The 144,179-nt window shown below is 35.6% G+C and overlaps 1 long non-coding RNA gene across 2 annotated transcripts; it reads left to right on the top strand.

Moving 5' to 3' along the window:
• Positions 1-54,820: 54,820 nt before the first annotated feature.
• On the top strand, positions 54,821-127,984 carry LOC128864376 (uncharacterized). Of its 2 annotated transcripts, XR_008454676.1 has the most exons (3): positions 54,821-55,121; positions 67,915-68,249; positions 127,043-127,984. It is a non-coding gene; the product is annotated as an uncharacterized LOC128864376 (long non-coding RNA). The 2 variants fall into 2 exon arrangements; XR_008454677.1 differs by lacking the exon at positions 127,043-127,984 and having other exon boundaries at positions 67,915-68,279.
• Positions 127,985-144,179: the final 16,195 nt, after the last annotated feature.

Below are 144,179 nucleotides of genomic sequence, written 5' to 3'. Positions count from 1 at the left end.
TCATAATAAAGAGAAACGACAAAAACGTCCTAAAAAAATTGTATTTTATTTAAAATCAATACCGGCCCTTCAAACTTAACCACCCTTTAGAATATCAATATTTGCATGCTCACTCACTCCACTAACGCCTATTACTCGTACTTTATCACCTTTTATTCTCTTAAGAATTAGTTGTTTTACTTGCACATATGAAGTGTTTTTATCAGCTTAAAGATCCACTTGAAATTATTAATAAAATAACTTCAAAGTCAAGCAGCAGCTACTGCAACATCAAATCAGATACGAATCGCAACGGTCAAGTGGCTAAACAGCTGTTAGCAAAATATTGCAAAAGTGTTGGCGTCACAATTTATTGCAAACAAGTATTTATTATTATAATTTTTTTGTGTTTTGTTTGTTTAGCAAATATTAGTGGTTTACTAAACATCTTAAATTTTGATGCAGTGATTATTTTTTTTGTTGTGTATTTGTGTTGTACTTCATTAAGTGCTTTGCTTTTATTTTCGTGTTGTTTGTGTAAAATGTTATTTAAACCTTTTGAAAAGTTCAGCGCAGCAATAAAGTTATGTAGTTTATGAGGTGTTGAGTAAAATAAAATTTGTAACAATCGTACGCGTATGCGCTCATGTATGTGAATGTGTAAGTGCGAGGTGTTGTATGCACAATTTGGTCCATTTTTGTTGCTATGGAATCGTATTTCAACCAGAAATATATGTTCATGTGTGTTTATGCGCCTGGTTTGATACAATTTATGTGCTTCAGCTGATGACAGCATTTTAGGTGACGCTGGATGGGCAACGTGCTAGGTGTAAAACAAAAAAATAGCTGTAAAGTTATTTGGTCCAGTATTTCGCTATTATTGCGCTATGTTATGGTTATACGACGGGACTAGCAAAAGTTCGATAAGTCGATGGTGTTTCATATGCTTGTGGAAAACACAAAAATGGAATTCGTTCTGTAGCAAAACGATGCTCGGTTCAAGCTCGAAGAAAAATCGGTACGAGTAGAAACAGGAAAAGGTAAAATTGATGATGAAGGATCGGTAGAAAATCCGCTAACAATGAAGCAAGAAATTCGCCATGCAATTCTTTACGGCACTCGATGATAATTTGAACCTAACGAAATTTTCAATAAATTCCAAACTGCATAAAAAGCAAACACAGCATCACTTAAGACCATTTGCAAGTGGTATCAAAGATTCCAGAATGGAAATTTTTTGCGTTTAATGACAAGCCTCGAGAAGGAGGCTAAAATCTGCGATCGATGAGCTAAATGTGATCCTGATGAATGCAAAAATCTACAAAGATCCACGAAAGTCAAATAAAAATTAAAAAAAACTAAATGATAGGTAGTGATTTGGGTGCATTCATGGCAGTATCATGAATACTGTGAAATGATTTACAGTATACGTAGTATTCTGCACGATGAGTCTCTCGGTTTCTAAATGCGTGTCCGAAAGAAGCTCGAGTTCGTTTTGCTAAATATTTCCTAAGAATGTTCCAGAAAGAGAGAGGTTAGTAATACTATAAGGGGTTAGGGGTAGCCCGAATTTTCAAAAAATTTGATGTTTTTTGCACTCTCTTAAAGTAAAGGGCCCACCATCTATCGTAACGGATTTGAACTAGGTATTATTTGAATAATGGTAACACTTAGCTGTCATCTGATTTGACAGAAAACTAGTTTTATTATTTCGCTGAACGAAAATGGTTGTGTGTACGCTCAAAGGACGCTGGGGAATATTGCGAAATTACATTGAAAATTATGGTAATGTTGCAGAATGTGTACGAAAATTACGTACGGCAATGAGAAGAAGAAAAGCACCGAATGAAGCGTATGTGGGTTACTTTGCGAAAAAGGTAAGAGAAACTGGGTTGCTTATTGACAAACCAACGCGTGACCGACCAAAAACCGTGCGTACACCCGAAAATATTGCTGCTGTGGCCGAGAGTGTTCGTGAATCACCAGGAACATCAGTTCACCGTCGTTCTCAACAATTGGACATTTCGGAGACATCATTGAGACGAATTTTGCGTAAAGACCTTGGTATGACGCCATGTTGAACGAATTTTTGTTCCGAGAAATTGAAGAGGAGGATATTGGTGGAATTTGGTTCCAACAAGATGGCGCTACTTGCCACACAGTGAATGCTATTAATAAAACTAACTTCTCTTGTCTGATTGATTTTATCTGAATTTCCAAGGATTTGGGATGATCACCGCAAGGGACTTCTGGTGGAACATAGTTCCTAGATGAAACATAGTACCTCAATAAGCAAGTTATAATTTCGTTTGTTTAGAGCTAGATGTTTAATTTGATTTCAGGAGCGGCCTGCTCCGTCCGCCTCTGTTGCTTCTTGTTGCCTCCATGTGTTGGCTGGTCTCCCGCACCTAAGGCTTCCAGTCTAGCACTTGTCCTTGCAATGCCATCCCGTGGTTTGCGCAAAGTGTGTCCGATGCATTTCCACTTGCGACACATAATTTCTATGTGAACTGGTGTTTACCCGGTAGCCGCCCAAAGATCGTCGTTGCTTATAATATCAGGTCAGAATATCCGCATTATCTTTCGTAGGCAACGGTTTAGGAAGGATTGCAAGGATTGTGACATGCTTGTTGTTAAGTTCCATGTTTCACATCCATACAGAACTATCGACTTCACTTTGGCATCAACTATTTTCAGTTTTGTGTGCCTGGAGATGTGGGTTGATCTCCATACCTTGTCTAGCATGCCAAATGCAACGCGTCCCTTAGAAATTTGGGTGCGTATGTATGTTGTTGAACTGCCGTGTTTTCAAATTATGCCTCCAAAGTAGCAAAATTCATCTACATCTTCAAGCGGCTTTTCTGTAATTTGAAGGGCTTGCATTTCGAAGGTGTTAATCCGCATTACTTTGGTCTTTGCTATGTTAATTTTAAGACCTGTTTGTGCAACTATGCCATGCAGTTGTAGTTTAGCTGATGCATCTGAGTGTTTGTGCGATAGTAACCAAATTTCGTCCGCATAGTCTAGGTTTTCAAGCCAGTCGCATAAGCCCCAGGAAATAGGTTGAAAAAGAGTGGAGATAATACACATCCTTGCCTAACACCGATTTGAATTTCGATACTACCACTTCGAGCATATTTGTATTTGACGCGGCATGAAGCGCCCGAGTACAATTCTTTTATGATGGTGACAATTTTCTCAGGCACTCCTTTGCATTCAAGAGCTTTCCAGTCGCTGAAGCATCTTTTAACTCAGATGATATTCTTTCAGAGTTCCAAATGTTTTTCAATAAGGGCAGAATGATCCGAGCGCTTACCTTAGGGTCAGCTTTTAGTAGTTCCAGGTTGACGTTATCCGACCCGAGAGCTTTGCAGTTTTTTAAAAACTTTATCGCATTTATTATCTCGCTCCCATCCGGGCATATCGTGGGGATGTCACGTCTTGCAATGAGATATATCATCAATAAAAATTACAAATAACCAAAGGCCCAAAATGCTGCCCTGAGGGACACCGGAAGAGGCAATAAAAGGATAGGAAGATATCTTATCGATAACAACTACACATTAACGATTGAAAAGGTACGATTTTATCCACTGAAGGAAAATAGAGTGAAACCTAAAACTTTTTAATTTAGATATTAAGGTTGAGTGGCAGACTTTATCGAAGGCTTTGGAAAAATCAGTATAAACTGCATCAACTTCAAGGCTTTTATTGAAAGCCCCACTATTCCTAGGAATAGTGATTGGTTTGTTGAAAATGTATTCTATAGCCAAACGAGTAGTGAACTCAGAAATAGGGGTTAATTATTCATACGATTTTCGATGTTTGCAAGGACCAATATTTCGATAAAACCGTCAAAAAATTTCATCTTGCATCACTTTTTCTGAGCCCATCAACTTCCTTGCAAATACAAAATGTTAAATTTTAGGAAGCTATGTGGAAACTCAAATCGTTAGCTGTAATAGAAATATGTTAAATACACGTTTAAAGTCGAAAATGGTCTGGTCAGACCTGGTTGCTCAATGGAAGAGTAGGATGATTAATGCACTTTGTGGCATGGGATAAATTCATCAGTTGCCATTTTGGTAAAATCTGGCACAGTGTGACTTCTGCTCATTGCCAAAAATTAAGAAAAGTTTGCTGAAAAAACTATGCATGGAGGTAGAGGAATAATTCGTGCGGTCAATGTAAAACTTAAGAAGCTACAAAAACGTGATTTTGAGGACTGCTGAGGAACAGTGGATAAACAGATTGAGGAATTATATGGAGACTAGTAGTGATTATGTGGAAAAGATAAGAGATAATGAAGATTAAAAATATCAAAATAAAAATATTGTTATATTTTTTTCAGTCAAGTTATCGAGCTTTTGTTAGCCGTCTCGTTTGTTATGTATGTATATATTCATTTAAGTTTTGTTATGCTATGTTATGTTCTGCTATGTAATGTTGAGTTGTGTCATGTTGTGCTACGTTATGTTTGTTTTTTTTTTCGCTTTTCTTTTTTTGTTTATGTTATGTTCTGCTATGTTATGTTAAGGCAAAGTAGTGCAAGGAGAGAGGAGACGACTCATATCGACTGTGATGGACTCTAACGTATTATATACAACGCCGATATGGGCTGAGGCCAAACATAGCCATATGCGTGAGGTAGTTCGCACCCACAGACGTAGCGCAGTACGTACTGCACGCGCTTATAGAACGGTATCAGACGATGCAATATGCGTTATTGCTAGAAAGATACCAGTGGCTATTCATGCGATGGGGTTGTATCGCTTCTATGGAGTAAAAGGAATGAAACCGACGGCAGCAGAAAAGGCGGTAGAAAGAACGCGATCGATGGTCGAATGGCAAAGAAGATGAGATGAGTCCACCAAAAGCCGGTAGACTTACAAACTCATACCAAACCTTGAAGGGTGGATGAATAGAAAGCATGGCGATATTGACTTCTACCGAACTCAGATACTCACCGGACACGGCTGCATCCTTGAACATCTACACCGTTTCCAGCTGGCCGACAGACCTTTTTGCCCCAGTTGCTCGAATACGATCGAGAGCGCAGAAGATGTGGCCTTTCACTGCAGACGTTTCAGTGAAGAACGAGCAATGCTGGCGGAGGCGTTCGAACACCCGCCATCCCACGCAAGATTTGTCCAGGATATGTGCCCGACCATCACTAAATGGGGCGCCGCAAAAACGTTCGCGGCTACAGGGCGTGACGAGGCTCACCCGCATCGACTGGGAAAGGAAAGCCCAGAAACGACAGCAGCAGTTGCAACTGTAGAAGCAGAAAGATAGATTAAGTATTCGATACTATTAGAATATTAAATTAATTAGGGAGAAAGACCAGCTAGATTATTTCTTATACAATGTACGTAATCCAGCTAAGTCATAATTCGAAAGTTCCTAGGAGAAAAGGAAGAAAAAAATACAAAATACAAAACTCCTTTATAAATATAAATTCCATTCGTTTATTAGAAAGTTGTTGGTACCTTTGCTAGCAGGTGGACAGTAGAGATAAACTGTTTTAGACAAACCGACAACAGACCCTGACGCTGGAGTCAAACACTACACTACCAAACTGAAGACAAGACAATAGTTTGTGAGTGTCGGACTATTTCATATTCTCCGATGTTTCATTCTCCTCACAACCGCTTTCGAAGACAGATGGCATAAAATCGCCATACGCTCGCGGAACCTGGACGCAGGAACCTGTTGTGTCAATAGACATAAACGCGGCTCCACCTTGAAGAAATGCTAACCCGGTTCCAGGGTGGAAATCAGCAGAGGAGGAGGAATGTTATAGCGTTAGTGGGAGCATGCCTCACATACCATTGGTGTGACGGCACCTTTGATGGTGTTTCAGACATTTTGATTTACATCTCGTGACTAAAAAAAAGGGGAAAAGTAATGCATATGTAAATTTTTTGTAAAGTTGTGTTATGTTCTGCTATGTGATGTTGAGTTGTGTTATGTTGTGTTTCGTTAAGTTTAGTTTTGTTCTCCAATGTTTTGTGATGCTGAGTTGTCTTATGTTGTATTTTGTTATGTTAGGTTAAGTTATGCTATGTTATGTTATGTTTTGCTTTGTGATGTTGAGTTGTGTTTGGCTTACTGTTATCTTATGTTTTGCTTATGTTATGTTTTGCTATGCTAAGTTAATGCCAACTATGACATATTATGTGATTTTGTGCATGTTAGGCTATTATGTGTTATGTTACATAATGCTAGATTATGTTATGTTATGTTCAACTATGTGATGTAAAGCTATGTTATGCTATGCTATGCTATGTTATACTATGCTATGTTATGCTATGCTATGTTATGTTTTGTATATTTAATTATTATTATTAATCTTGCCAATACGTTACCCTACATTGTAAAATTACTCTTATAGAGAGGTGCATTTACATTCGACGCGAAAAAAAAACATTTCATCATAGTTGTCGTTTCCAAATGGACTTGCTTATCTGTTAATATCACAAAGGTTAATGTACCAAATGAACCATTAATTGCAATAAAGAGTTGCTAGGTAGTGCTAAATAAAAGCATTGCAAACCAAATTTTTGGCCTTCACTCATACATACACACACACCTATCCATTAAAATGAAATATATTACATTTCAGCTGGTCTAGTTGCCAAATTCGTGCCAAAATATAGTTTTTAAATTTTCTTATTTAACTTTATTTCAAAATGAATCCAGCACACGTTCGTTGGTAACCCAAATCAATTATGAGCCATTGAAACTAAAGACTTAAGCGACAAACCTACACAATTTTGTGCGTTGCCAAGCAGATGTGCCGATACCATCTGGCACCGAAATGTCTACCGCTGTCTCGCAAAAATCCAATATAAAGGCGGGTTGTTGTTGTGGTAGACTTTTTGTTTTACACACGCCGCTTTGTTGTTGTAACTTTCATACTTATTTATACTTATCTTTCAACTTATCCGTCTCTGTCCCATATCTCATGCACTCTTTTTACTTTAATTATTTTTTGTTATTGTACCCTCCTCCATTGTTGGCAGCAAGATTGATGAGCTCAAGCTACATGTGTGCGTGTGTGTATGCAGCTAACGGTTAACGAACAACCATCCCATCCCAACCCATTCCATACATCTTTTCGTCCGCCCACTTGCACACACGCCTACAGCTTGCGACGTCCGCTTAAGCTGCATGTGACAAATAAAATAAAGGAAACATAAGTGAGTAAATAAATTGAAAAACGCCTCGTTGTTTATAAATTAGCAACCAACACTTTGCAACAAAAGCGAAAGAAAACAGTCATTTGTTGTTATAGAGTTTTTTTAGTTTTTAGTTTTACGTTTTTTCATTCTTTGATATGTTGGTGGCATAAAGTGTTGAATTGTGAGTAAAGTATACCCGGCGTGTATTCATTTGTGGGGAGCGTTCGTCTTGTGTTGCACATCTTCGTGTGTGATCATTAATCACCGCCTTGTCGCTGCTGCCTGCTATATGTCCATACATACATACATATGTACTTGTGTACTTTGGCGACACTAACACTTTGGTGCGCATAATTTGCTGTGACCGTTGCGGGTAATGCTGTCAAGTGTATACAGTTTATGTTGGTGACAGCAATTGAATGCGTTTTTTTGTGTCTCATTTGAGAGCGACTTGATGTGGTGACCGAAAAATGTCAATAGTCACCAATCTGACTATCTTAAAGATGAGTTCGAACGGACATTAACGCTTGTCGTCGAGTATAATTTTATAGCAGGCTAAGTTGGGTTATGTAAAGTGGGTGTCTTACTAAACTTCCTGCTGAATTGAACATGAAACAGTGTGGCAGAGCAGGTCAGCGTACCGACGATAATTACAGGTGCTTGAGTTAACGACTCACGACCATATCACACGCAGACAAGACAGTAATGCACATGACATTATCATACACTTTCGAAGTTCCATCTGCTTCATAACGAAAGTAATGATGATTATCAGCGACGTATAACCTCCCAACGTCATAGATGGAGAGCTTGGATGCAGGTTTCTTTTATGCTTGATAGCCACAATCACGGCTCCACCCTCGATGTAGTGCAAATGCGATCCTGGGGTGGAAGTCAACCGAAGAGGGGAGGTATGTTTCAGAGGGAGCATTGGAACATATGTATGTATCATGGGCGCGAAGGCATCAATCGAAATGTTTTTGACATTTTTATCTTCCCTTTTTATCCTCTTTAAACCATCTTGTGGACTTTATAAATCTAGTCTTTCTAATTTTAAATATGCAACATCCGCGATACTGCCCGAGCAAATTCAATCTTCTTCTACTCAGCGCTGTGCACCCGCATAGAAGGTATTGAACTATCTCTTCGACTCCCATATCCTGACTGCCTGTGCTGTTCACCATCAAAATGTGTTGCCCCTATTATATTGGCATGCCTTGTTATATGTCCCGACAGGATTCATACTAATATTCCTAAGCCTTTTCTATTAAACTTAAGCGGACTTTTAGTGCCACCCATATCCCATTCCAGCCATGTATGTCTACTAATGCTACAGGTATGTAACTGTCTTGAGCGATTGTCGGCAATAATTAAGGAGTATCTATCTATTTGCAGCCTCCATGTTGCCGAAAGCATAGCACTTTGTCTTGAGTAATTAGGAGCATAGTGGACAGTCTAGCTAACTCATCCAGCTGCCTGTGCCTGTGCGACCTTTAATGTTACTGTGGCCCGGCAGCTAGAGTAGAGTTATAGAGAAAAGCTTTGCGCTAAATATTAATTATTCATAATACTTTGTCCTTTGTTTTCGAAGAGTGTTTCCAGGATTGAAGCGATTTCAGAGCTGCTTGACTATCGAAATATACTCGTATGTAGATATAACTGACTGTAATTACATCTTTATTGAGCGCTAAAGGTAAAAAAGACACTGCAATGATCAGGTAAACGGAAAAGTAAAGGGTTTTCCAGTAACAGGTGTTATTTTGAATAGCCCGCTATTTCGGTAGATGTTACTTTTGAATGTTAATAAAAATGGAACGATACGCGGTTAAAAGTCACTATAAAAATGGTGAAAATTTGGCTGAGATGGTTCATAAAACTCGAACACTTTTTGGTCATAGTGAAGCACCTTGTCGGAGCGCAATACAGAAATTGGTGAACAAATTCGAGCTGTCCGGACAAGTTAGTGATGTGAAGAATAAAACGCGTGCACGTCGCTGAAGAACATCCGAAAATATTGCTGTTGTAGCCGAAAGTGTTGAAACAAACCCAGGTTTGTCCATTCCTCATCTAATTTTTTGGAATAAGGCATTCCACAAACGTCATTACACTGCATTAAAGATTTAGGTTTTAAGGCTTATAAAGTCCAGTTAACTCAAGCTCGCCGATCATCAACAACGTCATGTCTTTGCTGATTGGGTCATTGAAATGCATGAAAATGATCCAGAATTCCATCAAAAAATCACCTTGAGTGATGAGGCCCATTTCCACCTCGGTGGCTTTGTCAACAAGCATAATTGTAGGATAAGAGGCTCAGAAAATCCAAAAGCTATTATTGAAAAGCCTCTCTATTCTCAACGTGTGACTGTTTGATGCGGTTTATGTCCGGTGGAGTCATTTGACCTTACTTTTTCGAAAATGAAGCGAGAGCAACAATTAGGGAGAATGAATTGCGCTATCGAGAGATGATTAACGATTTTTTATAGCCGGAATTAAATGCTATTGATCTTGACAACGTTTATTTTCAACAAGACGGTGCTACGTGCCACACAAGCAACGAAACCATTGATCTTTTACGTGAATAATACCTCTTATTGGAAAACCCTTTACATTGATGCCTAAACATAGTATCCGTATAGACACCGGCTCCCACTTGATCGTTGAGTTTATAACTGACTCCATTTTCATAAAATACTAAACCATTTTCCCAACCACCTCAAAATGGAAATTTGATCATATACGGCCTGTTACCTATGTAAATCCAGCGAGTCGTAAAAGTCAGTGGTAATCGGAATGCAAAGTAGCAGCCTGAGAATACGCTAATGCCCCTTGTTATTACTTTTAAGCATTGATGATTCTCTCAAAGTTTTCTTGTCAATAGTTGACCACCAGACTAGCATTCCGTAGGTCATGTTTGGTCTTAAAATAGCTCTATATAAACCGAGTGAACCATCTTGGGGCATAGATCCCATTTTAAGCCTACTGTTATTTTTGCAGGAGTATAGCACTGTAGCAGCCTTCTTTACCACAACTGAAAGCTTAGCTTGCATGAAAGTATCTTACTTAGGATTAAGAGAACCATAACTTTTACTATGAGGGTTGGAGCGTAGGGATTTTAAAGTTTTTTGCACACAATACTAGTTCTGTTTTGTTCGCAACAAGGCTTATACCGCATGTTTTAGCCCAAGTATCTGCTGCGACTTTTAAAGTACCCTGTATTAGACTGTAGAGAGTATCTGGAAACTTTCCACTAAATAATATTGCAACACAGTCCGCGTAGGCCACAACTTGGATACTCCTGTTCTCTAAATCTAGCAACAACTCATTCATAGTCAGATTCTACAATTTTATAGTAAGTAGACAATATATTTATATTCAGAAGAATTGAGGATGGCCAGTTTTTGTTCTTCTCAAAGAAATGTTACTGAAGGGTTACTTTAGTTCCCAGTATCACTTACAGGCAACAAGGGTTTATAAAAATTATTATATTTTTGGTCCAATTATTATTATTTAGAAGGTCAAGAAGTAACGGTCATGTTTTTCCTTGTGAGAGTAACACTCTTTGAGCAAAGTTGACTGCATCATCACATGTCACGTAGAAAGGAATTAAATGAAATAAAAAAGGAAGAATTTCAGACCTTAGAAACTGTGAAAAAGCACAAAGAGAAATCACTTGTGATTATAATAGATCAAAATTTTGCGGATCAGAAAACTCCTTTCAAAGATTGTGTTGCCTTGAAATATGCTGGCGCCCTTAGATAAGTTTATACTACTGAAACTTCTTCATCATAAGTAACCAGCTGACTGAACCTAAATTGCCATTCTAGTACATTCGAAGAATATAACACTTAGGACCAATAGGTCTAAGTGATGACTTTCAGCCAGCCAGGTCAACCTAACCTAACCCAATACTTATAAAATGGTTAGCGTCTTCCGGAATCCTTAAATTTAAGAGGGAAATTTCTAAGCATCTTACAAAAAAAAAAACCAAAAAAGAAAAACAACATTGAGGAAAGACTTCAATTTGGAAAAATTTAAATAAAAAAGAACCGTTTGAAAACACGCCATCATCTGCGATGCAAAAAAACAATTTGTGTGGGCACAGATTGGTATTATTTCTAAAGCGAGATAACGAGTTCAAGGAAGTGGGTTATAGTTTGATGTTTGAAATTTTGATCACAACTTTTTTTAAATTTGTACAAAATTCGAAACGTGTTAACCTGTAACTTTATGAAAAAATTATTAAAATTAAATAATAAACTAATAAATTGTGAAAACTTGTGAATAAGGGGGCATGCTTTACAATGAGTATTGTAGGCCGCAGTAGTCGAATGGGTTGCAGCGTGAGTACCATTCGGAAGTGCGTAGAATAAAATCTCTGAATGTATTCTTCCATAAAAAAGCTTCTCATAAAAGACTGCCATTTGGGGTTTACTTAAAACTGTAGGTCCCTTCATCTGCGAATCAACATGAAGACGCACACCACTAATAGCAGGAGAAACTTGGCAAAATACCCACAAAGGGTGCAATTTGAATAACAACGAAATCATTAATTATTTTTGAAGTGAAACTTCTTAGGCGTCGATGGAGGAGCGAGAATGGAGAGTAAAATTTCAAGGCCATGCAACGTTTTGGGCATTTTCGTTCCGCGAGAGAGGAAAAAGATATAACGTAGAGGAAACGGAGAGAGAGAGATATACCTTATACATATCTTAGATACACTTTATGCTATTTTTCGCTGCGTTTGTGCGGGTGATAAAGGCTCGGAGTAGTGCGCGTTGTTGCCACGGTTTATGTCCGGCGTTTACCTATACCGGTCGACCCTTCTCCGGTTTTTGTATATTTAATTTTGTCTATTTGTATTCTCTGCAAATGTTGTGAATTTATTTAGATGAATATGAACGAGACTGATTTAATAAAACACAAACGGTTAATTATTGTTCAATTTTAATTTTATCTCCTTCAAAGTAATCACCATTGGAGGCGATACACATATGCCAACGTTTTTTCCAATCATCATAGCATTTCTGGAAGGCCGATTTCGGTATGGATTTCAGTTCCTTTTCGAATTCTCTTTTATGACTTCAATTGTCTCAAAATGTTTTCCACGGAGCGGCAACTTGAGCTTGGGAAACAGGAAAAAGTCACATGGAGCCATATCAGGCGAATACGGTGCTTGCGGAACGATATTAACATTATTTTTGTTCAAATAATCGCGAACAAGACGTGATGTGTGAGCTGGTGCATTATCGTGATGCAAGAACCATGACTTGTTGTCCCACAATTCCTTCCTTTTAAGACGAATGTTCTCTAAATAATATTCAGCGTTAACCGATCGGCCTTGCGGAAGGAACTCCGAGTGCACCACACCTTCGTAATCGAAAAATCGTCGTTTACTGATGTTGCTGGACGACGTTCATGAGGCAAGTTTTCAACCGATGTACGGCCCTCTTTGAACGGTTTGTACCACTGGAAAACACGTGCACGCGATAGAGCAGAGTCCCCATAGGTTGTCTGCAACATTTTTAAGGCGTCTGAAGCCGAAATTTTGTTGGAATAACAAAATTTTGAACAAATTCTTTGTTCAACTTGAATTTCCATCGTTAAATTTGAAAAACACACTCGAGCTTGACTTGTTTAGAGTAGCACAGAAAACAAACTATGTGACATATCACGCTGAAATTTGCTATGTAAGCTTATAACAGTCCTACCAAAACACAAAAAATTTATTTTTGCCATATGTCATCCGCGGACCGTTTTATTGATAAAGTCTCGTTCATATTTGAACAGAAGGTATATTCTTTCTCTCTCTCTCTCTCTCTCTCTCTCTCTCTCTCTCATTCTCTCTCGGGGCCCTCCCTCTTTCTTTGTCTGCCTTGAAAGTTTCAGTTTTTTATTTATTCAGTAAGTTTTTTTTTATTTATTCAGTAAGACTTGAAAACACTAATTAACTAGCTTGACTTCTTCTTGTCTTTCCTAAACAGGGGTAGTAGCAAAATATCAGAGAAAATATGTGATTAAATTTGTGATCGAATTAACTCACAATTAAAATAATTCAAAATATGGTGCCGAGAGAAAATGGCTAACATTTTTTCCTTTCCCTTCTTTCAAAGTAATTAGACTCCAAAGCTTAATTTTTAATTTTCAAAGAAAAATAATTTTTTTCTATATATATTGAAATGAAAAATAATTATAAATAATTATGCTACATATGACGTTTAACGACACTAGCTACCACTCCTTCTGATGAAAAGAAAAAAAGGAAGAAATAAATTGCTCCAAAACTCCTATGTGACAGGGGATTTACACTATAAAGGTTTGCCCAAATAATTTGCATATTTAATTGTTGCCCTGAATAAACAAGTCCTTAGTAACTGCGTCAGCGCATTTTGCATGGCGAAGGCTTTGTTGCCGGCAGTCGAAATACATCTTTAAAATAAATGCATGATTCAGCAAAGATACACATTTCGTAAACCCAGTCTGGTACTTCGCCTCTGCAAAACGTGCATTTTGAATGAGATTTTTTTTTGTATTTTTACACTCCCGTTCATTAATATTTACGCATACGCACATTGGAGGAACGGCCAATTCTTTTTAATTTTCTTAATCCTTTTATTATTTAATTTTTTTTGTTTTCGTATGAAGAGAAAAAAAATAACTCCACCGCAATCACTAAAAGTTGAAAAAGACTAAGACAAGAATATTGTGTGTCTTGTAGCACAACATGGCATTTAAGAGTACTTTTTGGCAATTGTTTTCTTTTGGGAATTAATAACAATTTTATGCGAGTGCAAAAACATATTTATTAATATGCAAAAATGACGCATATTGCGGTTAATGTCTATAATTACTAACGCCTTTAGCAACAAGTTCTGAGTAACATAATGGAAGTGAAATACCGGCTATAAAATTATTTATGGCAACGAAAATGGTTCGATTCAACCGCAAAATGCAAAAATTTTGGTATGAAACAAAATGTGTAGAGTATGAAAATTTCCTCTTACGTCATAGCTTTGACAAAAAGTTTTATTCTTGCTGATTATCATAATAATTTACTCACAATAAGATCGCTAATTAATCAATTATATGAAATAAGTTCATTTTGATGAATTTAGCCAACAGAAGCTTAACAATAAATGAGAAGCATGATTGGTCAAGTTCGTAGCTTAAGTCTTTGGTTTGAAGGCACAAGCTGGTGAAGCTTAGAGAGAAAATGTGTTAAGGGGGAACACCTCTGTGATTTTACAAAAAAATCGATTTTTTTTGTGCATTTACTTAAAGTAGATATATTCAAAAATATGTTAAAATCTTGAAAATTGACGAAGTTATACCCAATGCAATAAGTGCTGGTAGTGAGTTACAACGGCCAATGAAAACTTTAAACGAGTTTTTCTCAAAACGACTTTTCTGAACACAGTGGCCTCGATTTCTGGAAGACGTATGAACCGATTTACATTTTTTTTTTAATTTTTGTACAAGTATTGGCTGCAGTCGTATACAACCGTTTTTAAAAATTACAAAAAAATCATATTTTCTCAAGCCTTCCGAAAACAAAAAAAGGGTAAAAACGCAAACTCATTTTTCAAACCTGCACCATTTTCTCAATAAAAAATTAAAAAAAAACCGCCACGTACGACGATAGCCATTGATGTATAGACTAAGAATTTTTTTGGTTTTTTGCTTTCAGATGATTTTTCACCGCTGTATCGTGGCCACCAGGGTGCATCAGTTTTTTATGACGTCATTGCGTTAATATTAATAACAATTGTAATTTTTAATATTTTTTTAATAAAAATTTGTGAGAGTATAGTTGAATATATGTTTAATAAATTATAATTTGTCCGATCCTCGAATAGTCATCCCTACTAATAAAAAAAAATTTATGAAAATCATTTAATTTTCACGCGTTCACAGTGGTGTTCCCCCTTAAGGCAAATTTTAGATATACGCTTCTTGTCTTCACATTTGGATTTCTTACCGGATGATCGCGAAGTTGAGAGCCATGAATCATGATGAACAGTTCCAACAACAAATGAAAGTAATATTGAATATTGATATATTAACTAAATAATATAATATCAAGGTTTCTGAAATTAAGGAGAACGATGAGCGATCTGTAGCTAACAAAACACAAACAAAAAAATGGAACATATTTTTTATTCTAACTGGAATAATTATTGCATGTGGGTATGATGTAGGGCATGCTTACTGCCTTATATCTTTTGGAAATGCATTCGATTCCATAAATCTTCTTCTCATCTTCTTGATTGGCGCCGAGTTTAACAAAGTGCGCCAGTCGTTTCTCTCTTTGTCTAACCAGCAGACTCACCAAGTGAAGCCAAGTTCTTTTCCACCTGACTCGACCTTTTTTTCAAGAAAATCAAAACCTGGGTATGCAGAATTACTAAAGAAAATTTTAGATTCAATGGCATATGAAATCTTCCTTGTGTAACCGCTCAATTTTTGAATAAAAAAATGACTGGCAACACCGTTCAAAAAATATTTTGTATTGAAAATGTTCTCAGTCATAGTTTGCGTAATGCCCATAATACTTAGTTCATCTGCACTATTATTTACCATTTGCATCTTAACAGTTAGGTGGCAACGTCATGTACAAATCATATTAATTAAAACTTTGCTCATTCCGTTCAACAAATTTTGTATGATATTTCTATTTGAATTCCTCATTAAATTTTGTTATTACTGAATTTTTTTAAATTAGATGGCAACACCATTGCAAAATATTATTGGATTAAAGCTATTTTTTTATTTACAGTGATTTCTTTATAGAGTTTTGCAATTGATAATTTCCAAAAATAACAGGTGGCAACACCAGCTAGAATTTTTGTTAAACTGTTTAAGCAGCTTTCACTTGATATCTAAGGCAGCGCTATCAAAAAATTGTTTATGGAACAGATGTTTCATACAAATATTTGCATGGATATTAATGCTGTGCTATTTATTTATAACTTTTTTTTAACAAAATACTTTTTTTACATACAAACAGGTGGCAGCACCCAGCCTCTTGTATACATTTTGTTTGATATTCCTATCTAAATCGTTAATTAAATATTGTTATTACACATTTTTTTTATTAGATGGCAACCATATTTTAAAATATTATTTGTTTAAAGCTATCTTTACATATACAGTGAAATGTGTGTATATGTTTCTGAAATTAATATATTTTGTAATCCATTATTTAATAAAAAAAATAGGTGGCAACACTTGCTAAAGTTTTTTTTTCTTTTTCAAACACCTTTCACTTGATACCTGTAGCTAATAATTTAGTTGCTTATTTTGCAATAATATACAGATGGCAACGCTGTCAAAAAATTCTTCATGCAAAAGATTTTTTTTACAAATATTTCCAGGGATATTATTGTAATATTGCATTATTTTCATTTATGGTTTAATGAAATAATTATTTTGAAACACAAATGGGTGGCAACACCCTGCTAAAATTAGTTTTACACACAAATCATTGTCCAATTGTCGACTCGAAGCCTTTCTAGCAGTGTTTAAATGTTAAAATTAGGCTAATAGTTTTTGGCTGATGATCTTTCGAAGAAATTTTCGACGTTTTTATATAATAATATATGCATGTATATGTATGTAATAATTTAGTGCATTTTTCTTCCAATTTTGTTCACCAATTATACTAAAACCACCACTTTTGTAAAATCGTTCAAACATATTTTTTCTTAAATCAAAATAAAGTATTTTTGACCAACTTCTGTTCAATAAATTTAGCACAACGCTTTGCTTGCAAGCCACTGCCAACGCGAACAATACATTTGAAATTTATTATAATTTATTGTTTTTACCAATTTTGCTACCATTTTGAACACACCTTCAGTTTGTAGCTGTGGCCCATCGATCTAAAGTTGGCAGCCGTACCTCATTTTTTCTTATTATTTCGTTCTTCTTCTTCTTTTGTTTCTCTAGTCTCCAACGAATAAATTGCTTTTCGGCATTTAAGCAATTTTTATTTGATTTTCATACCACTTTGGTGTCTATATATAGACCAATACACACACATACAATACATACATACTTACATATGCATCGTAACTATGTAATACATTTTATGCCAATTAAATGTTGTATGTAACATAATTTATTACCAATTAACTGAGTGACTGAACTCCACTGGCTAAATTATTGGCAAAAAAATAGGTTTTTGAAAAAAAAGAGAAAAAACTGTGGAGAAATAAAATAAAGAATCGTCAAAATCGAATAAGGCTTGCATGCATATATGTACAGATGTATTTGAAATATAAAAACAGAATCAGCCACAATAATGAAATTGTTATCGCTCGCTTTTATTGTTGTTATTGCTGCCGCTGCCGCTGCTGCTGCTGCTGCTGCTATAATTCTCTTCTATGCTTGAAAGCGCTCGCAATTTATATGCCAATTACCTGGTTCTCGACCAAAATTGGCATATTTGAATTGTACGTGGCAAATAGCCACAGTTGTCAGGCCAGCAGCATCTTGTGGGGAAGATTTAATTTGATCTTTGCTTCTTAGCAATTTTATTAAGATATAATTTCATTAGTCATTTTTATGTATCTTTGGGTAATGGATGACGTGTCTGTTGCGCAATAGTTCAGAAGTATCAACGGGCGAGGTGAAAATCGATATCTATACATACAATGTAAACTTTGTCTTCAAAGATTAATAGAGGGAGCATTAAAATGAGGAATTAAATTTGTTTATGTATTTTAGTAAATATAGTAGAAAAAATTTGGTTTCATAAATATGATATAACATAAAATTTATGCAATTTAGAAAATTTTAAAAGAACATAGTTTTTTTATGTACTTTTGCCTGAGAAGAGTTGTCAGTTTGTGAAATTTAGTTAAAAATGTAAATGTACTCAAAAATGTAGAAATTAAAATTTTCTAATCGTAAAAACTTTTATTTACATAACAGGTGGCGCTAAAGTAATCCTCCTATCAGAAAATCCTATAAATTTTGCGATTGGCCCCTAATGTCAGTTCTGTTTTGACATTTGTGTAGTAAGCACATGCGAAATACACGTTAATAAGCTGTTAGCTGCTGACCGCCAATCGCGTCTAACATACGCTCAAGCCATCCTTAATCACCACCAAGAGGAAGATTATTTTTCATCAAAAATAATCATGAGTGATGAGGCCCATTTCCATCTTAGCGGGTACGTAAATAAGCAAAATTTACGCTTCTGGGGCACTGAAAATCCGCGTGTAACCCACGAAGAGCCATTACACCCAGTCAAAGTCACTGCGTGGTGTGCTGTTGTCGCTGGAGGAGTCATCGGACCTTTTTTCTTCGAAGACGTCGCGGGCCAAACGGTTACTGTGAAAGGTGAGCGCTACAGAGCAATGATCAACGAGTTCTTTTTGACGCAACTTGATGAATTGGGATTGGAAAACATGTGGTTCTAACAGGACGGTGCAACGGCACACACTGCACGTGCCACAACCGATATGCTGAAGGATGCATTTCCCGGGCGCCTAATCTCCCGTTTTGGCGATTTGCACTGGCCAGCAAGATCGCCTGATTTGACCGCTCCAGACTTCTTTTTGTGGGGCTTTTTGAAGTCGCGGGTTTATGTCAACAAGCCTCAGACTCTTGCAGCTCTTAAAGACAATATCCGTCAAGAATGTGAGACCTATCGCCGGAAGTTTTGGCCAAAGGGATGGAAAATGCAATAAAAAGGGCTCAAATGGCAATCAACTGTGGCGGCGGCCATTTACATGACATCATATTCTCGACTTAATGTAAAAAAAGTTAAAAGACCAAGTAAAAATAATCCACAAGAAGAATCAAAGTTTTTCCTTTTTGTTTTAAATAAAGGCAAAAAAAATCGCAAGGTTACTTTTGCGCCACTTGGTACATTCCCTGAATTATTGTCATCCTAGGTCAACTAGGTCCCTCATCAATCAGACCGGTATTGCTTTAATACGGTAATTGATATCATCACCTCACACTGAGTTTCGCTACAGCAACGAGGAGGTGAGCATTGAATACTTCCTCTGCCATTGCCCCGCTCTTACAAATTGTCCCAGAATACGATCTAACTGAGTAAACATTTATAAACTTTGATGTGTGACAGACTTGGAATCTATAACCACCCAAAAATATTGTTAGTTTATCAGAAAGATTAAGTGGTTTCACCATATTACAAATTAGAGTGGAGATTTTTTGCCCAAAGTAGTGATATCGCAATGAGCCTCCAGACATAAGTGGGGCTTCTATATATGTTTATGGAGAGGAGCAATCACCGTAGCCTGAAATAAACGTAAACGTTTAGTGACTTTTCATATTCGGGTTTTCAGATTTTTTCAAATAAAACGACCCAAGCAACACTCCCCCTAAAGATATTTAATCCATTATCTGTTCCACGAAGTAACTTATTTTTAAATATCACTAAATACGCTCGATTTAGGTATTTCGCTCCAATAAGCATTTTAAAAGCTTTTCCGCTTTTTCAATAAGCACTTAGATCAAAAAAGCTTTAGCAAAAGATAGCATACTAACATACAACAGCGCGGTATGGGTGCTTAAAACAAAAAACATCGACCAAATACTGAGGATTGAAAGAAAGATCCTCCGACAAACATATGGTCCCTTCCAAGATGACGGAACATATCGGATAAGATACAATCACAAACTCGATGCATGGATTCAAAATAGAAACGCAATACGCTTTATAAAAGTCAACAAATCAGACGCCTGGGGCACATTTACAAAATTCTCAACCAGAGAGCTGCTAGCATAGGCAAGTAGTTGGACGGAGAGGCCGAGAGAGCAAGCAAATGGTGGATTCATGAGGGCACAGCCAACTTCCGTAAAATGGAGATCGCAAACTGGAAAAGTGTAGCAAAGGATCAATCGGAGTAGAGAATACGTAGTAGTTGTCGAGGCAATGGCCTGCACAAGATTGTAATGCTATTGCTTATGATTATTCGTAACTCACTTCCCTTTTCAATAATCATACCATACATCAATTCGCCATACAAAATTTTAATAGCGAATTGTTATACAGAAAAAGTTAAATTCTAAAAATTAAATACATATGGATATGCACATATTTGAATATATCTTTCTTTTAACTACTTGTGGAACATTGGGAGTCAATAATATAAGCAAAAACGAAATTGTTTTAAAATTATTATTTTATCGAGGAAATGGTTGAATAGCTCAAGAATTGTAGTGAATACCAAATTGTCTTCTAAGGAACTGTTCCACCACTTCTAATGAATCTGCAAAGAATATATATAATATATTTATACTGTTGTACTCATTAGAAGCTAGTCAAAATGAGGGAAGTGTAATTCACTGTTCAAAATATTCGCATTAGTACACAGCACCTAATTCTTTATCAATTTTCAAATGTGTACCTTCTTTTGTGATTTCTTTTCAATATTTAAGTAGTATTAACTAATACGTAAACAAAAATTTATAAAAAAAAGTATTCAAGTAGGCAAAAATCTCTATATTTTATTATTTTTATTTCTATATTTATTATTTTCTATATTTTTATATATTCGTATTTATTATTTTTCCAAAAAACATTGTTTTTTAAAAGCTTTGAAAATATTATGTCTTGATTTCATTGAATATTTATATTTAAGTATGAACAGAGGATAGGAGATTGGTCTTTGGAGACAACTTCCTGTAGGACATAGTAGCATCTTGAAGCAGATCAACCCTTCCTTCTCTGTTATTCGCACTGACCTCTCTATCCGCAAACTGTGCTTTGAGGGTTGTGCTAGGGCTTTCTTTCCGAGCAGGAAAGATTGGAAAGAGGGGGGAGTCGGTACGGATCTATATCCTAGATACCTCTTTTTTCACTGACGGATCCAAATGGAGTCTGGAGTGGGAGCGGGGGTTTACTCTAAATCAGCCAGCATTTTGGTCTCCTTTAAACTGCCGGAAACAAGCAGGGTTTTTCAAGCAGAGGCCTTCGCAATCCTGCAAGCATGCAAAATACTTAGGGATCGCTATTGGGAGGGAGACATTAATATTTTTTCCGATAGTCAAGCTGCGATTAAGGCCCTGTCGTCGCAGTATTGCAGCTCTCTTCTGGTGAGCTCCTGTAAGGAGGAACTCAAACGTCTCGAACGTGCAGGAAACATTTCCCTTATCTTGGTTCCTGAACATGGGAATATAAAGGGAAACGAAATTGCCGACGACCTTGCCAGGAAGGAGTTGACAGCACCGGTTTCAGCTGTCCCCTTCTCAGACATCGGTGTCCCCTTGGCCGTCGTCAAAGGGAAACTACACAATTTCTTTCCAGAAAAAGCGCAAGACAGATGTAGGTCTGTCTCATTGGTCGTGTGCTATTACGAAAACACTATGGCCTCAACAAATTACGTACAAAAAAGAAACAAAAAATATTATAAAAAATTAAGTACAAAAATAAAAAACATAAAAAAGTTAAGTACAAAACTAAAACATTTAAAAAATATAAAAAAATTAGTTACAAAAGAAAATATCAAAAAATTTGGTACAAAAATATATAAAAAAGTTAAATAAAAAAATAAAATACCAAAAAAAAATATTAAAAATTAAGTATAAAAGAAAAACAAAACAAAATTAAACATATAAACAAATTAAGTACGAAAAAAAAATCACATAAATAGCAAATATAAAAAAAACTAAGTACATAAATAAAATATATAAAAATAATATGAAAAAATTTAGTACAGAATTTATATTTTTTAATTACAAACAAAAAAAAAAAAATAAATAAATATCAAAAAATTGAGTCCAAAATTAAAATATATAAAAAACATATACGACAAATTAAGTACAAAACTAAAATATGTAAGCAAATATAAAAAAATTAAGTAAAAAAATAAAAACAAATAAACCAATTAAGTACAAAAATAAAGTATATAAAAAATTTAAAGACAAAAACTAAAAAAAAAAATAAAAAATATTTAAAAATGAAGTACAAAAATAAAATATATTAAAAAAATTAATTATATAAAAAATTTTAAAAAATTAGGTACAAAAAAATATATAAAAGTAAAGAAAAAAATAAAATATATATCAGAATATAAAACAATTAAGTATAAAAAACAAAAAAAAGTTAAAAGTTGGTAATTGGTCGCACTTTTATTATTTTGTACGCAGGAGTATGTACATGCATATATAAGATGTGCTGGCTTGTACTGTCTTTACTCGTATTTTTGACTTTGCTTGATTTTTCTCTTTATTTTAGCTCGCTTTTGTTTTGTTTCTGCGATTGCAATAGCTCGTGCTTTTTATTTATATCAAAGGGTAATTAGGCAAGTCAACACAATAGGAGGGAGCTTTTATCTACCTCATTTTCTCAATACTCATAAATCACCACCGAATCGTTGCAAACAAATGAAATGTGAATAAAGACTAGGTTGTCTTTATTGTTGTGTGCAATATTTGGATTTTCTAATGTGGCAAACACCTACTTGAGCTACTTGAATGCTGTGAAGCTGACTAAGTGACTGACTGACTGAGTGACTGTTTGGCTGATTGACTGATTAACTGTTTGCGGGTATGACAGAGTGTTTTGGTGTTACTCTTTGTAATTGCATGAAATCAAAAACAAAACATGCATGCATTCATATACTTACACGTAAGTGTGTATGTAATTGTTTATGAATATATGTGTGTGTGCATACATTCAATACACAAGTACTTGTACTACTACTTGAACACCTAAAAGTGTACTTGCACGCAGTCAATTAGTGTCACTTTTGTTTGTGTGCATCGACAATTGTTTCTGATTTTCTGTGTTGCATGGCAAGGGCCAAAATAAGGTCTTGGCTGTATATTAAATTATTGTGTTATATTGCGCGCACGAATTGAGCAATTATTGCCGAAATTCAGATTTTTAACAAAAAAGACGTTTGAGCACTTAATTGTGTGCCTAATGATGCTGTTGAGTTTTCACGAAAATCGATGCATAAAAACACTAAATTTCATTTGTGCTTTTTAACCTTTCTGATTGATATGATTGATATAGAAATTTTGTTTCTAATTAATAGCGGTTGCCCCCCGTTATGCAGAGGTATACACTCGAATGCATTTTCTGCATTGGAAAAGCCATCTGGCGTTTGGAGGTGGCAGAAAATTATATGATCTTCACTTTATAGTCCTATATTAACACGCTGAGTGCCAGCTATATGAATGCCCGTTGCCGAATGCGATTGTTCGTGGCTTCCAATTCGTAAGATTCGAGTTTGAATCCCGCTGAGGACAAGAAACATCAAATGATAGGAAAAGTGTTTTTTTTTAACAGCGATCGACCCTTGGCGGGCAATAACAAACATCTGAGGATATTTCTGCCATGAAAAAGTTTCTCATAAAAACCACCTACCATTCAGAGTCGGCTTAAAACTGTAGGTCTCTCCATTTTTGGATTAATAGTAAGACGCACACCACAAATAGAAGGACTCGGCCTAACATCTAATAGTAGTGTACGAGACAGTTATTTATTTATTTATTTTTGCTTTTATATGTACATTAAAAAAAAAAAAATTTTTAAATCGACCGAGCATTGTTTACAAGAATTAAATACCAGAAATGGTACTGTCAATATTGAATAATTGGCGGGATCTGAATGGTAATGCAGAAAGTGAAATGACCGCTAGCATCGTAATCTACATGCCACATGCTGCTCAGCCAAGTGGTAATGGAGTTTTTCCCCCAACAGGAGAAACTAGTGACCATTTGGTGGTTGACTGACTTCGACTACATTCCGCCAGTTACAAAAGAAGTAGTCTTAAGCATGTTGAGGAACATAAAAGACAACAAGGCATCAGGCCCAGATGACGTTTCTAACATCGCCTTTAAGGCAGCAGTGCAGGGGACGCCAGAAATCTTCACGAATATGTATGAAGTTTTAATGCAGGGGCCTTCCCGCGCAGATGGAAATTTCAGCGACTAGTGCTGTTACTCTAAGCAGGCAAGCAACCCGACCAATCTTCGGCATACAAACCCATGGGTATGCTCGACACAGTAGGTAAAATATTTGAGCGCATCATTTGCGAACGGCTACAAAGGTATCGGCTTCAGATCGGCTAGATAAACTGTGGACGCTATTAAAACGGTGTCAAATATAGCGCGCGACGCCATTAACGCAGGACACAAACGCATGATTTTCTATGAAATTATCACCCTAATCGTCAAAAATGTGTTCAATTCGGCGAGGAGCTCCAACATAATGCTGTCACTAAGAAATCTCCAAATTCCTTGGATATCTAATACTCACAATTTGAAGATACTTTAGGCCTAGAATCTTGCAGTATGTAACGGATGTCGGTCTAAAGACATACAAAGTCACTGGTGGCGTCCCTCAAGGATCAGTCCTTGGAGCGTCGCAGTTGAATGCCCTGTACGACAGTGTGCTTAGCTTAAAATTGCTAAGAAGCTTAAAAAGCTAGACCATCTGAAGGAGAAGTGTGATGATGCAGCAGCTAGAGTCCAACTGTGGCTCTCTGCAGCGGGGATGAAATTACAAGTACAAGAAATAAAAGCGGTCCTCGTGACTGCGCGAAAAAAAAAGAGTTGATGGAACTGCGGATAGGTGGCCACGAAATACTGTCACAAGGGGCAATAAAGTATCTAGATGTAATGATTGATATACGGCTCAGCTTTAAGCAACGTTTAGTAACTGCCGATTCTATAGCAGCGGCCAAGGCGCCACACGGCACCTTCTACCATGGGTGGTGGATTCAATCATCTTGTATGCTGCTCCTATATGGGCTATTGGAGCTAAACCATCAAATTTCAGACCCCTAGCTCAGGTGCACCGACGAAATGTGCAAAGAGTCGCGTGCGCATACAGAACCGTATCAAATGACGCGAATTACGTTATCGCTAGAAAGCTCCCAATAGATATAATTGTGCAGCAATTGGGACAACTTTATGGCAGACAAGGAGTAAAGCCGATAGCTGAAGAGTAAGCTGCAGAACGCTGCATTCGTTAGAAAAATGGCAAAGATGGGACTTGGCTGTTAACGAAGGTTCGGCCTACAGATTTAACCCCAGAGTTGACCAACAGGTAACCAGAAGACAAGGAGAAGCAGACCACTATTTAACTCAAATATTGAGCGGTTACGGATGTTTCTTAGAATACCTCTATTCAAATGACTGCTGGAACGCAATTAGATGTTTCGAAAAGAGATAATGCAGCACTTGTAACGCGCAAAGTGGGAACGCAAAACGCAGAGTTTTCTGTGCCTTCGACAAGAGGTGGACTGCCTAAGAACTGACGACAAATTACAGACGCTCGAGTCAAGTGATCACGACGGTATAATATTATCGCAACATCTTTTCTGGTACGACGGCACAGAGACACTAGAAGACGAGCTTTTGGCATGAAGCTGGCTACAAATATGGTGGACCCAGACGTGGGTGAATAGTATAGGCGTTCATGGGCGCCGTTCTGGGCGTAATGCAGAAGGTAGTTCCAGGAGTCTTCCCAGAAGAGGAGGAGAGTTTGTTTTAGTGGCTACACCACGCGACGCAGTAGACGACGGTCGCTGTAAGTGCAAAATGGTTGCAGTCAAAATAATGTGTGATTTATAAAGAAACCGACAGGAGGTTGTTCAACCTTTGTAATATGCGGTTTTTGAAGCAAAATGTAATTTATTCTATAATAAATCTAGGATTTATTTACCAAGATATTTCTATACCAAGACATTGTTCTTAGCAGCATGCACTTGGAGAATCCTCTTAACTGCCCCCGCCGCCATAAAAGTCTTTTCCATATCTCATCCAGCATGAAAAGCACTGCATTACAACGAAAATGAACGTGATTTTTGTGTGGCAGTTTATTGCATGTCTGCTAAGGTGTTGCCATGCTTTTGCTGCCTGCTGATGGCATCATTTCAGCAGCTTTTATTGCTTCATTAGGCAAACATTTTCGAATTCAGTTTTTCAAGATTTCAAATTACGAAATAAAATGTAAGCCATTGTGCCAACCTCTATGCAGTACTGCCTTTGTATTTTCATTTTTTTCTCTCTTATTTCTGACGGCGGGCAAGCATAATTTTTGGTGGCATCCAATAAAGCGGCTGATGAGAATCACTATTGTTTGGTGGCAAATGAAAAAAGCTCACACCGAGTGCAATGGAAATGAGCTGCTCCTTTTTATCTACTTATTTTTTCCCCCTCTTTTTCCTTTTAACAACTCGAGCTAAAATGGCCTAACTTCGGCAGCTCACGCACAAAACCAAACAAAAAATGTGTAAGCTTTATTTATATGCTGCTACCTCCTCATTCCTTTATTCATGCATTCATTCAGCGTTTCCACTTACACGCACATTTTTCAATTTTTTATTGCGGTCCTCTTGCGAGTAATGGCTGCACTTTTGTGTTAATTGAAAGCTGAGTGATGTTTGGTGGCAATTTTTTTTTTTCAATTTTGAGTGGTTAGATGAATGATTTTGTCGGTTAGGGGCTTGTTGACTTTGATGATGGTAATTTAGCAGCCGAGTCATTTTTTTATGACAGACTTTATGGCATCATTTCGTCAACTAGAAATCGGCAAAAATACATAAAGATACTTGTAAATGTGTATAGTATACGGTCGTGTAGGACTAGAGAGCATTCAATATAATATATTTTATGACGCTTTTGAGGTTTTATAAAATAAGTGAATATCGCTCTTAACAAAGGAACAAAAGGAACGAGTGATGCTTTTTTCTAAGGTCATCATTTTTATTAGTAATTTTCCGTGTGGTGATTTAAAAAAATGTAGCACACTTTTGTGTGTCAAAGAAAGTGCAATGCGAACATTTTGAAAAAACTGAGAACGGAATTGCCGTGCGCGAAAAAACTATATCACCTGAACATTGAGGCTACTGTGTTTTGTATTCATTCTGTTTTTGTTTATGAGATCCTATAAATTCAAATTTCAAACTTTATAAAGCATGGTTAAGTTTAAAGGGCCGGTGTTGATTTGGAATAAAATACAATTTTTTAAGGGAATTATTGTCATTTCTCTTTATTATGTTAATATTGGTATGGCTCAATTACGCATGAAACAAAATATTGGCCAAATGACCGCCGTGCGGCACACCTCACTCCGATGGTCTAAATTTTCAACGACGCTGAGGCATAATTGAGGTTCTATGCCGTTAATGTGCCGAATTATCTCATCCTTTAGCTCCTAAATTGTTGCTGGCTTATCGACGTACACCTTCTCTTTCAAATCACCCCAAAGAAAGAAGTCCAACGATGTCAAATCACATGATCTTGGCGGCCAATTGGCATCGCCGCGACATGAGATTATTCGGTCATCAAATTTTTCGCGCAAAAGAGCCATTGTTTCGTTAGCTGTGTGACAAGTGACACCGTCCTGTTGAGACCACATATCATCCACATCCATATCTTCCAGTTCGGGACATAAAAAGTTCGTTATCATCTCACGATAGCGAACACTATTCACAGTAACTGCCTGACCGGCCTCATTTTGAAAAAAATACGATCCAATGATGCCGCCAGCCCATAAACCGCACCAAACAGTCACTCTTTGTGGGTGCATTAGTTTTTCGGCAATCACTTTTGGATTATCATTCGCCCAAATGCGGAAATTCTGCTTATTAACGAATCCGCTGAGGTGAAAATGTATCTCATAACTGAAGTCACGAAGTTCGCGGTATGCATTTTGATTTGAACGCCCGTTTCCATAATAAGCCTGAATAACTTTAACGCATTGGTCGATTGTGTGTCTTTCCATGATTCAAATTGAGTTGGTTGGTTGGTTAGAGTGGTGATTCATCCAGAATCCAACTAGCACTTCCGCACCATTTTGTTGCCACATCCTCGTTACCAAATTGTTTAACAGTTATTTGCAGCAGGACTATATCCAGTCTGTGCGGTTTAGGAACCTTATTAGGTTGTTGACGTCTACGCCAGACAGTTGCTCGAGACTCTTGAACAGCGGTTTGCCCAGGGTTAACATTCTGTCCTTCCATAGGGCAGGGCATTCACAGAGGAAATGGAAGATTGTTTCTTTTTCCTCCGGTTGTTTACAGCTTTGACAGTATGTGTTGTGAGGGATGCCCATTTTGGCGGCTTGTTCTCCGATAGACCAGAAGCCAGTTATGACTGCCGTAAGTCTGCAGGTGTCCCGTCGTTTCATGTTTATTAATGCCAACGATTGCTTGAGGTTGTAGGTGGGCCATAACGTTCTGCTGATTTTGCATTTCGTCTGGCCTCTCCATCTACAATCTGCAATTCGAAGGTATTTTAGGGAAATTGCATTCTTGACCGCACCTAGTGGAGTGAATACTGGTAGTGCAAGAGCGCTATTCATGGCAGATCCCCCTCTTGGGAGTTCATCAGCTTTTTCGTTACCTTCTATGTTCCGGTGTCCCGGGACCCAAATCAAGGTTACTCTGTGGTTTTCACTCAAGTTGGTGAGGCTATTCCTACTTTGCTCCACCACTTTAGAGGTTGTTATAGTCGCGTCCAGCGCCTGGATTGCAGTCAAATTGAGTTAGTCTGAAATTAAAAAATGTTAAATGAAATACAGAAAAAAACTTTACGCATAGGTATGGTTCACATTCAACATCGGCTCTTGAAATTGAACCACTTTTTATTTATTTGTTTATTGTTTTTTTTTTATTCAATATTTACCCATGTCGCAGCGCTTCGAAAATTACCATTGGATTTGCATAGGAAGAGATACACTTTTCCGTAAATTTGCTAAACAATTTTAACAGATTAATTTTATTCAGTCTCCTTTTTGCAGTTCTCTTCTCAAGTGCCGTAAAACGAAGTATCAAAAATAAAATAAGCGAGATATTTGTTTTTTCCATTTTAAGTTTTTTTTTTTAATTTTGGAGATGTCCAGTGTCACTAAAAACAAGAAACCGGGGCTTTAGTGCGAGATGGGGAGGGCCAAACTGGTACTTCAATAATTTTATTTCACCAATGTCACTATAAAAATAGTTAAAAGTAATGCATCTGACCATCCTAATGCGCTTGAATTTGCACTTAATTTTTCATTTTTTTTTAAATTTGCTTAAATATTTCCTCTTATGTATACGTTTTGCATACATGCGCGCGGGCATTTGCACTTTTATTGCTAGAGGAAACAAAAAGAGGCAAGAAAAATTGCCTGCTTTATCGCACACCTTTCGCACTCAATAAACCATAAATGCGGCTTAATGATAACGAAAGACTTAAGCGGCAAACTTGGCAAAGCGAAGAGGCGGTTTTGTATGTGACAACGGCAGCAAGAAAATCAATTTTGTCGCCTACCTTTCAAAAACTGTACTAAGTCATTGACGGTGGCATGCTCAGACTGATTTTTCTTCAGCACGACATGGCAGCGGTATGCGGCTGCGGCTGTGGCTGCTTAGTAGTAGCAACGGTGTCATAAACAATGCTTGTGCGACATCCAATATTTAGTTTTGCATTTTTTTTCCTTAAGTACATACATTTTTATGTATGTGCATGTGTTGCTGGCGCACTGAAAATGTTAATGAAAACCATTTAAATATATACCGTCAGCCGCAGCTGTTTGTTGCACGTTGCATCACTCATTCGTTGGCTTATTCAATGCTGCTGTTCACTTTAATCGCTTGGCAGCAGCATCGACGGCCTAGAAAATAATGTTCATGCAAATGCCGTTGATTTGGTGACACATGACTGCACCCATACATTTACATATTCCTGAATGCAGCCGTGTTTATGTGGCATAATACTTCACCGACTGTTGCAAGATCCCGGGCGAGCTGTTGGCTATTAAGTGATGTTACTCGCTTGCCGCCGTTCGTTGTAGGCTTGGAGTAAATGCATTATTTCTTGTAAAGAATTATAATTCAAACGAACTCAAGTAAAAAAAAAAATGGTGTTGCTTGCCATGCGCTCAATTTAAGCCTGAACACGAACTAGCGAAAAAAATAAAGAAAAAAAAATTAACCCTATCACAAAAAAAATGTAAGAAAAATAAATTTATGTTTTTGCTTTTAATTCTTTTTAACGGGTTTTCTTTTCAATTGCATACAATTAAAGCTGGGCGATTTGATTTTAGATCCCTGGTGGTTTTGTTGTAGATTATTTTGCGCAAATTTCACAATTCAGTGATTTTCCAGTTAATTTAAGTATCTTTTAATTTCAAATTTAGAGGTTTTATAGATCTAAAATGGCGCCGTTATGGCCGTTTATAAAAATTTAATTAATTCTTGCAGGCAATTTTTGCTAGCGGTTGGACCTAAGCAGGTAAGCCAGCGCAAATTTGGTATTTCGCGCGATGTAAATGACCAACAGACAGTGAGGCATTTGATTGTTGGACTTATTCATTACACCGCACAGTGTAACATACCTATATAAGTTGTGGTCAAAAATAGTATCGTAAATGTGATTCAGTTTGTGATTCGTAAAAGTTGATTAGATGCGATTCAGGCATTTTGTATACCTGGGAAAACGCAAATCTGAAAGATGGGCTCTCTGTCCCGCTATTTACCCCTACAAAAGGCAGGTCTAAATGTTTAAAGTGGGGCGATTTTGATGAAAATAGGCTTACAAATTTGACTAAGAAAATCAATTTGACTCGGGAAATCGATAAAATTAAGCATTGCCTGTATATAAATATTTGTTTTAATTATTTTTTTTTTTTTTACAAAAATACTATGTTCCGAGTTATATATAAATAAATTATATTAATTTTGTGTATAATTTCTTTTTACGTCGAAATTCAGTAGTTGGAAGGATGACTAACAATTGGTGTGGCCTAAATCTAATATTTCCCGTATTGACTTATTTTCACCAGGCCCCAATCTAAGGTAACACGTGGGTTGAAAAGTCCCGGGCCTAACAAAAAAAACAGGTTTTTTTTGTTCCAAAAGTTTTTTTTTGTTCCAAAGTAGCTTTATTCATCAACGTAATTCCCATCGAGAACAAAGCTATCATTCCAGCGCTGCTCTAATATTTCAATACTACTTTTGTGAAACGATTTATCTCAAAATAGGCCTCAGTTTCAGCGACAATCTCTTCATTCGAGCAAAATTTCTTATCAGCGAGTATTTTAAGTCCGCGAAAAGCCAGTAGTCGCCGGCCAAACAAAATGATGAGCATATGGTATGCGGCACCCAGTTTCAATAGAGCTTTCTTCAAATGCTCATGCAATATAAAACCAACACCTTTTTTTGATATCTTTACGATGTCGGCTAACTCACGCAATTTTACTTTTCGGTCATTCAAAACGGTTTTGGGGATTTTTTTATGTTTTGTGGTCTTACCGCCTCATTCGGACGCCCATTGGGTTGTGCTTCAATGGAGTCTCTACGATCACGTCTGAAGTCAGCAAACCATCGTTTTACTGTTTGTTGTTGTTTCTGATGCAGCGGAGTCCCCATAATACTTTTCAAACCATAGCTTCGCTTGAACAGTGCTTTTTCCATCAAGAAGAAGAGTAAAATTAAAACACGAAACTTTTTTTGATCAATTGTTTTGAAAATTACAAAAGTAGCGTCACTGTTTCCTCAATAACTCACGAACCGATGAATAGAATATCATGAAATTTTAACAGCTGACTTGTTAAGGTTAGTATTAAGTGAAAAAGAGATGAATGCAACAAATTTAGTGCCATTTAGGTATTAGGCTCGGGACTTTTCACGCCATGTGTTATGTAATATAGCTTTTCCATTCTGAATACATTCGACCCCAAAATGTACCATCTAAGTCTGGCACAAGCGGGAAGCGTCAGAGAAAATATTCTATACTCTCCTAATTTTCCAAATAAGATGTGACGAGTGGTGTATGATGCCTATGGTGATTATAGGTTAGGTTAGGTAATGTTGAAGCGGCTGTCCACAGTGAGATACACTCAGGCTCATAGTTCATTGTGATGTCGTGTGGGGAACTTGTCCCTGTTTCTCCTAAAACTAGTGTTTTATTACTTTTCAAAAATTTAACAAAATCCATGATTTCCACAGTACTAAGATCTTATAATTTATTAAAAAATTGTATACCTAAAATAGTAAGTCTTCGTCCAGATAGATCAAGAAAATTGCATAGGAGATGTGGGACCTCTTCCTCATTTGCTTTTACACAAACCTTCGTCCGATTAGGCCATTCAGCTGTTGCAGCTTGTATGGTTTCCATGGATATTGACGTCGCTGCCCGACCCAAAGTTTGTTTGAGACTCTCCAAATTTCTGTGAGGTCTTCGACAACCTATGCTCCCCTCTTCTGACAACAAACTGTTGTCCAATGGATTCAGATCTGGACTTCTGCCAAATAAGAGATGGCCAATCTTCTGCCGCTATAAAACCAGGAATATTGGTTTTTAGCCACTGCTGGTTGGTCGTTTTTGCTTTATGGGTGGGAGCGAAATCTTGAGGGAAGATCCAATGCTCTCCAGAGCGAAGAGAGTACTGCTCAACTGTGCCAGCACGACTTCTAAGACACCCTTCTAGTAATCTTTTTGTTCTTAACTCCTTTTTCGCAAAAATGAAGAGACAAGACACTCCCACCAAACCATTACGGAGGCTGTATGGCGGCTACACTGATCTCTTGGAACATCATTTTTTGCATCTTTAGAAGTTTTAGCACAGATTTTGTCGTTTTGCTTATTAAAAACTTCTGCAACAGTGAAAATTTTCTCATCTGTAAAAAGAATATTTTCGTGGCCGTTGACTGCATGCCGCCGAAGAAGCGGCTTGCTTCTGTTGAGACTAATTTTCTTCATGCGCATTGTCAAAAGAAGATTAGTTGAGCACCAGAAAGCTTTCATGTGGAGATTATCTCGAATTAGTCTTGACATGGATCTGGTCGATATATTCATTTTACTGGACATGATTTTTTGCTTTTTAAGGGGATTTCTGCGAGTTCTTTCTCGTATGACTTTTATAGCTGCACTGGTTCAACCACTCGGTGACGACCACTTATTTTTCAGTCTGTCACTTCAGGCATTCAGTAAAGACGATTGACCGCGCGGTAAACCAACATTCTCGAAATATTAAGTTTTTTCAACAACTCATAAATCTCACTTGCACTTTTGCCACACTTCTGTAATGCAATCACTGCAATGCGATTTTGCTTAGCTCACCTCTCCATCGTTCACAATTTATAATTTACGAGTAGACAATAGGCAGGGTCGATTTGTGGGGAGGCAAGAAAATCGCCCAATGCTCTGTGAAAATCATATTCTAGGGATCAAAATAAGAAACTTTGCCGAAGGAACCATACCTCTAAAGCGAATTTTGATGCCCCCCAATTTGGGTTGAACTTTTTACTTTCTTTTCTCATGTAAAGGCCAAAAATGGTGTTATTTTGAAACGATTGTAGGGGGAACCCCCCAGGGGAGTTAGAGGGGGTGTGCCAATGGCATGGGTGGATCGGCTCTCCAAAGTTAGTGGGGGTCGGTCATACATTTGGACTCGATTGGAGCACTCTAAATGGGGGATTTTTTCGTTCGACCCAAATTGGGGGACATCAGAATTCGTTTTAGAGGTATGGTTGCTTCGGCAAAGTTTCTTATTTTGATCCTTAGAATACGATTTTCACAGAGCCATGAGCGATTTTTAAATCGACCCGCCCTAGTAGATAATGTATATGAACAAAAGACAAAATAATGGAACTTTTTTCTGCGAATTTGTTCTCGGCGTATGCATTGTCGAATTTGTCACAGAACTCATGGTAAGACTAAGTATATCAATTTTGTGTACAACTATATTTTACTTGGAAATTCTTACTAAAATAACTTACAGGTTACTCCTTTAATTTCACAATTATACGTTTCTGGATAAAAGACACACTAGGAAAACTTTCCCGGTGGCCCTGTATAAGTGAATACTTACTGTGGCGCCAGCGTTTGAAGCTCATATAAAATAGTAGAGATATGAGAAAATCGTATTAATGAGATCTCAACATGAATTGCTCAGGCATATCTAAAATAGTTTTTTATACTAATTTTGCATAAATAATAATTCCCTTTATTTAATGAATTTAACAGTTATGTGCCTAGCAACAGAGAATTTTTGCTTTCGCCTTACGCTCCACACATAAATCCACTTTTATGTACTAATTAAAAAAAAAAATATTATTTTCTTACATAATGAAACTAAACCATCTGATAGTAATAACAACGATTTTTATGCACTTACTAAGTTCAGCATGCAAAACACAAGCACGTACGCTACATACTTGCAGCATTAATTGTTCATGCAACAGTTCATAATTGTATTATGCACTGTGTGCCCTCAAACCAGCCCAACAATTACATATGCATTCAAGCCAGTGTATGTGTGTGTGTGTGTGTTACAGAAACTAAACCACACTTACTCGTGCTTCTAAATGCAGCCATCGACATAATTTTTGCTCGCTCGCTAGACGCAAGCATGTACTACACATACACAAACATAAGCAGCATTGCAATTAAATTTGCTCCCTTGCAAGTTTGTTACTTAAGTCTACAGTTTTATTGTTGCTGTTTGTTTTGCTTCTGGCTGTCTGCTTAGCTGCTCCGCTTGCCTGCCTGCCCGCTTGGTTGGCTTTTGCACTCTCAACTTGCCGCTCATGTTGTCGGTGTGCCAAAACATTTATGTAGATGTTATTCTTGTGCCGCTTTCATCTCCTCGACGGTGCCCTTCGACGCGCGTGCACGTTGCTCTTTTATTTATTGCTATATTTTGACTTTTGCAAGTCATAACATGAGCCTAGGGCATACTTTCGCAGTCATGCCAGTATATTTGCACTTTTTGTAAACATTTTTTTTTCTCCTTTTTTTTAACGATGCTTTATGTATTTCAATCAAACTCACTTAACATAACATAACATAATAAGACATAGCATAACATAGCAAAACTTAACAATACATAACAGCTTCATATGAACAGCTCTTTGGCGCATTTTGCTCAAGCAACTATTTTTATATATACATACATACATAACATAACGAAACATAACTTAAGAAAACATAACACAACAGCTTCATAGAAACAGCTCTTTGGCGCTTTTTACATAAGTAACCATTTATGTATCTACATTCATACATAACATAACATAAGATAACATAACATAACATAATATAACATAACATAAGAAAATATAACAGCTTCATATAAACAGCTCTTTGGCACTTTTTACACAAGCAACCATTTATGTATATACATACATACATAACATAACAAAACATAGCATAACATAAGAAAATCTAATCCAACAGTTTCATATAAACAGCTTTTTAGCGCATTTTACACGAGCAACCATTTATGTATTGTATATACATTCATACATAACAAAACATAAGAGAACATAACATGACATACGAAAATATAATACAACAGCTTCATATAAATAGCTCTTTGGCGAATTTTATGCAAGCAACCATCTATGTATATACATACATAACATAACATAAGAAAACATAACATAGCACGACATAAGAAAATATAACACAACAGCTTCATATAAACAGCTTTTTGGCGCTTTTTACACAAGCAACAAACTCGTACATACCCAAAGTAAGCGAAACATCGTCGAGTAGTGCAACGTCCACGCGCGTGACCCTTCGAGTTCAAAAACGTGGGTGACACAATCACGGGCGGTTGAAATGTTTTCCCGCAACATAAAAAATCGGTATATGGCAGAAAATAGTATAAAAAATTTCAAACAATTCAGTTATGCTGTTAGTGGTAGTATGTAAAGCTTTATGCGCTAGGCGGTAATTATTTTGAGGAAAAAATAAATGTAGGGAAGTAAAAGGGATCAAGTCGAAAAGGCTGCTTCCAGCGGCTTAGGCAGCAAAAAGTGCCCTTTTGAAGTGGGGTTGAGTAAATGACAAAAAAAAAAAAACTTACCTGCATGCACACACATAGATATGTATAAATATAACTGACTTGATGTTGATTGGTTTTGATTGCAATAAATTGTAAAGGTATCAATTTGAATTCTATTGCCTCCAAGGTTAACCAATTCTTGCATTTAAACGTATACGAGTTTTATTGGTTTAACTATTAAGGTACATTGCGTTAATTTGTCTGAGCAACAATGATCTTTCTTATACTAGAACTTTTTTGTCAGTAGTGTGTGCTCTCGATCCATTCTCAGTCAGCTAAAATATTATCTAGTAAAAAACAATGCGTGGTTTAATTCGATCCCGCTCCAGTCACGATCAGTCTCAATGAAAATTTTGTTTGAGTGAAGTCGAATGATTTTTTCAGTATTTATTGATATTTCATAATGGAAAGAATTACGTCCCAACAACGTTTACAAATCGTACAATTGTATTACGAAAATCGAAGCTTTGAAAAAAGTGATCATCGCGCGCTCAGGCCAATTTATGGTGTACATAGCCATCCTACTGTACGCACTATTCGGCAAACCATCGGCAAAATTGAGAATAATTTTAAATCATGAGATGATACTTGACTGATCAGATCCCATACAACCCAAAATGATGAGAATAGTGCGGCTGTAAATGAGAGTTTTGCTGAAGAATCCGGAAGAATCGATTCGGCTCGGATCTCAACAACTTGGTCTATCTTATGGCACTGAAATTTGAAATTGACATTTGAAAAGGTCTAGCCAAGGAGCACCAGCCCATTTTGTGGCTCCTAAAATACTCAGGCTAAAAAGCCCATTGTAATTAGAGCTCTGGAAAGAGTGTAGATAGTCAAGGAGGGAAGGAGAAAAGTATGAGAGAAAGAGATAAGAAAGAATAGAGACAGATATAGAGATAGTTAGTCCTGTGACACTTTTCCAGTTTCTTTGGCAAGTCTGTAAATATCCTCCAGTTTTAGAGAACGAATATTACTCATTTTCAGGACCTTCGGAACGCAAAACTCGTAGCCGTACTGTAGCAAAAGCAGGACACTCACAGAGAAAGTGCTCAGTGGTATCCGCCTCCTGCAAGCACGACAGACACATTGGGTCCTCAATAATTCCAATGATGGTCATATGCTGACCCCCTGTAATAATACCAACCATCAACCGAACGTCTTTCCTTCCAAGGTTAATAGAAAGTTTGACAGTTTTCTGTTCAGACTTGTCACAAAACACTTTGCAGTTCTGCAGCGTTCTAGACCGGACCGTCGCTCTTATCGCACTACTTGCGCCATTCTACGCAAAGATCTTGGTTTGCAAGCATATAAAATACAGCTAGTCCAAGATTTGAAGCCGGGCGATCTTCCAAAGCGTCAAAAACTCAAAAACTCGACGACGATCCGTTTATGGGGACCCGAATTTTGTTTAGCAATGAGTCTTATTTTTAGCTTAGTGACTAAATCAATAAGCAAAATTGCCGTATTTGGGCTGAAGAGCAACCAAAAGCCAATCAAGAAGAGACGTTACATTCACTGATTCGGCCTTTGGGCTGGAGGAATCATCGACCCATATTTCTTCAAATACGAATATTTCTTCTTACGTCCAATGTAACAGTGAATGGGGAACGCTACCGTGTCGTCGCTTCGGTGAGCAATTATCTCCCGTCTCGGACCAGTGGATTCACCACCAAGATCGTGTGATATCACACCTTTGGGTTTTTATTTGTGGCGGTATGTAAAGTCTAAATACTTTGTGAATAAACGGGTTTGGATTGAGGCATTGGATGCCAACATTACTAAAGTTATTCACGAGATACCGACTGAAGTCCTCCAGCGAGTCGCGAGTTATACAAAATTTGTGTTTACGGATGGCCAACATTCGATTCAAAGCGACGCCCGCGGAGTAGAAATTTAAGTTTTGGGAGAAGAAAAAAGTCGCAGGGGGCTTAAACTAGTGGATATGGTGGTTGTAGGATGATATTTGTCAAGTTTTTTATCGAAAAAGTGTTCACAAAATGAGCTTTGTAAGACGGTGCCTTATCATGGTGCAAGTTCTATGAGTTTTCTTTCCACAAATTGGACCGTTTCCTATACACATTCTCTCTCAAACGTCGCATAACTTCTAAATAGTATTCTTTATTTACTGTATACCCATTTCCATCGAATTCCGAGTTTTACTTTTGACCGACTTTGACGTGGTTTTTTGGTTTTCGGTTCATGTGGAAAGCGCCATTCAGCCGCCTGTTGATTGGTTTGCATGTCAAACTCATATACCCACATATCATCATCATCACTTGCTCAGGCATGTCTTCAAGTACCTTCTTCCGATGAATGTTTTGAAAGAAATTCAACTCTCTTAGAACGAGTCGAGCATTCACGCGTCTCATGCCCACCTGATGGTGTAGAATGTTGCGAATTCATTCGTGAGTCACGCTAAGGTGTCGAGATTCCTCCCTCGAACCTGAATAATAGTTTTCAAGCACCATTTCTTCGACTTTGCCGACGTTTTCATCCGTTAAAGACGTGGATGGGCGACCAGATCGGGGCAAATCTTCCACGACGTCTCGGCCCTCTGCAAAACCCCCAAATACCACTCGTTGACCCGTGTTTTTGATTTTTTGATAAAGCATACACCCCCAATAGGCTTTCTGCAACATTTTCAATGACTCGGCTCACGAAATCTCGTTCAAAATACCAAATTTAAGACAAATTCTTTGTTCGATATTTTTTTCCTTAGTGAAAATCGCAGAGCACACTTGCGGTTGACTGAAATAATAAAATGCCAAAAACAAGCGAATTGACAGATCACGCTCAAACTGTGCGACACTATAGAGGACAGTTGTACCAACATATCAGCGAAACAAGTCAGGCATACTTGTGTGTGTAACGCGCGCTTTTCAAATGAGCAATTGCCAATATTTTTTTAACAGAATGCACTTTAATGACCGGAATTGCTGATAGCAGAAGCAAAGGCCAAAAATACCATATCGATTAATATCGGTCACACCTTCCGAAGATACATACAAAAGAAAGGTATGACAAATTCAGGCAACAGGAACAACTGATACATCAGAGTCTTGAAAGAATAATGGACATTCATGTCTCAATGTTTGGGCCTTCATGAATGATCTACTGGCCTATTCCTACAATTTATCCACCCACCTCTAAGCAGTTTAAAGATCTTTCTACTACGCCGGCCGACGTAGCCTAATGGGTTGGTGCGTGACTACCATTCGGAATTCAGAGAGAGAACGTCGGCTCGAATCTCGGTGAAAAATCAAAATTAAGAAAAACATTTTTCTAATAGCGCTCGCCCCTCGGCAGGCAATGGCAAACCTCCGAGTGTATTTCTGCCATGAAAAAGCTCCTCATAAAAATATCTGCTGTTGGAAACTGTAGGTCCCTCCATTTGCGGAACAACATCAAGACGCATACCACAAATAGGAGGAGGAGCTCGGCCAAACACCCAAAAAAGGTGTACGCGCCATTTATATATATAATATATATACAATATATATATACATATTTTACTTAAAGCATAAAATTATATCTAAGAAGCTATACTTGTCCACTGTAGCCGGCTATGATTGTGTCAAGCCGCGACGTCGTTTGCTTTATTTGCACAAATAGCGTCGTTACTTAAATTTGCTTTGGCTGTAGTTTGCCAATATTCCTTTTGGTATTAACTTTTGCTCCTCGTATTGTCACATCCAACAAAAGGTTTGGCATGTGCCCGTAGTAGGGGGAAAAGCAAAACAAAAAAAAACAAGGCTAATAGCAAAGACCCTTAAAGCGCATACATGTGAACTGACTTATTTACTTATTTGTCATAAGAGTAGCAAATGGAAAGGCAAACTCAAACAAAGAGTGAAGGTGTAATGAAAAATGTCCAAAGTTGGCTGCCATACAAATATGCATATGTATGTATGTATGTTTTACGTTATTTACATACCTATGCAAATATTTATGTCTTGTGTCTGTAAGTAGTTTCTTTGTGTGCAATTTCCACGCTTGACTATTTGCCCACAATTAATCATAAATTGTCGTCGAATTATCGCAAAACAAAAAAAAAATCAAAAAAAAAATTGAACAAAGCGAGAAAAATGTAAACGGCTTAACATACAAGATACGGGTAAAATATAGAAACATGCGTACACAGATAGAGTATTGTATACGCCAGATTTTGAATTCCTTTCTGCACTTACAAGATGTGACTTTTAAATAAGGAGATTAGCCGCTGCCATGGAAGAAGTACGCTAGCGGCCGCTAGCTCTATCGAGTGAAGGCTTTTCTTCCAAAACAGTACAATAACGGGCGGGGTGCAGGGGACGTGAAATTGAATTTAGCTGTGCTTTAGTGGACTTTCTTTCTTATAATGCTATGTGGAGTCCGCATCTCATAGAGAAATGATGAAAAAATTAGCCCACCACAATATACAATCAATATTAAAGTATCATATTTTTGTAGTCCAGTTTATTGAAAAAAAAAATATACCACCATTTTGATTTAACTAGCGTAATGGTGTGAACAATTCTGTGGCTAACATATACCCCAATATAAAGTTTCCCTTTCTTTCAAAGTTGGCTGCCCATAAAAATAATTGCATAGCAGAAGCGCAGAAAAGTTGTACTAAGAAGAGGTAAATAGTAGTAAAAAGTATAGAGAACTATCGATAACGATAACTGTGGTTTTAATGCTGAGAATGGCAAAAACCGAAAATGCAATACACATTACTTTTGTGCAGAACCATTCATGACCTTTAATTTTTTCAAGGTAATTCCTTTCAACTGCTGGCCGCAACTGCGCCGTATTTCGGCCACCCGTAAACACTAACTTTGAATGAATCGCGACTCGCTAGAGGACTTCGGTTGGTATCTCGTGAATAACTTTAGCAATATTGGCTTCCAATGCCTAAGTTGAATGCCTGGTTTATCCACAAAGCAAAATAAAAGTACACAAATAAAAGTGCAAAGCTGTGGTAGCACACGATCTTGGTGGCCAATCTCTGGCCCGAGACGAGAGAAAAATTGTTCTCCGAGACTACTGCGTCAATCCACTGTGTCACTAACTGTATGACAAGTAGCTGCGTCTTATTGGAACCAAATATTGTTGAGATCACGGGCTTCAATTCCTGTCATCTAAAAGTCGTTTATCAAGGCGTGAAATCGTTCGCCATTCACTGATACATTGGCGCCAGCCTCGTTTTTGAAAAAATAGCCATCAAGCCAAAAATGGGACTCATCACTGAACAGTTATGTAGGCCATAAACTGACCTGAGCGCGCGATGAACACTTTTCATAGAACGTCGATTTTCGTAATACAATTGTATGATTTCTAAAAGCTGCTGAAGCGTAGGTCTTTCCATGATGAAATGTCAATTAATATTGAAAAAATTATGTATTTAGTTTGACAGTAGTCACACGTGCTCTGTCAAAAAACTCGATTGGAAAAAGTACCTCCAATCTGGTCACCCGTTAATAGTTTTATTTGATAGTAAAATCATAAGATTTTGTAAGGAACATTCAACCCAATCTGTTCAAGAACTTCGGGACAATAAACAGATCTACAAATAACATCAAAACTAAACATCAAAGTTTGAAGAGTACGTCTCTTGGCAGGGGACCCCAGATTTATTAGCATGCACCTAGCACTGTAGGATGGTAGTGGATCATAGGAATTAAGCGAATGCAGAGCTTATCCCATCAAATTTCATTGTACCCTTTCAATTCTATTTGAATCACAGGCACAAATTGGATTCTAAATCAAAAATGCATATTCGAGCTTAGAACCAACTACAGAGTTATATAAAAATTGTCTAGCATAGGGGTGTTTAAAACCCCTCGAATAGTGCTTTAGAAATGCTTAATTAGCATAAGTCTTTGGCAATATCTGGAAGTTTAATGGAAACCTAAAAATTCAAATTTCCCCTATAAGATATTGTGCCAAACAGTGTCAAAGTATTTTGAGAGGTATGTGTATATAGTTTCGACTTGACAACTTTTATAAAAGAGATTGGTAACTGTGAAGTCCCTATAAATAAAACCATGCTAAAGTAGGTTCATTACATTTTTGATGGTAAGCAGTCATTTATTGTTGACTACATTTTCGAAGAATAGGTCTGTAATTTCTAACTCGTTTTTTTCCATACATATAGATTAGAGTTTCAGACGGAAGCTTCCAGTGGTCAATAAATACACCAATAGAGTACAATTATATATTACTTTAGAATTTGTATTAGTAAATCATTTGAGTGATTTTTCAAATCAGTGTGCTTTAAAATTTAAATAGTTTTATTTCACAGTCTGTTTAAATGCTTACTTTAAAAATATTCCGTAATCCCGATATTCGGATAAGGACAATTTATAATAGAAGCGTGACCGCCATAACTTAGGAACTGTTAGATCAATATATAATCTAACGTGGTGGTCGGAACGCCAAACTTACATGGGTAAAGTATAGTAAAGTAAGGCGTGAGTATGTTCAAATCCGCTTCTTCTATATAAAAGAATTCATTGTGGTCATAATGCTTAGGCAACATACATAATATAGTCATATTTTCCAAACTTCGCGATGAACTTTAAATTAAAAAATTAAATCACAAAATATAATTATGGATGTAAGTTAAACCATTTTGGTTTTTTTAATATCATATTTGTCAATTTCCGTTTGTGCCACATATATATTAAAATTTAAATAAAAAAAAAACTCTTTTTAGGTAGGCATTTCAGTTTTGCACTTCGTTCGGCCTTCTTTGGAAGTAAGAATTCTAATGTCACAAACGAGCAAACCTTTAATAATTGAATCTTGACGCAAAAACAAGTTTTTAAGGAAGCAGCTGTTTCATCAGTTTATTCTCCTTCTTTTCCTTCCCTTTTACTAAGACTTTCCAACAAATTATGACTTTCAGGTTTTCACCACATGATAGAGTTCTCAAACTCTATCCGAATCAGCAAGCCTGCCTTTCGTAGACAAGGACACATATTTATATACCATTTTGTCTTTGATCTGGCCCCTTTGAAATCGCACATTTCCTTAGGCTGCCGCTATCTGGCGTCTACGACTACTATTATATATATATAATTGGCGCGTAGACCCTTTTTGGGTGTTTGGCCGAGCTCCTCCTCCTATTTGTGGTGTGCGTCTTGATGTTGTTCCACAAATGGAAGGACCTACAATTTCAAGCCGACTCCGAACGGCAGATATTTTTTATGAGGAGCTTTTTCATGGCAGAAATACACACTATTAGAAAAATGTTTTTCTTAATTTTGGTGTTTCACCGAGATGCGAACCGAACGTTCTCTCTGTGAATTGCAAATGGTAGTTACGCACCAACCCATTCGGTTACGGCGGCCGCCTAGATCAATAGGTGTGGATTTATGAAAACATTGTTTTTCATACGTGGAACTCATTTTCTAAAAACAAAGTACGCTTTTGAAGTTTCTCACAAAACTAACAAATTCCACAACGCGTATTGCGAAAAAGAAACACCTATTTAGCAGCATTTAAGTTTGAATTTTGTCAGTCACGCTTACATGAGACAGACTGTATACCATACTACTATGGGTATATACTGAGAATAATATATTTTCATTGCCACTTCGCAAGTTCTTTTATGATTTATTTAAATTTTTTATTTCACTGCGTGATTAGACTTTTTTATTTGGGTTTTGTGATTTTTTTCTATTTTTTGTTTACAATTACTACGTTTTTTTACTTTTCCTGCCGTATTTTTCCATGCAAGTGCTGCGAGTGAGTTCAGTGTAAAATTAGCACGTGTTACTACAAGTTGGTGGGTGATTAATAATATGTTATTCCATTTTTTTGGTTTTTTGCTTTTGTAAACACCTGACATTCTATTGTACCAATGGCTGTTGACTTACTGTTACACAGAGTTGGATCAAGTTCAACGAGTTTCAGTTACCAATATGTAAATGTACTTATGCACAGATTACTTGAAACTCAACTCGACTGTCTCGACTCCAGATCTGTCAACAGAAATATCTTTCGTGGTTGTTGGTCATAGAGGAATTCAAAAAAGGTCTATATCAAAGACTCACCGAAAAAAAACTTTAATTTTCTTTGATATTCCCAATAGCACAGGAAACTTTAGACTTATTTGTGGACAACACTTTACAACTCGAGAGACTTTTGTGTTGTTGCGAATAAAGGGGTTTAAAATACCTAATGCATCATCAAGGTAGCCGTCGTAGCAATGGTATGTCCGAACACTAAAAGACTCCCCCTCGTACAATACTTGAAGCCGCACCAGGGTTTTAACGAGACGGCGGCGAATGTAACATTAGCGTATCAGCTATTTCAGTGAGGTATCACCCTCTTTACTGGGGTGATAGAATACAACTTTCACCAACTCTTCGACTGTTTAATCCAAATCATTTTTTAGTATACCATAATCAGGATCTTACTGGTCTCTTGATGAGTTTTACATTCCTGCTGCTGGAGATACTCGGGACCATCAAGCCTTTTAAGCCTATCGCCTTCCTCTCCTGGCCGATTTTAGTCGCCTTGTAGAACATTAAAAAATTTGAGTCAACTTTGCAGTAATTAGCTCGTATTAGGACACAGAGATATTGATTATAAAGGGTGGCACAAAATTAATCACCTTTCGGAAGATTTATACTGGTAGGAAATGATGTCGTATGCCAATTATATTTGACAATTGTGAACCAGACAGCTGCAATATACGAAGAGACAAGCATTGGAGTTCGTAAGGGTCAAAATAAAGATTTCCATCACTCCAAAAAATTTTTTAAAAATTATTCAAAAATAAATTCAAATTACATTCATGTAGCTCCTCATTGCACTTACAAAGCGAATGAATTCGCTAGGTAAATTGCGACTTGTGTCATGGTACTACTGGTAGCTTAAGGTAGTTTATCTTTTTTTATAATTGGCCATTACTTAGGCCATAACTAGCGAACTCTTTTTTGTGTTTTAGTTTATTGTTGTAGCTGTTTTTATTTCTGCGTTAAACACTATGTATAACTCAGTAATACAGGACAGAGGCTGTCTATCCGCTAAGGTGACCGCGCAACAATAGCGCAGATTAAGCTGGACCAGGTCATAGTAGGGATGGAATACCCGCTTGACTCACATGAGCTTAGTGAGACCACTGAAAAGAAGGAGTTAATAATTCTAACAAGAAAATGCATACCGGACCAATAGAAAGCAAGAGAAAACTACTTACGGCAACTTCCCAATCGGTTTGGGCTGATAACCTCAAAATAACACCCTCAAATAACACGAAGACGAATGTTCAAAGAACTGCTGCTCTCCTAATAACATCCGCATACCACACAGTATCAGTATCCCGATAGACCTCCGTTGCGTTGAAACGCGAAAAGTATTGGATTCAGAAGAAAGAAGCCGCGCGTTTAGAAGAGCAGCATAACATCAGATAGCACGTGGAAACTACGGCAAAATGGACACATAGAATAATCGGCGACATCCATGATTAGTGCAGCAGACTTTTCGAAGAAGTAAATTTTTACATAGGGCAGTTTCTCACCCAATACCTTTTCAAGAAAGTGGATTCTACCGACTCTGTATATATGCTGACAGTTCATTAGGTGACGCAAACCACACATATTTGGAATGCTAAAGATGGCAAAAAGAACGCAAAGCCGTAGTAGGAAATGCAAAGGCCGAAAATATAGTCTCATAAATGAATAAAAATGAAAAAGATTGGGAGAATACAGCTTTCTATATAAAAAACTTGCTAGGCAGGAAGAAACTTGACATGAACAATAGGTATAACCTGGGCATCTACGTAGTGAAATAGGGGACTCCACCCCGAAGTTAGATGGGAGCGATTCCGCGGTGGATTTAAGTCTATAATGAGGATAATGATGAGGAGAATGAAGGTAGGGTGCGAGTCCCACATGTGATACTTTTTTTTTCTCGTGGATGAGGTAGGGTTCAAATTGCTTTAGCACTTACAGTAACCGTCGTTTACTGCGCTGAGTGATGAAGTCCCGGGACTTCCTCCTGCATTACTTCGGGATGGCTCAGAACGGCGTCCATGAAGTGGACCAATTCTATTCGCCCACGTCTGAGTCCACTGTATTTGTAGCCATCCTTCATGCTATAGACACGTCTTCTTATGTTTCTATATGTGAGGCTGCGTTTTGTTGCACTGTGTAGAGGTTTATTTTTTTTCCGTATTATATCCTCGATGTATCTCTTTACCGCATTTCAGCTGTCCGCGTTCGAACATTTTCCTGAATATTTTGCTTCAGATGTCCTCAGAGCATCTTCTTCCGTGAGCCATCGGTCACAACTAAAAGACGTGTGCGCAGCGTCATCGTTAGGCGCTTCGCAGTATAGGCACTTGGGATCGCTTACCCTGCCCGTGCGGTATAGGCATCTCCGGAAGTACCCGAGGCCCGAGAGGAGCTGATAATAATAATTCACTTAATAAGTAATTCACTTCCCCGAAGCTTCTTTTGGATCCATTTGCCTATTGATGGAATGAGTTTCGCGGTTCATCTGCCACTCGGTTCAGTATCCCACCGGCTTTGCCACCGCAGCATAATTTGGCATCTTCGTGCAGTGACGCTAGTGATGACGTGTTTCTTCTTGAAGTCCCACGCATCCATTCATTCCCGGGCCATGAGGTTGACGGGTATCTCCCAGCTGATCCCAAAGGCTGCAGCGTTAGAGACAGAACGGTAGGCTGAGGCAACTTTGTGTGCAGCTGTTCGTTGCACAGCTTTCAGTGCTATACGCTTGGCTTTGCAGTTTTGCGCATCTCTCCATACTTCGCTGTCATACAGGAGAGTTGAGTTTGTGGCAGCCATGTTTAGCCTTCTTTGGCTTTGTGCTCTCCGACCGATATTTACCATTAATCTGCTAATCACGGGAACGAACTTTTGCTATTTCGGTAGCCGCATGTTCCGTATCTGGGCCCAGAAAGTACCCCTGCAGTCAAGTTTAATACCTAGGCTCTACTTTTCACTACTTTTTGGGTTACTAAGGCTGTGTCGCCTATTTGTATGCTGACCCCGAGTGGCATGTGACCTCGTGGCATCAGGATGACTTCGGTCTTATATTTGGTGAGATTCTGGCCATGGTGCTCAAGCTATATTTGCATCCTTATCATAACTTGGTTTAGTTTCCTCCTAGCGTTTTCAGTGTCCCGGGCTAGTATGACCGCCACTATATCGTCGCATATTTCACTAGGCATATATCTTCTGGTATATGGTGGCTTTGAGATGTATAAGGCATTTTGTAAACTCCTTGATGAAAACAAAACCTCTAAATTGTTTATATACAGCTTTTAAATAGCTGCCTCTTCTTATGTGTACATTTTTGTTTGTGTGAACGAAAACTAAATATGAAATATGTCTATACTGCATTTTGCTATGATTACACCAACAAATCTACAGACGTTGAGTTTATCTCATATCGAGCTCAATTCTCTTTGCTCCAGTGATTTTTGAAAAACAAAAGACCAAAGTAGCGTACGCGTCTACAATCGCCGAATGTTACGTGACATACAGTGGCTCACAGAAGTATTTTGCATAATAGCGCGTATGTACAAATTTAAGATTTTGTATGTACTAAGTATCCGAAAATAAAAATGTTAATACTTACACGCATTATTGAGCACTGTCTTAGCAATTGGGCTACACATCATGCACAAAAATTGTACCGTTAGGTGCATATAACAAAAAACGTGCGTAGCAATGAAAATGTGTGCTCACAAAAGTATTTTGCTTATTGTTTATAGATACCGTTACTGGACGCAGTTCAGTTACTTTTTCTGTTTTCGCTGAAGTTGTGGCTACAAGTGCGTATTATAATCAATTTTATTTGTAATTGAGTTCATTTCGTTTGTAATTGTGGTACTGTGCATATCGGAAATGCCAAAGGGTAAAGAACTAACTACAGCTGAAAAAAAATTATTCTACATCTCCATAATGAAGGAAAATCTACGAAATATATTTGCAATATGTTTAGTCGATGCCGCCAAACGATAGAAAATGTAATAAAACGGTGTAAAGAACGCGGTAATTTAGAAAATTTAACCCGTTTTGGTCGACCAAAGTTGCTAACTGAGAGAGAAGAACGCCAAATATTGAAAGAAAATCGCAAAACCCCACATTTATCAGCCCCAAAAATCAATGACAAAATAAAAGCAACCTTTCAGATTGAAGTATCCGATGAGACAGTGCGCAGAGCCCTCAGAAGCAACAATATTCACGGTCGTGCAGCAAGGAAAAAACCACTGATTTCACAAGTCAATAAAGCAAAGCGGCTTTTATTCGCCAACACCTATAAAACCAAAAGTTTTGAGTTTTGGAAAACCGTCATATTTAGTGATGAAAGCAAATACAACATTTTTGGTCCGGACGGACGTCGTATGGTATGGCGGAAGCCAAATGAAGAGCTGCGATTAAAAAATGTTAAATCCACTGTTAAGCACGGTGGAGGTTCCGTCATGGTGTGGGGTTGTATGTCGGCCCAAGGAGTCGGAAAGCTGGTGTTTATAGATGGAACGATGGATAAACATCTTTATTTGTCTATTCTCAAAGACAACTTACATTCTAGTGCAGAAACAATGGGAATGTCGTCTAACCACTTTTTGTTTCAACACGACAACGACCCCAAGCATACAGCTCATGATGTCAAAATGTGGATACTTTTTAATACAAAACATTTGCCAACACCTCCCCAAAGTCCCGATATCAACCCCATAGAAAATCTGTGGGCCTATCTCGAAGAAAGAGTGCGAGAACACAAAATTTCGTCAAAAAGGGACCTTAAAGATGTTTTACTCCAAGAATGGGAAAAAATACCTCTTGACTTTTGTCGCAAGTTAATAGAATCTATGCCAAGGCGCTTGGAAGCAGTTTCCAAAAATAATGGTTATCATACGAAATATTGAATTAATAGAAATTAGTATATTTGTACACCACCTAGTCAAAAGCAAAATACTTTTGTGAGCAATGAATTCTATTTTATTTTACTTTTTTTACGTTTACATTGGAACATATTTTTCTTTTAAAGTTTTAATACATTGTTTATGTAGATATAAGGTTTATGTTTAAGAATTTATGAAATAATTAACAAATGAATTTAAAAAATATACAGGAATTGAAGCGTGAACTTATTTGTCTTCTCATGCAAAATACTTTTGTGAGTCACTGTACGTATTATTCAAGCACCCACATGCGTATAAAAAACAAGTATAAAAAAGTGTTTCTAATAACACCCTGTAAAGTAAGCCAACTATTCTTTTTAATACATTTTAATTGCTATTTAAATTTGAAAAGTGCAACAAAGTGTGAAATATTATTTCATACCTCACACCTACAATAAATTAATATTCGAGCACATGTACATACGTACATACTTACATACATACATACATATGTGCATATGGATAACTAAGTTACAGAAACCGAATGAATGAATGACGACAGTGTGAATACTTATTGAGTAAAAGAAGGTCATTGTGCATATAAAACCAAACAAAACAAAAGTAAAAACAATTACAAATTTATCATCAGGTATAGTTTCTAAATATACGATTTAAGTTTAGTGAGAGTGGTGCGGTGGTTGCTAGGAAAGGAATGGAAGAATTAAAATGCTTGGCGTGCATTGAGTTCTAATAGTGTTTTCGTGGAGTCAGCTGGTGTTTATTTATTGACTGCTGAGCTTCGAATGTCCGGGAGCAGCTGGTATCACCTCGATTATCAGCTGTAGACTACTTAGGCAGAGCATAAACATACAGGGTGTGCACGCTATTGAGGACAATTTGAGAGGAAAACTATTTAGCTTTTATTTTGAATAAATGTTAATGAAACTTCACGAATTTTTTACATAACATTAACTTATTATTGATCTAAAAAGTCATACAATAAAATTTCCACTAGCTGCAATAACCTTTTCGATTCGGGTCCGGAAACAATTGCATGCCCAAATCGAGTGTATTGAGTTATTTGTAGCCTTAAGTAATTATAATAAGAAGTAAACTGAAAAATTTTGAAAAAATTTTGCTAATTTTGAAATTTATTGAACTGTCAAGGTTATTTTTTAACATTTTTATAAATTTTTTTTTTAATTCTTTGCGACAGAGAGTGCTCTCAAAAAAAATTTTCTGTAAAATTTTCTTTAAAACTTTTTTTTCCGTAAAACTAAAACAAAAAAATTATTTTTTCTGTAAAATTTTCTTTAAGAAACAAATTTTCATTAAAAAAAAAAATTTTAAATACCTTTTTTTTTATTAAATTTTGTTTGAAAAAAGTTTTTTTTATGAAATTTTGTTTAAAAAAATTTTTTTTCTGTAAAATTTTCTTTAATAAAAATTCTTTTTTTTTTGTAAAATTTTCTTTTAAAAAAATATTTTTGTTTGATTTTTTTTTTTAATTTTTGTGGAAAATAATTTTTGAAGGAAAAACCATTTTTCTTTAAAATTGTCTTTAAAAAATTTTTTTGCCGGAAAATTAAAAAAAAAAATATTTTTTTATAAAATTTTCTTTAAAAAAAATTTTTTTCTTATAAAATTTTCTTAAAAAAAATTTTCGTTTGTTTAAAAAAATTTTGTTTTGCCGCAAAAGTAAAACAAAAAAATTTTTCTGAAAAATTTCTTTATTAAAAATTCTTTTTTTTTCTGTAAAATTTTCTTTTGAAAAAACTCTTTTCATTTGATTTTTTGTTTTTAATTTTTGGGGAATATAGTTTTTGAAGGAAAAACAGTTTTTCTGTAAAATTTTCTTTAAAAAGCTTTTTGCCGTAAAATTAAAAAAAAAAATTTATCTTCTTTAAAATTTTGTTTTTTTTATAAAATTTTCTCTGAAATAAATTTTTTCTTTTTGTAAAATGTTCTTTAAAAACATTTTTTTTCTGTAAAATTTTGTTCAAAAAAAAAATTTTTTTTTGTAAAATTTTCTGTAATAAAAATTCTTTCTTTTCTCTAAAATTTTCTTTAAAAAAAATTCTTGTTGTTTGACTTTTTTTTTTTGAAATTTTTGCGAAAAATAATTTTTGAAGGGAAGGAAACACAATTTTTTTATAAATTTTTGAAAAACCCTTCCCTCCAATTTTTTTGTGCACGTATTTTAATTAATCCAAGTCCAGAAGTTATGTAAGCCCCATTATGCAACTTTCGGGGATTACTGCGCATAGTCTTAGCTATTAATGAAAAAATAAGAAAAAGATATGGGGAGAGTGTTTGACAATGACAAAAAATATTTTGATTGCAGCTTTTGGGAAAAAATATTTTATCTGGATGCTTATTGGTTTCACACTCAACTAAGCCCCATCTGTAGTAACCTAGGGGATTAAGCTCTGGGGAGTTAGACGGCCATTAATTTGATTTTATGTGGTCATGGAAATTCTTACCTATCCAATCTTGTATAACCATCGCTTTACGTGAACGAGCAGAGTCTTGCTGAATGATGTATGAGCTGTCACCGCGTACACTACAGGGTGAACGATATGAAGTGTTACCTATTCAGAACACCATAAGCGATACACAAACAGTTTATTCACTTTGAGGTGACTGAGCTCACTAACAATGGCTGGTTGTGATTTCCCAGCCAAATATAACGCAATCACACTATTACATTTGAATTCAGCAAAACTGAGACGCAAATGCTTTTGATGGCTTATAAACAATATATTGAACCGTCATTAGAACAATTTTGACGTTGATGTCATGAGCTGTTTTACAGATACAAGCAGTGTGAAGTTGGTAACACTTCATATCGTTCACCCTGTATTTGTGTGTTCTCTAGTAATATACTGGTGAATTGAAGGTGTGTATGTGAGGTCTCGTTCGCAGGAGCTGACATTCGTTCGAAGCGTAAAGATCATTTTTTATGTCGTCAAAAATGTCTACGTTCGCCCCGAAAAAACAGCATTTGCGGGAAGTCATGCTTCATTATTTCTATTTAAAGAAAAGTGCAGCTGAAACGACCCGTTTATTGACCAATATTTAGGGTAATCAGGCTCCATCAAATACAACTTGTAAAGAATGAGTTCGACGCTTCCAAAGTCGCAATTTTAACGTGAGTCGACGTGGTAAAGATCGCAAAGGGACACTTTAAAAATTCGAAGATACTTAACTACAATAATTATTGGATGAGAACGCATGTGAAACCCTTGATGATATGTCTAAAGAATTGGATGTTGACAGATCAACCGTCCTTAAACGTTTACACCCGATGGGAATGGTCCAGAACGCAGGTAACTGGATGCCACATCAATTGAAGGAGAGGGATATCGAGAGACGTTTGGTGACGTGTGAGATGCTTCTTGAACGGCAGAAAAGAAATGGTTTTCTGGATCGCTTCGTCACTGGCCAAGACAAATGAATCTATTATGATAACCCTAAGGGTAAAAAATGTTGGAGTCTGCCAGGTGAAGCAGGTCCATCGACAGCGAAAAAAAAATACATGCTTCAAAGGTTATATTGTGCCATCTCTTATGAACTCTTTAAACCATCTAAAACCATCACTGGCGATCGTTACCGACTGCAGCTAATGCGTTTTAAGCGAGCTCTCAAAGAAAAGAGGCCGGAATGAGACGGTAGACAGGACAGACTGATTTTGCTGCATGGCAACGCCAGGCCACACGTTGATAAAACGGTCCAGAAATATTTAGGGGGACTGAATTGGGAAATCTTGCCCCACCAACTGTATTCTCAGACATTGCACCTTCGGTTTACCATCTGTTCCGATCAATGCAGTCAGCTCTTATTGGATAGCGATTCACTTTTCACGAGAGCATCGCAAACTGGCTCAATGGATTAAGTCAAAAGAACTCGAATTTTTCGTGAGAGGGATCCATATTCTGTCTGAAAGATGGAGTAAAATTGTAGCTTCTTATGGCACATGCTTCACATAATATCATGGACTATTTAATTGTTTAAATAACTTTGGCTTAGAAAGGTCGGAAAGTTATTCACATACCCAATATTTCTCGGTCGCTTTTCACGTAATAGCGACATAAACTGGCTCGCTCCTAGACCATGCGAGCTAGCTCCACTAAACTACTTTTTGTGGGGTTTTTTGAAAAGTAAACTAAATTTTGTAATTTTTCCCATAGGCGCATCTTTTGAAAAATCCTTTAAATATGTGTGGTCGCCCAAAAGTGTTCTTCCACGTACTTTTTGTCTCAACTCCTAAATCCACCCATTACCAGGAAGAAAGGAGGGAGTTCAAATGCTTTAAATTAATGCTAGTGCTGATTACTTCAAAGTGAGATGACGTCTCAGTCAAATCAAAATCAATATGTGATCTCATTAAAGCACTTAAGAGTGTGCGGCAATTCTCTTTGCAACTTAATAGGACTATGAATAAGTTCGTTTCGGTTTTACAACAGATGGCGTAACTTGATTATTATTCCATCGATCCACATTTCCAAACATTCATTGGAGAGCTACTGTCGTAAGGCACAAACGTCAGTATAAGTTTTTTATTTGAAGCGTAAACAACAATATTTTTACCACACTTGAAAATGTCGAATTTCGTGCCAAATAATGTGTTTTTGCGGGGAATTCTTCTTCATTATTTTAATATGAAGAAAAAAGCAGCCGAAAGTCATCGTATCTTGGTGGAAGTTTATGGTGAGCATGCTCTATCTGAGCGAACGTGCCAGAAGTGGTTTGCACGCTTTAAAAGTGGTGATTTTGGCTTGGAAGACGAAGAACGCGAGGGTGCGCCGCCAAAGTTCATGGATACCGAATTGGAGGAATTGCTCGATCAAGATCCGACTCAAACGCAAGAAGAGGTTGCAAAAACTTTGGGAGTTGATCAATCAACCATTTCCAAACGTTTAAAAGCCATGGGAATGATCCGAAAGGTAGGCCATTGGGTGCCGTATGAATTGAAGCCAAGAGACGTTGAACGCCGTTTTATGGCATGCGAACAACTGCTTCAACGGCACAAAAGAAAGGGTTTTTTGCATCGAATTGTGACTGGCGATGAAAAGTGGGTCCATTACGACAATCCAAAACGTCGGGCAACGTATGGATACCCTGGCCATGCTTCAACATCGACGTCGGCGCAGAATATTCATGGCCTGAAGGTTATGCTGTGTATCTGGTGGGACCAGCTGGGTGTTGTGTATTATGAGCTACTGAAACCGAATGAAACGATTACGGGGGATGTCTACCGACGACAATTGATGCGTTTGAGCCGAGCACTGCGAGAAAAACGGCCGCAATACGCCGATAGACACGACAAAGTTATTTTGCAACATGACAATGCTCGGCCACATGTTGCACAAGTGGTCAAAACATACTTAGAAACGCTCAAATGGGATGTCCTACCCCACCCGCCGTATAGTCCAGACCTTGCGCCATCCGATTACTATCTCTTCCGATCGATGCAACATGGCCTGGCTGACCAGCACTTCCGTAATTACGATGAAGTCAAAAAATGGATCGATTCGTGGATTGCGGCAAAACCGACCGAATTTTTCACAAAGGGAATCCGTGAATTGCCAGAAAGATGGGAAAAAGTAGTAGTAAGCGATGGACAATATTTTGAATATTAAATTTGTAACCATTTTACGTCAATAAAGTTTCAAATTTCGAAAAAAAACCGCACGAACTTATTCATAGTCCTATTAATTTCTCTTCACATGAAAATGCCGGTTAATTTAGTACAAACCTTGGCGAAAAAAGCCGGCTTAGTACTAAAAAAAAGTGGCTCTAACAACAACAGTCATACCAAACACACACAAGCAACAAGAAATGGTAACAGAGAACAACAATTACTGTTGCTGCCAAGAAAGAGCGCTTGAACGCCTCTACGCAACGGCCAAGACAATTTATATCCGTGAACCTCCAGTGAGCGCCGAGCGATGATGTCAGCGGCGAAAATTTATTTAATGCGCGACGCAGTCAAGCAACTCTTTTAGTACAGCGTTGGCGGGCAACAGCGACGGTTCGGTATCGCAGAAAACGACGAAAAATAAAGTAAAATTCAAAGTAGAAAAACTTGGCGAAGGTGCAACGAAAACGGTGAAACAAGTTTTTTTCTGTTTCTATTCCTCCAACATCACAACTTGACTTATTGGAATATATGCATGAGTATACGTGTAAATAATATTTGCAAAAAAAAACAACAACAATACGAGAAAAACATATTCTATAAAACGCGAAAAAGTTGTATAAAATCAAGTATTTTATGAAAAGTGACTGGAAATTATCATATTTTCTGCAAATCAAATTGGTAATGCCACTTGAGGATGTGTGTGAAAATTCATAAAAAATGTGAAAAGCTCAATAAAAGTGACAGCAGTGAACTCGAAAATAATAAAGCGTGAAACAAAATTTGCAAAGCAAAATGAGCATTAGCTCATGATGAGCAGAGCGGCGGACAAAAGGGGGAGAAGCAGAGCGATATTTGTGTTGGCAATTTTTTTGCAGTGATTTTAATTGACTGAGCGATTTGAAAATGATTTAGATTTTGTGTGTTGGGGAAGCGAGTAATTGAATTTTACTAGGGATATGATGTCAGCAGCGAATGAAAAATATAAGAAATGCATAGAAGTGAAGTTAAAATAACCACTTGCACTAAGTAGTACGAAGTGAGAAAGAAGTTAATAGGTGAGGTTTTGTTAAGGCGAAACTAAAGATGGGCTAGGGTAAGGCAGCTGGATGCAGGTAGTATCTAGGAAGCAGGCACAATTAGGTCCAGATGGCCATTTTTGATAGATAAAATACATGCAGGATTTTTTTATGTGGAAGAGCAACGTCAACAAAAAAAGTTCTCAAAAATCAACACTATTTTGTAGTTACTTGAAACTTGCATTTTGTTATAGAAGAAATCAATGGGTTACAAAATAAAAACTGCATACCTAGAAAAATCTGGTTTAAAGCCGAACTTTTTGAAGAAATAAAAAAAATTTTTTTTTATATTGTATAATTCCTAAATTTTTTTTTTTAATTTTTATACAAGTTTGAAGCTCTGCGTTCTCTGGTTTTTGATGTAATGTGAACTATATTTTTACAAAAAAATAGTAGTGTGTTTATGATCTTGCAACGGCGTGTATATGTGAAGAAATCGTAAAGGTACGAATTAATAGTGATTAGGGCAAATATGTGGCCCTTCGTTCTTCTCTGGAAGCATAGAAAATAATAAAAATAAAAAAATATTTATTTTAATGCTAAAAACATTTGTATTAAAGAAAAAAATAATATTTAAAACTAGAAATTCCAAAAAAAGAACTGAAATTAAATATTGAAAAAGGCAAAACTAAAATTTTTCTTCTGAAAATGATAACAGAGGTATTCACGCCCATCTAAGCTCTCATCTTCTAACTGTTCAGATCCTGTTTTTCTTTCTCCCGCTTTGATTTCTTACTCTAGTTTGATAAGTAAAGTTTTGCAGTTTTTGTATTAAAGAAAAAAATAATATTTAAAACTAGAAATTCCAAAAAAAAACTGAAATTAAATATTGAAAAAGGCAAAACTAAAATGTTCCTTCTGAAAATGATAACAGAGGTATCACGCCCACCTCATCTCTCATCTTCTAACTGTTCAGATCCTCTTTGTCTTTCTCCCGCTTTGATTTCTAGTTTGAAAAGCAAAGTTTTGCAGCAGCTGAGAGATATTTTTCCTAGGTAGGTAGGTTATATAGCAAGAACAGCACGGGTACACTGCAAGTAGCACTAGAGTGCCGTTTTGGTACCATAATGTAGACCACTACAAAAAAATGCGATGTTCAAATACTTAAAGGAAGAAATATCATCTACAGCTATCCTGTAGTGGAGGAGAGAAACGGGATTTAGGCTGAAGAGCTACCTCAGACTCACCCTGAAAACAACACTAAGGGACCTCAAGCGCCTCGTCGCCAGTCCCGGACATTTGCAAAGAAAGTATCTATCTCTGCCGTATCCCCACAACTTCTGTAATTGGGGTTCTAGCTTGTCGGCATGAGTTCCAATCACCCAGTGACCGGTGACCACCGCAATGAGTTTGAAAATTTAGTGGCGTGGGATCTCCAGCATTTTAAGCGTCCTGCTTCTGTCGTACTGAATCAAAAATATTCTTGATATGGCACACAATAACATGGGACTCCATCTGTCTTGGGCTTCTTTAAGAAACAAATTGTGCCTATTACTACGCAAATAAGCAAGCTTGTCGCTTTCATGGCTCCTTACTTGACTCTGCTATTGGCGGTTTAAAAAAAATATATAAATAGAAAACAAAATATATCTCATATTATCAACTTTAAGAACTTATGAGCTTATTGTGAACACCCCTAATAGTAAAAAGTCATAATAATTATAACGAATCAGCTAGCTAAATCAATGTGATTGATGTCAGCTTCTTATTGCTGGAGTTAAATCAAGTCAAGTTTAATTAGTTCACTTTGCTAACGATCGCAGATTTGTATTTGAATGAGAATGTTCTTTGTAAGCCTTCCTTCATATATTTTGATTTACATATACCTGGAAAAAATCAAGCAGTCAGGCATCAGAGTTCAGATGCATCGCTGTTTCCTAAGTAGTGTTCGATATTACTTCTCAGAGTAACCGATGCCGGTGGGAATGTGAATGGAGAACTTGAATAGACAATTTTAAGGGATTTGGTAAGCTGTTAGGCGATGTATATTAAATCTTCTTAGGTAGTTAATTTCAATTCATTCAAGCTGCACGACTTACTACTCTGTACGCAGTTTAGCAACGTTTTTAGATAATTTTTCAGATGAAACCTCTGGAAAAAGTTTCTGTATTGAGAAATGAGTGGAAGGGCATTCTTCTGTAAAACTGAAAAATAGTTAACTACAGAAAAGAAAACGATATTTGTCTGACTAATTAGTCTATAACGAACCAGGAAAACCAAATTTTGATCTAGATTTTGATGGCTCAACATATATAACGTAAGCAGTGAGTGCCATTGAAAATCATTAAGTGAGTCAATTTGGGCCAGTTAGGAAGGAGTTAGGAAGTACTTATATACCTGTAGGTTTGCTATGTCAAACTGTCGGATTTCCTACAAACTGCAGGATTATGTACTTACTCTAACAACTCCCTACTCAGCTTCCTCGTTGCTATGCTTTAAATAAAATTTTCGATAAAAACGGATGGCCAGAGTGTGGCAGCAATGCTGTTAAGAAAACTATAGACGAACCTTCTTTTGCAAGAAACAAATATAAGTATGTCAGGAATGAGTTTTGACATTGAAAATAAATTCAAGTTCGATTTGGATAGAAATTACACTCTTTATTTTTCTTGAATCTCTTTTTTGTAGTGATTCATATTTATTTACAGCATTTAAAGGGAATTAATGAAGAAGCTTCAAATTCTTTGGAAAAACCACAACTAATGCAACAAAAACAAATAACACCTTATTTCGACACTGTCAGTAAACATACGGTATATCGAAGTCACAAAGATTTGAAAAATTTTCAAGAAAAAAGTCACGAAATATAATCAAAATTTCAAAGCTTTTTAATGGATATTTTAAAGCCAGAATAGGGTTGCAATAATCATGCCATTTTCTAGTCTACTACATTCTAGCATCATTCACGCAAATCCAGTGTGGTTACCATTAGCATTTTTATTAATATAAAAGAGATACGAGAATGAGCTTTATGGCGAAGATTTGCAAAACCCTCAACTTAAATTTAACGCCTACACATTTAAGAGAGCCATATGGCACTTGCATTATATTATACTAAAATACTAATCAGGTACAAAACTGCACATCTAGAAGAAGTAAAAAATAAAAACAAATTAAAAAAACAACAAAAAAAATTTTCATGAGATTTTTCGATCATTCTGGTTTTTCTTTCAAGCGGCTGGAATTTTTTTAATTAAGTAAAATCCTAAACATAGAGGTATTATTTCTAGAGACACTCACTGTGATGTTTAGTGAAACTGCCAAAATTGAAAAAACTGAATCTCTGAAAAATATATGTTTTTTGTCATATCCAATTTAGTAATAAATGATGAAAGCTTTTTATTATTTTTTAATTAAGGTTTCGATACAACAAAGAAATTTTATGAGATTTTGCAAAATTAAAGTTTTGAATTTGGAATATAAATATCAATCAATTTAGTTTTATTAGAATAAAATTTGGTGTGTTTTCAATATTCAAAAAGAAATGTTAGGATTCCAAAAATTAGGAGTACTGTTGTTAGAGGCACTCAGTGGAATTTTCTCTCAAGTTAACTAAATTGAAACAAGTAAGCATTTTAATTGATATATCGCACCCTAAATACAAAAGGGTCACAACTCAAAATTTTCCAACTCGAGCTTGACTTGTTTACAGTAGCACAGAAAACAAACTATCTGACATATCACGCTGAAATTTGCCATGTAAGCTTATAACAGTCCTACCAAAAAACAAAAAATTTATTTTTGCCATATATCATCCGCGGACCGTTTTATTGATAACGTCTCGTTCATATTTGAGCAAAAGGTACATTTTGAGTTGTGACCCTTTTGTATTTAGGGTGCGATATATTTAAATAATACAAACATCGTACTTTATTCAGTAATAAATAAATAAAAGTAATTTATATAGGGTGGGCCATGTAAAATTTGCTTTTTGAATCGGCTATGAAAAAAACACTAATCAATATTTTTTCAAACTTTTTTTTTTATTTTGAAGATTGAACATTGTCATTTATGAATGAAAAATAATATCGTACAAATGACTGGCTTTACAGTAGGCCATTCGATCAACCCAATTTTTAAGCACATTTTCGATTGTTTGGGCTCCAATTTCATGAATGACAACTTCGATTTCGTGTTTTAAAGCATGAATCGTCTCTGGATGGTTCGCATAGCATTTGTCCTTAACGGTTCCCCACAAAAAATAGTCCAACGGGCTTAAATCACAGCTTCAAGGCGGCCAATTGATATCGGAACTCAAAAACGGTAGCCAAAAGTACGAGTGTAACTTTGGCAGTGTGACAAGTTGCACCGTCCTGTTGAAACCAACTGTCGTCCATGTCATCCTCTTCAATTTTTGGAATCAAAAACTCGTTGAGCATGTCACGGTAACGCTCGCCATTTACTGTAACCGCGGCTCCTCATTTTCGAAAAAAAAAAAAAATAGCCCGATGATGCCGCTAGACCAAAAACCTCACCAAACAGTAACTCGTTGTGGATGCATTTGCTTCTCTACAGCAACGTGTGGATTTTCTGAGCCCCACATCCGACAATTTTGCTTATTGATGTGGCCACCGATGTGAAAATCAGAAAAGAAGAAGACTCACCACTTTGGAAATAGGTTTTCAATATTTCCCAATTTCGTTGAATCGTATAGCGTCCCATTTCGTAAATGTCAAACCTTTAAGTAAATTACGAATACATTTGACATCTCATTTGTGTTACCATTCCCAAAAAAATAGGTGATTCAAAAAGCAAACGCTATATGGCCCACACTGTATGTTTTTAAATTATATTATTAAAAAAAATTTGAAACTTTTTGATGGGATTTGTTGATTTTTGGTGCTTTTTTTATTTTTAAAATAACTTAAAAGTAGTAAAACGAAAAATAGAATCATCATTTTTATTGGCACTTACTGTCATATTTTCACAAACTGCCCAACTGAAAAAGTTAAATATTTTAAGATACATATTTTTTAAATAGCGCACTCCTCTTTTTCTCTTAGCCTCACAGTCTGTGGGGAACCATCATCACCAACTTCATCAGTAATAAATAAATGAAAGTTATTTTTTTTTTTACTTGAGATTTAAATACCATAAACAATTGTTGCTTTATTTGAATGGGATTTTGTCGATTTTTATAACTTGTTTAACACTGTTGGAATATAAACTATAGCCTGAACCTTTTTTGTAATATAAAATTTAGTTTTAAAATAATATAAAACAAGTAAAATAAAAAATAGAAGTATTATATTTATTGGCTCTTCACAAACTGCCAAAATTAAAAAAGTTAAACTTTTTGAAATATAGATTTTTCCAATGTCATATTCATCTAGCAAGAAAGTATGAAAATTATATAATTTTTTTATAGTTACAATTTGTGTAATAAGATCCCATCATGCTTATGATTGAACAAAAAAAAATTAAAAATAATCAATATCGAAAAATTGGAAAATGGGAAATATATTTTTAAAATATTATTTAAAATAAATCAAACAAACCGAACCTCGTCAACAAAAAAATTATAAAAAATCAACTGAATATTGTAGCAACTACTAACTTGCATTTATACTAAAATTAATTGGGATATAAGAAACTGCGCACCCACATTTTTTTCTAACTTCGGATTAAAAATTTGTGCAATTTTTATAAGTCTTGTAGAAAGTTTGAAACTACGATTGATATGATTTTATTGTAAATAAATTGAATAATCTTTTTATAAAAAATAATTTAAGTTAAAAAATAAATAGTCAAAATTTGTCAAAATATTGAGGTGATATCAGAAATTTTTTTTCGCGGCCTTTATTTTTCGATATTGCGTACACGTTCCTTTAAACTTAGTATTCTCATTGTGTTTGGCGGCCGCCGTAGCCGAATGGGTTAGTGCGTTACTGAGTACTATTTCCCTAAACCGGCTACAAAGAAGTTTGTGCTTGGGTATCACAGGTGCCATGTGTACGGCATCTAGTGATGCCCTTAATGCCATTCTGAACTTCCAACCTCTAGATCTTCAAATTCGAAAGGAAGCAATGAAGGCGGCGTACAGGCTCAAGTTAAACGGAGTCTGGGGAAATGAAATAAGCACTGGTCAATGTCAGATATACCACCAGTTGTCAGAGCGATGCACACTGTTCTCAATGCCTGTGGACTAATGGGTGCCTGTGGTTAGCTTCGGTAGGAACCTATTAATGGGATATCAGCACACTTTCTACGCCGACGGATCCAAAACCAGTGATGGAAGCGAATCTGGATGGTAGGTACTTAGATGAAGACACTAAGTACTCCTATGCTACAGGACAGATGGCCACGGTATTCCTTACGGAAGTATATGCCATCTTGAATGTGGCGTATTAGCTGATTGAGAAAAAGTGGCGGGGCAACAGTATTGGAATTTGTAGTGACAGTCAAGCTGTACTGAAAGCCCTTGCTAACCCACGCTGCTTTTCGAAGTTAGTCGGTGAATGTAAGACAAAACTGAACAGTGTTGCAAAACACAACAAAGTTATTCTTATTTGGGTGACTGGACATTGTGGTATTATAGGAAACGAGTTTGCCGATAAATTGGCAAATGAAGGCTCTGCAAGTATGCCACCAGGCCCTGAACCCTTTCTAGATGTCAATTCCGCATCCACTTTTTATATTTCCTATCTCTATTCTTTTTACCATGGTCTACTGACTGAGTGCTTGTACTTGTCCAGCCCCCCACAAATCTCATCTAATCTAACCATTCGGAATTCAGACCAAAGACCAAAATGAAGAAAAATTGTTTCTAATAGCGGTAGAATCAAGTAAATGAGCTATTATGGAGCTCTTTATCATTTCATCTTCTCCCTTACAAGTACAAACTGTAGAGAATAGCTTTTTGGAACGTGTTTAGCTGCTTCTCAGCCTGGTTTGTCATGTGCATTTTTCTTCCGTAAAGAACACCAGAATACAATGAGCCTTGGCTTAAATTTAATTGTGAATTATTAAGGCATTGTTGATGCCATTTAAGCTTAAGACGAAAAAGTTGAAATTCGACATTTCTTAAGTTGGTGCCAAGGTAGTGCAAAATGTGTCTGATGGAGATATTTTACTTTTTACTCATTCTTCGCTGTACTGAAACTTTTAGGGTTACCCTGCCGAACTTTCAGAAATCGTAAATCATATCATTGTATGTTATACGGGATAGTAGCGGTTTGAAATGGAAAGGCTTTTAGTACTTTAGAATAAATATCAAAACAAGGAAGCTACGGCTAAGTTTAACACACAAAATATATCTGATTTATAAATTATTGTAAAATATTAAGCTTAAATGAAATTAATATTTACTTTATGACTAAATGATTTATATTGAAAAAGAAATTAGAAAAAAATGTGCAGACGCTGAAAACTATGATTAAAAATATTTTGTTCAGGTTTTTCTCAGCCGTAAGGTTCTCAAAATACGAATGTTTCAAATCAGTTACTTTTTTTGAATACTTGGACTTATAATTTGAAGAACTTCAATAGGAAATGGTCAGTACAGCAAAGAGGCATACAAGGAACGTTGAGGTGACCATTGATCCCGCTCGAATAGAGATCAGTCTAGAGCCAATGAAAAAATATATTTAATTACCATTAAGAATTGGTTAAAGCAATTGCATTCCCTTCCTCTAAGTCTGGGCAGACGTAAGAGATCAGACGTACAAAAATACTAGGAAAAATATTTAAGTTCAATACAGCTTTTTAGCTTTAATAAAATTTCATCGAAATCATATTTTCTCGTAAATTAGTAAGATTCTTCTTTAAAATACCATTCATTATTTGAAAAAAATGTGTACTTACTATAGAAATACCAAAAGTATGAAACTGAACACAAAAGCCCACAGCCTCGATGGTTAGATAAAATATACACGTTTTCCCTCCACACCCCAATTCCTTTCGAAAAAGTGAATAAAGGTACAAAAGTGGCAAAAATGAAACAGACAAGACCACTGCCTTGCAGCCTTTTAGTAGCCAGAGTTAAGCCAAGTGTGTCGAGACAGGAAAATACAACAAATATACAACAATGCAAAAGCACAATAAACAAGAAAGCGTGTAGAAGACAAACGAAAACAAAAAAATGTACTTATAGTAGCCAACAACAAAGGCAGTCGTCGCAGTCGCAGTGGCATTTATTTATCAACTACTTTTGCTGCTGCATACAATTCAATTGTGAAGAAAGTGAAAGAAATTCAAGTCAAGACACATAAAAAGCCAAAAGACAGGCAATCTTACCTTAATTGTCTCATTTTGTGCACATTTCACTAATGCTTTTGAGCGCCGAGTTTTGCGGCTGTTATGCATTGCATTCGTTAAAGTGCATAAAAGCGAAAGGCTGAAATGTGAGATTGGTAAAAATAAGATAAAAAGGTATTTTCTTTTATGTAAGAAAAAAATGGCGAAAATTAGTAAAAAAGTAAATAAACAGAAAATTAGGTAAATAAACTAAAGTTGAATTGCAAGTCAAAATAAATATTAATCGAGAAAAGTAGCAAAAAGCAGCGCGCTTTCAAACCACAAAATAATGATTTTTCATAGCTAAGAAATTTGGTATAAAAATCTGCAAATAAAAAAAATTTGTATTGCTCTGATACTCAGTTCGTTCGTAAGAATGCTTCAAGTCTATAGAAATACGGCAGAACATTAATGGTAGTGAAAGGGCAAAAATGTAGCAACTCAGGTACGAAATTCATGAAGCCGCATGAAGAAGCCACAAGACGAGGATGAAGGTAATGGCTGAAGCAAAATCAGAAGTTTCTGCTGTCATTACTGAAATTCCTATGAAGCCAGCAGTAGTGGAAGTAAAGGAATATTTGTTTTTTTCGGTGGCTACGTCACTGTCGCACATTTCCGGTTGAAAAGCTTTAAAAACACACCAGCACACAAAACGAGTTTTTACGTTTGACTAAAATGAACAGCTGTTCGCTGAGGTGGACGTTCGATATGCGGTGAATATGTAGAGAAATAAGCGCGATAGAGAAAAAAGGTGTGAAGAGGAGAAGAAAAAAATATACAAATGAAAATGTTTAATTTTTTCTACTTACACAAAAAGGCATATAATTATTATGATTTATTATTATTAATATTTTATAAGTTGTTGTAAGTAATGAGAAGTATTGAAGTTCTGTTAGTTGTGCCAATCAGCGATGCTCATTTTGCTTTGGGAATCAAAAAATAAACACAAGATATTTTTATGAAGTAAAATAAATGAGAATAGATGAATGATTTTACTATAATAATAAAATAAAATAAAGGAAAATAATATAAAATTAAAAAATAGAATAAAATAATAAAACAATACAAAAACATTTAAGCAAATTAAAGAAGAAGAACTAAAATATAAAAAAATATAAAAAATTGAGCACAAAAAAAAAATTAAATAGCATGAAATAAAGTGGAATAAAGAATTAAATTGACAAAATGTAAAATAAAAATCAACAAAAGCTAAATAAAACTAAACTCAATAACATGAATTAGAAAAATAAGACCACAAATCTAAAATAATCTAAAAGAAATTATGACAAATAAACAGAAATAAAATAGAGTAAAATGGCTCTGAAGTTTACACACAAAAATGAAGGAAAAAATGTATTAAAATATCAAATAAAAATAAAATAAAATTCAATGAAAAATTGTCAAATGTAAAATAAGCTAAAATAAAATTGAATAGACTAAAATAAAACAAAAACAGAATAATATAAACAAATTAAATAGAAAGACAAGAAATAAAGAAATATTAAATAAAAATAAAAAAATGAATGAAATGAAATTTGATAAAAAAATATTAAGCGCCATGATATAGGCCAAGAAAAATTTTAAATAATATAATACCAAGCGGAATAACAAGAGAAATATTTTTTTAATTTTAAATGAAAAGTGGAATAAAAAATAAATAAAAAGAAGTAAACAAATGAGTTCTAATAAAATAGGTTAAAACAAGATACGATAATAAATAAAATAAAACTAAAAAAATTGACGATTAAATAAAAATAACAAATTATGTGTGGCTTATTGGCAACCAGGCTAACCTCACCTAATTAAATAGGCCAATAATTAATTAATTAAATAGGTTAGGTTAGGTTAGCCTGGTTGGCATTAAGCCACCCATAGACCTTTTGGTCCCTAGCGATACCAGATGGAGACCGACCTCTATGAATACCGAAAGTCAGGATGTCAACGCTTTTGGAGAATCTAAGCAGAGTTGGGAGATCCGTTTTTGAGACGTCCTCCAGACCCTCAAACAGTGTGGCTTCCAGGCATTTTAAACGCGTTTTTACTAATAAATAAGTTGCAATAAAATTCATAAAAATCTGAAATAAAATTACAGAAAGTAAAATCAATTAAAAAAAATATGCAAATAAAATATGATTAAGGGGTTACATGGGTTTCGTGGGTTTAAAAAAATTGATTTTGTTTTGGCTTATTAATTTTTACAGCATCTCAAGAATAGTATCCTACATTTTCAAGTCGATCCGAATAATAGATTCGGAGATACAGCCTTTGGAAGGTGTACGCTCCAAGCCACTTTTATTGTTACTCAAAGCTTTAAACGCGTTTTTCTCGAAACCGTGTGTTCAAAGTCGGTTGTCCAATGTTCTCGAAAACTACTCAACCGATCTTGATGAAATTGTACACAGGTGTTCGAGATATAATTTACTAGTGTGAAGAATTTTTTTTTTTTCAATTGCAACTATTTAAAAAAACAAAATGTCAAGCACATTTGATCGAAATTTTCATTTTTTTTGTTTTACTTTTACAAGCAAGAGTTTATGGTCTTAACTAAAGCACTAATTTTTGTTTTTTCATTTTTGATGATCCTGTCAGGAGTTATGCTGACAACGCGGACGCACCTTTTTTTCGAGGGGTCACCGGACATGACGTCACAATGGAGGAGTTGTAATTATTAAAAATATTGAAAATAGGCCTTTTTTACCCGACGAAACCCATATAACCCCTTAAATGAAATAAAAATTATAAAATACTAGAAAAATAGAAATGAATTAACCAATTAAAAAAAAAAAATAAATAAATAAAGTTAAAATAAAATGTACAATAATTAAATGAAATAAAATTAAAAAAATAGAGCAATAGAAATAAATTAGGTGTGCAAAATAAACTAAAATAAAATATAACAGAATAATATAAAATAAAAAATATATAATGTAAAATGTCATAAAATATGTAGTAGAAAACATAAAAAATGCAAGGAAGTTTAAAGAAGATATAAAAACCAACTCAAATAACATAAAATGGAGGGAAATAAAAAAAATTAAAAACCATCGATCGATATTTAAATTTTGTAGGCTTCTTATTTAACTTCTTTTACACACCAAAATGAAAAAAAAAATTTTTAACTTTAATAATTTCAAAAATTGCGATCCCGAAAAATTGGACCTTGATGGTGTTTTCCATATTGGCTCTTCTATTTATCTGAAACACAAAAACCAAAAAAAAAAACACATTAATCAGTATGACTGTAGCTATGTCCCGTACTAGAATACAAAAAAAATTGACAAAATAGCGTGGTTTCGAATTTGCCACTCTAAAAATCGGGCTCTTTTTTCAATTTTTTAATAAAAAAAATTCGAAGTAATTGAATTAATAATATGATTCTGGTACGGGTGATACCCATTGAACAACATATCCAAATTTCAGACAATTCGGTTGAATAGCTCTTTTTCTTGACAACACCAGGTCGAAAAAAGTCGTTTCAACATAAATGAGTTTAAAATTTGAGGTACAGGACTGCATGAGGTCTAAGTGGCATGCCTCTAAGTGCGATGCGGCTGCCAAACCTAACCTACAGGAGCGCGCGGACCGCTCCCTACCTATTTAATGGGCTGTAGAAGCTATAATATTGGGAATTTCTGCATGAAATCTTCACAGTATATTCTTCAGATACAATACTTTCGAAATATCGAAAAAACAAAAAATCGATTTTTTTATTATTTCTAGACCGCCGGGACCCCTTAAGCGAAAGCAAGTATATGTAATATTTTTTATCTCATTAAAGTCAATCAAATTATTTTGAGTTACAGTAAATGTAATAACGTAAAAAAATTCAATTCAAAAAAACAGAAATAAATAAAATATATGCAGAAATAAAATAAAAGTTGAAACAAAACTAAAAATTACGGTAAAATATAAATTTAAAAAATCAAATAAAATTAAACAAAAATGCGTTAAATATAAAAAAAAAATTCTATTCCATTAAACTGATTTAAAATGTAATTTAACTTAATTTAGTTGCTTTAGTTCAAAATAAAATAAATTATAATTTGATGAAATTTTTTTAAGTATAAAAAAATAAAATTACATAACGAAAAAAATAATTTTCTTAATATATTTCCATTTCTCATAATACTAAACAACCCTTTTTCTTTTCTACACTTTAGGTCCCGGAAGTTTTTTGCTTTTTTCAATCCCCTAAAATAAAAAACAATAAAACAATAAAAAAACATTCGATGAAATCATATCTTGTGCGGCTGCCAAATAAAAAGGTGCGCACTAAGAAACCAGTAAAAATTGTACTGACAAAAAATTAATATACTTTTACATACAAAGTTTACTTACAATTAACTGTCAATTAAGTGACGCTGTGCGTGCGCGACTCTGTTATTGTTATTACATTTGTGTCTGCGTACTTGAACGGGGCACTGGGCGAAATAAGCCAAGACAACCAGTTAAAGCAACCACGCATTTTGGCGCAAACAACATTCGCTAAAAAAAGGTAGGTGGAACTAAGGTTTTTAAATGAAAATATGGAGAAAAGTTATTTAATGTGCAAGTGTATGTAATTGAAATAATGAATGTGGCGCAAAATTAATCAACCAATGCTGTCCTTGAACAGCTTTTTTAATAAAAACAAAAAAAATTATTTTGAGTGATGAAAGTCCTTATTTTGAGCTTTCCATTGCTTATTTGAGCATTCCATTGCTTGGCATTTGCAGCTTTCTAGTTCACAAGAGCTAAATTTGCAAAAATTATATAAATCTTCTGATAAAGTGATTATTTTTGCGCCACCTTTTATTATCCGCTATTAATTCTATTCTTTTTTAGTTCTCTTGTAAGTTATTTTACTGTTTTATTCTTATAAAAAAAGTTTATTTTATTTTGAATTTCGTTACTTCTTGAAAGATTTGCTGCTTAATCTGAATATTGAGTATTAGTAAGAATTTTATTGTCACAAATAGTTTTTCTTTGCGAAAGCAATGGTGATGATGATTATGATGATGATTTTTTTTTTTACAAAAATGACAACCACCTGGACCAAGTTCATAGCTTTTGCTTAAGTTACTCTAACTTGTCTATCTTTGTTAAATTTTTTTATAAAGGGTGGTTAAGTTTCAAGGGCCGGTGTTGATTTTGAATAAAGTACAATTCTTTAAGAAAATTATTATCACTCCTCTTTATTATGATTACTCCTTTTATTATTATTATATTGGTATGGCTCAATTACGCGTGGAACAAAATATCGGTCAAATGACCGCCGCGGCACCACACCTCCATCCGTTGGTCCAAATTTTCGATGACGCTGAGGCATAATTGAGGTTCTATGCCGTTAATGTGCCGAATTATCTTATCCTTTAGCTCTTGAATTGTTGCTGGCTTATCGTCGTACACCTTTTCTTTCAAATATCCCAAAGAAAGCAGTCCAACGGTGTCAAATCACATGATCTTGGCGGCCAATTGACATCGCCGCGACGTGAGATTGTTCGGCCATCAAATTTTTCGCGCCAGAGAGCCATTGTTTCGTTAGCTGTGTGACAAGGCCCACCGTCCTGTTGAAACCACCTATCGTCCAAATCCATATCTTCCAGTTCGGGCCATAAAAAGTTCGTTATCATCTCACGATAGCGAACTCTATTCACAGTAACTGCCAGACCGGCCTAATTTTGGAAAAAGTACGACCCAATGATGCCGCCGGCCTATAAACCGCACCAAACAGTCACTCTTTGTCGGTGCCTTGGTTGTTCGGCAATCACTCTTGGATTATCATTCGCCCAAATGCGGAAATTCGGCTTATTGACGAATCCACTGAGGTCAAAATGTGCTTCATCACTGAAGATGATTTTCTTCGAAAATTGGTCATTCACTGTTGCCATTTCCTGCCACCATTCTGACCATTGACGACGTTTGAAATGGTCAAGAAGCTTTAGTTCTTGAGTCAATTGCATCTTGTAAGCGTGTAAATACAAGTCTTTTAGCATAATTTTCATCAACGACGAGCGTGAGAGGTGCAATTGTTGGACACGACGACGAATTGAGGTGGACGGCTCTTTAACGACACTATCGCGAACAGCAGCAATATTTTCTGCAGTACGAGCTGTACGAGCTGTACAAGCATGCACTGGTGTTTTCACATCTCCTACAGACCCGGTTTGCTCAAACTTTTGCACAATTTTTCCGATTGTAGGCACATTTTTAACTATTAAATTTACCGAAAAAATCACGAGGTGCGCGATATGCATTTTGATTTGAACGCGCGTTTTCATAATAAGTCTGAATAACTTTAAGGTGTTGCTCGATTGTGTATCTTTCCATGGTTCAAATTGAGTTAGTCTGAAATTGAAAAATGTCAAATGAAATGCTGAAAAAACTTGACGTTTAGGTGTGGTTTACATTCAACATTAGACCTTAAAATTTAACCACCCTTTAGAATACGCAACTTTAAAGACTATAACATGGCTCAAGAAATTTTAGTAAATAAGTGCAAGTGCATTTTAATAATTTCTTTTCTAAGTTATACAGGGTTTTGCTGAGCTTTTCGGTAGTTATACAGGGAAAGTGGGAAATAAAATAAAACCCGCGGAACAAAAACAAGCAATGCTCAGCACAAAAAAACTTGACGTTTAGGTGTGGTTCACATTCAACATCGGCCCTTGAAATTTAGCCACCCTTTATATACTTATATTTGTATGTATGTAAGCCACTTCATGTTTTTTGACTTCACTTCACTACCTTTTACTACATGCATGCCTTATTCCAATGCTGACCTTCGTTTTCTTCACACCAAATGACACTGTTGCATTTAAAATTTCGGTTATTCTTCTTTGTTTTAATCCACCAGCAAATTATATTGAACAGTAAAAATAATTTAGCAAAAAAGCCAAACAACCAAAAAACCAAAAACAAAAAACTCCCCTCATGTGACTCTGCATTTTACGTCAACCAATGGCATTGATCTTAGCCACCTACTTGAGTTGTCAATTCCATTAATTTTTATGACTCTTTTGCTACAAGCAAAAGACTTAAGCAACGAACTTGGAAACCACAGCATTAACTGCATTGGAAAAATGCATACTCGTACAAGCACAGTACAGAAATGACTAATCGAATATGAAATGTTTAATTATAAAATGTAGGAGCATCATTAAATTTTATGTTTTTAACTGCCATTCAATATTCATTTGTTAAGAATAATGTAGGATTACGAGTAATGAGTTGGTAATTTTTGTTAAGCAGAGATATTAAGTTAATTTATTTATTTACTTACGATGCTGATTTGCCAGATACACTTGTATCGATAGTTAAATGCACACATGCATACATACATGTATATGCAAGTAGTTAAGTGGTGCTTACTTTAATTTATAGACCACTTCTAGCGTACAATGCAATTATAATTAACATACCAAAATTTCAACTCCACTCATGCAACGCATACGCGTGTGTAAGTACTTATTCGACTACCTCTATGTGTGTCAGTAAATTTAGCATGGGTACTTGCTGAATTTTTATTGCGCTTCGACAGCTGTTTTCGGCATCTTTATATTTCTGTTTATATTTCTGCTTAAATATTCACGGCCAATTTGCATTCTTCATAGCGCTCGTACGATTTTCTGAATTTGTTGGTTTTTGCTTTTTTTCGTATTTTCAGAAGAAAAAAACCAGACGAATACGTTTCCTATTGTATTATTCTTGTTTGCTTACCAGGCATATTTGAAAATGTAAATAAATACAATACAAAAAAAAAAATGAATAAAATTATTATATGCAAACATATAATTTTGCATATTCTTTTGTGAGGATTTTGCTTGAACTTTGTGTTGATTTGCGCAAATGTCGTCCCAAGGTTCTGCGGAATTTCGCATTGTGGCATTTTTGGGGCGTGAAATGATTTTGCACATAAAACAAAATTATAATGAAATTGTTTGTATTGGTATTAATATATGACCTGGGTATGCTTCTGAAACCAACCAAAAACACCTCATATTTCTATGCAAATATGCACATATTTTTCAAAATTAATAATAAGTTTGGGCTTAACTGGAATTTGGGATTGTAATTATACCTTTTGGGATATTTGTTTTTGTTGCTATTTTATTTTTCTTTTTCGAGGAATTTAATTTATTTAATTTTCTTTGAACTTAAAGTGCATACGAAAAAAATAATTTTTGGATTTAAGCGTGAGTTATTCGTAGGTTTTATATTTTTAAATCAAATAAAAGAAATTAAATTAAAGGCAGGTTGGTGGGTGGAATGCTTGAAGTATCACTTTAGCACTCCTCGAGTCGCACTAAAGTGACCTCCAACAGGTATATATCAATAGCCAGACAGAGCTCTTAATGAAATGGAGAAGATTGATGGCGTTTAATATGGCGTACTGCCTCAGGCTGTCGAAGAAAAGAGCACTCAGTGACCTTAATTAACTGGCTGCCAAATCCGGACATTTATAGAGAACGCGCTCAACAGTCTCCTTCTCTGGAAGGTCCCCTCAGTTTCTGCAATGAGGGTTAAATGGTAAATCTAGCCTTTCCGCGTATTGCCAGTAAACACAGCTACAAGTTTGATCAAGTGAATGGGGTGGAGTCACCAGAGCTTTGTGAGTCCTCCGACTATTGCACTAGTGGCAAAGGGGTTTCGAAATAGCACACGAAGAACTGGAGCTCCATCTTTTCTGCACTTTCCTGAGAAATAAGTTGTAAAATTCCCCTCTCACAATAGTCAGGCGAATGCCGATGACCGGGTAGAAGGTCTCTGAGACCTCTCCTTCAGTCCCCTTCCTGCTATAAGTTGTATTAAAAAAACTTATGCTTATGATCTTATAGAATTCATTTTGGTTCTTAACAAATATTTGGAGTCCCTTTATGTGGATTAATTGCTCCACATCATCCACAGCAAAAGCAGTAAAAAATAAATAAATTTCTAAAAATCAACGCGATTTTTGAGTGGCTTCAAATTTATATATTATTTTATTATATAATATTAAAATTGAATGGGTTACAAATTTTCATCCGCAGAAATGGTTGAAAATTGTGATGACATTTTTCTTTTTAAATTTAATAAATTTTGTACTAAGTTTGGAACACTGATTCATGAGGTACTTGCTGTGCATAAAATAATAAAAAATTAACCAAAACACGTAGGGAAAAAATATTGGGAATTTGAAGAAAATACAGTTGCTTAATTATGTGAGCACATTCCATATTTTTGATGAGCCAAAAACCCACATGTGCGTTAACGAACCCTTCGGCACTATCTAACGCTGTTCACTAACCTTGATCATCTTGGTAGTGGGTGGTAGAATATCAGGACATATCCTACTGACTATATTCTGCTACACTATAGAATGAGCTTTCCCTCAAAGATGTTTTGTTCCAGCCATAGCGATGACAAACAATCAAAAAGTAGTAAAGTATTTGAATATTTTCTCGGTTGTTGGGCAACACTAGACTAAATTATATTCTTTTGTCTACCGAAAATAAACATTAAACTATTTGGCGATCCTAGAATCGGCGAATATCCTTAGTAATCTGCCTTTCACAAAGCAGATTCGGTGGTTCTACTGTAAATCTAATTAATTAATTAATTACTTACTGAGAAGCTAATTAAAGAGCAAAAAAAGAGATCATTTAAGTGAAGCCAGAATGGTATTGCCACAGCTGTTGCCACAAAGTGTGAGTTGTTGAGGTTTTTTCTTCCAATAAGCCTCAACACTGTTGTCCACAAATAAAGTTTTGGAATTCTTGAAAAAAAAAATTCCAGCATAAAAGGATTATTGGCCGAGCTCTATCTCTTGATAAAGGACAATAAAGGGCTAACATATTTTATGCAAAAATTGTTCTTAGAGTTTTATTTTATATGCTCGAATATTATATTTCAATCTCAGATTGATGCTTAAAATATTATTTATAATTTTCCAAAATAACCTTAATCACCAATGCGCAAACTTAATTTGAATGCCAAATAGATTTTGTTCGTCTCCATGGTCCGAGCACTCTGAAGATTTTGATATACGCTTCCGATGGCATCGTTCCACAAAGGGACTTCGCTACTTACAAAGAAACGTATCGTCTTATGGTCTAATCGATTGCACTGTGACTAATGATTGAGTGTAGTTCTGATTGTTGATTTTTCACATTTTTTGACAATAATTGTTATAAAAAAATATTTTTCAATTTTCTTGTTACTCTACCTTCATTTGATATCCATATACATTTTTTTTTACGCTGGGTCCTCTAACTTTTCAGTCCTTCAAAAAAATTCAAAAAACGCAAAATTTCTACCATTGAGTTAAAGTATTGCACTCCTACCGATTTCCGATTGCGATGAGTAAGAAAAAAGTTTAAATGTTGCCGCATTGTTTTATAGGTGTTGTAAAAATCGAATTCTGTCAGACATCTGCATACTTTTATTTTATTTAATCTATGGAAGTCACCTATGGACTACCATTCGGGAGGGCATAGGTTCAAACATCAAATAATACAAGAAGTTTTTCTAAAAGTGGTCGCCTATAGGCAGTGTATTTCTGCCATGAAAAAACTCCTCATAAAAAACACTTGTCGTTCGGAGTTGGCTTGAAACTGTAGGCCCCTCCATTTGTGGAACAACATTAAGACGCACGCCAAAAATAGAAGGAGACCAATTATGCGCCAATTATTCATTTATTTATTTTAAACAACTATCTAAATTGTGCTTATTCAATCTGAAGTGCAAAACAAATATATTGCTTTATTGTACTGGACGACAAATTAACTATTTTTGGTGGGAACAAGTATATTAGATATGAAAATAAGTACATCATTATTGTAGAACAAAGTTATAGTCAGGCTTGTCTTGGTTTTTTTTGGTTTAGTGTGAATCAAAGTTTCATAGTTATAGTCCTAAAGTTCTTCATATTAAGAATAAAGCTATGTAAGTCGCTGCATTATTGTGAACGCTCCATAGTGAACTTTTGCTAAAATAATTTTTTTACTAAATTTAAAGTGTGGAAAGTCCTATTGAAGAGGACATTCAGTAACTAAACGTCCTATGAAGATATTTGTGAGACAATTTTAATAGCCTTCAAACATATAAAGTTCTAAATATAAGCATTTACTAGTGATTGTGAGAAATGCTCGCATATCCAAGTTCCTGAAAATTTTATTTGCATCTATATTCAAAATAATAGGAGCCCGACGAATTACCAAGACTTAACTTTTGTTTTGTATGGTAATGTTTGTTTTTTGTATTTAATTGTTTTTTTTTGTAGTAAAAGTTTCTTTTTGTATTTAAAATACATTATTTTATAAAGTTTATTATAGCGAAAATTGTATACGCTTACGAGCCGTATTTTGTACAGTCACAAAAAGTTAACAAAGTAAAAAAAAACAGATAATTTTTAATTTTGAAAAGTATCTTTGGGTATGTGTAATAAAGTGTAAATCTGAAACAGCTCAAAATTCTTTTTGATTTTTAACCATTTTTTTCATTCGATGCTGAGACTTTTCTTCCATAAAAAGCAAATATTCGAAAGACCTTTCTAGACTTTCATATGAAAGCAAACAACCAACACCTCAGCAAAAAAAAAAAAAAATTTATAAAAATAATGAGAGTTTGTGCAAGTTCAAGTTTGCACTTTGTTATGCTAAAATTATTATTAATTAAATATAATTGTTATGCTACACACAAAATTTTTAGTTTTTTGTTATAAATATTTCGTAGCTAAAATGAAATATACTTAAAAAAAAAAAAAAAAAATTAAGACAAAAAAGCTGTTAAAATTTGCTGTTTTGTAGCGCTCCTATTGCTTCAAACACAGGTGTGTTTTCCCAAAATTCTGAATTCGCAATCTGAAGTAGTTTTTGGAATTTATTAAATATTTGAAAATTTTTCGGAAAGTTTTGAGTTTTTTGTTATATATTTTCAGAGTAGAATGAACTAAACTTTTATAAAAATAAAAATGAAAAAAACATTTATCGCAAAATAAGTGCTTAAACTTAGTTTCTCGTTATGCTTCTATTATTTTGATTTTTGATATTTACCAACAATATATTTGATATTTACCAACAAATTGCTTAAAAAAAATGTTAAAATAAACAGTGCAAATAGTTTGGTTTTGGCTTTCTTATGTTATAATTTATAAAGCATATATCCATTTTGATTTGTTAAAGAAAATGTTTAACAATATTTCTCAAAAAAATTGTTTAACATATTTTTGAATGAAATGTAAAATTTCAAACTTTTTTAACACAATTTTCAAAACATTTTGTAGTAAACAGTTTTATGTTCCGCTAAATTTTTTTACAATAAATTGTTTGACAATATTTCTCATATGCAAAATTCTGGATACTCTTTGCACAGAAGATGCACATATTTTATCGTTATCACCTTTAACACAAAATTTCACCATAAATTTCCAAAGCCAATTAAATTTGAACTCCAACTTAGCATAACTGTCAACCAATGCTACAATGTATTAAGCGCACCAAGAAATCGCACAGAAAACACACCCAAAAATTATATAGCGAAATAAAAAGAAAAATGTGTAAAATGGCACGAAAAATTGCTAATGTCAGTGTCAAAGTGTCAAAAGTTGATGAAAATCTAAGCTGAAAGTACTAACGCCATAGGCAGCAAGTTTGTTGCTTAAGTCTTTCATTTGTCCGTTTGTTACATCAGCACTCGGCGCACTCACCACTCACCACTCAGCCAACTTAACACTCACTATGTATGCGCTCATAAAAACCAGTTGGACAGGCCCGCCAAGTGCATTCGCAGTTATGGCAAATGAGTTGGTGATTTACCAGCTGCTTGGACGTGTTTCAGGTTGTGAACGTACAACTCTGGCTGCGGCAACGGCACCGGCAATTGGCTGTGGCAGTGATTGTCGTTGACTATTTGACTTAACTGTAAGTTTCAATTACATACTAATTGCAAGCGCTTAAGTGGCCATTTAAATGGGCAATGTTGTGCAAAAAGAAAAGAAAAACAAAAACAGTTCAAAATAAAAAAAACGGTGACCACCCTGCAAAAGCTTAAAGACAAAAAAAAAAAAAAAAAACATCGGCTTATTTGTACACTATTGGGTCTGAGTCAACGGCACTTTGTGGTAGCCAAACATGTAGGAACCTAAATCATCTTTTGCACGTGAGGTTTTTCTTGCCGTATTTTATATTAGTCAGGCGACCAGCCTGTCAGGCGATCAGACAGTCAGCTGGTGCGTTAGTTAGGCTGTCATTGCTTGCCTTCAGTCTCGGCACGTAATTAATTTCATACCCTTCTTTTATTTATTACAATTTCGTTTTTTATTCATATCTTTGATAGCCAATGGCGCTCCAGCTTTTGTTTTGTGCGCATGCGCCCGTTTTGTTGTTGGCCGATTGTGCAAATTGTGTCGTGGCGTGCGGCCAGTAGTACAACAACGCACTATTTTAAATACCTGCAAATAAGCAAAAATACGACATTCAGTAAGTTGGGGCTATTAATTGTGTCTTTATTGTGTGTTTTTGTAGTTGTTCTGTTTTTATTTTTCTGATTTTCGGCAGTTTTTTTTTCTTGTGTTATTTGACTATTGTCGTACATAATTTTAATTGCCTATCATTGCCAAATGTACACGAAATTTATGACTACTCAACGAGTTGTTGACACTTTTTGCGTAGACATAAAAAAAACAACGGAATGCGCTAACACAGTTACACGCACACATACGAAAATGAGAATTTTGCATGCACCGCCGTGAATATGAAACGGCGCAATAATTTTTGCTATAAAATTACGAATTTGCTTATCGCAAAGGCACGCTTCCAAATTTGGTGTGTCTATAAAATTATGAAGCGTTTCGTAGCGGTGGTCGACAATAAATAATATTGAATAATAGAAAATTCTACGAAATATTAAAATTTATATTTGTTTAACCCTTGGCTGATTGAGTGGGGTAAATTTTCACCCAAGACGTGAAAAATATATTTCTTCTAGCTAATTTTCCGTTTACGAATTTGACTTCACATAAATATCATCTATGTATTAGTGCAGTAAAAGTATAAAGAGTATTTTTTCGGCTCACGCTGTCAGACATATCTGTCTACCTTTTGCTTATCAATCGCATTTTTGGATATAAATAATACTGAACTCCCATAAAACACGGTCAGCCATGAAACATTAGCACCTTGTCATTTTGTTTTTTTTTTTCAGTTTTGACTAATTTTCTTTAATATTTTTTTGTATATTCAAAATGTCTTTTATAAAATTATGGATCATTACAAGGATTCATGATGAGACTTCAGACAAAGTTGGCCCCTACTATTTATATCTTTTACTCATCAACCGTGACTTAAGCTAACCTGTGGCCCATCGTCTAGCATAAGCCCCATAAATTCATATATATTGGTAAGGTTTGGCAGCCGTATCCCACACAGAGACAGCGATGCCACTTAGATCACGAAATGGGTCCGTTGTGAGCCGCAGGGGCTGGGCTACATTCCCCTTCCATATTGAACCATCCTGAGCTTTTGACAAAGCGTAAAAGGTTGTTGATACCTAAAGTGTAAAGATCATCCGTATTCCTTAAGAAGTGGGATTTAAATATCGGTTCCTGCTTCTGGCTAGAGCTGGGCATGTGCAAAAAAGGTGTTGAATTGTTTCCAACTCCTCCTCATTTCTGCAGCTACGACAGAAATCATGTATGTAGAAGCCTAATCTCCTCACATGATTTCCTATGAGACAATGTTTTGGGAGGGCTCCTACTAAGGTCCTAATTTGTTGAAGTCTCCTCAATTTTATAATACTTTTGCACATACGTAGATTTAGCTTTATCCATGTTTGCCTGACAATTTCACATGTATTGCCACTAATCCATCTTTGATTTGCAGAACTGATTAGTGCGTCCTTAATAAGAAGCTTACTGCTTGCGATGGACGTACCCATAAAATTACTTATGTCTGGCATACAGGTACCTTCTCTTGCAAGATGGTCAGCCCTACCGCCCTTTCTGGTATATCTCTGTGGCCTGGAACCCAGCATAAGATGGTACGATATTGCTTGGCCATCTCATTAAGAGATTGACGACAACGTAAGACACTCCTTGATGTTGTTTGGAATGCATCCAGAGACCTTAAGGCAACTTGGCTGTCTGATAGAATGCAGATATCCGTTGATGATATTCTGTTTATCTTAAACCATTTTAAGGCTTCATGAATAGCGTTTATTTCGGCTTGAAAAACACTACAGTGATCCGGTAGTTTAAAGGTTTCACTGATAGAAAGCTCTTCGCAATATAACCCTGATCCTGCAACGGTATCCATTTTAGATCCGTCCGTGTAGATCTTAACGGATGTGTTGGGTGTTGGATCTTCTTCAAACCATTCCAGTCTAGAAGCGATTTTCATCAGGAAACTATTTTCATATATATAAGTGCAAGACATTATTTTTATATGGAGAAAATGCCCAACACTGTCAAAAAGCTTTTTATAAAAATTAAATTTTTAGCAACTTTAAATATGCACTTTATTATTAAATTAATCATCCTTTTATACTAAATACAAAAAATTATTTTGTGTGATCAACTTTGACCTTTACGCGCTCCATTGCTTGCCCGTTAGTATACTGCAGCTGTCTAGTTTAAAAGCATATGACGTAAGCGTTCATTTGAAAAAATTATAAATCTATAAGGTGACTATTTTTGCGCCACCTTGTAGTAAATTTCTATAAGCTGTAAAATTAGGTAGGCAGGTGAAGTACCAGACTGACACTCCCCAAGTAGCATAAATGTACAGCCAACCAGAGCTGTTGATGTAATGGAGAAGATTGATGGGACTTACGTTGGGGCACTGCCCCAGACTGTTGAAGAAAGTAGCACCCAGTGACCTTAATCATCTAGCTGCCAAAGCCAAACATTTACAGAGAAAGTGTTCAACAGTCTACTTCTCTGAATGGTCCCTACAGCTTCTGCAATGGAAGTTGAATGGTAACCCTAGCTTTTCCGCGTGTGTGCCGATCGTCCAATAACCGGTAAGCATAGCTACGAGTTTGGTCAATTGAATTGCGTGGAGTCACCAGAACTATCTCTGTCCTGCGTCTATTGTATCGGAGCCAAAGGATTCTCGAAATAGCATTCAAGAAGTGTCGCTCAATCTGATCTGCGCTTTCCTGAGAAATAAGTTGCGCAATTCCAGTTTAACAACAGTCAGCGGGATGCCGATGACCGGTGGAGGTCTCTGAGAACAATTCAGTCCCCTTCCTGGCAAGCTCATCAGCAATTTCATTTCCCTATATCTTTCTATGCCACTGGGACCCAAGTCGGAAAAACAGAAGTTGACCAGTTTGGATCTGCACCATGGCATCGTCAGAGCCTTAATCGCGGCTTAACTATCGGAAAAAATGTTATTATCTCCCTCAATCCCGCATACCCTAAGCCTTTTGCATGCCTACAAGATCGCAAAGGTTTCTGCCCATAAAACACTTGCAGTATTCGATAGTTTTAAGGGAATAGATCGATTGCCTGATTCAGAGAAAACCCCCTGCTCTAACTCCAGATTCCATCTTGGGACCATCGGTGAAGACAGAGGTACCAGATTCGGTGCAGATTTTTTCCTCATTCCTATCCTGCCGACTTGGAAAGATTGCCTTAGCACGAGCCTCAAACTCCAGTTTGCGGGTAGAGAGATTTGTCCAAAGTTCAGAGAAATACGATGTTAAATGATCAAAAATGCTACCATGTACGTTGAGCGATTGCCTAGCTACAAAACTACAAGCCAAACATGTTTGAGGGCATTCTAATTAATCCTCGTTTTTGTGTGATGATGATTCAGAAAAGAAAAGCACAAGTAGATGAAAACCATATGACTTGAGGTTGTTAACATTGTACAAAATTTAAATAGATTAAAAAAATTTTCACCAAATTTCATACTTTTTAATATAATTAGAACTTTTAAAAAATTATAGCCCGATAACTTTCGGGATAATAAAATGCAAGTTTCGAGTGGCTCAAACACCGCTTTGATTTTAAGTAATTTTTTTTTTTTGTTTTTTGTTAGCAAACTGGGGGTCTGGACCCATAGGAGTTAGGGGGAAAAAAGTAGTAAAAATATTCTGATTCTTTTTTTTCATATAAAAAATGTTTGACATTCGTTTTATGGAAGAAAAGTATTACACTGTCAACAGAAAACTTATACAAAATTAAATGGGCTGTAAAACTGCATACCCGAGAATTTTCTCAAAATCTGATAAAAGATTTAAAAAATTAGGTGAACATATTTTTTTCTTTTATTTATTTATTATATTATTTTATTTTTCTAAATTTTGTGCAATGTTTGAAACTTTAACTTTTATGGGCTTTGTTGTAGTCCGAACTATATTTTTATAAATAAAATTTCAAAATTGAATAAAATATAAATAAAAAAAGTTTGCAATATGTTTTCGATGTTATTAATAGGAACACAGCTGTGTATAGAGTACATTTCATTGGATGGCTTTGGCATAACAAGCAAATAAAAAACCCAGTGCCAATAATTCTTCCGTGTAATTCAAGCAATATGATGCATTTTTTAAGTTACAGAAATGCCTCATGCAATGCACTCTGGTAACATGAATTAATTGGTATTATTTGACTGAGGCAGCCGCCGTACGTAGCCGAATGGGTTGGTGCGTGACTACCATTCGGAATTCACAGAGAGAACGTATGTTCGAATCTTGGTGAATCACTTAAATTAAGAAAACATTTTTCTAATAGCGGCCGCCCCTCGGCAGGCAATGGCAAACCTCCGAGTGTATTTCTGCCATGAAAAAGCTCCTCATAATAATATCTGCCATTCGGAGTCGGCTTGAAACTGTACGTCCCTCCATTTGTGGAACAACATCAAGACGCACACCACAAATAGGTGGAGGAGCTCGGCCAAACACCCAGAAAGGGTGTAAGCACGAATTATATATATATATTTGACTGAGAAACTACAGGCCTACTTTTTCGAGTATTTAATAATTTTTTTTCATATAATACAAAAGTCAAGAAATTACTTTTTTCCGATTTTTTTTTATTATAAAAACCATAACTGGTTGGATTGGTGCTCAGAATATCAGATACTTAGTTTTAAAATTTGTCCGAAAAAAATTTTTTTAACTGTTACTTTGGGTAAATATATAGAAATACACTGCCTCGAGGCGACCACTATTTCTATCATTTGATGATTCATGCCCTGAGATTGGAATCTGGGCACTTCCGGATACTACACACCAACCCATTTGGCTACGGCGTCCGCCGCAACCTTGTGTTACTGGAATATTGATGTTTTGACTTCTGCTAAGGAATTTGTACTTCTGCTTATATGTTCAAATAAAACATGATTTTTTATAGCGCTCACATTTTTAATAAAAAAAGTGTTTAAAAAAGTGTGTAACAAAGCTATTTAAAGCCTTTCAAATCCACAGCGCCTGCACCTCTCTGTACCTGCCCAAAAGTAGTATCTATATAAACAATAATATTCGCAATATCTGTAGCTTTTCTAATATTTCCTCAGAGCTGGTCAGCTTACTTGGAATTACTTAGAGCCAAAAAAATGCCAGTGGCGCGTGCGCCACAAAAGCGGCTTAAGGCGAAGCATAAACCAAAAAAAATAAATAATTTCATACTAATGAGTCTATGCAGTAATTTATTATAAGCGTACTCATGCATATGTATGTGTGTGCACAAACTCATGCATATTTTCTAATTGTTTGACACCCGACACCCAACAGGATTTGACAGTTAGGCAAGTGTTCCACGCCTAAATTTTGCACACACACACACACTTTACTCAAACATAATTATTTTACTGCTAAATAAATTCTGTGGAAGTAGTATTTGTTGTTTCGCCATTGTTTTGTATTGCAATTAAAGGTGCCACTTTTTTAGCGCAAAGAATGCATAAGTGCCAATCACCTCCGGTTGTGGAGCAATTGTTTCATGTCTAGCAGTTGGGTTTATCTTAATAAATAGTAGGCACCCAGTAGGAAAAAAGAAGAAAGGAAAGCAGATTGACTATCTCTGAAGAAAACTGAATTTTAGTTAGTCTAATCGATTTTGATTATCAGTTGTGGCGCCATGTGAATAGTATAAATCCCACTTTTTGCTAGGAAATTTTCTGAAAGAATACACTAGAGCCAGTTTCACTGCCAATTGTTGTACCACTTGTATCTTTATGTATAAAAATGAATGTTTGTCTGTATGTCATCGATGAACTCAAAAACTACTCTACCGATTATTATAAAAATTGGTATCTATATGTACTTTTTCATGGAGAAGGTTTGTAGAATATGCTCATTGATGCCACTCGCCACTGGCGCTGCAGAGTAGCAACTTCTGCACTTTATTTTAGTTGTTGGCATAGCAACGCGCGCCGGGTACAGCTAGTAAGTAAATAAAAATAAAATAGAGTCGGAAAAGCGAACATGAAAGTTGTGACAAAAGTTGAAAAAAATCGTGAAAAAATACCCAGTTTGTAAAAGAAAACAATTCTTTTTCATCAGGACAATATCACGAGTGCATTCTGACAATGACTAAAATGCATGAAATAAAGTTCCAGTTGTTGGAGCATCCTTCGTATTCACCAGATTTGGCCCCTACCGACTCCTATCTGTTTCCAGACCTAAAAAAAAGCATGCATGGAAAGCGTTTTTCATCAAATTATGAGATCATAAAAGCGGTGGAAGCGTATTTTGCAGCCCTTCCAGTTTATCACTTGAGGGACGGAATTCATAAATTGGAATTTCATTGAAACAAGCGTATTCCTGTTCAGGGAGAATGTACTGAATAACAAAGTGTATTTCAAACCATAAACTTGTGCTTTTCTTATCGGACCACAAAACTTTTTGAACAGCCTAGTATACACTCAACAGAACAGAGTTTACGCGCGCATTCTTTATACGGTATTTGACCGCGCTCCTTCTCCAAATTGTGATGTTTATCTTGATGTTGTCTTACAAGTGTAGCTACCTAAATTTTCATGGTGTACACTTAATGGCAGATGGCTTTCATGAGAAGCATCGCCATGTCCAAAACACACTCAGAGGCTTACCACTGCCTGCTGAGAAGCGACTGCTTTAAATACAATTTTTTTCTGATTTGCTGTTTTAGGTCGAACTTCAAATCCGGATTCGCTCACTATGGTGGCTGTGATCTATACACCACATACAGTCTGTTATACGTTCTACGCCGTAGAGAAATCTTCGCTGTAGAGGATCTCAGGTATACATATATACACAAAATGCTCTAAAGTACCTCTAGCACTGACTGATCCACAGACCAAACTGGTTCCATTTCTCATAAAAATATCAGTCGTTGCTCTGTTTCTCAGCTGAGTCCGAACCGATTTGTGCTAACCATTTACCACTGTGCTAACGCTATGATTCCTTACATTTTTATATTTTTATATAAAGCGATTGAATTGAAAAAAAAAAAATAATGAAAAGAGTTCTTAGAAATCAAGAAAATTAACAAAAATTGATAATTAATTGCATTAAACAAAAAAATATTACACTAAACTTTGTAATTTTGTCGAATTTATTAACCCTTTGCGCTCGAGGCGCTTTTCTGTCGGGTGAACCAGCAACTCGAGAGTAATCTTACGCTCTCCCACTTATGTCATGAGTTCGTTATTGTTAAGTTTCTTCTGATATTGTGCACAGTGTCCATACTGATGGTTCATTTTCTTCTGTAAAATCACTTTGGTTTCCAGATTCACTTTCGATTAATCGGATTTTTCGTCTTCTTACTCCTCTAACGGGGTCGCTATCTTCATCACTTCTGTCTTCGTTCTCCTGGACTAACTGTCTATGTAGCGATGTAGTTTCGTTCGTTATTGCAGAAAAATTTAACTTATCTTCACTAGAAGTAATTTCGTCGTCGTGCTCCATACTTATTGGGCTCACTAACTTTGAAAGAAATATTGCGATCGCCAAGAAGGCTAAGTTCGAACTGAGGTCGGAGACAAAGTCCTACTTCGCTATAGGAGATGAAAGTAGGGCCGCAGACTAAATATCGTGGCGATAAGCAACCATTCACGCATAGTTTGGGACTTATGTGTTGATGACCCGGTCGGCTATGCTGAAAGGTTTCTTGCGTCTGTGAGATATACAGTTTGCGGTACAGCTTTCATCTCCTATGGCGATAGAATCACATGAGATAACACATTTAGACACATCGATCTGAATTGTGTCTCTCAGGAACCGCTCGAGTTATTGCATCACATGCTGCCTGAGAGGCACCGCTCGAGCGCAAAGGGTTAACAAAGCATCGCCGTATTGTCAATTCCTCCCACTGAGCAAAGATAAGAATGAGTTTCATAGCGACTGTAAAGTTCTGATACCAAATTTTCTATGAATTTTTTTTTTCTATTTTAATTTTTCGCTTTCTTGCAGGGTACTTTTCCTTTATTTGCACACGTATCTACTGCCAGTTTACCTTCATGTTGCAGTTTGAAAGCATTGTGCTTGCGTGTCTTTACATTCATTTGTCTTAATTAAGCGCTTTTGAGTTCTTGCTGTGCAATTTTTTATCACCAGTTCTGCTACTGTTTGAATTTGCGTGCCTGCCTATGCAGCCTTAAATCTATTGTGCCTTTATAATATTTCTTTTACAGAAATAAATGTGCATGTATGTAGGTATGCGTGTGTATGTAAAATGTTTTGACTGTTTGTCTAAGACTACAATTGATTAATGAGAAATGTGTACGTATGAATGAATGAATGCATACACACATAAATTAATCTTACAGATAACAACCAAAGTTTTGTATGGAAAAATTAAAATAAACACGCAATGTAGTAGAATTTTCGATAACATATTTTTGTTAATTAAAATTCTATTCAAAACACAAGTTTTGTAAAGAATTGAAAACTCTAAAAAAATTCCATACCTCAACAACCCATTTAAAATTTATGTTTCAACACCCGCCTCACCTTGCAAATTGCAGTTAGATTAGATTGCAAACGCCAAACACCCCTCAAGCTTTAGCAAATTTTATTTTGTTATGCATTGTCACACCTGATTTTCTTACTTCACCCTGCCACCGCATCCATACGTCCACACGTAAGTGTGAAATACGTTCAAGTTCGTTGCTTAAGTCTTTTGTTTGTTCTGTGTTATTGACGCATTATGTCAAGAGCGTAAAATGTGCATTGCGTTTAACGAGAAATTAACAAATTCATCAAAAGTTAAAAGTTAAAAGCAAAATATCGTAAAACTAACACAACTAACAGTAAAGTCCTAAATGCGCAGCATTGCAAGCAAATTTAGTAAGAAAAAAATACTTCGAGTAACAAGTAATTTAAATAAAATTAAAGTTTCAACACAAAGTCATAGGTTTTGCTAATTTGGCGTGAAATTAAATATACGTAAAAGTAGCCGTGCCTTGGACTGCCTTGTAGTGCCTGTTATCTCCTCGCCAATGCAAGTGAAAGTCAAATGCTGAAGGGCAGTCAGTGCTTCATAGGAGTTTAAGTGTTAATTAGTGAAGTAGTAATGGTGCACAAAAATGTAGCAGACGAATTGTTTGTAGCTTTAAAATATATTTAGTGATTGTGGACTTGTAGCGGAAGTCACTTAATTTAAGTTTTTATCTTAAAAAATATAAAATTCTCTAATTTTGGAGGAAAAAAATTTAACTAATTAGGTTACTAGCGAGCACCAGGCGACCGTTTTTAGATATACACTGCGTTGAATAACGATAGCACTAGAGCTTAGTAACAATTTCTTCTTCTTCTTAATTAATTTTAATAATTGCTTATGAAAATATAGTGCATTTATTCCATGCGACGAATAATCGACATTTTTTTATATGGCACAATATTCCCAACCCTGCCAGCAAAAAAAAAAAAAAACAAAAAAAAAATTGTGAATATCCAACGCTATTTTTGAGTCAATGATAATTTGCAATTTATTACACCAAAATCCAAGTTACTTCAAAATCCGATGTTTTTTTTTAATTCTGACTAAAAAGTGAATAATTTTGACTAAAATCTGTTTTACTTTTTTTCAAATCTGCGCATAGTTTAAAAATTTAATCTAAATGGTTGTTATAGGAAAATGAATGTTTCGATGTACCCAAATATTTTCGGGAAAAACTTTTTAAAATTAAATAAGAAGAAAGTAAATTATAACATTATTAAAATTATGTGGCTTGAAACTAAACATTTACTTAGAGCTTCTAAAATCATGTTGAGCAGAAGTCTTAAGAGCATTTTAAGAAGTAAAGCTTAGGAACCTAAAGGACGTTATAATTCACATGATATGCTCTGAATTCTTTGAACGTAAAGACTCCACTCACCTTAAGACTATATTCACTATTACTTACTTGAGACATAACCAGGCTTAGGCATGTTTTATAGTTGCCAGTTGCAAGTAGCGGACGTAGTATAATATTTGCCTCCATTACTGACTGTATTTGGGTAGGAAAAATTCTGACCATAATATTTATAGGATTTCAACAACACAATAATTTATTTCACTCAGCTTAGGTTAATATTAAGCCGCAGCCAAAGCTTGTCAGTTCTCTTAGCGATCTATATGCTCATAAGGGTACCCTGCATCTCGCTGAAAGAAAATGTTCAGTTGACATTTGGCTGTTGAATATAATTTAGAGTAGAATACGAAATTACCACAGACGTTTTTTCATGAATTTCTTTGATCTTTCTACGCTGGCTGGCTGAAAATTGTATGTGCACCCTTGCAGGTTGGGTCCGCCAGACAACTTGTTTGTCACTGTACCGCGTGGTATGTCACTAGATTCAGATTCTTTAGCTCATCGTTCTTGAGTGTTACTGATGAAATTAGGGATATAAGTGCCTGCCAGATCAATGGGTTTGCACTTAAACATAAAACTAAAACAAAATTGTTTAATGAGAAGTAGCCGCCAAGCTGCGGTGTCACAATGGAGCGACAATGGTTTAAGTGAGTTGAGTTGCATGTTGACCAATGTGCGTTTTGAGGAAAGATCTTGCAATCATTTCTTCTTTGTATAAAGAAGAAATCGCAGGCGATGGAACGATGAGCTGTCTGAGCTTTACGACGACATAGAAATAGTGCACCAAATAAAAATCCAGCGGCTACGCTGGCTGGCTGGGTCATGTTGTTCGAATGGATACAAACGCTCTAACTCTGAAAGTATTTGATGCGGTACCAGCTGGTGGTAGCACAATAAGAGGAAGGCCTTCTCTGCGTTGGCAAGAGCAGGTGGAGAAGGACTTAGCCTCACTTGGTGTGCCCAACTGGCGCCGGTTAGCACGAGAAAGAAACGATTGGCGCGTTTTGTTAAACTCGGCCAAAATTGCGTCAGCGGTTACCGCGCCAATTAAGAAGAAGAAGCTGCTTTGACCCTTCACCAGGGTTTTAAGAGGTTTAAGAAAAAGTCTATGTACGTAGTTTGGTTGCTCACTCAATCTAGTAATAAAATAATGTTTAAGTTTTAAGTAGCTGAATATTTTCGTTGATGTTTCATTTTTCTTGCGCCTCCGGTGTTGCCTATTTTCTTGTATAAAAAATTTCGAGAATTTATTACGTAGAGGGAAATGCATAAAGCGAGTATATGTTTTCGAAAAAAAGAAAACCCAATGAAAAGATTAAAAAAAAAAAAAATTCATTGTCCAGACTCGGCAATATGTTGCGCTCTTAATTCAACTGCTACTGTATGTCTGTTAAAAAAAACAAATTGAAATAAAAATAACACCGACTTCCCTATTTCTTCAAAATTCGTCATTGATAGCGTTACAATGCGGGATGCGTTTAAGCTTCCTTCACACTGCTCCTCCAAATAGGTCGATCTGGAGCGTAGTTACAAATTCAAAACGGCGCTTTAGTGATACTTGAGGAGTGCTAGACCGGCACTTCAACCATTTTATTTCACCTACAATATTCCCAAATTTTTGATATCGTTTTCTACTGCATCTATCCATCGGTTCCTCGATCTACCTTTGGCTTTGACACTCATTAGCTTTGCTGTCATGGTTTTGTTCACGGTACAGTCAGGAGCCATACGGTTAACGTGACCTAGCCATCTAATGCGTTGCGCTTTAACAAACAGCACAGCTGTCACGTTCTGAATAAGATCGTTTAGTTCCAAGTTAAACCCGATTCTATAAATACCGTCATCAATTTCCATTGGTTCTAAAATCTTTCTCAAATTGTTTATCTCCATATTGGCAATTTGTACGCAGTCACCAAACTTAAGAATCTACACCTCACATCCTTGTGCTTAATTAACTTTGTAGTTTCAATAAAAAGCCCTGTCTTGAGCAAACTAAAGTGGGCATAAAATTGACGACGTTGATGCGATCTCTCACTGCAGGAGTTGAATCCTTGCTTTATTTGAACATAACGCCCTAGTACTCAAAATGTGGCACTACTTCAAAAGCACCAAGGCTCCCTCATGAAGATTTTTTTGCGTGCATAAACCGCTTCGATTAAATACTAAAATAAATATCGCATACCCTTTTATTTCTCTCTCACTTATTTCTCTCTCTTTCTTGTGCATTGAAAAGCTTGTGCAGCCTGGCCGATCAGTTGGCATAGATTATTTTTCTCAAACGTCTTTTATTAAGTTATGAAGGTATTTGTGTAGTTCAGGGTTCAGCCGTTATAGAGTCTTTGCCGCTTGCGCTTCCATTTCACACTTTTTCAGAGCCACGATAATTTCATCAAATGCTAGTAAAATGTTGCTGTTTTCAGCTGTAGCTAAAGGTCGGCAAGGTGGATACTCGTCCTCATATTTATTATTTAGAGGACCGTTCAAATATTTACGCCATCTTTGTAAGATTTCATGGTCTGTTTGTAGCATGAGTATACCACCATTTTTAGACAAGAAAATATTTATTCTAGGTTTAAATGCTGGCGTTTGGTTTTTAATTTCCCGATTAAACTCACACTTTGCATATAATTCTACTTTCTTAATTTTATTTTTGGTGCTCACTCTTTTCGTTTTATTTCAAATATGTTTGGCTTCTTTTCGTTTTGAAAAATAATCTGTTCGTACACTGCGGGTACTGCGGGCTTTAAATTTTTAATACTGCCTTATAAATAATGGAATACCTTAGCAGCCTATCCTCAAGCCTAATTTTTACTTTTTTACCATCTGCACAAAGAGAAATTTAATTCGAATTACTATTTTTCCACTACCATTCGGAATTTACAGAGAGAACGTTGGTTCGAATCTCGGTGAAACACCGAAATTAAGAAAAACATTTTTCTAATAGCGGTCGCCCCTCGGTAGGCAATCGCAAACCTCCGAGTGTATTTCTGCCATGAAAAAGCTCCTCATAAAAATATCTGCCGTTCGGACTCGGCTGGAAACTGTAGGTCCCTCCATTTGTGGAACAACATTAAGACGCACACCACAAATAGGAGGAGGAGCTCGGCCAAACACCCAAAAAAGGTGTACGCGCCAATTATATATATATATATTTTTCCACTTCCGAAGGTGAACTAAGCCTTTAAAAAATTTTATAAGTACAATAAGTTTACTTAGAATTCGTTAATCACCCACTAATGAGGCGCTAACCACTTACACACTCTGAAAATATTTTAAACCGAAATTTATTGCATTATGCCAAAGAAAAATGAGAAAATGGTTAAAGTTAAGTGTTTTGTAATTGACAAAAGTAATATCACAAGAGCATAAAACAAAAAATAAAAAATAAACTACAAAAAAAAGTAAGTACAAAAAAAGTACAGCAATAATGACAAAAGCAACAATATTAACCGTAACCATAACAACCATTTCAAACCTATGCAGTGCCAGCGCCAATGAATCACGTTTTTTGAGGGTCTAGGTTTTGCGCAAAGTTTTGGCTGCCTTTAAAGCCATTACAGTTTAAATTGCCAAAAATGCATTTTTCTAACAATCTCGCTAACTAGTTTTTTATTGCTTTTTAAATATGAAGTATTTTGCCTCGTTTAAATATGCAATTTGTATTTTCTGTGGTAGTTCAGTTCCATTACCCAACTTATTTTTCCACCTTTGTCACGCTTGCCAATTCGCTACGCTTAATTGCTGACTTTAACTGCTTAAACAATGTTGCACGGGTGTTGCAGTTACTGTGCAATAGACAACAACAACGGCAACAACTATTTAAAATATTAGTTACACCAACAATAAATTACAAATTTGTCTGGTGATTGTAAACTTTTACGGGCATTAGAAGATTGAACTTTGTGGAAGCGCCACGAAGTTGGTTGATATTTGAAAATTGGAAGGGTCTCACTAAAAATTTAGCCAAGTAAGAATAGTGCATTCAAATCGAATGAAAATAGCGAACTACTTGTTTTATTTGCAGTAGCAAGTATGTATAATTTTTTTTGTGAGCTGCTTGTTGTTCTCTGCTTACTGAGTTGAGTAGCAGTTGTATGTTGCCTGTTACAAGAGCTTTTGGACGGAAAAGTATCTTTTCTGTTGTCTTACACAAAACCTTCAGTGTCAAATAAATAGTTAATCTAATTAATTTACACTAAATCCATTGGATAAATTTTAAGGGGGGGTAAGGGTTTCAACGGAAAAAAACACTGTTTTTGGGAATTTGTTTCTTAAATATGGATTAAGCAAATTTATTAAAACCCTTTGAACATTATTAAGCACACTTTTAACTATATTTTGTAAATTTTTCATGCGGAAATACTTAAAAATAAGCCGGTGACAGACCATGTCCGGGAACGTCTTTAAAAAATATATTTTGCAGTGATCACTCTATCTCGGTCGGAAATTATCTGATACCAAAACCAATTCAAATTTAGTCAAAGTATCATTAAATCTTCCCCCCAACGTTGTCCGCCTATTTTTTTCTTCGTTTAGAAATTTTTAGCGGCGGTCTAAAGTGAAAACTTCTATTTTCAACGAAAATGTCCGCCATTTTGTGAGTAAAAAAAAAATATAATATAAACTAAACGTTGGGGGGAGGCATGTGTGCCAGGTTTGGAATGAATCGATCAAGTAGGTTTTAATGGCAGTGATCACCGACTTTCAAAAAGTAGTTTTGAGAAAAATTTGTCAGCCGCGCTGCCTTGCCGAACGCTCGCACCTGTCAGAGCTAAGACGCGAGACTAATTGGACAGTAACTCCAAAAGTTTTGCTCAGATCGGCTTAAAATTTTGGGAATATATTCTTGAAATGTTAAACAAGAAGATAAGATAAAAAAAATTGATTTTTTGAAAGCGCAAACCCATACCCTAATCTGGCCAACCTTTACGAGGGAATTAATTCCCCTTCATTTACTTAGTCTCTTCTTCAGTTTTTCCTATAAGGAAGAAATATTTTTTATTTATTTATTTATTTATAACGAGGAAAAAAAAATACATTTTTTTTAAACGAAATAAGGAGCACTGGATGCCAGGGCCTTGGGCTCGCTGATGCGTTTATAAAGAAGGATAATTCAGTTAAGACTTAAACGTAAGAGAAAGGGTATGATGAAATTAGCTATTAAGATGTATTTGTCCACATCAAATTAAGGGTTTTAATCCTGTTCGTAATAAGTATTATTATAATTTTAATATGTTTTCTGAAGAAGTAGTATTTAATAGCGAAGAAGGGGTTTGGGTATCGAAGATATTTTTCCTTATCGCTGCGAAATGTGGACATTCGTCAAGTAGGTGGTTGACGGTTACGGTCAATCTCGGGCAGTGACAGCAACTGGGAGGGCTGGAACGCTGTAGTAGATACGAATGTGTGGCAATTGTATGTCCTGAACGAATGCTTGGACATCGTTGCAACGGCAGCTTGCTGGATAGTTTGGTGTTGTTCTGTACGGATTATGTGTGGTATATTGGTGTATGTTGGAACTCCATAATGCCATTAGTGTGTTATGTTGGTGATGCGATATAAAGTTGTATATGTCTTTTTTAGTGACATATTTAAAGGTTATAAGGGGTTGCTTTGAAGCAAGCTTTGATTTTTCGTCCGCCAGTTCATTTCCTTTGATCCCCGCATGTCCTGGTACCCACATAAGTTTCACACGATTGCAGTTACCGATCAGAGATTACGTAACATTTGTTCTTCTCTGTTCATTATGGAGTATATAGTTGATTTACTATCGGTGAAAACAACGGTTTTTAAATTGTTGCTTTCTGCGAAGAAAGCTTCAGCTGTGTAGACGGAAGAATAGCTGGGGAGTATACCTGCTGTGATTATTGCTCCATGAGAATCCACAACTGCAAACGAAGTTGAAGAAATGTATTTTGAAATATTCCAAGTTTTTCTCCAAACCTAGAAACTTGTTAAGAATACCACTATTGAAAATGTAAAATTCAAAGAAGTTGTATCAAACGTAAATAAAGGAATTCGAAACTATTTGTCGATGTAGAATATCAGTGGACCTCTACTATATAATAGAATTTGTAAGACATATTCTAAGAAGGTTCTCTTCGACGTAAGCGCAGGCTTCAATGCGCACTCCAATCATGTAAAGGCAGACTTACAGTAGCGGAGCAAAATTAACATTCCCCGCCATTTAAATAACAGTCCTCTGCTAAAATTTCTGCTATCCAACTTGTTTTACATAGTTTTCTTTCATTGTTGTTCTTCTTTTCGTAGCGCAAGTGGTGGCTTCATCTTTGGGCTTCTATTTTTTATCACTGTTTTCAATTTATGTTGCAGTTGCTGGTTTTCACGAGTGCTAAATGAAGCTTTTTAGAACTACTTTCACATAAATATTAACTTGGTGTTATTTTTAATCGTGAGCATTTGTTATTAATGCTTTTGAGATTATAATATATTACATTAATGTTTTTTATTTTCATTATTGCTGATTCACTTAAACTGAATAGATTATAAAAGACTTTTTAGTATGATATATTTTGACGCTTTTGAAAGTGCTTTGGGACTTAGTTATAATTCGATTTTTTTATAGATTTTATAGATAATTCGATTTTTTTTATTTTACTTGAAACTTTTCCTTAGATTACACTAGTTTTCTTGAAAAATATTTGGGGTCATATAAGTTTAATTTATTTTTCTAAAGAAGCGTATTCGAGATATAGGCAAACAATCTGTTTTTCAGGTTTTACGTAAAAGAAAAGCGAATAATACTTAGCTTTCATGTGTATCGCTCGCAAGGTTTCGCCACTTTGCATTGATATACTTGATACTTCATGGTACTTCACCTGCTTCAGTCTTGTTTTAACGCTTGATATGATGTAAGTTAAAGGAATATATAATATTAACGTTTTATCAAAAAAAAAATTTTTTTCCGAAATTTTATAAGTATCTGTCCCCTTAATGCCCCTAAGTACCAGTACGCCACTCGTATGCAATCTACTCAAGGGTTTGCTAATAGTTGTTGGTATTTGCACTTTATAAGCGCAACATGGTTTTGGCAGTACTACAGAATGTTAATGCAGTCCACAAGATATTTGCCTCCAACATCATTCGAGTAATGTCTGCTCTGGCTCTGCTCTAAGATATCTAAGAAAAATTGCATAACTTGTACTCTAATTTTACCAATATTTCTATGACAAAGCTTTATTTTTTTTATTAATGTATTTCTTCCATCCTCCTACATATTTTTATTATTATTTTGTGTTTTTCATAATAAATACAGTTTTTGTTGCATTTGCTTTTTGTCGTTCGGCCGCTTTTTTACAATGACGTCAGTCGCTACTTAGATCACCACTACTCTTGTCCACCTTGTAACTTAGCCCTCTGGACAGATAAGCTCTTTAAGATAAATGTCAATATGTTGCTGAACTATGCTGTTGTTTATTTTTTATAAAACAAGTTTTGGCTTTTATTTACAAATTGTCTAACATAAATATACAAGAAAATAGTGCAGCGAACATAAATCATTTTAGAGAAGTGTTAATAAATTAAAACAAATTAAATTATTACATTAATTTTGAGCTTAATCTTTTATCGCATCGTTATTGATTCATATTTTGGCGGCCACTATAGGCGAGTTGCAGTATGCAAATTAAATTCGATTGGCCGTAGGTTCAAAGCCCATTATGAATCAAAGCCAATCATGAATGAAAATCAAATATTAGAAGAAGAGGGTTTCTCTAATAGCGCTCGATTCCCGGTAGGCAGTGACAGACCTCTGAGCGCATCTCTGCCTTCTCACAAAAATGCTTTGCGCCGCTGCTGCTGCAAACAAAAATTACAACTGGCACTAATTAAGTCCTTGAAATGAGTTTGTTTAACTATGATTTTTCAACTGGTGCTTATCTAGCACAAATCAAAATTTTCAATTTGGACTCCAAACAAGCGAAATCTAATTGAAGGTAATTGAATTTGTTTGAATTTGTCTAACCGCCAATGTGCACAGACGTAGCAATGTGACAAAAAAGTCAACATAAGTCGAAGGGAGTGTAAGAGAATTGTGTTGAAATGCGGAGGCTGGAGATTGACAGATTGGCATTCCTCTACATACAGTAAAATCTCGGTAATGGTAACCACGATAATTAAATAGTAGAGAACTACAAAATTTACTTTTTTGGTATTTGGTTTACATATATGGGACTTGAAAGCCAGATTACGAGTGACTGTACTAAGCTTGTACAAATTATTATTCGGTAGCTTTTGGGGCCTTTGTTTATAAATGCGTTGCCAAATTTTAAAATTTCAAAATAACGTAGGCAATATGGTGGACGGAAAATCAAAAAGTTGCGCCAAGGTTGTCAAACTGAACACGCTGAAATTTATGGAGTAGCTGATTATCGTCATTTTTGATTTTGAAAAATTTAACTCGGCTTCGGAATTAGTGACCCCAAAAACTACCGGGTAGTCATTTTTATGAGCCCAGCTCATAATAATTTGCAATTGGATGTAAACACTTAAATGTCAAAATGTTTTTTTTATTTTTTTTTTGCTTTTTTGTGGAAAGTTTTTTATTACAGTTTAATTGGAGTGTAAGTTGAAGTTTCTAGCAGGTCAGGTTTTTGAGAAAAGGGGGAGTAAAGCACCAAAAAGCACGTTTTTGTGGATTTTTGCCCCGACCTTCGCAAAATGCTGACGTCTTGTACACTTTTGGACACCATAATCGTATTTAGTGTACTAAATATCATATCGAAATAAAAATCCGCATGGACCTGCGCAATTAATTGAACAATAACAATTTTTGAAATGAAACATCTTAGGCGCTGATGAACGAGCGAGAATGGAGAGTAAAATTTCAAGGCCATGCAACGTTTTGGGCATTTTCGTTCCGCGAGAGAGAGAAAGGATATAACGTAGAGGAAAAGGAGAGAGAGAGCTATACCTTATATAAGTATGTATTGAATACACTTTAGGCTATTTTTCCTTGTGGTTGCTAATTAACAGTGAGAAATAACACTGCCAACTTTTTGGCACTTGCTTGTTGGTGCAAACTTGTAGGAAATATATTTTTGGTGCATACTTTTTCGCGTTATATTTCCTTGGTGCCTACAGCTTGGGCGTTTTTTGATCCAAATTTTTTTGGAGTTTTTTTTGGAGCCCACCTTTTGGCGCTTATTTCCGTTTCCTGGCTAGTGCTTGCGCGTACTATAAAATGCTATTCATTCCGGCGTCGGATTTATTGGTATTGCCTTGCGGTAATTTGTGCCGTTGCTGCGGTCCTGGAATCGCTGCGTTTGTGCGGGTGATAAACGCTAGAAGTAGTGCGCATTGTTGCCACGGTGTGTGTCCGGCGTTTACCTACATCGGTCGACCCTTCTCCGTTTTTTGTAAATTTTGTCTATTTGTATTCTCTGCAAATGTTGTGAATTTATTTAGTTTTATATTCTTTCTCTCTCTCGCTCTCTCTCTCTCTCATTCTCTCTCGGGTGTCTCTCTCATTCTTTGTCTGCCTTGAAAGTTTCACTTCAGTTATGTGTACTACGCTACACGCACTTGTCTTGTTTTTTTTTTGCCGAGACAAACTAGCAAGTACAGCACTCAGCCAACGTTAAGTCCATTGTACTGCACTCGGGTTTCCTTTTTAATTTTCTTTAAATCTACCCGATCTTCGAAGAAATCTGAGTAGTTCTTGTGGTGCCAAGGAGCCAAGATGATCGCCTCTTAATACATCAGGGCCAAAGACCTTAAGCCTTATTCAAGCGAAGGCCGCGCAGGCGCACAGAAAGCGGTACGCCGTCGCATCATTCTCCCCAGTCGCTTCTAATACGACAATAAAAATATGAGGTTTTGTAACCTCCGTTTTTTCAATTCTCAAAAAATTCTATTAGAAAAGTTCTTAGTACCAAACAAATGCTGACTGCAATAAGACATTCATTTGTAAAATCGAAATCGTTCAATCGTTCAACAGAGAACGTTTTTTTTTTTATAAAAGGGTATTCACGCCCCCCTTTGGCTAAATTTTTTCCATGCTTAACTCACCTCCAACTGATGCATATGCCGCCTTTTGATTTATTTCGAGTTTTTGACGTGATAACGTCTTATAATTTGATGTAGCCGGCTGCACGTACAGAAAAATTCCTCGTTATCTTGCTCATGCGGCGTTATTTTGCTGATGCGTCGTTACCTTGCTTGAATTGCAAGCGAGAGCGCGAAACGAACGACAAAGAGCACAATCGGCCCCCGCGTTCGGCAACGTTCGACATCTGGCTCTGTCCTACTTGAGTGAGCATATATATGTATGTATATGTATGTACATGCGCATTTGTATTTAAATTCACATACTTGTATTTGCATATGCCTTCTTCCTGTGTGCATGGTAATAAACCATTTCTCTGTTGAGAATAGGACGATGATAGGAAAAATAGGAAATGAAAGGGAGTGTTTCGAGTGTAAAGTGTCTTGAAAAAGGCAAATAGATGATGTTGCCTCTTAGTGTTGTTGACTTATTCACGTCTGATGCACAATCGAAATTGAAGATATCTTTCATGAATTTGATAAATGTTTCGTCATTTTTCACGTTTGTGTAAATGTAACTTGACCTATTCCATTGCGATTCCATTTACCTCCTCCTCTATATCCATAGAAAATATCTGTCAAACAAATAAAATTAAAATTTTGTTTTGAAAATTGCAACCATTCTATCAATATTTTCTTATGACGTTGTCACGTTAAACTATCGTCAGTAAACCGACTTTACAGATAACCTCTTTTATTATTTCATATTGTCGAGTTTTTACTGTATATTACTGTTGCATACATACGCGAACAAGCTGTATGAAGTTGTGATCACAACAAAAAGAGGAGGTGGCACAAATGGGAGCAGTAAAGTTAGGTGTAAGTGAAGTGATTTGATGAAGTGTGTGGGTGTTAGTTTTTTATACATGTTTATTTTTTTTTTAGTTGGTTGTGGAAATATTTCGTTTATATTTGGATATATATATGTATATATATACGAGTGTACAAATGTATGTATGTGAGCATGTATATATTTGTATATGTATGTATAAATACGAGTGTCAAAGTTAAATTTTCCACACATAAGCTCCGAAATGGCTTTGTAAACAAGATGTGGTTTGACGAAAGGGGGATTTAAGCACCTTTTTATTTTAGCGTCTTGTTGTATTATAGGGTAGTAGTAGGGTCTCAATTTTCCATAGTAAAAAATAAAATTTCCAGGTATATGGGTACTATGGGTACTGTGCGGATGAATTTTTACACAGAAACTATGTTCTCAGATTCTAAGAAAATTTAAAAACTAATCCAAAAGCGTTTTGGAATTTTGTAAATTCGAAGAAATATGTTTCCAGTATTCCGTTCGCTCTTTTTTTCGGTGATAAAGCTGCTAATACTCCAGCCGATGCCGCTAATCTCTTTGCTGAGTTCTTTAAGTCCAATTTTGTATCGGCCTCTGACAGAGAGAAAAATGTTTTCTTCAATATACATACAACCATCTATTGACTTCGGCAAGCTAGTATTGTCCACTAAAGATATCTTCAGAGGCATTACTCGTCTTAAATCTTCTTCAAACACTGATGTTGATGGTTTGTCTGCGGTGTTATTCAAGCAGTGTGTTTTTTTACTTTGCCGTCTGTTGTTAATATTTAACAAATCACTAACTTCGGGTACTTTTACTGATGCCTGGAAATTGACTTTCATTTCATCCAATTTCAAGAGTGGTGATAAAAACGATATTTGTAACTACAGGTTTATTTCAAAGCTTTCCGCCACTGCAAAGTTTTTTGAATCCATAATCCAGGACAAATTGCTTTTTGCTGTCAAGGACATAGTGCGTCCGGAACAGCATGGCTTCTTTACAGGCTGCTCAATATTATCTAATTTAGCTGTATTTTTGGATGATTGTATCGCTGCCTTCCAATCAGGGCACCAGGTTCACCAGGTTGTCTATACCGACTTCTCTAAGGCATTTGATCGGGTTTGCCATATATTACTAATAAAAAAATTTGCCTGCATTGGCTTCCACTCAGCATTCTTAAGTTGGACCTCATCTTACTTGCAGAGTCGCCATTGTTTAGTCGTCGGCGACTGCGTTGGGTCTCTTCCCTTCGTTGCTTGCTCGGGGGTTCCGCTATTGCCCGCTTCTTTTTGTTCTGTTTATCAATGATATTTACCCTTGCTTTTCGTCAGCAAGATTCCTGCTTTATGCAGACGACGTTAAGATTTATTCGATGATTACTAGCTCCCTCGACTCTGAATTGACGCAAATTGATTTAGATAATTTCAGCAACTGGTGTATTAATAATCGTCTATCGCTCTACATAAATAAGTGCTTCCAAATCGCCTTTTCGAAGCGTGCCTTTGTTTTTGACTCCTCTTATCACATAACAAGAACAGCCTTGTCACGTGTAAGTGAAATTAAAGACTTTGGTGTAATATTTGATTCGAAACTTACTTTTACTAGTCATATAAATTTAATTATTACCAAATCTTATGCCATGCTTGCTTTTGTTAGGCGTCATAGCTCTGATTTCTCCGACCCTTATAGGCTAAAGCTTTTGTATACGGCGTTTGTCCGTTACAAACTGGAACGAAAGTTGAGATTTTGTGGCACTCTACCTATTTTTCTGGCCCTTTTTGAGTTTTTTTTTTGTTTTTCAAGGAGAAACAAAAAGCAAATTCGATTATTAGCGATTTTGAATGAATAAACATCAGGTTTTTATTTATAAGAATTTACAGTATACACTTAAGGAAAATAGTTTATATTTTAATTATTTATATATACATTGATTTTTAAAATTATATGGATGAATTGCCATTTTTCACTACAAAATTTTCCATCGCAAGCTTCACGTCTAATAACCAAGTAAAATTACTGGTGCTATTGAAGAAAAAAATGAGTTCACGCGCATTAGGAATTATGCAAATGTCAATAGTGAAAACTCGAGCGTTCAATAAGTCAAAAGCTAACCACAATGCGATACGTTTGTCGTACTCAATTCAAAGAGAAAGTGAAAAGTGTAATTACATTTGTGGTTCAATGCATGACAATTTGAGTGGTGCGAGTTAAAGAGAAAATAAATTAAGATTAAATTAAAAATACATATAAGAGAAAATGGAAAAGAGGAAAATACCAAAAAAAAAAGGGGAAGTGTTGACAGATTTCAGCGAAAAACGAGAATTGGAAAAAACAACTAACGCTAAGAAAAAAGTAACTTAATCACAATTGAAAACTCTTGCATTTGAGACGATCAAATTTAAGCCGCTACAAGTCGTTGGACTACAGCGATTATTTGTTTTTGTTGTTTTTTTGTATTGTTTTTACTACAATTTTAATGATATTATTGTAAATGTGACTCTTTGTGATTATTACTGTCGTTGAAATGGCAGCACGAAAAGCTAAAAAGCCGCTTTACCATCAGCAAAAGCTTTTGTATTGGCAAACCATAAAAAAATGGCATTAAAGATTAAATTTCAAATGACAAAATTTGTGGTTGCTGTTTCACGAAAAGGGATTAGATATACAAGTAATGGAACACACAATGGTTGATGAGTTTGAATAGAGAGTGAAGGGATTTTTTTGTATGGTGAATTGTACTTGTAAACAAAGTATTCAAAAAGGCGCCGAAGGAGAAAGGAAGCGGATGAATGCTCTGTTGGAATGTATAAATTTACATAGCTGGTGCACGTATCAAATGTAAAGAAAGTCGTTAGAGATTGTGTGCATTATGGTAATTTTTTATGGGCAAATGTTGCAAGAAAACTCAAACTTTTTTGGTACATTTTTAATGGCTGGATTTTGGTTTCAGTGTTTTTGGATTGTGACTGAAAGGTGGATTAAACTGGACACCGACTGAGTAACGTGTTAATTTTTCTTTTTTTTGTATTAACTTATGATCGTATAAAAAAGTGTTTGTATGGCATTTTTTTACATTAAAAATTAATGGTGCTGAATGCAATTACAAAAATTTCGTATATGGAAATACAAATATTCGTATATGGATATGTTGGCCTCCACTCGAAGAATACCGAACAAGAAGCTTATTAAAGGGTCTCGGTGGTCTAGAGCTCGAAAATTTAGGGTACAAAGAGTTTTTCTTAGTTTTTATCCAGAAAAGATAGAGGTCTATAAGCGTACGCTAATGTTGGGTCTCCCTTTCCCTTACTGATTAGTACTAGTTTTTGTATTTTCCATATTTCTGGAAAAATTCCTTCTTTTAGGCATATGTTGTACATGTTTAGCAGCAAAAGAGGGCGTTCGATTGCCAATAGTTTCCGCAAATATGCCATCTGGTTCTGGCGCTTTATTGCATTTCATTGCTTTTGCAGCATCTATTAGTTCTTCTTCTGAGAATGGGACAGGTTCTGTTGCTTCATACTCAAGTTTTTCCCTCTCAACACAGTGTGTTGGAAAGAGGGGTCGACTATTTTACTTACCACTTCGGTTTTCATATCGGCAGCAGGGGATTTGGCTCCTAGTTTTTTCATAACGATTTGGTAGCCCAATCTCCATGGGTTACTGTTTAGATCATTTCTTAGCTCTTCCCATTTGTCTTTTTTGCTTTGGCTTATAGCTTTCCGCAATTCCTTTTTTTAATAAAAAAAAAAAGAAATAATTCAAATAATAATATGATTCTAATGCAGGCGATAGCCATTGATATTGTGAAGAGCATATTAAAGTTTCAGACGATTTGGTTGAATAGCTTTTTTTCACAACACCAGGTCGAAAAAAGTCGTTTCGAGATAAATGCGCTTAAAATTTGAGGTACAGGAGCGTGCGGACCGCTCTCTACCTAATTAAGGGGCTGTAAAAGCTATAATATTGGGAATTTCCGCATGAAAATTTCACAGTATATTCCTAAGATACTATACTTCCGAAATATCGAAAAAGCAAAAAAATCGTTTTTTTTTATTTCTAGACCGCCGGGTGCTCTTAAGGCTCTTAATAATTAATAAACGGTTACTAATAGATATACGAATGAAACACTAAGCTATACGACATAAGTAAGATTGGTAGATGCAGATGTATAGTGATACAGATGTAAGGAAGCAGAAGAGTACACTTTGTATAATACGCTGGCAATACCCTTTCTAGACAATCCTTTTTTCTTTTAAGGTTCTTGAACGATTAGAGACAGTCTCACTGGAAACTTTGACTGGATTCACCAAAATATCCGGCTGTTTTAAGAACATATAGGAATAGAGCTGCCGAAACTTTCCTGAGCACCGCACCAGACCTCTGAGCGCAGTACATTTTAAGAGCAGCTCATTTGACACAACCCAATAAGTATAGTTGATAATTACTAGAACTGCCAAAACCTTATACTTTTTACTTCGTTGGTGCCAAGTTCAACTTATTAGTTATATTTAAGAAAAGAATACTACAATAGAAAGTATAATAAAAAAAAGTCTAATCACAAGTATTTTATAATGTATCTATTTTCGCGGCCATTGACATGGAACACCAGATGAATGATAGAAGAAGTTTCTGCTAAAGGCAGTTGACCCTCGGCTAGTCGCAGTGCACTTCTGCCAAGAAAAATCACGTCATCGTTCTTACGACAGTTGGTTCTAGGTTACCGGAATTTCATTTTTTTCATAATTTTCAATAGTTTCCACACAAAAAATCTTTTTAATTATATAACACATGGACTGAAAAGTCGCGGGTCTAAGACATAGGTCATCTATCGTTTAGTGCAATCACTTTTTTTCAGTTACTACTAACCTTAGAAAGGCAGCTGTTAAAATTTCATGATATTCTATTCATTAGCTCGTGAGTTATTGTGCTAAGAGTGGCCCTATTTTTTTTTTCAAAAAACTGGATCAAAAAGAATTTCGTGTTTTAATTTTACACTGCTTCCTGATGGGAAAAAATTCCGTGCAAGCGAAGCAATGGCTTTGAAAGTATTACGGGTACTCCGCTTCATCAGAAACAACAATAAAATGATGGCTTGCTGATTTCAGGCTTCAATTGAAAGCTTTAATTTAGACATGCTATTAAATAGGGTTGCCAGTTAAGTTATCATGCACATATCATGCGAAAATCGTTAATTATGCTTGAATATAGAAACATTAATGGGTAGGGTTGCCACCTAAAAAAAATTTTACGACTTTTTTTTTTCAATCACTAAAACACAATTGTAAAATTGGCGTTAAACGCAAAGTTTTAAAGTGCTTTATCTTTAGCGGGTTGCCACTTTGTGCAAAACAAATACAAATATTATAAATAATATATATGAAATAATATAATGAATTTGAAAAGTTCTAAATTTTTAAATCTAATTTAAATAAAAAAATGTAAATATAAAATTTAGAATTTTTAGAAGTAAAATTTATAATTTTTCCAAATAAAAATGGTTTTTTGCAAATAGAAAATTACAATTAAACTGCAAAGAGTGAAGTCTGTGCACTTCAGGTCGAAATTATTGAAGTTTTTTTATTCTAACTCTATTTATATTAGTTCATAGCAGTCATAGCTCTTACCTACTTTAAAATTTTTAGTATAAGGCTTTGGTAACTAAATATCCTACGAGAAGCAGAGGTAAGAGCAAAAATAATATTTAAAAAAATAGATTTAATATCCGCAAACGTTCATGCATTTTCTTAAAAGTGAATGGTTTCACGCCAATTTATAAGAACTCATTTATGGCTCATTTGCTCGTAAAACGTCTTATAACTCAAAAAATCAAAATTTGTTGAAAACTTCAAAGATTTCAATTTACAATGCCTCCCTAAGTAACAGTTAAGAAATACTCTTAACAGACATCGTCATGATTTATTTTTTTATGCTTACACAGCAGAGAAGAGCTGGCGCTCATTTCGGCATACTTATCTAAAAATAATTTTTTGGAATACGGCACTCTTGCAATAAAGCAGCACGAAATCCTTCCGCGACCCATTCCTTTTTGAAGTGAAAACTTCTTTAGAATCGTTGGGAGTGATTTGAGACTCGATGAAACGAAAAAGCGACACTCTTGGCTACGAAGCGTTATATGTTGATATACGTATGTATATGTGTGTGGCTGCGTACTACTGAGCCACGCTAGTATAGTGAGTATTGAAGTATGTATACCACACTGCCTATTACTTGCTTTGGTGTTTAGTTCAAGCGTCATACGTATATATGTTTGTATGTATGCTAGTACGTATGTGTGCGCGCCTGCGTATTACGGAGCCACGGTGAGCGAGAAGGCATTATGTATACCTATACTACACTATCTAATACTTGCTTAGACCAAGCGCACTACGAATGTTTGTGTGTATGTTAGTACGTCTGTGTAATATACGCGTTACTACGCTCATAATAGCAACCGCGTGGGCTGTATTGCGTCCGTATTTTTATATTCGTAAATATTTTCATTTTTAAATATTTACCGCAATTATGCCGAAAAATAATGCAGAAAAGTGTCGTGAATATCGACAGAAAAAAAAACAAAAAGAAAATAAAACTAAAAAACCAGAATCAGCAATGGAAAAACAGTTTTAATTGTGGCGATTTATATTTCACCGAATCAATCAATGAATAGCATCATGGAATTCATTCATGAAAATTTAATAAAGTATACACCAGAAGTATCGCGGATACTTAGAAAAAATTACGATAAAGTTCCAATGATTTTAAGTGGTGATTTTAACGTAAATTTTGCATTGGACACAGCGGTTCCTTTAATTGACTTTTTCAATACAACATTCAATTTAAAAATGTGTAACAATCGCACTGAATCGACAACACGATCAAAATCAACAATTGACGCGGTATTTCAAAGATACGTTGACAACATCGAAACCAAAGCATTTGTATCATATTTTAGCTATCATAAGCCACTCGTATCATTTGTTGAAATTGAATACATTGAGGATGAATAATAATAAAATGAGAAAATAAAATATGAACTTTATAGCAATATTATAATGAACCTATAATTATCCCGCTCCTAATGCTGCTTTCGTCTCATTCTCTCTCAGTTTGTTTTACGGAAGGTTTCACTTCTATCGCGTCTAACCGTTAGGCTGGTATTTTTTTGTTTGTAATTTTAGCAATTGTTCTTCATTACTTTATGAATTATTGACTACTAAATTTGAAGTTGTTTGTTGCTATTTTATCTATTTCCACCAGTAATATATATATACCGAGTTTCTTTGAGATAATCTCAAATAATCGCAGTCACGGTCATCCACAAAATACTGGTACTCTTCAGAATCCTTCCGGTACTCCCTTCTATTACTATACTAGTCTTCTTAGTGCCATGTCTAATATATGTTGTAACAAATCCAGCAGTGAGTGGATATTCTCACATCACTTACGCGTCTCGAATTTGTAACGGGCGCATTAACTGAAAGTGTTTGTTGCTTGCTTATTACTATAAAGCTCTTCCACACACTCTTAGCACATCGGCAACCCGAGCTTTTCTGCTTCCTCCTACTCAAATTCCCTCGACTGCTAGACCATCTCGATTCCCTGAGCTCATATTTTTACTAAAAAGGAGTAGTTAACTACACTTCCCTTTGTCTTCTTTGCCTTCTCTAATAACTACAACCACCCAGCAGACTTATGAAGTGAATAGTGAAATGGTAAGAAATTATTCACTGCTCAATACATCAACCAATCACTGTGATCAATCAAAAATGAATTTTTTAAGTTTTTTCTATGCTTTGGCTTTTATTTGAATGTCACTCCATTAGGGTTTTTCACACAGAATAAATTCGAAAATGTCTAACCGGTGACCTTTGATGACGCCGTTCAGCGCGTATAAAGACAGCGGCTCCATTCTTGGCAAATTAACAAATTTTCGCATAGCCAAAAAACTATCAAACGAAAGATTATTATCTTTCATTTGAAACACAGTCAATGATTTTTATTGCCTATAGCCATTTAAGAGGAAATTAGCGTTGTTTAAAAGCTGGAAAAAAATTGCATAGATCTTCAGATTTGGCTAAAACACAAGTCCGCTGAACTATATAAAGCATGACCAACCATTAATCAACCAGTGGGGGTTATGTCAGCAGCAAGAAAATAAATAAGTGAGGAAGAAATGAAAAGAAAAACAAGTGAACAATCTCACAATAAGCAAATTTAATAGCACTGATAGGAAATCTAGAAAATTTTCATATATTTTATCTATTTTTTTTTAGTGGACTGTACCGAGAACCATAAAAAATGCCAAAACTGTTTCCTACCCAGTGTTTTACGATTTGCGATATAAAAAGGAAAGAACAATTTTCGAAGTGCTAATTTTGCCATTAACCTGAAATTTGCATTTTGCCAATTTAAATATTTAATTAGTGAAAAATTTTGCAAACATACGCGAAACTACAAATTAGGCAAGCGTTAAGCGAAAAAAGAAGGAAAGAAGTAAAGAAAGTGTGTCCAAACAAGAGCTTCGAAATGAAGACTATAATCATAAACATATTGGGAATAAGGAAAACCGGGTTTGGAGCCATATGAGTAGGCATTATAACAAATTTTTTAGCACAAACCGTTTTTGGAAGACTTTCGATGGCGGTCGAGACAAAGTAGACGGTCGAGCCAAACCGAGGAAAGTGTTAGTTAGAATAAACAGGGTGAGTCCTAGTGCAGTGAAGTTGTTGGTATTTGCAATAAATATAACTCAATAAATAGGGCTGAAGAATCATTTCTTAGTGGACTATAAGTGACAGTTAGTTTTGAGTTATTAATGAGTTTTTTCCAAGAATTGTTCTGAGTGAAAAAAAGACTATTTATCAATTCGTATAATTTTTTAATGCTGTATTCTTACTGAGGCTTTCAGTTATTTTAAAACAATTTTGCTGAAATGGTGAATAACTAAAAACGCAGCACTAAAATAAAATAAATAATTGGCGCGTACACTTCTGTTAGGTGTTTGGCCGAGCTCCTCCTCCTATTTGTGGTGTGCGTTTTGATGTTGTTCCACAAATGGAGGGACCTACAGTTTCAAGCCGAATCCGAACGGCAAATATTTTTATGAGGAGCTTTTTCATGGCAGGAATACACTCGGAGGTTTGCCATTGCCTGCCGAGGGGCGACCGCTATTAGAAAAATGTTTTTTTTTTTTTATAAATTTTGCTTTCACCGAGATTCGAACTAACGACCTCTCTGTGAATTCCGAATGGTAATCACGCACCAACCCATTCGGCTACGGCGGCCGCAGCATTGCTCCCATTAAATACATAGATTTTCTCATTTGTTAGAAGTCTTGTTGGACAGTCTAATAAATGAATATCAAAATATATGAGAGATTTTACTTCAATGCCATGAATTTTTCTTCAAGGTGTAAACATTACCTGGGAGTTAAGCCCCAGATTTTACCCTATTTTCATAAACTTAGCCGTAAATAGAGATTTTGCAAAATATCTTCACAAATGTGAAGGATCCATTTATTATAAAAATATTTCCTCTTTCAAACCATTAATGTCTATATGTATGAATATTAACCAAATCAAATCATTCTTAGATTTGCAAATGCCTCCATCCCAGCACCATCTAGAGGATTCGTACAAACTTGAAAATAAATCGATCAGACTTCTTCGCAACCAGGTAAATGGTATAGGAAAGTTTGAAAAACAAAAAATCTTAGCTTTTTATGCGTAAGAAAGGGGAAAATGGTTATATCTAAGAGAAAAGAGAAGCTTTACTCACAGCTATCTTTTGGGTATCTTCGCAGAGAAGACAACAAAAAGACCATCAGCTTTGAGGCACAGTGAAGCACATAATAAGAAATGAGCGTTAGATGAAGCGACTCTACACTATGAGGATATTCTAATTTCCACACCCAAAACTAGTACACATATGACTAGAAAATGCCGAAAGATATTGAAGCTAGTAGTTCCTCTTGGTTCAGAGCGAAGATGTTAGCTCAGATTGATTAGCTACCGAATATTTTCTAAGCAAAAGCCCTTCTAATATCATATATTTGCGTGCAGGGACTCAGTAAAAATACTATCACCAGTGCTTTGTCAATAAAACTAAATTAACTGAAGTCAAAGTCAGGCCATACTCATTTTCTTGACGGCGTTGTAATATTTCCTTATTTTTTATACTGTTTACTGGCCTTGATTTCCTTGGATAGCTCTCTTTGGGAGCACAAAAATATATTTTAACTCGAGTAGTCAGGCCTTTTTATGAAACTTGAGTGATCGCGTGGGTAGCTTTTTGCTGTCCTTAATTAAAACGATTTTATTCTTTTTTTTTGTTCTAAGAGTAGAATAAGACATATACTAGACAAAAGAGTAATATTTATTCAACTTACTCAACTTACAAAACTTTCTATTTCATTAAGCTGTGAATCTTTTTGATGCAGTGCAAGACTTACTCCATTTTAATGGGTTGATAAAAAAATGATCTACCAGCTTTCACTTCGTACTGCTGAAACCGATTGAGATTCGCTGCACAAAGGCCCTTATATTAGGCGAACACATTTCCTTGAATGCCTTTTTTAACGAACTAAGCCGTCTTCGGGCTGCACATTCCAGGCCTACTAATTGAGCACATGTATAATTTTTTTTGAAATAGCTAATGAATTCAGTAGGGTTTTATGGCGCTTTTCTCGGCAAGTTAGATATAAATGCTTTAAAAAAATCAAAATTTTTAACTCAAAAATACAAAAAAAAAAAACTAAATTATTTTTAAATATTGTTTAAAAAGAATTTTACTTTCTAAAAAATTATTATTAATTATATAAAAAAAAAAAATTATAATAAATTATTTCATGTACACAAAACATTAATTATTTTTTGAAATTATACAAATTTAATTATATTTTTGAAGTTATACTTTTTTTTATTAAAAATAATTAAATTTTAATTTATTTAATTTTTGAGTTAGAAACTTAAGCAATTTTTTACAAAATATTGTATTTATCAAACTTGCCGAGAAAAGCACAATCCGTCCTAGTTTTATTAGATATTCCAAAAAAGTATAAACATTATATCTAAAAAAATTTTAGTACAATATTATTTTTTTTTTCTTCCTGAAGTGTGCAAGCTTAATAATAAAAAAACATATTTTTCAAAATTTTTTCCAATGTTTTTTTTTTGTTCAAATTTTAACAAAAATGTTTGTTTTTAATTAAATTAAAATGTAATAAAATTAGAATAAAAATTATTTAAAAAAATTTTTTTCGAAAGTTTTTTTTTTAATTTTTGTTTCTTAAAATTTTAACGAAAACATGTATTTTTAATTGAATAAAATTTTAATAAAATAAATTTTGTTGCTAAAAATATTTGCGTAATTTGTTTTTTTATTAAATGTTCTTGGGAAAAATTTCGTCTTGGCTTTTTTGAAAAATACTTTCACTAAATTTTTGCGCAGTAATACCAGAAAGTTTTTAAATTTCTATGCCTCCTAGTAAATATTGTAAAACGTATTTTTTAAAGAAATAGTTTTAAAATTTTTTTTTTAATTTTTTTAAATTTTTTGGGATTATCTATTTGTTTTTTATTAAAAGTTCGAATGAAATGTGTCTTTTGGTCTTTCTTAAAAAACACCTCCACTTGAAATTTTGTTCAGTAACACCTGAAAGTTTTTAAATTTTTATGGCCCCTATTAAACTTTTCTATTTAAAAAATTTGTATTTTAACTCTCTAACTGCTTTTATGATGAACTTTCCTAGAATATGTTAGAATCTACACAAAGTCCAAAAAGGACCCAATAGTGGAAAGAAATTTAATATGGAAAATTCTTCAAGTAAAATTTCATTAAATTTAACTTTAGCTCTCGACAAACAAGAGTTACATTTTTTTGAAATAATTGTATATTTTTGACCGAAATATTGGAACTTTAGCTCACCTGAAATAAAATGAGCTACTAAAATTAATGAACAATTTGTTCCCATTTATTCGCTTTTAAAAAATGTTTGCGACACAACAGATCAATAAATTTATGAATTCTACTCAGCTGCCTGAGCAGGTCAAGGGCAGCGAATGCCAATTTACGTAAGCTGTTGTACAATCCACGCTAAACTTTCGCATGTTGGGTAGGAAGTGCTGCCCACATAAGCAAATAATTATGTTAAAATAGTTTCTTTAATCAACTTGTCAATAAATTGTTACGTTTTGCGCATGCGTAACTTGCCTGTAGGGGATTTCAAAAATTTCTAGGTCACAACAAGCTAATCATTAGCAAAATAATCAATAAAATAAAATGGGAGCAGAAAAGAGGTACATAAATGATTGATGGAATGAAAATTAATGAATACCAAAATGATATGAAATGAAGTGAGCGTATTTCTCAAAAGATACGCCAGTGTATTGATAGCCAAAACGCAACTACTACGAGTACTGCCTGAAATACAGATATTTTTCTCACGCAAATGCAAAACTACAAATAATTTTTCATGGTTCCCATATAACAGGGGTAATTATGCAAGAATCGGTTGAGTGAGTTTCTAAGATACAGATTGGTAGAAGCTCCATTCAGGTGGCACCACTCAAGGATCCTTAAAAAATTAGGCACCTATGAAATCTAAGCAATTAAGTTAGACTGCGAGCTAAAGATTTGGCTCGTTCATGATTCAATCAAAATGTGTTTTGGATGGTCAAATATCTTTATAATTTATTTGCTTTAAACTGCAATGGATCATAGGCGATAGGAATTGAGGAAATTGATAAATGCGCGAGAAAGGGGAAAATACGTAACGCCGTCAAAGAAAGAAACGAGGTGTTGGATTCACCAAAAAATTAGAATAAGTTTTTGTAGCACCGAGTAGTCAATTTTTATGAACAGACGGACTGTTTAAGCTTTCCTATTTTAGGCAACTGACTAGAATATATAACAGTATTCGAGAGATAGATATCCCGGAGCATTTATGAATCTCTAAAAGTGAGATTAGGCCTTCACACAGCTACATGAAGACATTCAGTTTACTTTACGCTCTTGGATACAAACTGCCTTACTATGAAATTTTTCGATGTGTTACATAGGCCGTGCATCTGGAGCATCTTCTATGTATGTGTACTGTCCGGCTCTCTCGAAAACTAGACTAAGCTGCCTGAATGCTCTCAGTTTTGAAAGACTAGAATCTATACCTGAACAGGAGCTTGAGCGACTCCCAAAATTCGCGAACAGTATGCGCTTCTTGAGTGATGAAAATTTTCGCTAAAAAAAGGGTATCGCTTGGTCTATAGCGATGGTATATGCATGGCTTCGGCTAGCCTACGAGTGTAGATCAGGTTAGGTTAGCTAGGTTGCTTGTCTAATACAAGACACTCGGTGCCCTGTAGACCCATTTTGATGTCTGAATTTAATTTCCATCCCCTAACTAAGTTGCTTTAGACACTTAGATCCTTTTGAGTAGAAGGTAACTAGTCCTTTCAGTGAGACATTTAACAAAATTTCCCAGGCCTTCAAAGAAATTATCACCTAGATATTTGGCACGGTTTCTTTGAAGTGCAGGACATTCACGTAGGAGTTGCTGTACCGACTCAATTTCTTCTTCATCTCCGCAACTCCTGCAGAATTCTTTGAGAGGTACAGCCATTCAACTGGCTAAGGTGTCAATAGTGCAGTGACCCATTATAACACCTGTGAGGACGCTGGTAGTTGATCTGTTGAATCCAAGCAGACATTTTGTCCTTTCAAGATGCAGGGCTACGAAGGTAATTACATACGCTTTGAGATATGGTAACACCAGTGTGAATATGAAAAATCTGGTACTCTCATTGTAAAGTTGAAAATTTTTCATGGCAGCCTTACTCAGCATGATTTGCCATGCGAAAAGTTTTTATGATATTTACAATCCTTTGTAAGATCAAATTGGGGAAAAAGTGATATTAAATCGTAAAACATTTGGATGCGATGATTTTCTATCACTTTCGACGTTGATCCCACCGAAAGCAATGGGTCGATGAACTCGATTTGACTATTGGAGTTGAAACAGCATCTCAAGCAAATATAGCTCGGTAGGTTTCCAAAATGAATCGTGATCGCGCTTCGCTATAGAACGAATTTTTATAGGGAGATTGAAATTGGTTGTGGTGCTGATACTGCAAGCTCATGAGGTTGCCATGAAATGGAGGTATGCTAGGGCATTACTTCTGCTCAGATACCTTCATTTATTTATTTTAAAAAGTTAAAAAAATACAAAGGTTTTTGTTGACTAAAACGTGCAGAAAGCATTAAAATAAAAATTAATTCAATAATTTAGAAAATCCATTCTTAGGTAAAGAAAAATCAAGCAAAATAGAGTTCGAAATCTCATTGAGTTCTCGAAGTGAACAAGTTAATGGGGAATTTTTTGCGAAATTCGACTGAGGGTATTGAGGAAAACAGGAACATTAAAACGAAGTGTTCTAGGAATGAGGAATTGAATACTTAGCAGCAATGCGAGGCACTCGATTGCACTACCCACCAAGCCATGCGCGAAAGACAAGGAATAGTCATTCTGCTTTCGAGGGACTTAAAGTTAATCAAAAGCAGGCGGAAATCGTACGGAGGCATGGAAGTGGAAAATTGTAGGGAATATTTATGGAACACTTTTTGATGATATATGATGAGGTCTCCAGATAAATGCAGCATATTCAAGCTTTGGACGGGCAAAAGATGTGCAGAGTAATTTCAGAGTGCAGGAATCTGTGAAATGATAACTATTTTAACTAACAATTTTGTCTGCCAGAAATATTTCTTAAGATTGCACGCCACATAATTTGACTATAACTCAATAAGAGCACTTGTCCACTAGTGCAAAGAATTATCAAAAATTGCTTCAAATGCCTGCAGAAGTGCATTGATCTTTATGGACAATATTTTCAAAAACAATAAAGCCGTTTTTGATTTAAAAAATTTACTTTTACTTATCCATTTCAAAACCTAAGAAGCAACCCTCGTACTACTGTTCATTGAGCAATCGGCTGAAAAATACCACTTACTTTGCATTGACAGCAGTAATTTTCAGCTAAAAATATTTCACAATTTTTTCACTCAATATCCTCTATTTAATTTTTATTTAGTGTTATTATAATTTTCACTTCATTGACACGCTCACGCAATAACCCACCCAGTAGACGGTTTTAGTTTCTACTTGAACTACTTATTTGCAATTAAATCTAAACTTGAACTTTTCGCAAGCAAAAAAAAGAAAAAACAGTGTACAAGCCAACAAAAAGTGCCCACGACTAATTTTGAAAATTACAAAATTGTACGTAGCGAGCCAAAGTAGGCGCAGAAGTGCTTGCAGCTTAAAAATTTTGCAATGGCTGTAGAGGCACAACAAATTATCTACCATACACACTTGTACACATACAAACGTACATACGCGCCAAGAAAAATGCCTACTTGGATTGTGTTAGACTTATTTTTTTGTATTTACTTATTTTTATTTTTTTCATTATTATTTTTTTTATAAATCACTTGTTTTTTACGCGCTTGCAGCGTGGAAATCGCTGAGTCCATTACACACACGAGGGAGGGAGTAGCAAGTGAATGAATGCAAATGCATTGCATGTGTTTCGGAATTGTTGCAATATCTCATACTGTTGGGCGTTTTGGAAACAAAAACACAAATGTGAATTGATTGTAATTGTAAATAAAATAAAATAATGAACCTTTATGGCAATGTTTATTAGTAAACATACCAAGTTGTGAAGACAAACAATGGCAAACAACCAAAAAATAGTGGAAAAAATAGTTGTTTTACTATAGATGAACCAACAGAAACTTCAAAAACAACAAATAGGTGTATTTACATCAACACAGCAAACGAAGCGTGTAGGCAAGTGCCATTGCCGTTACACGCACTTACACACACAGCGAGCATGTGCCCCGGTAGGAAAATTTAAAAGTGGTGTATCAAATATCTGATACTGGGGTAAAAGTATTAAAAGCATTGCACCTCATTTTGCTACTCATGTTGCAAGCAGCGATATCTATTTTCGGAGTCTAATTCTAGAATACGCAACTTTAAACTCTATAACATGGCTCAAGAAATTTTAGTAAAATAATTGCAAGTACATTTTAATAATTTCTTTTCTGAGTTATACATGGTTTTGCTGAGCTTTTCGGTAGTTATACAGGGAAAGTGGGAAATAAAATACAACACGCGGACCAAAAACAAGCAAACTCCTGCTTTCTGCTTAGAGGTGTATGTAGTATTTCTATCACTAAGCCAGGGCAGGTGGGCAAGTAGGTTGCTAACTTGTCTGAAATTTTCATGCTAACGAATCGTCAAATTCGTTGTTTCGGACACCAAAATCAAACCCATTTTTAACGACCTCCGCCATTGCATTGGGACTAAGATAGGATGACGCCCTATGCTCCAAGTAGGAGTTGGAGGAACGCATTTGCGAGAATATATTTTTACACTTTAGTCCATATAATATAAATGAATGAATTGCTTGTGGTGTGAAGTACGCTAGAGCGTTTTCAACTTATAAACTAAGTAACAATTTAAATAAATTTAAAAATGCTCACAAAGCTGGCAGAGGAGTGAGCTACTGAGTGAGATGGTGTGGTTTTCTTCGTTTCAGATTTTCTTTTCATTTAGCTTCGCTATTTACATAGTGGCGTAGTCTTTCCATATGAGACTTAGCGTTGAGCGTTCGATGCTAAGGTCGCGTCCGATATCGGTGTTGGGAAGGTGTCAAATTATATGAGTACTTTTATATGAAAAAAAACGCAAGAGACGTCACCACTAAAAGTTTCTTAAAAATCAATGGAATTCTTTAGCTGCTTAAAACTTGTATTTTCTTATACAAATATTCAACGGGCTATAAAACTGCATACTCTAAATGCTTCCAAACATTTTTACAATAATAAAAAATTCAAAATTGAGATGAAAATTTACAGAGTGTTTCTGCATTTTGTACAATATATGTTTGAAAGTATAAATTACATGAAAAGGCTTCATTATCATCATGCATAGCACTTCAGCTCGGTGTGGGTCTTAGCTTCTCCCACAATTTTTCTCCTTATAGAACGCTTTAAATAATGAATAATATTTTTTAAAAAATGTACCAACAAATTTTAGGTTGAAAAAAATTGTAAATATTCAAAAACAAAAAAAAAACTTCATTCGCTCTGTTGTTCGTGTTGTTGGCCGAGAAGCACAAAATACTACTCATCATTTTTTGAGGAATACTGCGGAAGTGACAGTGCTTAATGGATAACGTAGAACCGACTGTCGATGGAATGAAGTGTCACATCAATATGGTTGTTTCCGTGACATCGTTCTCAAATATGTTCCAATGCAAGCCTTGTGCCATTGAAAAACCTTGACTCGTTAATAATTCTCAGCATGACAATCCGATTTTCGACTGTGTAAGGCTTTTGATCTAAATATGGCAATATTCACTATTGCATCGTTATATTTCAGACTCGGCTACAGCCAAGTTCGGCCAAAAAACTTAAGTTCGGTTTCGGTTCAATTTCTATCCAAAAAATTTACATTTTTTTCCTCAACTTATAGTTTTCCTTTTCGAGTGTGGTTAGTAGGCTCAGTGATACAAGTAAGCTCTATATCGATACATGGTGGCGCCAGAAAGATAAAAATGTTGATAAGTAACGATACAAAATTATACAAATATTAAAACTTATCTAACTTCTTTAGATTTTTGAAGTGAAACTCCTTAGGCGTCAACGGACGAGCGACAATGGGGAGTAAAATTTCAAGGCCATGCAACGATTTGGGCATTTTCGTTCCACAAGAGAGAAAAAAGATATAACGTAGAGGAAATGGAGAGAGAGATCTATACCTTATATATATCTTAGATACACTTTAGGCTATTTTTCCTGAATTTTTCCTTGTGGTTGCTAATTTCTAGTGAGAAATAACACTGCCTACTTTTTGGCACTTGTTTGTTGGTGCAAACTTGTAGGAAATATATTTTTGGTGTGGTACTCTTGGCATTTTACTTACCTACCTACCTGACCTTAAAAATCATAATATAAATTGAAAATATTAAAAACAACCGCAGATATTTCAGTTAAAGAAACATATACCAGAATTTTCAAAATATTTTTTTCCAAAATTTTTATTTATTTGTTTTTGTTACACTTAAGCACACAAATAAATCCTTTTTGAACTGTATTTGACCCTAAAAATTAAATAATAAGATCATAAAAGTATTAAAAATAACCCAAGATATTCCACTTAAGTGAAATATATATCAAAATGATCAATATATATTTTTTCAATTTTTTTCTTACTATACCTATGTAAGCATGTAAATAAACCAATTTTTTTAACTAAATTCAGCCTTAAAAAAAAAAAAAAAAAATTTATAAAAATGTTAAAAAGTACGAAATATATTTCACTTAAAAAATATATATGCATAAACCAAAATTTTTAATACATATATTTTTCTCTAAATGTTTAGTTATTTTTTTGTACTTGTGTATCTAAATAAATCAATTTTTATTGAAATAAACATTTTAAATATTACACCTACTTAACTTTAACTAACAAAATCAATTTTGTGTTTAGTGACTTATGAATTTTTAAAAGAATTAACGACAATGCACCAAAAATTTGAATCACTAGATATGAAATCGCTCAATATGCTCATTATCACAACTAATTTGATCAATTTAAAGCTAAAAAAAAACAAAATTAATTTTCATAATCTTGCATTAAGCGCCGACCAGTACCACCTCTAAATGGGCCAGTTCGGCACCAGCTCCGACTGCTACAAGTTTATTATGCTTGTGCATACGCCATAGCTTTTGCCACTGGTCTCGTTGCAATGCTCAGCTCTGGGCTGATTTACGTTCAGCAGTGAAAATGATTTTATTTTTCAATAATTTTTAAGGTCAAGACCAGTAGTTCCTCAGTTAAGGTGGGTGCCACACACGTATTTTACACTTTAGGTGTTTATAATATTTTTATTTTTGTTTACTGCATGCATACGCTTGACGCAGGAGTGCAATTACAGCACGCACAACACAAATATTTATAATTATGCATAATATATTTTTGCTCGTATGAATTGTAATTGAAATTGCGTAGCCACAGATCAGACACGTAGGTGCTGTCGCAATTACAAGGCAACTGTGGTTCAACATGCGGAGTTTTACGTTCAGTAAACGTAGTAATGGTTTTCCCACAACCTTTACACTGCCACTATTTTGAACTTGATGGTTTGATGCGTTGGAAGAAAAGCGTTGCAATAAGTTTATTACTGACTTAAACGATTATGAGGGTTTTCCAATGGAGACCGTTTCATGTTATTCGGTATTTTGTTGATATTTTTCAATCACTACTGCTAAAACACCACTGACAAGTTATGGTAGGTCATTAAGTTGGTCCAGAAATCCATGCTTTGCGTGAGCGAGCAACACAAAATGATAAAAAATGTTTCCTTAAGATCTTATCCTCCAAAACTTTATTTAGTTATCTGGAATTTTTCCCTAAAATAGTTCCACTTTCTAGCGATTTCACTAAGGGTATGAGCTCACTTATCTCCCTCATAACAGCGGTCACACACCTTTCTAGCAAGCCTCCTAAGCCTAAACTAAAACTGTAGTTGAATTTATATATCTGCATTTATTTTCACGCTAACAATTCTTCTGTTCTCGAAGTCTTGTCTTAACAATCAGCGTCATCTTCCGTGAAAACAAACTAATGGCCTAGCGCTTGAATAATGTTAAAAAATATAACTAAGCCCCTTAAGGCGAACACTGTCTGAGCCAATCGGGAAATAGAGCCAGAAACTGTCAAATTTAGTCTATGGGATGTGCTACAGCAGCTAGAAACCGCTTTGGGGGATAAACAATCCACGCATTCAATCTAGCGCAGAAAACCGGTACACAGACGATCTATCCGAAGTTAGCGTATGGTATAACTAGTGCGGATGTATTTGGACCGAACTTTAAAATATCGACACACATGGACGTTTATTCCACAGTTCTTCAAGTTGTTATCTATGGCATAGAAGTTTGTGGCAGATAATGTTTTCGAAAGATTGTAACTTCGAAGAGTATTTGCATCTTGTCAGACAGTTAGGCAGCTTTATATGAAATGCTTATCTTATATAATAAGAACAAAACTCATTGTGGAAAACTTCACCGCTCTCTATGCACGATGAGCAGGATATGACGGTAAGGAGCAGGCGGACTACCTAGCGAAATAAGGCATCAGATCAAAAATACCATGAAGTAGTACCCATTTGTGTGCCTACTAAAACTCACTTAACACCCTGAGTTGATGCGTAACTATCATTCGGGAGTGAGTCAGTTCAAATTTCCGCGCATGAAACAGCGAAGTGATAGAAAAAGTTTTTTCTAATAGCGATCGCGACTCGACAGGCAATGGCAAGTTTCCGAGTGTAAAGGGTAGTTAAGTTTTAAGGACCGCTGTTGATTTTGAATAAAATACAAGTTTTTAGGAAATTATTGTTATGTCTCTTTATTATGATAATATTAGTATGGTTCAGTTACGTATGAAATAAAATATCGGCCAAATGGTTGCCGCGGCCTCGGCGGTACACCTCCAAAGACCACGAAATGCAAATAGTTCCTTATCTAAAGACTGGTTAAGTTATAAGGGCCGGCCTTGATTTTGAATCAAATACAATTTTCTTAAGAAATTATTCTCATTTCTCTTTATTATGATAATACTGGTATAGCTCAATTACGTACAGAATAAAATATTGACCAAATGGCCGCCGCGGCCTCGGCGCCTCACCTCCATCCGATGGTCCAAATTTTCGATGACGCTGAGGCATAATTGAGGTTCTATGCCGTTAATGTGCCGAATTATCTCATCCTTTAGCTCTTGAATTGTTGCTGGCTTATCGACGTACACCTTTTCTTTCAAATAACCCCAAAGAAAGGTGTCGTTGACGTTTAGGTGTGGTACACATTCAACATCGACCCTTGAAATAACCCTTTATTTCTGTCATGAAGAAAAAACCATCGTAAAAAACCATCTGCCGTTCGGAATCGACTTCAAATTGTTTCATTCTCTCCAGAAAAGCGTCAAGTAGGCCCCTAAATCTGCATTGAGAAGTCTTATGAACTCTCACTGTTATACGGAATGTTGTAGTATTTGTTATCATTTTGGCAGACTGATTAGTAGTCGTACAACATTTTTCCAAACTGGATACTCTGGAAACACCAGAGCATATTCTTTGCAGATGTGCAGCGCTCGCAGAACGAAGACTCGTATATTTGGGTAGTGCCACTTTAAATCTATTCATGATATGATATATAAAACCTGAGGAAGTTCTCAAAGTAGTTCTTTCTTTTTTCGATTGCCGCGATAACCGATTAAACGATTTTGGCCGAGTCTAATAAAGCGCGGCTAAGTCATTAGAATCCTCCAATGTACGTCCCAAAGACAATAACAAAAACACAGAAAAAAAAACATTCACATAATGACCGCATCAAAAGGTTTGACTATTCATTCATTTATGTTGTTCATACTACAACAAAAACCATATAAAGCAAAATTTCAAGCTTTGTATAGAACTTCAAACTTTTCAGAATTTCAAAACTTTTCGCTCAGAATTTCTGAAAAGCAAATTTTTATTTTTATTAAATTTTGGTACAATACAGTGCAAGTTTATTCTTCTTCTTAGCATCACACTTCCACCGCAGCACGTTCAGCTTTGCAAGTTCATCTTCAAGGTCTTCGAGTCATCTCTTTCTGGGACGTCCTCTTCTTCGGCTTCCAATAGGGCGCAATTCAACTGCCTTTCGAGTTGTTCTCTCCTTGGGCATTCTAAACACGTGTCAAAGCTAACTTGCCCTCGCAAGTTTAGATAGGTCACAAACCACACGGCTTTTTTAGAATTTTTTCGGGCGGAGTCTTGTGCATTTTTTTCCATTTAACCCATACTCCATATTTTTTTCATATGGAAGAAAACAAACAACACCGCTCCTCCACATTGAAATCTGGCTGCAATTTATAGCACACTTAAGTTCGCCACCTGCACCTCAACACCTAAAAAGTTGAGAATTACCACATTTCATAAGCACCTTTCAACCTCCAACATTTCACTCGTCGCTTCTGATCAACTGCATTATTGCCAATACACTTGACGCTTTAACTTTGTGTAGCTCGACAACTTCCGCTGCCTACATGCGCGCTGCAAGTATGCGCTTGTATGTGTGCTTGCACGTACAATGTAACGCTAACACTCATTTTAAACCAAATGACCGTCTTAGGGCAATCGTGTGTGTAATTGGCAATTATTGTTACTGATGCTGGAGTGACGACTGCTGATGCTGCGCTGACAAAGGTGGCTGGCCATTAAGGTAATCTAAGCTGTAATTGCTGAGTGAAAAGTGAAAGCCTTAATTTGGGTAAGGAGCGAAAATGATACTTACGAGCGACTACTTTTTTCTGTTTTTTTTTTTGTTGTTTTTTTTTTGTTTTTTTTCTGTTTTTTTTTTTTTTTTGTTTCTTTTTTGTTTTCTCAAAAATTAATAACAATACGCAAAACAGTGAAAGAAAAAGTGTGAAAAGGAAAACGAATGCAGTAATTAGTACTTTACTCCTGCTGGCTAAGTGATTAACATTCACAGCTAATCCGCTATGAGTTTTTATGTGCGTACATAATTCGGTTTCCAACAAAATTAGCAACCTTTACTTTTTGACAGCTTTTAGTTTTGTTTACTTTACTTTTGAGCATTTCGACAAATACTTTTAAATGCATGAAATTCAGAAAAAAAAGCATCATCCATTAACACAAATATTTCCGCATTCGAAAAACAAAGCAAAGGATTACCGTTATTAACGTAAAGCGGCTATTTACTTACGGTTACATACCACAAATATATGCATACCATATGTTAAGGTGCCTTACCACAAAAAATTGGAATCATAAAATTTTACATTTGAAGACTTCCGCGAAAATGTTGCGAAAAAATCAATTAATTGAAGAGCGCATCCGAATCTTGACTGATTTAGACTTGTAAGGTACAAGGTGGTGCAAAATTAATCACTCGATTGAAAGACTTATACTTTTTGCAAACGGTGCCGTACGTCAATCATATTTGGCACTTGTGAACTGGAGAGCTGCAGTATACATTCAAACAGATAAGAAGTACGAAAAAACCGAAATAAAGATTTCCATCACTCGAAACGTTTTTTATTTTTATTTAGTAAAAAATGTGTTGACAAGAAAAATTGGATGATTAATTTTGCGCTATCTCGTATAAATGGAAACGTATTTTTTCGCGCTTTTCAATTCTTCGAAAACTAACCAAATTGCGTACCAATTTTTTTTGTTTTTTTCGCTATCTTTATATTCAATTTTTTTAATAAAATTTTTTATTATAAATTTGAATTTATTGTTATAAAATTTATTTAAAAAAATTTATAATAATATTTTATTAAAAAATAAACGTTTTTATGCAGGCCTTTTAACATTTAGCTCTTCTATCATCTGAAGTGATTTTTTGCAAAAAATATTTTTAAAATCTAATTTTATTTATAAAAAAAAGCTCGATCTTCAGAGATATTTTCAAATATATCCAGCTCACGTAAATTTTAATAAAAATGTTTCAGACAAATATTTAAATTTACGTGAGGTGGAAATTTTATACGAAACTGTCATTATTTTCAACATTTTTTTTTAAATATTTAAAGGGTCTGCAACCTTTTATCTTAAACGTTCAAAAATCTTAAGAGAAAAAAATATTTTTAAGGCCCGTTTTTCGGAGATATTCTCAAATAGGTCCAACTTACGTAAATTTTAATATTTGTCCGAAATATTTTGCGAAAGGCTTAAGATATATAAAAGTTTATAATTTCGTTGGAAAAACAGTACACATTTTTTTATACGTAGAGTGATGCATCCTAATATACATACATACATTTTTGCACTTATACATTTGTAACAAATGCCTGCCAAAATATGAATGTTAAAATATATGCACTTATTGCCGCTGCAAGTGAGATGTGAGCGAGTGACGGTCAATTCAATACCACATCTTTGCAAACTTTTTCGCACATTGCATGGCTGTTAATTGTGTAATCACTTTTCGATGATGCACATTTCGGTGCTCATACATACATGCATATCATACATACATACATACATATGATACATAATCTGTAGTCAAATTTACTAACTGTGGATTACTTTACTACCAGTTTGCTTCGCGACTGCTAGCAGCTGCTAATTTTAACATGGCAATGCCCTAAGAGAGGTCTTTTTTCAGCTTATCTTTCGGTTTCCTACCAGTTAATTAAGTGCAATAGTAATTCCTTACACTAACATCCTATCAGTTAACGAGCCAACTAATCAGCCACTGTATAAACGTCAATCCATTTAATGAACTATTGTACCTCTGCTCAGTATCATACTAGTTACCAAACTAGTTCATTATATACGCAAAAAAGTACAATCCAATTTGTGGCGAAAATGTCTTCTTTTGAACGAATTGAACAAATAGAAAATATAAATAAAATTTATTTTAACTTTTTAATGGCCCACAAATATTTAGTATTCCTGAAGATGACTTCTAAGTGAAGTCAAAGAATCGACAAATAAATAATAGAAGTAATTTAATTTGTTTTTTATTGGTCTTAACCGGCGTTGACCTCACATAATGAAAATTTGAAAAGATAATAAAAATTAATAAATGTGACCAGAATTATTTATTGTAAATTAAAACGTTAAACAACATTACCGCCTATCTTAAAATATATTTTTCGCAAAAATAAATTTGTTTTTAAAAGCCAGAAGTTTAAGTGGGTCTAAAGGCCAGAACTTGGAGCATTTTTTGACGGTGAATAAAAAAAGCTGTTGATATTTTTACCATCCATTTTTTTATCATTTATTTATTAATATATTAAGAGCACACAAAATGAATTAAACAAAAAATATCATGGAATTATGCGTCCTTGAAGTGGAAGGGTAAAACAAAAGGCAGTGTCCTCGTCGTCACGATTTCTACCCTTGTGGTCATCTGAAAAACACGATGACAAATTCTTAATTAATATGAATGTCATTATCGTATGACGCAGAAAAAAAGAGAAAAACTTTATTTTCATAAAATGGCGGCTACTCAAAAATTAAGTTCGATTTTCCCCTAATTTTTAAGCTTTCTCGAATTGTTTACACATATTAAAAAATTGAAATTTCCAGTTTTTCGTGCCTCATCCGATAGAGATATAGGTATTTAAAGAATATTCATGATAAACTTCAAGCAAATCGGTTGATTAGAACTTGAGATATCGTGCCGACCGTATAGAAAGGAGTTGTTTCGAGAAAAACACGTTTAAAGTTCGACGTCCGCTCCAACCAGTCTAGCTGTCGCGTCACTAAAATAGTTGTAACTTCGAAAATAATTTGAATTGAGAAAAATCCTTTTAGGGAGATATTTTTGAATACTTAAACTATCGAATTTTGGAAAAAACAATTCGATTTTTTCAAATTTCTAGACTAGAATACTCGCTTAAAATTGAATTCTTCTATTCAATTACATTTTCTCTTTCACTTAAATGCTTATCTATCTCACTATACTTAGCTCTCTTACAGTTTATTCATCGCACGCTCAATCTTTGAAGTAATAATAAGTTGCATTTTTAAGACTCACTACGCACTACTCCACTAACATGCAACATTTCTTGTCTGCTCAGCCTTCTCCGAATCAGGCTTGAGGCCGTGTTTGTAAACCTGTATAATATGTGCCTGACCGAAGGTATATTCCCAAAGAGGTAGAAAAAGCAGCGTCTAGTATTATTACAAAAACCGGGAAAGCAGCCGGATCAGCCATCGTCATACAGATCGCTATGTATCCTCGATACCGTTGGGAAGGTATTCGAAATAATATTAACCGAAATATTACCGAAATATTACGGGAGCATCTGGAGGGGCCAGGAGGTCTGTCAGACAATCAGTTCGATTTTCGTAGAGACAAATCTACTCTTCACGCAATAAGGATGGTAGTTGATTTGGCCAAAAAGGCTGTTAGTAAATACAATGGCACCAGAGCGACGAAAAAGTGTGCAGTTATAACATTAGACATAAAAAACGCATTTAATACGGCCAATTGCGCAAATATTTTGAATGCACTTAGCAGCTTCTCAGGGCCAAAGTATCTTATTAGAATCATCCGCAGCTACTTAAACCAGAGATCACTGCACTATGAGGGCCCAAAGAGCTACAGCGTGACAGGTGGTGTACCGCAATGATCTGTTCTTGGACCAACCCTATAGGACGCTATGTATGATGGCATTCTTAAAATCGAAATGCCCGCTAATTCAACCATAGTGGGATACGCCGACAATATCGCACTGGTGGTGATTGATAAGGACATAGACAGATTGCAATATGTATGTAATGATGCCATAACAAGAATACAAAGGTGGTTGAATAACATCAGCCTGGAACTAGCTGTCCAAAAAACAGAACTGCTGCTGATCAGCAGAAGCAAGCAAGAAGAAAAGCTGCCAATATCAGTTGGTGGCCACGATATAGAATCCCAGAAGGCTATAAAATATCTTGTCCTGTACATTGATACAGACTAACATTCAGGGAACATCTTAAAGCTGTTAGTGTGAAGGCGACAAAGATTAACAACGCACTTATGGGCATGCTACCGAACTTAGGAGGACCGCAGGGTGCCAGGAGAAAAATCCTTTCCACTGTGACAGACTCCATAATGTTGTACGCCTCTCCAATCTGGGCTGGAGCAAGAAAGTGCCATTTTAAAGAACTACTGCAGGTCAGTAGAACAAGTGGGTTGAGGACCGCATGTGCCTATAGAACGGTGTCGGACGATGCAATCTGCGTTATAGCTAGCAAAATGCCTATAAACATCCGGGCAAACTTACAGAAGAGGTTATACTGCTCGCAAGGTATCAAGCCGACAGACGAATTCAAACAAGCAGAACGTTCTACCTCAATAGCTGACTGGCAATCAAAGTGGGACCAGTCATCAAAAGGCGCATAGGTTGATCCCACGGATTAACGAGGGGATCTGTCGGAAACACGGAGACGTTGATTTCTTTCTAACGCAACTATTAAGTGGACACGGATGTTTCCAAAAGTATCTGCATCGCCTAGACCTAGTTGGTATCCCTTATTGTCCAGAGTGCTTGGACGAAGAGGAGACGGTCGAACATGTGGCCTTCTATTGTAGTAGGTTCGTTAAGGAACGCGAAGACCTAGCAAGAACAACTAGTATGTTTCTGACTCCCATTAACCAAGTTCCACAAATGCTTGAGTCGAATGAAAAATGGAGGGCAGTGCAAGTTTTTGCAACTCGAATTATCGTGGAACTTCGCAACATTGATTAGAGGCGAAGGAATGACGCGAGACGAACGCGGCAGCAACCACAACTATCGCATTGATAAAAAGCAGCAAGACGAACAGTAGACGAATATAACTGACGATTGAGCTTATTGCTCACGACGGCCTCCAGACGTAATTACCAAAAGGGTATCCCTGTAGGATGAACCGTCGGACTTGAGGTGCTTTCCGTGGCGTTAAAGTCCCACACTGACTAAGGCTTTCGATTGCTTTTACACCTCGTAAAAAAGAAAAACAAAAAAAGGCTTGAGGTCTTTGGCATTGATGTCTTAAGAAGCGAACGCCTTGGCTCCTTGTCGCCACAATATCTACTCAGAAATTCTTCGGAGGTGGGGTAGATATAAAACAAAAATTAAAAAGCGATCTCGGGAAAGTACAAAGTACTTAATTGTATCTGAATGCCGTACTTGCTAGTTTTCCCGACAAAAAAACCTTTCTTGTCCTCATTTTTCACATTGTCAACATTTGAAGCTTTACTATTTATGGTAATAGGAAAATATTTGTGTTTTTTACACCTCTAATTGATCATGTTTTGGTGAAGTCCTATGTTGCTAAGTGGCATAATAAAGGAATTAAAAAAAATATAAAATATAAAAAAATTGTCATTTCGCAACTGGTCATATTCTAGTCCCACACGAACTAGTACGCATTTTTCCATCAAGCAACAGTTCATGAACTATAATATTTGCTGAATAATTTAGCTTTTCACTGCTGAAAATCTACATACATACACTCATGTATATATACTCACATGCATTCATACATGTTTACATTCATGTACCCACATACCCTCACATGCACGAATATTTCGACGAATTTTTCCACGCACAGCAGTTGACATAGCGTAAAATCGTTGAAAAATGTTTTTTGGAAAATTTTGTTATTTGCTTGGCCTTTTATGTTTGCAATTTGATATACGAAAGAATGTTGCCAATTCATTGTAATAATGTTTTTGGTTGCAGTTGCAATGAATAATCACTTAAGTAAGTGAACAAAACATAAATTCCACAGAGTAGTTAATCAACTAAGAAAAAAGAGTTTAAAACTAGTTTTCGTATGAAAAGCATGTTTCTGAAATAACTGTATGTAGGGGTTGCACTAACTTAAAAAAAAAATTATTATAATAAATAATTTTTTTAATATTTTAAACGTTTAACCGTTTCAAATCAAAAATTGTTTTATAATATATATTAGGATTTTTCAGTAAGAGCGTTTCAACTTTTGAACTTTTTTGAATAAAACACAAACGGTTTGACTTTTTTAACTAATTTTTTTTTATTATCGAGTTTGAACATATACATTTAAGCATGAAATTCGATTTCTTTTGCATGACTCCCGCGTGCACGTTTTACGAAGTCCAATCGTTGAACCCAATTTTCGACCATTCTTTTGCATAAATCGGCCGAAATTCCAGCAATTTCGCGTTCAATATTGGCTCTGAGCTCACAAATCGTCGCCGGCTTGTTACTGTAGACCAATGACTTCACATAACCCCAAAACGGGACGGCTTGTTAAATGGACTGTAAAATGGCCGAAATACTCTTAAAGTAGCAGCAACGATTATTTTCATAAAAAATTTGCACGATTTGCAATCGTTGCTCAAGTGTGTAGCGTTCCATGATGAAATGTATACTAATGAAGTTTACAAATGACAAGCGAAAAATAAAAAATATTGCGACGTTCGCCCTCCCTATCGGAAAAAAGTTGAAGCGCACCTATTGAATAACCCTATATTTTTAATTATTTTTAAAGTTGATTTGCTGTTATAAGCTTGAAGTTATCTAAGTGCTTAGTTCCAGCTAAGACATAAATTTAAATATTAATCGCAATTATTTCTTTTCATTTACAGGTAATTTGACACATCTGTATATACAACCGAAAATATATTTATATTTTATGAGTAAGTATGTATCAACAAACCGTTAAGAACTCTTCATTATTATTAAACATTCTTTTTTATTAAATGGTAACCATTGTCATATGGCAAGTCTTGGTTTTTAAGTTTTCTTTAACAATCAAGGGGTTTTCATCGCTCTATTCCCATATGGTCCCTTTCGAATTTGCCGAAACAATTTTCCATTGCCTGTTTGTTAACAGGTACTTCGCTTATGAACATCTGTAGAAAAGTGCAGAAAACTCTGGATATGACTGACACTTGATGCTGTGCGAACGGGCTATCGGTAAACCCGACCAAGTCTGGTATTGTCTTCTTTACCAGAAGGAGGAAGCTTGATGGACTCGTTCTGCCTAAGCCAAAAGTAGTCACAATCCAGCTATCCAATGAAATAAAATATCTTGGAGTAATCTTAGATAGTAAACTTCTTTGGAAGTCACACGTTGAAACAAAGACATCCAAAGCACTGACAGCCGTCTGACAGCGCAAAGGTCTTTGGGAGAACGTGGCAAAATCCTATGGATCTACACAGCTATAATAAGACCTTTATCAGTGGTCTGGATGAGTATACTCTCTTTCGTGGGAGTCAGGAGGACCTTCTGGAGATTATAACGCACTGTGACCATCTGTTGCACTGGAGCTTTTCCGACTACTCCAGGCCAGGCATTAGATGCTCTGGTTAGTCAACTACCACTTGATATTTTCATCCAAGGAGAGGCCTTGTAGGCCATCTGGAGGCTGAAATACAATGGGAATTGGACAACATTAGACAACAGAGTAGGCATAGACTTCGATCAAATGATCCTCTCCATGTCCCTTGACTCCATACCATTTAGAGTTGTGTTTGAAAAGAGATACAGTGTGGGGCTACCAGAGGCTGAATTGTGGTCGAACTCTAAAAATGAGCCCGGTAAACACCATTTTCGCATTTTCACGGATGGCTCCAAGACCGAACACAGTTCCGGCTCTGGTGTCTACATGGAATTTAGCGGGACAAAACTACACTTTGCTCTTGGAATGTACGCATCTGTGTTTCAAACTGGGGTGTATGCTATTCAAGAACCAATGAGCTTTGTCGTAGAAAACAGATGGAGAGTCAAACCTGCTTGTGTCTGCAGCGACCGCAAAGCTGCGCTCATGGCCTTAGATTGCCCTCCAACCTCTTGAAGAGTAGTTGAGTCCTGCAAATCCAGGCTGAGCTATGTCGGTAGACATTGTTTTTTTTTTTTGTTTTAGGAAGGGGAGGATAAAAATGTCAGAAATATTTGAGTGATGCCGTCGCGTCAATGATATGTGGGCATGCTCGCACTAATGGATCCCGGTACACGTGGGTATCGTGGGTACCGAGATGTCTGACTCTTTAGCTAGGATGTGCTCTGAGCCCATCTTCTTTGGCCCGGAGCTTTTCTGTCACGCTCTTCTGCAGCCATTAAAGGCACGGTTAGCAAACAGGTTACTTCAAACCACAAGCGAGTTTGGCTGAGAGAGGCTGCAGATGGACAAAACTGATGTTATCTGTCAGGTCCGACCGACTGTCGCAGATCCTCCTGTCATTAAGCAGAAAGGACTGTAGGCAGCTGGTTGGACTGATGTCGGGCCACCTTCTATGGGCGAAGCACATGAAAAATGTAGGCATCTCAGACACTGAGCTCTGCCCAGCATGTGGAGAGGAGGATGAGACGGCGCACTACTTTCTGTGCGTCTGCTCGGCCTTCATAATTAAGCAGAAAAGACTGTCACACTTTCACACTTTTCGCTTTCTTTATCACTTGCCATATTTTTGTAAAAAATTATAAACCAAGCTGAAAGTATTTTATACTTCTAAGCATCTTAATATGTCTTAAAATATGCATTTTATATTTAAAACCAATTTTTTCTGGTCACCTTGATCACCCTAAGTCAACTATTTTATTGCACTTCTGTCTCCAATGCTCCTTGTGCTCCTTGTTGCTCCACCATTGCTTGCATATCAGCGCATAATTCTGTCATTTACCTCATCCCGTGATCTGACAGTTGATAGTGGTGGCGGGTGTTGGCCAGTTTCGTCGTGCTTTGTTTGGTGGAATTGATGCAACAAACGACTGCAAACCGCCCAACAGCCAAATAGGGAATATACGCGCTGAGAAAAAAGCAAAGAATATTATAGCAAGAGAAGGCATGGAAAAAGGCAGACATACTAGTACCTCTAGCTGGCTGTATATTTACATACAAAAGTAAATAATAGAAAAAGGAAAAACAATGTAAAGGAAACTGGTAGAAACTGGCCCTTTGTTAGGCAACTGTAAAAGCAGCATGTTGAGTTGTAGTGTTTTTGCTACCTCTCGCAGTAGCCTCTGTGGTGCCAGCACATTTGCCGCTGGCTAAGGCAACTGAACTTTTGGAGAAAAATACAATAAATATTGAAAAACTTTATTCTAACAATAAACATTTTGCTAAAGAAAATTGCCAAGCAGCTGCTGTAAGGTAAGCAGCTAACCAAGCAAATCAGCAAAGGGCCTACACGTCCAGCAGCACACCGCTGCCAGCTCCTCCCACTGCTGCCTTCACACGGTCAGACACTTTAGGCTACTCGAGGGACAATAGTCGAATGAAAGCAAAAAGCAAAAATAAAAAATTAAAAAAAAAAAAACAAAAACGATAGAAACATTGTCTAGTTGGCTTGTCATGCGCGCAAAGACATTGGCAGGGCTTGTTAGCCAAGCTTGCCGTCAATTTCCGTTTTTTAACTAAGCAGCCTGCGCAGTTTACTTTACCTTTACTCTTGCTTGCGTTTTAGTACTTTAACGTTTATTTCTGCTGCTGCCAGTGCTCCTGCAAAGTGATCCTATTTGTGTGTACTTTTTTCGTCCCCATCCAGTTGGTACTCCTATTTCTTTGTTTCCTTAAGTACTTTTGCATGTCCGCCAATAAGACTTAGTATTGAAATTTCTTCTTTTTGTTTTGGTTCGCTGCTTGTAGTACTATTTATTTGTTCGTCTTTTCCCTACTATTGTTACCTTTGTTGTTTATTGCTTGCCTTGCGACGGCATGACCAACAATGTGTAGAACCCTCTGGGGGTGCATGTTTTAGGCAGTTATTTATGGTCATAGTGTCAGTGTTAATCAAATAAGAAAATCTATTTTGCTTGTAGTTCACTTTTATATTTTTTTCCATTTACAGCAGCTAAAGCCTTTAAAGGAGTTCGCATTCCCTTAGGTTCAATTTAATGATGGGAAACTCTATGGGGGAAAACTTAATAGCTTAAAAGAAAATTGCAAGAGAATTTAAATTTAATGGAAATGAAGGTCGGAGAATAAGAAAATTTAAAGCAGTTCCAAATCGTTTAAATCTGTGCGCATATAGAGGATTTTTCAATAGGAACATAATTCAATTTTCATACGAGAAAGTTTCACTTTTTGAGGTAATTTTTTCTTGAAAGGTTGTAGGCCAAGGTATCTATGCAAAGTTTGCCAATATGTGCGCTAAGAGATTCCCAAATAATAAGAAAAACTTGGACGCAACCAATTTAGCCCTTTTGAAACTGACCCTCCGTTGGACACCTTTTTGAAAGACTTCGGCTGCGCACACGGCTCTTGCCTTTTTTCGTTTCCTGTTCGAGAGATCTTTTTAAAAGGTTATATCTATAAATCGATTGAAAATTAAATTTTAGGCAGCTACCCGGATGCTCAAATCGTTAGTTATAATACAAATACATATGTTAAATTTACGTCCTAAGTTGAAAAATTCCGGCCAGACCCGGGTACCCAACGAAGGGTTAAGTTAATTTAAATTGTTGCTGTTGTAATATCAAAAAAAATATTCCCCATAAATCTCTGAAGTAACAGTCTCTGCCCGGATATAGATCCACTCCGTTCAGACAACCCATAACCGACTGTAGTGGAAACAGCGTTTAGATCAAGTGCTGAAAGGAGGGCTGCTAAGATGTTGAGGAATCTGTTCTTTTTTGTAGCATTGCAAGTACATAGATATGGAGAGAAAAACAAGAGAGAGAGGGAGAGAGAGGCAATGGAGATATTTGACCCATGAGGTTTAGAAATTGTGGATGGAAACTACTGCGAATTAAACAGATAATTTCGAAGATGGCTAATATCCGAGCCTGAAAGTACATCAGGCCATAGATGGTAAGATAGAAACTAACTACTTCAATACTAACGTCAATAATGCATTTTTGTTTAAAAAATACCCAATTTTTTTCGTTTCTTCTGGTATGACATAACTGACGAATGTTATAAAAAATGCACATTAAAAAACCTGTCTCCCGAGAAAAAGAGTTTCGGACCTAGTCAAGTTGTGGTCTGCGCCTTGATGTTGTTTCATAAATGAAGAGACTTACCGTTTTAAGCCGACTACGAACGACAAATGTTTTTATGAGGAGCTTTTTCTATGCATTAAGCGTAATTGATAGTGGAAGCGTCTTAGCGTCCCAAAAAAAAGGCAGCTGTGCAGTAGATGCTTAGAAGATTGCACTTCATCCTCCGGACAACTACCACAAAAAGAAGATTAGATTACAAGATTTTTTGGAAAAATATTGTTGGAGGATGTTGAGAGTAGAACAGAGTATAGTAAGACCATAATTGAAAACTTTTGTTGGCTGTTTACGTATTTGTACTTGCTAATTTTTACTATTTTTTAATATAAAATGTAGTTAAAAAAATTTTTGTTTGAGAACAAATTTTATTTTACGCTCAAAATTTTTCGGGATAAACTTGTTGGCTTGCTATTTATGAAAAACACCCCCTTTATTTATGGGCTTGAGTATAATAAGAGTTAAAACAAACAAAAAATTTTATCATGAGAATTATTTAAGAATATTTTACACAAAAATAAAAAACAAAAAAAGAAACTTACCAACAAGAATTTTCCAACCAAATAATCTTTTCCAAAAAAATTTTATAAATAAAATTTTGGAAAAAAATTTTCTTTTTCAAAAAAAAAAAAAAAATTTTCTTAAAAAAAAAAATTTTAAGAATATTTTATCTTAAAAAAGAAGGTAATAAATATGTTAAAAAACACTGAAATAGTTTCATACCAAAATTTTCAACAATGAACAAATTTCAGAATTAATAAATTATTTCAATTTCATATTATTTCAAATTTTTGTACTCAAGCCTGCAAATCAGTAAATTTTCAGAAACATTTAATACAATATCCAAAGTACTTGGACCACTTGACATAAAATCGCTCAATGCAGAACTGAAATTAACAGGATTTTCACTGATAGATACAGGAGTTTTGTTGAGCAGGTTTATAGATTAATTTTTTATGAAATGTTTACTCTCCACTCAGAAATATATTAATTTATAATTATATAATATAAATATTAATTATATATATTAAAATAAATACAAATCTAACAAAAAATTGGGTTACTAGTTGGCTTTGGAATCAAGATATTTTGAAATGCCATATTTGTGATCTGATATACTGAGATACTTGTACTATGTACTGAGCGACCCTTGGCGATGACAAGTACCGGGATGATGCTCTGCCCTTTGTGATAGCCCGCATTCATGAAATTCACAGGATCTTACAATATTTTTTTGATATTTTCACAAAATTCTTCAATTCATTCATAAAAAATTAGACATCTTCGCATTTCCAATGTCAAAGCTTTCAAAAGACGAATCTTCTACACTATTTCCCATTTTAATAATTTCTTATGCAAAAAGTTAATTCGAGCTATTCACCTACATTCACTTTGAACGGTAGCAATGCACGTTGGGTATATCAGGTTATAGATACTTCCATAGCACATATTTCAATGCAAACCTGCATACTTACACTCACTTGGAAACTTTGTTTGCTCAAAAAAATATAGGTATTCGACTTGAAAAGAAACAAAAAGTAATTTCACATGATAATGTTAAGTTCTACAGTTATACGAAGTTTGGTTTTCACATTGACAGCAAATTGTGAATTGCGTTATTCAGCTAAAGTAATTTTTTTTAAATTATTGCCCTCTCGTTGAGGAAATTTCTACTTAAATGCAAGCAAAGAGAGAAATTGGAAAATGATAATATTGAAATATTGAAAATCTGCGCTGTAAGCTCAACTCATATTTTATTTGAAAATTAGTCGAAAAAATGAGAAAAATAAAAAAAGTTCTGGTTGCGATTGAACACTTCCAAATACTCCTCTGAAGCTCTCAAACGATTGAGACATGTTAAAATTAGCTTTTCCTTATCTAAATATTTATGTGATGATGAATTAAGTGTATGTCTGATGTAGCAATCTTAATTGAGTAACCAGCACTTTCGGCTTCACTTACGCCCAATTGTGCGAACACCCAAATTCCCTTTGGGTAAGCACTCGTTAGAGTATAGCCATTTAATTAATATGAATTTCTTTTTTTTCTTTCTTTCTTTTTTCTCTCTTCCTTTTTTTCCATATACTCTTTAACAAGCACCTAAATCGAACTTTAAATACCAAAGATATAATAAAAACTGATTTTGTGATTTTTAGGGTGGTTCAAAAAAAATTTTTTTTTCGAGATAGGCACCACACATGCTTTTGAATCGGTCGCCACATGCCAAAGGTATGGAAAAACATTGTTTTGGTGGTTTTTAGTGTGAACGAAAAAAATTTGCTTTGTTTCGAAATACTAACCAAAAGACGGTACCGGAAAAAAAGTTCGCTGTTCACCCCGGTTGTCGTGTTTATTGTTGAAGTGATTGAGAATGTCTGTTGAAATAATTCTAATTAGCGACTAACACCATTTTACGAACACTTTTCTGGTGTGATGTCTATGTGTTTTTGTTCGTTTTTTAGTCAGATCCATTTCAAGGGATCCAAGTATAGCAGCAAACTTTTTATATCTACATATGTCTGAGATTTCACTAATTTGCTGTAGGAAAGGCTTACCGAAAGAGTGAAATTTTGCTCGAGCAAGACTGAACAGACTTGATTAGCGGAGTCTAAACCAATTTTGGAAAATTTTTATTTGGCTGCACGGTGTTTTTGTCTCATGGTGAAAATTTCTTGCCAAAGCTAATTAACTTCAAGAAGCCTATGCTTATATGGGCACTGAAGCATCCTCAGAAACTTTGAGTTCATCCCCTCGTCGACGAATCAGTGCATGCCTTCGCTTAGTCCAAACGGAACTTTCTCCACCCATATTCCATCAAGGCAGGAGTGGACCGGGGGCAACACTTGGGGACAGGGCCTGGTTAACCTGTTCACGGATGCCACGAAGTTGGAGGGTAGGGTTGGAGGAGAAGTATTCTACAAAGAGCTCCCCATCAAACTCAAATTCAGGTTACCGGATCACTGCAGTGTGTTCCAAGCAGTGGTGGCCGCAATTAAAGAAGCAGCTGACTGGCTACTTACTTGCGTAATAACTGTTAAGAAGGTAAATATTTACTCTGATAGCCAAGCGGCAATTAGGGCCCTAGGCTCTATTATGGTGTATTCAAAACTGGTCAGGGAATGCCTGGCTCTCTCTCGATTGCATCAGAATTCTTCGATATAAAGAGGATTTGGGTACCTGGTCACAGTGACATTGCTGGAAACTGTGAAGCCGACGAGCTGGCCAGACAAGGGACCTGTGAGGCGGTGTGCCCGCAAAAGGAGAGGATCGGGATCCCCTTAACAATGTGCGCTCTACTCCTGGAAGGATGGGATTTGCACCAACTCAGCGAGCGCTGGGTAAGTACACGAACGTTTAAGGTCGCGAAGTTGTTCTGGCCACGCTTGGATAGGAGGCGTTCGAGGGATATTCTGAAGATGACAAAATCTCATCTGTCAAATTTCGTGGGCATTCTCACGGGGCACTCCCCGCGGGGTACACATGCCGTGAAGCTCGGAATTACTTCGAGTGTTTTTTTGCGTCAACTGTATGAAGGATGAGGTAGAATCATTTCAGTATCTGCTCCTTAGCTGCCCAGCTCTCGCGGGACTAAGATTTAAGCAACTTGGTTCTCACTTCTTTTCTGCGCCTGCTGATATAGCAGGTCTTGATAACAAAAATCTGATGAACTTCATCAGCAGCATAAAGAGGCTAACACAACCGGAGTCTAGTCACCGTTCATAGGCCACAAACAGTCAACCCTCCCCACCCCTTTCCCTTTCGTCCTATGGTCCTTTTCCTTCACTTCTTTTCCCCCTCACAAGCTAAACTTCTTTCGTCGAAGTGGGCCCAATCTCTGGGCAACCATTACTACCTAATCTAATTCTGTGCTGATAATTTAAGATCCGAAAATATGAAGAAAAATGTTGAAAAGCAACCAAAAAATTAATAAAACTGCCCTCGATTCGAAATCTTTTCTTAGCAAAAGTTGAATGATTTTTAGCAAGATTTAATTTACAGAAATTAGAGTGGCAGGAATGTACCATGTGCAAATACTAAAATGGGCACCTGGAGGCAAACTAACTTTGGCACAAAACCCAAATTCTGCTCCAGACAAAAGCATCTATATATCGTACTTTAAGAGCTGACTGTAAATGCCGAAGGTATGACAAAAAATGTAGCAAAGCAACCTCTACGTTCGTTAAAAGAACCGAACTTGCCTCCGATTCGAAATACTTTCTTAGCAAAAGTTTTTGGTGATTTTTGAATTACTGGCATTAAGATGGGACGTTAGGGTAGCAGGAACTAAGATCCTTTGGGTATGTACTAGAACGGGATACTTGAGGTGAATTAACTTTGGAACAAAAAAAATACCTGCTCTTCAACAAATACTTTTAGGAGGAAAACCCCTTAGGGTAACAGGAAACGCTAAATATCTAGGACTTGTACGAGATAGGAAACTAAAGGGTTCATAGTCGCAGATAGAGCACGCAAAGCTATGACGGCGCTTTACTCCTGCGGAAGGCTTATTGGGAGAAAATAGGGGTTGAACCCCAGAATGATGCACTGGTTGTACACAGCAGTAATTAGACCAATTCTCTACTACGGTATTGCAATATGGTGGAATGCCCTGGAGAAGGGCGTGAACATTAAAAAGTTGGCAGGGTCCAAAGACTTGCATCTGTTCTTATAACCGGTGCAATGTCAACCACACCATCGAAAGCACTATATATGATATTAAACTTCCTTCCGGTAGACCTGCAGGCAAAGTACATTGCGCGCAGTGCAGCAATAAGGCTGAGCTCTTTAAGTAAGTGGTCAAACACAGGCTATGGCAATGGCAAAAACCTGGATGGCACGTTGGGGCTTCCCAGACAGGTGGACTATACAGTTCCGCCTATACTTGCCACTACAACGTTCGTGACCCTCTTACCCGCAAGGGAAGAGTGGGAACGGGACGTGGTAAGACAGATTGAAGCTAAATACTTGCAAAATAGCCCGACAGATGTGGCCGACTCTCAATGCTAAACGCACAGAACTTCTACTAAAAAGAGATAAGCATAGTCTTAACACACTGATTTCAGTTATTACGGGGCACTGCCTAATCGGTATGCACGCCCAGAGAATGGGTGTGCAATCACATGACTTCTGCAGAAGTTGTCTAGACGAGAAAGAGGAAAAGACGATCCCGCTCCTTCTGTATCACTGTCCTGCTCTATCCAGACGTAGGCTCGTCATTTTGGGCGGAAATTTCTTCAACGAGTTAGAAGACGTCGGTTCTGTCGAAATTAAGGACCTTGCGAAATTTTTAAATAGCACACATTGGTTTCAGGAGGGATAGGGGCTAGGTGAGCAAAAAAACCTTTTTTTTCGAAATTGCCCTGATAAAATACTTTACGTTCAGTAATATACGACCAAGTTTTTTTCTCGAAAGCTGGTACGTTCAACTGTCCACCCGCTCTAATAAACATTAAATGTACATATAAGAGTGTTCATCAAGTAGTTCTAATAGGACTAGGAGTAAATTTGTATATCACACATCCGAATATACAGGTAATGCCCTTATAGCCACTGTTCGCTACTTTCTGCCTACTCAGAATGAGCAAATAGAATCGGAATTTCTTTTCTGAAAAAAGTCATCATTATATGGCAATATTACGAAATATTTGCCATACGCTCTGCGAAAATGTTGCATATTCCATATGAGAAAAGAACAACAAAACTTCAAGTATGTAAATGTGTATCTATGCGCATACAAATGTTAGTAGGTTTTTTAAGTGTGAGCGAAAATTGTGAATAATTTGGAGAAATTTTTCGCCTGCCTCCTTATCATTTAATAGGCGTAAATATAATGCAAAAGTGGTTTTGAAAATACATATAAACAAATAACATATAATTAGCCGTTAATTCAGTAGAACGTGTCAGAATAGCTACGCGCATGTGGTGTGTGTGATACGCTCTAGAAACTTCAATATGGCACTTCGTATTTTAGGCAATAATTATCACAAAATTTCACAAACACTCTTCTACCTTCACTTGCATTACAATTTTTTTACGTTGATTTTATGTATTTTTTTATTATTTGTGCTTCTTGATCTTACATACATTTCCAAATTTTATTTTCACTTGACTTCTTTACTCTTCACTTCAATGCGGATTGGCCTAGTTTTATTTATTATGAAAAATATTAATAAATATAAGCAACCAACACAAGGCAGTGTTAATGAGTGGGTCGAATTGGCATAACAATGACGAGCAGCACGCAATACAATAATAATAGCAACAGCAACATAAACATAAACAAAGCAAAGACGCACCACAAAATCATTGATGAAATGAATTCGTTTTGATTGAATCAGCATAAAAGTTTTGATATTTGATTTATCTACACTGAGCGCGTTGATGGCAGTAAAAATATTAGCAATTCATAATGAATTTCACAATAGGAGTCAATTTAAGGTAATGGTGACGAAAATATATATATTTTTTTTGGGTTAATCAACTTTTTTTAATTTTTTAATTTTTAATTATTCTTTTTTTTTTGCTTTCTTTGTGTTTTTTTAATAATTTTTTTTTTATAATTTTTATTTTGATTTAATCATTTTTTTCTTGAAATCACATTTCTTTAGGTTGCAAATCTGCTCTCATTTCTCCTACAATATTCGCGATCACTTGCGCCACAATTTTTTATGCAAAATTCTGAAGTGATTTAAAAAGAAAACAAAGCGTGTACACCCTTTTTGGGTGTTTGGCCGAGCTCCTCCTCCTATTTGTGCGTCTTGATGTTGTTCCACAAATGGAGGGACCTACAGTTTCAAACCGACTCCGAACGGCAGATATTTTTTTTATGAGGAGCTATTTCATGGCAGAAATATACTCGGAGGTTTGCCATTGCCTGCCGAGGGGCGACCGCTATTAGAAAAATGTTTTTCTTAATTTTGATGCTTCACCGAGATTTGAATCTACGTTTTCTCTGTGAATTGCGAATGGTAGTCACGCACCAACCTATCGGCTACGGCGGCCCTCACATTTAATAGTCACCAAAAATTAGCGAATCTAAATTCTTTACTCTAAGCTAAATACAAATTAAATATTTTTGTTTATTTTTCTGAAAGTGGAGCGCGGCCTGTTTTTCATTTTCCATTTAAACAAAAAAATGTCGTTCGCATTGTTTTGTAGTTTTCCTTTTTCTTTCATATTCTTTGCGCTTTGGCATGGGACATTTTTACCGTCCGCTATTATTTTCTGAGATTTTCTAAATTTGGTGGGTGACCACGCAAGAAGCTGGTAGGCAAATGTATTTTTCTTGTACTTCGCGCGGCTTACTTGTAAAAAGGTTGGCGCTATTGTTGTGCTTGCCCAAGTTTGGGCTGCTGGTTGTATGAAAAAAATAAAAAAATATAATATATTGTAAAAACAAATGAGAATTGCTATTTTAGGCAGCTATTTTCATATGCACAAGTATAGAAGTTAGTTGCACAACTTTACAAGAAATAAACTTTAGACTGTCGCTCGAAGGGAATGTCAGAAAAAAATTTTAGGAAAAAGTATTACGCTGAGAAATTATCTATGCACTTGGATATTTGTGTAAATAAAATGGAGCTTTCTGTCTATGATTTTTAATACAGAGTTTTTTATATCTAAGTAGCTTAAACGTAAAGAAACATGTGGAAAGGTTTTTTTGGTAGGTATGCAGGTCTGTCTGTTTGTCCAATTATATACCCGAGATGGCTGCTTCGGTTCTAAATGGACTTTCGCGAAAAGAAACAGTTTGCTTGAGGCGTGTGAAAGCAAATTTTTCTTAATTACGAAAATTCGTTTTGATCATCCCATTTAGCTTATATATCGAATGCGTCTACGTAAATGAATATGAATTATTTTTCAAAAATTTAGTCCATTAAATAGGCGGCAATGTTGAGATATTTATTTCATTTATTTATTTATAATAATTTATACCTTCAGTAATATAAAAAAAGTAAAATAAACAGAGTTAATACTTCTGCTCAAATATGAACGAGACTTTATCAATAAAACGGTCCGAGGATGACATATGGCAAAAATAAATTTTTTTGTTTTTTGGTAGGACTGTTATAAGCTTACATGGCAAATTTCAGCGTGATATGTCACATAGTTTGTTTTCTGTGCTACTGTAAACAAGTCAAGCTCGAGTGTGTTCTACGAATTTAACGATGGAAATTCAAGTTGAACAAAGAATTTGTTTGAAATTTTGTTATTCCAACAATATTTCGGCTTCAGACGCCTCAAAAATATTGCAAACAACCTATGGGGACTCTGCTCTATCGCGTGCACGTGTTTTCCAGTGATACAAATCGTTCAAAGAGGGCTGTATATCGGTTGAAAACTTGCCTCATGAACGTCGTCCAGCAACATCAGTAAACGACGAAAACATCGGAAAAGTAAAGGAAATTGTGCTTGAAAATCGCCGTGTGACCGAAAAAGAGATAGCTAGTGAGCTGAGCATATCAAATGGATCCGTTCATTCTATTATTCATGATGTCTTGGGCATGAGACGAGTGTCCGCGCGTCTTGTTCCAAAATTGTTGAATTTTCTTCAAAAAGAACAACGCAAAACTATAGCTAAGGAAATGCTCGCCATGACTAATACGGACATCCGGCACATCATAACTGGTGACGAGACTTGGGTTTATGAGTATGACGTCGAAATAGCCCAACAATCATCGGAATGGCGCTCCCCGGAGGAGTTCCTTCCGCAAGGCTGATCGGTTAACGCTGAATATTATTTAGACGTTTTAAAGCGTTTGCGCGAGAAAATTCGTCTTAAAAGGAAGGAATTGTGGGACAACAAGTCATGGTTCTTGCATCACGATAATGCACCAGCTCACACATCACGTCTTGTTCGCGATTATTTGAACAAAAATAATGTTAATATCATTCCGCAAGCACCGTATTCACCTGATATGGCTCCATGTGACTTTTTCCTGTTTCCCAAGCTCAAGTTGCCGCTCCGTGGAAAACATTTTGAGACAATTGAAGTCATAAAAGAGAATTCGAAGAAGGAACTGAAATCCATACCGAAATCGGCCTTCCAGAAATGCTATGATGTTTGAAAAAAACGTTGGCATATGTGTATCGCCTCCAATGGTGATTACTTTGAAGGAGATAAAACAAAAATTGAACAATAATTAACCGTTTTATTAAATCAGTCTCGTTCATATTTGAGCAGAAGTATAAAAGCAAATTACAAATATTGAGCGAATAAATTAGATTAGATTTGAGATATTATTGTCCTTCAGAAAATTGTACACTTTAAGAATATTGTTAGAACTAAGTGAAGATAATGCTGTGTTTAGGTTAATGTTGTCAGAACTCTGATATTCGATTGTTTTTGTTTGGGAATTGAGTGATCAGGTGTTGTACTATGTTTGGTCCACCGCAGCATGATGGGCTTTTCCTATTGAGCAGATGAGAGTGGAAAAATATCGCATGGTCAAGCTTTAATCGAATGTAAGGCTTTAGAACGTTTGGAGACAAACTTGTAGGATAGCTTGGTGATAATCTTTTGGGTGTAAATTGTAGTAATGATGGCCTTGCGTTTTCCAATCGCCTGGTTCTTCAAGGATTATTTTTCTTTCTCTGCTAAAACACTTAAGCATTAATGCAAGGAACTTAATAACTCGTTTGGCAGTCTCATCGGCAATTTTATGTCCTGTTATTCCAGCATGCCCGAGGATCCGTATAATCTTAATTTTATGTGGTGAATTGTAAGTGATGTAATGGTGTGGTTGTTCTATTTGCATTGTTTGATGATTTAATTGCTGTGACACATGATCTGCTGTCAGTAAATATCATAAATTGTACCTTATTTTTCTTTGCGTAATTGACGGCTGAGTCGATCGCTAAAGCTTTAGTAGTGAAGATCGACCACGTAAGATACAGCCAAAGAAGTGTATTTAGAGGTTTTAGATCTATTAGTGTAAATAAAATTCCATCCCGAAGCATTGCAAAGAGCAAAAGTCTCTAGGAATTGTGATTGCAAACTCAAGTTTGGCGTATTTTGCTTAGACCGCCTGAGTAAGGCGTCTTCAAATGATTTCGCGCTGATGCACCGAGGGAGAAAAGTATTATGAAACTTTCCTTGGTGAAAGCAATAAGCTCTTATTAAAACTGAGGGTATCGTTGGCTGCGTTTTTCGTGAGATTACATTGTTGAAAGCATTAACCAGGGTTGCATTGGTGGTATCGAAATATTTTCCTAAAATAAGTGATGGTGAATCGACAACTTTGTTAGAGATGCTCGATAAGCCGGTTCCTGCTATTAAGCACTTTATTAGAGAGGTAGGAAAAGCTCTAATGCTTCGGCAAATAGCAGCATGATAAGGAACTGAGATTTTGCGTGTTAAATATGTTTCACAGTATTCCTAGATTGGTAAGGCGTAGTCAATGTTTGATAGCAGGAGTGCTTTGATAACATTAACGACATACATATGTTAGCTGACGTTTAAATCGAAATTAGGAATAAAAATAAATCAATAAAAAAGTAAAAAAAGCTTCGCAACTATTCATCGCTGCTTATTGGGAAACATGCACGTTTTTTGCACATTGGATTAGAGATTTTATCCTCAGTAGATATATCAGATAATACAAGACTTTGTCAGATATGTTTTATAGGTAGGTTTTATTCATTTGCACAATTTTGTTCGTTATTAATGACCTCCGATGCTGGACTTTGTTGCTGATTTCTCTAGTTGCTTATATAATTCATTGAAAATTTGAATGCACACTCCATGTCAGGATCAGGAGTAAGAAAAATTTGCTCCAGTTGGTATGTTCTAAAATGTACTTAAGGCATATTTGACACTTATGAACTAGTAAAAAAATTAAAAAAAATGGATGATTATTTTTGCGCCACCTTGTATAGATTGTTTTTTTTTTTTGTTTTTTGGTTTTTTTGCGCCTTAGTAGCAAAAATTGCTCAATATTATACGCAAACAAAATTTTCAAAATCAACGCAAAATCTTCATATTCTTTATTGGTGCAGTACCCGCCTAAGCGAATTTGGCCTAGTTCAGCAAAATTGTTAATTTTGTATGGTTTATCTTTTAAATGAAAGTTTCATATCTAAGATTTTTAGGAGTAATATATTTTGGCAAAGATTGCTGTGAAAAAAATTTTTAATTTTCTTGGCATTTTTCTTTTAAAGGGTGGCGCAAAATTAATCATTCAACTTTTTACTAAAAAAAAACAAATTATTTTGAATGACGGAAATCTTTATTTTGGCCCTTACGTGCTCCATCGCTTCTCTGTTTGTATACTGCAGCTGTCTAGCTCACAAGTGTCAAATATGATTGCCGTAGAACGATATTTGCAAATATTATAAATCTTTCCATAATTGTTTAATTTTGCGCCACCTGTTATCTGATACACAAATATCTATGAAGAAAAGTTCAAAAGACATTTTTCATGTTTTTGTTTTGCAAGGATTGTTTAAAAAATATTATTTTCCCTTAACATTTGATAACCAAATGTGTATGAAAAACTTTCAAAAAACATTTCTCACATTTTTGGAAGGGCTATAGAAAAAAAAATTAAATCCTCTTGATTCATTTAATGCGCATTTAAATATGGCAAAAATTTTAATAGACATTTTTCACGGATTGCTTAAAAAAATATTTTTTAATTCTCCTAACATTTTTCTTTTATTGAATGTCATATAAACTTTTGGAAGATATCCTAATTCTTAAATGCTAGGACCCAGCAGTGAAGTTTTGAGGTCCTTAAAAAAACATTCACTTCAAGGTAAAAAACTAAAATACGAGTATGCACGCATCGATTTTCTCACGTGTGAGGAAAAAAGTTAAAATATGTCGTCCTATGGTAGTCTTCTAATGACGCCAACATAGAAATAATTAATACGGCATAAAAACTCCACCCTTCGGCGTAATTCGTTCCTTCCCGTTTGTATTCCATGGTTCAATTTCTTAACGAATCATTAGAAAATATTAAATTTCTTTTATATTTATTTCGCTAAGGAATAACTGTACTATGTGTAACCCTGTATGATATGCGTAAATTATAATTTTGAAATAATTTTCTCTGCCTTAATCTTCGAGTGAAGTTACTGCACTACTTTCAGGCAATCGAAGCGCCGAGCAAAGCTAATATTAATTGTAAATTTCGAAAACCTATGTAGCAAGTGCTGCATCTTCTAGCTTCTATGATAATTTTGTTTTTATTGTGCAATAATCATAATTTGATAAAATAAAAAAATAAAAATAAAAAAATAAATAAAAAAAATTTGGAAAAATTTAAATTTCAAAAATTGTGTGTACGATGATTTTATGTACCAACTAATTGGCTAGCAAAAACATCTGTAAGCATCATTTGATTGTCAATTAGTTTATTACAAAAAGATATCCACAATCATAGCATACACACAAATCGGCTGAAACTACCATAATCATTAAATGCACTACTGGAGAGACTAATAACATTTTAATTGTTGAGTGCGTCAACTTTGTCTAAAATTACAAAACAAAACAACAATGTATGTAAGAACACAATACCACATATCCCTCCATTACGGCCAGCTAACTAAAGCCACACATCGGTCTGAAGACAATGAAAATTATTTGCTTACAAATTCTTTTGTTCATTGCCTAGGTGGGTAGGCCACAGGCAAGCTTTTCTTTTCATCTCGGCAGCGTAGGTGTAGTGAAAGTTGCATTCTCCATTTCGTTTCATGTTTAATGTAGCAACAAATTTTCAATTATACCAATAATATATGGTAGGACTACAACAAAAACAGTACAACAAAACAGGTATTCA

The sequence above is a fragment of the Anastrepha ludens genome, chromosome 5 (assembly GCF_028408465.1).
Source record: "Anastrepha ludens isolate Willacy chromosome 5, idAnaLude1.1, whole genome shotgun sequence".
NCBI lineage: Eukaryota > Metazoa > Arthropoda > Insecta > Diptera > Tephritidae > Anastrepha > Anastrepha ludens.
Note: the sequence above shows the minus strand (reverse complement) of the source record. Positions and strands in the feature narration are given on the sequence as shown.